At 40.5% G+C, this 120457-nt stretch overlaps 5 protein-coding genes and 1 long non-coding RNA gene across 15 annotated transcripts; 4 read left to right on the top strand and 2 right to left on the bottom strand.

The window, feature by feature from the left end:
* Positions 1-2307: 2307 nt before the first annotated feature.
* Positions 2308-15162, top strand: fxyd5 (FXYD domain containing ion transport regulator 5). Its single transcript, XM_010885054.3, has 10 exons — positions 2308-2407; positions 4646-4691; positions 10139-10237; positions 10614-10727; positions 10837-10887; positions 11594-11635; positions 13342-13371; positions 13502-13576; positions 13717-13765; positions 14442-15162. Exons 1-10 carry the CDS (start codon positions 2345-2347, stop codon positions 14467-14469), a joined length of 597 nt encoding a protein of 198 aa, XP_010883356.1. The 5' UTR covers positions 2308-2344; the 3' UTR covers positions 14470-15162.
* A 916-nt stretch (positions 15163-16078) lies between these two features.
* si:dkey-262k9.2 lies at positions 16079-41025 on the bottom strand. 2 transcript variants are annotated; one of them, XM_020041250.3, is made up of 9 exons: positions 40859-41025; positions 33348-33449; positions 28333-28393; positions 27829-27873; positions 27313-27387; positions 26530-26583; positions 26231-26299; positions 20110-20152; positions 16079-18433 (listed from the first exon to the last, which is right to left on the bottom strand). In XM_020041250.3, the coding sequence occupies exons 3-9, from the start codon at positions 28382-28384 to the stop codon at positions 18388-18390; spliced, it is 384 nt and encodes a 127-aa protein (XP_019896809.2). In that variant the 5' UTR covers positions 28385-28393; positions 33348-33449; positions 40859-41025; the 3' UTR covers positions 16079-18387. The 2 variants fall into 2 exon arrangements, with proteins under 2 accessions (XP_019896809.2, XP_010883357.2); XM_010885055.4 differs by lacking the exon at positions 33348-33449 and having other exon boundaries at positions 40859-41023.
* A 13150-nt stretch (positions 41026-54175) lies between these two features.
* On the top strand, positions 54176-57032 carry LOC105019124. Of its 3 annotated transcripts, none has more exons than XR_828627.3 (4): positions 54176-54915; positions 55025-55166; positions 55480-55568; positions 55717-57032. It is a non-coding gene; the product is annotated as an uncharacterized LOC105019124 (long non-coding RNA). The 3 variants fall into 3 exon arrangements; XR_002195695.2 differs by having other exon boundaries at positions 55025-55171; XR_828626.3 differs by having other exon boundaries at positions 55025-55568.
* A 12414-nt stretch (positions 57033-69446) lies between these two features.
* On the top strand, positions 69447-93595 carry fxyd6l (FXYD domain containing ion transport regulator 6 like). Of its 5 annotated transcripts, XM_020041314.2 has the most exons (11): positions 69447-69751; positions 70854-71044; positions 75741-75797; positions 75980-76006; positions 76229-76255; positions 78259-78279; positions 80220-80243; positions 81604-81678; positions 87112-87148; positions 87327-87373; positions 93263-93595. In XM_020041314.2, exons 2-11 carry the CDS (start codon positions 71035-71037, stop codon positions 93271-93273), a joined length of 336 nt encoding a protein of 111 aa, XP_019896873.1. In that variant the 5' UTR covers positions 69447-69751; positions 70854-71034; the 3' UTR covers positions 93274-93595. The 5 variants fall into 5 exon arrangements, with proteins under 5 accessions (XP_019896873.1, XP_019896876.1, XP_019896875.1 ...); XM_020041317.2 differs by lacking the exon at positions 76229-76255; XM_020041316.2 differs by lacking the exon at positions 70854-71044 and having other exon boundaries at positions 69448-69751.
* An 803-nt stretch (positions 93596-94398) lies between these two features.
* Positions 94399-98014, top strand: fxyd7 (FXYD domain containing ion transport regulator 7). 3 transcript variants are annotated; one of them, XM_020041311.2, is made up of 6 exons: positions 94399-94704; positions 96095-96130; positions 96217-96291; positions 97196-97245; positions 97492-97710; positions 97797-98014. In XM_020041311.2, exons 1-5 carry the CDS (start codon positions 94689-94691, stop codon positions 97678-97680), a joined length of 366 nt encoding a protein of 121 aa, XP_019896870.2. In that variant the 5' UTR covers positions 94399-94688; the 3' UTR covers positions 97681-97710; positions 97797-98014. The 3 variants fall into 3 exon arrangements, with proteins under 3 accessions (XP_019896870.2, XP_019896869.2, XP_010883361.1); XM_010885059.4 differs by lacking the exon at positions 97797-98014 and adding an exon at positions 96390-96426 and having other exon boundaries at positions 94410-94704; XM_020041310.2 differs by lacking the exon at positions 97797-98014 and having other exon boundaries at positions 94400-94704; positions 97492-97728.
* Positions 98015-98553: 539 nt separating this feature from the next.
* LOC105019128 (NF-kappa-B inhibitor delta) lies at positions 98554-109368 on the bottom strand. Its single transcript, XM_010885061.4, has 11 exons — positions 109140-109368; positions 105375-105536; positions 105025-105266; positions 104166-104368; positions 103876-103981; positions 103628-103774; positions 103468-103519; positions 101613-101773; positions 101328-101444; positions 100996-101160; positions 98554-100906 (listed from the first exon to the last, which is right to left on the bottom strand). The coding sequence occupies exons 1-11, from the start codon at positions 109153-109155 to the stop codon at positions 100838-100840; spliced, it is 1440 nt and encodes a 479-aa protein (XP_010883363.2). The 5' UTR covers positions 109156-109368; the 3' UTR covers positions 98554-100837.
* Between the last annotated feature and the right edge of the window lie 11089 nt (positions 109369-120457).

The following is a 120457-nucleotide window of genomic DNA, read 5'->3' as shown; positions in this document are numbered from 1 at the left end:
AAAAGTGAAATATTGAAAAGGCAGCTGTACTAAAATGTCTCCTGGGTCGCATTATGACTTTATCTAAAGAATTATAATTGTGAGGTGCGAGGGCAACGAGTACATCGAGGTCAGGCAAAAATGAAAACAACAAAACGATACGAACACAAATTAGCACATATCTGATTCTTTATATGTCAGCAGTTAATAAATGGCACCACACGGTCTCGACAGACAGAAAACATAGTCTGTAAGGTGCACATGAAAACAAGGAACTTAAATAACCACATAATTAGTAAAGAGTTGTGGGTTTGTCGGTGTGCCCTGCCATAATCTCCTGCCGGCAGTTAGTACACCGGCGCGGTGAAGCCCTGGAGAGGGTTACAATTGTTGGCTGAAATGATTTCAATGCCGGCTTGCAATGGGATGTTTGTGATGGTCACCTTTTCTGGAGCTTTTGAACTGACATGAAAAAACAGAAGAGAGACCCCAGTATTGTTTAGAGGACTTGTTGATTTTGTGGACTCACTCCGCACTCCCCAAGCCCACCTCCTACTCCTCTCATACCTCATCACTCCCCACGTCCACTTCCTACTCCTCTCATACCTCATCACTCCCCACGCCCACTTCCTACCCCTCTCATACCTCATAACTCCCCACGCCCACCTCCTACCCCTCTCATACCTCAACAATCCCCACGCCCACCTCCTACCCCTCTCATACCTCAACACTCCCCACGCCCACCTCATACCTATCACATATCTCATCTCTCCCCACGCTCACCTCATACCTCTCTTATACCTCAACACTCCCCACGCCCACCTCATACCCCTCTCATACCTCATCACTCCCCACACCCACCTCATACCCCTCTCATGCCTCATCACTCCCCACGCCCACCTCATACCCCTCTCATACCTCATCACTCCCCACGCCCACCTCATACCCCTCTCATACCTCATCACTCCCCATTCCCACCTCATACCCCTCTCATTCCTCATCCCTCCCCACGCCCACCTCATACCCCTCTCATACCTCATCACTCCCCACGCCCACCTCATACCCATCACATATCTCATCTCTCCCCACGCTCACCTCATACCTCTCTTATACCTCAACACTCCCCACGCCCACCTCATACCCCTCTCATACCTCATCACTCCCCACGCCCACCTCATACCCCTCTCATTCCTCATCCCTCCCCACGCCCACCTCATACCCCTCTCATACCTCATCACTCCCCACGCCCACCTCAAACATTTCTGCATGGTCCTATAATTTAGCAGATTGTTGAACCTTGATGTATTGACAATGGCTCATCACTATTTGGATTGAAATGAGTCTGTCTTCTCTTTTTCCTCTCAAGATAGAGCGGGTGGACAACATAACAGGAACACATGGAAAAACATTGTACATTTGAAGTAACAAAATCACAGTTACAAACACAGCTACCGAGGTCACATTAGGCTGATTGCCAATTAGCAATTCATATTTGTCAGCTATAAAAGAGGTCTGACAATTAACATGTTGATATTTGAGTTTTCAATGCCATATGAGGCAACTATGAGTTCCAACGAGGCCATAGTCAGTGGCTGAATTGCAGACACATTGGTCACAAAATGTTTCTAATTATTCAATGTGTTGGGGAACAGCCTCAAAATCATGGCAGCACGTGCCAAACATGGACGTATTGCATCAGCAAAGAAGAACAGTGGTCGCAAGACAAAGCTGACCAGTAGGGATAGACAGACACTTAACAGGATAGTTGCTTAATGTCCAAAAAACATGGCCAAATAAATTAAAATGACATCTTCTGGTGACTTTTATAAAGCTATGTTATGGTAATTTGGAGAACGTTTTCTGCATCCTAATTCAAACATTATGTCAATGTTAGCACAAATGGACAGGTTTTCTGTTTTGGAAACCTATCTAATGTCCGCAGATGGTTCTGACAACATAATAATAACATACTAATGGAACTTTAAATTAGCATGTATATATATGATTTCTTAACACTCTTGCAACATTATGTGATTCATGTGTATACAATAAAGCAACCATTGTATAATCAGCACAAGTGGACAGTTCTGTGATTTAACATTTGCAGAAACTAATAAAATGTTCTGGGAACGTTCACTGAATAATTTCTGGTTTGCTGGGGAAACTGTAAAACTTGGAACAATAAAGCAAGAAAGAAAAAGAGAAGGCCTATGTGTGAGAGCCAGCAAACTGAGAGAGAAAAAGAGAGAGAATGTGAAAGAGAGAACTAAATATGTTTGTGACTGAAACATGGAAGGAGGAAATGATGGGTAGATGGGTGTGGTCAGCTAACGGTTCCTCTCCACTGTTCCTTTCTACAGAGCGAATGTACCGTAGATGCTGCTCTGAACTGAGTTCTGGAATTATACAACTCAGGATGGACCCTAAGGTGAGCTGAAAGACTTATTTGGGGTATTCAAAGAGGTGAGGTGGAAGGGAGGGACATTGTTACACATGAGAAAGAAAGAATGAGCGATGTGAAATAAGAGACAAAGGTAGAAACATTGTGTGGTACATATGCGAGATGGACAGATACACAGATGTACAGACAGATACAAAGATTAACAGACAGTGAGTGAGTAAAAGACAGACAAAGAGTGACAGATGAGAGAGAGAGAGATGGACAGGCAGAAGGTTAGAGGGGTGAAAGAGAGGCTTGGAAGGAGACTGGGACAGCCCCAGGCAAGCAGGCCCTTGCCTTGACATATGCTTCAGAGGCTTCAGAAAGAAATTAAGAGTGGCACAACCTGCTAATCTGAGCTGTCAAGCCTCATGATACCCACAGAAGCTCACCTGTCATTGCCTCCCCTGCCCTGAGGACATGCTACCATAAGAATAGGTCAGGGGTGGCAAACAATTCTATAGTTTTCAATCCATCCCCCTTTTCTGCCTCCATCCACCTTGCTTTATGCTCTCTCTGGAAACACTATAATTCAATACATTCTTTTTACACTGCCCTATTTCACATATCAAATGTTATTGGTTTTGTTGCAAGTCTCCTTGGATATATGTATTTTGAATGCTTCTCATTTGCGTTTTTTTTTATTTTACTTGTCTACCATCACCAGATGGTGAAGATTTTAAATGGTTATGTGTCTCAGAAAAGGTTCTGTGAGAGTGCAGCACCTGATTGACATACTGTGTTGTGACATCCTCATTCTGCAATCATATTTTTAATTAGTGACATAAAGGAGTTTGGAAAGATTTTAATTGAGAGTATACTAGCTGAGGTGAATATAGCAGCATTCTAGTTATAGGAGAATGTGGAAGGTTATCTGTTAAAGCCATGGACTCCATCCCATCTCAACCACAATTCTTCCCTCAGCTACTTCAGGGACATATGTGTGCTAGAACAAGATATATTGTATATATGGAAGCCCATTCTCTTACAGATGTGCCAATTTTTCAGAAAGGCAATGAACAGAAGAGATTGCAAGAATTATTTTGTTGCTGCAATACCCTACAAGACAATTTCTTTTCAGACGTCTCATGGTTAAAAGAAGATACTTTGGTGCGAGATACTTTGGTGCCAAAACAACAACTTTTAAGTACTGCTCATCAGATGCAGAATTTTTTTGGGGTCTCCCACAGCATTTTCAGTCTACAACTTAGAAACGTCACACTTCTTAATAAAGTTTTTTCTAGCCATATCCAAGATGTCATTGACACTGGAAATGAGAATTGGTTCTCAAATGACTTAAATTTAAAAGTTAAATAATAATGAAATGCATCGATCATGTCTGTCAGTTGGAAAAATAGAAACAGCTTTGGAAGAATGTTATTGATCATGAGATTGCATCCATCAAATTTGCATATGAAAAAAAAACGTTTTGTTTGTGATTCTGAGCCATCTTTATTGCATGAAGAATGTGCTTGACATCACATAGGTGAAGGGAAAGGAAGTGGTAGAACCAACGAGTATGAGTTCAACTTCCTGTGTTTTAAAATAGCCGGAGTTTCTCAGTGCTCACACAAAACCAGTAAAAAGGCATTTCTCTTTATATCATGGACCTACAAGAACGTATTATTTTTTCTACATTAACTTGTAGTGGCTGTCTTGTTGTGTAAAGTGCCATTACAAAACCATAAGAGAACCATTACAAAACTATTAGAGCTAAATACAAGAGCTGGTTCCTAAACCTGTTAATCAGTCCCATAATTAGCAGAAAGAGAACGTTAATGTGTGTATGCACTTTTGTATATTTTGTATATATATTTTTACGTGTTTAGTTGCATACACACAAACACAGTGACAATGAAGATTGACAGATGTGAAGTGTTGGGTGTGCGTAATCCATTGTATTCATAACAGATTGATATATGTGAAGTGTTGGGTGCGCAGTAATCCATTGTATTCGTAACAGATTGATAGATGTGAAGTGTTGGGTGTGCTGTAATCCATTGTATTTCTAACAGATGTGCCCGTGTTGTGGCATCTTAGTGATCTGTATTCATTGCACTGTCACCGATACTGCTTAAGGGCCTTTGCTTATCTTGCAGTTGTCCAGCTAAAGTAGTAGAGGTCAGCTTAATGCTGCATTAATTACAGACCCTGCTGTGACTATGTACCACAATTAATCTCTCACTCAAACTTATCTCTCACTTCTGCACATGCTCTGTCTTTCAGATTCAGCTGAGGTGGATGGCTGTATGTCTGTTTTTCATACTAAGAGGTATGTAAGTCATCAAAAATAAAATAAACATATATTTGTCACACAAATCCACATCTTCCCTTCCTACTCGCACACATGATTCAAACACATACATTAAGATATACAATGTTATTATTGGGATGGCGACCATTTTCTTATTCTTTTGTTTCATACTGAAACATATTGGATCTGAAACCAACAGTTACTATAAGGTTAAAATACAGATTCTAAGTTTTTATATCGGGGTATTGTTTGCGTATGGTTTCATGATTTAGAAGTGACATTGCAGTACATATTCCCCCTATATCAAGACACCAAACGGTTAAGGACAAATTAATACGATATCCTAATTATGCATGTATGATGAATATGTGGTGTATACTCACATATTCATACTGCGAGAATGTTACACTTTTTGGCCCCATAGCTCTACTTGCTATGGCAACAGGTTTGGGGTCATGGTCTTGCTGTATGATGAAGCCCCATCTGTGAGTCTGGAGGCATTCACTTGTACTTTAAAGAGGAGTTTCTTTACACTTACATCTTCAATGAAGACAAGTGAGTCAGATACAGTGGCAACCATACATGCTCAAAACATAACAGCCCCTCCACCATATTTCACAGATAAGATGGTATGCTGTGGCCCTTGGGCCATTTGTGTTTTTTTCTCCATCTTATGCAAACCATCTTTTCAAAGTGCCTTTTTCCGAATTTGCACAGTCTTATAGGTACTTTTCAGCATACTGTAAGTGTCCAGACCAACATAGTAATGAGTAATGGGATGTGCTTGTCCAACAGGGAAAACTTAGTGGAAATGTACAACTGTGTTTTCTTACAATGTAAGGCAACATTTGGGATGGGGATATATCCATCAATATAATTTATTTATCCCAGAAACAAAACCTTTTGTTTTAATTTGTAGTTTGCTACCTGTGAAAGAAAGTTGTGTGGCATCCGAAGCAATCAGTCAACTTTGAAACAAGCCATGGTACATTGTGTCAAATCAGTAGTGAAATTCAACACTACTGTTGTTTGCTCCTTGGGGTTTAAGGCCAGGTATTTTGTTTAATCCACTTTGTGACAACTGCTGATGTAAAAAGGGCTTTATAAATAAATCTGATTGATTGATTGATAGTTTATTGAAAACTGAACAGCGGATCTGACCTCCAGTTTTAATCGAGCGATCATAGGATTTTTTGTGCCTTATGCATAACGTGGTTATGATCCCGGTTCTCGAATGATTGCTGCCTCTTGTCGAGACAGTGTTTCGTTTCATGTAAACTTAGATGTTGGATCTTGTTTCTACCATGTCAGTTAGCCTAAGCTACTGTATATCAAAATGACCCCAACAGCTCGCTGAAGCTAGCTTCCTATCTGTCTCATCTATGACTTTGTTAGAGATTGTGTAGTAGCAAATGTATAATGCGTTTGCAGAAGGAGAGGAGGAAGAGTCGGAGGTCGATTTTTATTACAAGCGTTTTCACAATGGGAGAAAAAAAATATATAATTCCAAGTTACATGAATGTGGTGTCAAATTGAATAAGTGGATGTGCTCTTTAAAACAAAGTTAGCTGGTTATTTTAATTTGTTCTCAGATTACCCCACAGATGTTCAATTGGATTCAAGTCTGACTTCTGGCTGGGCCATTCCAAAACCTTTAATCTTCTTCTGGTGAAGCCATGCTTTTGTGGATTTGGATGTGTGCTTTGGGTCGTTGTCTTGCTGAAAAGTGAACTTCATCTTCAGCTTTCTAACGGACGCCTGAAGGTTTGGTGCCAAATTTGCCTGCTATTTGGAACTGTTCATAATTCCCTCCACCCTGAGTAAAGCCCTGGTTCCAGCTGAAAAACAAAACAGCCCCAAAGCGTGATGCTGCCACCACCATGCCTAACTGTGGGTATGGTGTTCTTTGTGTGATGTGCATTGTTGAGGTCAGCATCCCTGACCAGTTTTCATCTTGTGTTTTCATCAATTTTGGAGAGACATCCAGTTTTTGATAATGCTTCTGTTGTGCCATATTTTATCCACTTGATGATGACTGTCTTCATTGTATTCCATGGTATATCTGATGCTTTGGAAACTCTCTGCAGACCATGACTTTTGCTCTGAGATGTAACTAAGAAAATGTCAGAAAAATCCTACAAGAACAGCTGAACTTTATTTGAGATTAATCAGAGTCACTTTAATGATGGCAGGTGTGTAATGACTTCTATTTAACAATAGTTTGAATGTGATTGGTTAATTCTGAACACAGCCACATCCCCAGGTCTGAGAGGGTGTGCACACTTAAGCAACCAAGTTATTGTTTATTTTTCCCCCTTGAAGATTCCAGTTTGTTTTTCAATTAAATATTTCACATTATAGGTCAAATTAAAAGTGGAAAAAGTTCTGACATGATTTATCTTTGTCCCATTCTTTTACATCACAAAAACCAGACATTAAAACAGGGGTGTGTAGACTTTTTATATCCACTGTATCTTGTAAAAGCTACACGAGTGGTTAAATACAAATATTGTTCACAAATCTGTCTAAATCTGTGTTAGTGAGCACTTCTCCTTTGCCGAGATAATCCATCCACCTCACAGGTGTGGCATATCAAGATGCTGATTAGACAGCATGATAATTGCACCGGTGTGCCTTAGGCTGGCGACAATAAAAGGCCACTCTAAAATGTGCAGTCTCACTGTATTGTGGGGGTCCAGGGGGACCAGTCAGATCAGGTTGTTGATTGTGGCCTGTGGAATGTTGGTCCACTCCTCATTCAATGGCTGTGCAAAGTGGCTGGATATTGGCAGGACCTGGAACATGCTGTCGTATATGCCTATTCAGAGCATCCCAAACATGCTCAATGACATGTCTGGTGAGTATGCTGGCCATGCAAGAACAGGGATGTTTTCAGCTTCCAGGAATTGTGTACAGATCCTTGCAACATGGGGCTGTGCATTATCATTCTGCAATTTGAGGTGATGGTCGTGGATAAATGGCACAACAATGGGCCTCAGGATCTCATCACGGTTTCTCTGTGCATTCAAAATGCCATCAATAAAATGCACCTGTGTTCGTTGTCCATAACAAACGCCTGCCCATACCATAACCCCACCACCACCATGGGCCACTCGATCCACAATGTTGACATAAGCAAATCGCTCACCCACATGACACCATACACTCTGTCTGCCATCTGCCCTGTACAGTGAAAACCAGGATTCATCCACAAAGAGAACACCTCTCCAAAGTGCCAGACGCCATCGAATGTGAGCATTTGCCCCCTCAAGTCGGTTACAACGACGAACTGCAGTCAGGTCGAGACCCCGATGAGGATGACAAGCATGCAGATGAGCTTCCCTGAGACGGTTTCTGACAGTTTGTGCAGAAATTCTTTGGTTATGCAAACCGATTGTTGCAGCAGAAAGCTTATTACTGGCAAATACGTTGTTAAAACAGCCAGTGGAAAACACAATACATACCCGCTATTTGTGGCGGAGGTAAACTCAGTAAGAAACGTTAGTCAGTTTAACTGTATTAATGTCATTCACCAATGGCCAATTAACTATTAAAACCGCCCGTGGCAAAAGAGGATTTGTTCAGGATAGAGACAAGAGGCTTTACTGGCACAAAGCAAATGTACAGCTCTGTGGTGTAGTGGTTAACGGCACAGCCTTTCCCATGGGCAACCTGGGTTCAAAACTAGAATTTGGAAAATTTTCTATTGCGGGCCGGCTGAACTAGGCTTGCCTGTTTTCTTGTTAGTATGACTGATTGTTTTTTATTTTTAACATAAAATTGTAAAGGACTTCTAATCGCCCTGTGTATGGAATATGCAATTCAATTAAGTTGCAGTGCTTTATACACTTGTTTGCTAATGTTAGGAAGCTACTTTCTATTTTGAGAGCTGGCCATTGGGTCCCTCTGGCCTAGAACATGTTAAACAAAGTCTCCAGCACCCCAGAAGTTATGAGGGGGGCAAAATCCAGATGATCAACCTCACATCTTGGAACGAGTTCAGCTTCAGAGACTGGGTCATTCATGTTCTCCGACATTGGAATCAATAGTTTGCACTCGTTGCAACAAAAGCATTCCGTTTCTGTTGGTATTAGATTGCACGATCCACAGCTACACCACCATCCTCCGGACATTCTGGGCAAGGGATTATGGATTAATTGGTTCACCATCGTTAGCTGCTGTCCTAGCCTCTATTTTGGTCAATTCATCCTCTGTGTATTCTCGTTCGAAAAAATAAGGTTCTATCCCCTGGAAAAAGTATTCTTCCTGGTCGTATTTAGAGTCTTATGTATTTTCCTTTGTCTCTCAAGCAAATCAACTTTGGCTAATATCAATAACGAGCAAAAATGAACTTTTGTTTCCTGTGACGTGAGGCTCTCCTTTTCCTTAAAGAACATGCAGATTGATGCAATTGTGAACAAAACTGACCGGTGAACACAGGAAGATCACGTTTATTTGAAATGACAGTTATATCATGAAACTTACAACTTTTTTCAAGGAATACAACATCGTCATGTTCTTTGAGTTAAACAACAACACTAGTCTTATTTAGGAGTATTTTGGAGTAGTTTTCCGCTTGCAATGCAGCTTTACTGTAGTGGGACGAACAGTTTCCATTCATGAATTTGGACATAGCTAAGAATGCTATTTACAGGCTGGAACAGAGCTGAATAATGGATGGTTGAATTGTTTTTTACTATGTGCATTCTTTAATAAATATTGGTAAGTGAAAATAAGATTTTTGGACAAACTATCCCTTCAAATCCCACATTTTGGTGTGTAGAGCCAAAGGAAGAAAAATACTTCACTGTCTCAATATTTATTGAGGACATTTTGCACACAAGATACAACACTCTTCTCAAACTAAGATATGTTTTAAGAATCCTGAGCATTTCAAACAAATGTATCAGTAGTTTTATATAACCTCTTCTGAACCTCACTATCAACAGCTAAAAATTATTCCTTGATTCCACAATCAATTCTGATTCAGAAACAATTTCCCTGATAGGAGATTGATTTAGTGCTAACCATGACATTTTACTTGTGGGAAACCTGAAGGCCATTAGTGGGCATGTAGTGATTCATCATGGAGAGGATCATCGAGTGAGTGGGTACAAAGCCTTGTCTGTCCTATCTACCAGAGCCAGGACAATCAACTTCTTTGTTGGTCTAAGCATTGGCTTTCACGACAATGCTACATTGCCCTACTCACAACACTGTTATTATGAGATTCTAACTCCTTCTGCCTCTCCTTCTGTCTCTCCCTCCGACAGACTGTGTGGACACATTTTCAAGTCTTGCTACTGCAAGGAATACATTACTCAAGTGTTGTTCAGAGTAATTGCATCAGTAGTTCTTATGTTTTGTGCCTCCAACTTGCTTGTATAGTGTAATGAGTTGTTCAGGTTTTACCCAACTGCTTTGTTAGCTTAATTCTTGAAAAACCATTTGATTTCTGTCAACAGGGTCCCTTGCTCAGAACCCTAGCCCCACATCCAACAACCAACCGCTGGAAATGACACTTGTGGCAAACATTTCAACCACATCCTCTCCAGCCCAAATCGGTACAGTCCGCTTTGTCATTTCTAAATTATGTCACATTTTTCTCATACTTGTATCTAGCTTTAATACTTATCTGTAGTTTTCCAGCCATGGTGACTCACCATTCATCTCATGGATTTCACTCTTAATAGGACTAGCTTTTAAATATTTTACACCAGCAGGATGAATGGAAATCAATGTCCATATACCACGGGCAGCTAGTACACCGATGTTTGTAATTGTCCCCTTCCTAACTAGTTACAGTTCAGTGCCTCTAATCCATTATACAGTCATCCTTGGCCTATGGTATAATTCAGAATTATACTATCCTATCTGTTCCCTTGATCAAGGATAGAGCATTTGCCTCTGACTTTATCAATGTCTCCCTCTGTCTTTAAGATGGGAAAATGGCCACCACCAAAGCCAGCCAGGCCACCTCTGGACCTCAAACTGTTAACACAACAGTTGGCACCGATCTCAGCAATGCTCCCACAGTGAATGTCACTGGATCAGGTAGATACAGAAACATATCTGGAATTTCCAACAATGATCAAATTTTTACCACAGAGAGACCAAGGCCACACTTCTAACTCAATGCCATCTGCCTTGTTTTTCTCCTCAGCTCCCACAAACAAGTCAATAACACCCACTTCTAAGTCCTTAACTATGACAGGTAAATGACAAATCTATTTTTCCCTTGCTGACATTTTAGAAATGACTGGCTTCCTGAAATTTAAACACTCCTATTAGTAGTCCCAAAAACACTGGTGAATGGATTGCTGTGCTATCAAGGCTCTCCAAGACCCAATTCTATGTATTTTACATTAAGGGTGCAAACAACCTTAAACCAAATTACCAAGCTAATTAGCAAATGTTAAATTCCCATTCCTTGTTGAGAAAGACACAGTGGAGTACATTTAGTTGCTGCTGCTTCTGCAACAGCTATTGGGGATCCTAATAAAATACCTAAACCTACTGGATTTTACAGCACCAGACAGGAACACCACTGAAATACTTTAAAGTGTCATTAAACAAACCAATTTCCTATGAGAGTCTTGCCATTGTAATATGCAGAAATTTCAATAAAAAAAGGGATTGGAACATAAAAGGAATGTACCTGGAATTTAATGAAATGTAATTATGTATGGGTTCATATGATAAAGATAGTGTGTCAATATGCTGTCAGAAAGAATTATGTGAAAGTAAGAGTAGGTACGGTTCAGCATTATGAAAATGGTTATTATTAGAAACACAAGGAGTTATCGGATAGTGCTGTAAAAAATATATATAAATCTGTAAAACATTACATAAACCAATCATTCCCTCTCTTTCTGTCTCTTTGTCTGTCTTTGTCTTTCTCCATTCTTTATGGCCCATAGTGAAACCATCTCCTACCACCTCTGGAAATACAGCCAACAGAAGTATGTGGTGGTACAGTAGATATGCACATCCCGATCTATTCAAAGATGACAAAACACATATATGGAAATATAAGAAGGTGACTGCATAATGGTATGTATTTCTCCCAGTGCTTTATACCACCAAAATCAAGAAGAAAACGTTTTGCCTCCACAGACTGGTTCCTGAGGTTACATTTCTCTACATTTATGCTCCCTAGGTATCATATTACAGCTTCAAATGTGTGCATCACTTAAAAACAGTTATATCCGAAGTAGCAGTGCGACATGTGCCCAGAACAAAAAGATTTGTACGGATGCAGGTATCACAACATTTTCTATATTACAGAGCTACATTGAATATGATCTGAACAAAGAAATTATGGCATATCAAAGTCATAAAATAATTCATGCAAAATGGCTGCAGAGCTTTTAATTCATAGATCCAGAAGGACTCTCAGAAGGAGCAGATCAGCCCAATCACCTCACTGACATATCTTAGTGCTGAAAAATCGGACTCACAATTGCAGTACGTATGTCTTTGGTTCTGGTATCATCAGTGCAGCGTCAACCTATCAAAGTTTTTGGGGCATTGTGGTCTTCCCAACATACTGTATATTATGTTGTAATTCAACATGTACACCACATGCATTTTCCAAATGCATTTTCATTTTCCTTATTCTGGAAAATAATTGGTGAGTACCGGGGAGGCCAGATGCTGAATTTCTGTGAGACTTCTGGATTTATATATCGGAGGATTATTGGCACAGAAAACTTAAACATTAGAATATGTTGGCCATCATGTTGGGGAATGTTTGTGTAAAATCTTTTTCAACATCTATTATCATATCCAGCAACTTGAATCCTTCTGTGAAGGCAAAACTTTGATTGGTGCAGGAAATAAAGCACAGGGAGCAGCATATACCACTGTGCGAATACTTTCTTGTCTTCCCAATACCACCAATAGAACTCAAGTGTTGCCTGAGGTAACCAAGCCCTTAAAGGGGCATTTTACCATAGATTAGCTAGTTAATGTTCTAATTACTAATGTTAGCAATAATACATTTGCACTAAGAAGTACAATGAAGTTACTTTTGCTGTTTTAACCTGCAGCTGGCATCAGCTATCTTTTCCAATTGATGAGCACAAAACATTTTGGAGTCTTTGACATAATATGCAATCCTTCTGTGAGATGCTAGAAGATACTTTCCTGATCCTTCTGAGAGATACTAGGATAGGGCAAGGCCTTTAGCGCTAATCTGCCCTCCCAAAGAAAACATGGTAACATAGAAAAATGCCATCCATGTCCAGAGAATGCTGTAAGAATTTTTCATGCATTATGTCTAAATGCTCCAAAAGACTGAAGTTGATTTAGAATCAGAACAAGGGATCCTTATAGATTTTTTCAACATGATGCATGGAACATACTAATATTGGTACCATGAGAAGAATAGAATGTTTCACAAATGCCACAAAATATTGGTACCAATATCTTTTCTATTTTGCAATTTTGGAAACCGTGCCAGGGGAAATAAACCTAGGCATGGATTCCAGCCACACTTTCTCCATAGACCGCATGCAGGGTAAAAACACCAAAGTGTCATTGTGTAATTGGGTTGAACTATCCCTTTAATTACCATAATGCCATTGTTGCAGGAATATAGGCTACATTCATATTATGCTATAGACTGTCATTACATAAGTGATTTTGTATGTTTTTGTGATCACAGATAAGAGTTGGGATGACCCTTTCAATTATGGTAAGAGGCTTAATTGTAAATAAATGTTCAAGTGTCCATACACTGGTCAACCAATCAGCTAAAATATGTTTCCCAATACAACAGTACCTCTAAACATGGGTAACATTTTATTCTGTGTGTCTTGGTTCAGACTACAAATACCTTCGTACTGTTGGGTTGTCGATCTCAGCAATCCTCTTCATCCTGGGAATCATGGTCATTTGCTGTAAGTAAAAAAAACATCCACTGTCTCTGTCATTTGGCTCTTGTCTTTATTATATTTACACATTACTATGTGTCCTTGTTCTTATTACAGTATTTTCACAAAAGCATCTCTTGTTATCTTCCTCTTTCTCTACTACAAAGGTGGTAAACGAAGATGTACATTGCCCAGGTGCCATACGTGCAAAGGAAAGTGAGTAATTCTAGAGCGACATATAGCTCCGGAAAAAATAAAGAGACCACTGCACCTTTTTCTTTCCTTTCCAAAAAAGTCGAAAAAGGAAGGTTTTGAGAAAGGAGCAGAAGGGTTAAAATTAAGAGACCACTGCAAATTGAACACTTCTGTTCCTCACTCAAACGTTCCTTTTAAACTTTTTTGGAAAGGAAAGAAAAAGGTCCAGTGGTCTCTTCATGTTTTCTGGAGCTGTATATTGATGTGACACACATGATGCACTGCCATATTAAGGCATGTCACCTTCAACAACAGGAACAACTGTGACTGGGATTATTTGGGTGTGACCTCATTATGAAATACATGCTCATTTATAGACAACGGGAACAACTGTGACTGGGATTATTTGGTTGTGATCTCATTATGGAATACATGCTCATGTATACGGCCGCATCTGCTTTAGATGTGTTCCAATGAAGTGACTGAGTATAAATGGACAACTCACCCAGTAAGCTGTGGACAAATGGGCTGTACAAAAACATTTTGGCTGTGAACTATTAGTTCATCATCTACATTTCTTTAAATGTGTTTCTTCATTGTCTGCTTAGTTTGTGTTAGCAACATTCAGTTATTCACCCTTAACAACTGATCCCGTAAAGATTAACATTAAATGGATGTTGTTGTGTGTGTTTCCCAGGTCATACCAAGTGGCCAGAATGCACTGATGGGATGACATGAGGTGAAGCTGCTGAGTGGCCTCAAGACAACAACCGAGTTAATCAGGAGGACACTGGGAAAAAACTACGAGTTTATTCCTGCCCTTAACATTCTTCATCCTGATCTTGACCTGATCTTTGTCTTCACTTACAGTAACATTTCTGCTCAAAATCAGATCACAATATTTCTCCATAATCAGCTAAACCTGTTTAAAAAATATTGGCACAATCAGAATATGAACACGATCAGAGCAAAGGACACATGTTAAAAGCAGGTATAAACAGAACTCATGCAACAGACCTTGTCCAGTGTGTGTGTTTGTGTGTGTGTGTGTGTGTGTGTTTGCCCGTTTGTGCAGAGGATGGAAATACTATAAGAAATGTTTCATGTGCCTTTCCCACTGACTGCTAGTGCAACTTAAACAACATTAAGACATTATAAAATGACCCCCTCATTACTGTTCTAAACAGATTTTTATGCAAGTTTAATTAAACTTTGTTTCTTTGTATATGTTCAAATGCTTACAAAATGTTACAGAACACATAAATAGATGTTACATAGCTCTAAGGCGCCCCCAAGAGCATTGTGAACAGTACTGAATTTCATGCCTGGTTTTTAACATATTATCATTTAAATTTTATCTGTACATTTGTCCCCAATGTTAGGGCATTTTGTGTAATAAATTACATATTTTTCCTGTTCATGTCCTTGTTTTCATAGATATTATGGAGCTCCATCATACTTCTGACAGCTTAATCTAGCTGAACAATCCACATAGCCAATACTACATGCCCACAGGGATAGTACAGTCTTAAGAGAGAACCTTCCCTGTTCTACCTTAAACAGACACATGAAGGTAAATAAAGAGAACAAAGCTGAATCACACTAACAAATAAGGAATAGTGTCATACTATTAATCTTTTTTAAATGTTATTTGCAATACAATATAAATTCATAGAAAGTCTGGCTGGATTAGAAAAATCTCAGTCATGTTTAAATCCACATCTTCCACATCTATCAAATAGCCTGGTCAACTCTATCCAAGCGGTCTCTATGAAAACATTTAAGTCAATTCCACAGATACAGCTTAGCCTATTACAAGCCAAATAATAAAATGGCCCATAAAAAACAAGCCCTTATCTTAAAAATATCTATGAAGTTCTATCAGGATGTAAAAATAAAAGCCGTTTATTTCCCTTTCCTGTACCCCTATAGACTAGTTGCTGCATGTTCTTTTCTCAGAAAAGTCCCTGACGTAATAGCAATGTTATAATTTTTTACGCTTCTCAGTGGCTTTAACTGTACAATTTACAATTTAAATTAACAGAGCTCTAGTCTGGACCATAGTAGTTTCATACTATAATGTACCAGCTCCGTGTTTGTATGTAACATTGGGAAGGAAACACATGGAAAGAAAGTGTAATAAAACACATTTAAATGTCAAAATAGTCATACTGTTGAGTAATCCCAGTCCAAATAATTTTCAAGGACAATTTAAATATTGTTTAATTTTTAAAGAGCTGTGCAATAATATAAGTAGAGCAATAAGATGATAAGCCTTTTAGTTAACATCTCATTACAAAATACACTCAGAAAACATAGACATGGACAGAAAAGTGTCATTACAAATTTATTGAAAAATGTTACTACCGCATGTCACAATCTGTTAATGATTCAGACCAATGATTAAAATGACAGCATGTGGTTACAAAATATAACAAAAATATAATTTCAATATTGAGGTTACACTGACATCTCATAAAAACACAACACAATAAACAAAGCCGCTTAAATCTTTTCTAAAAGTTATACACATTTGTGTGAAGTATTGCTGTGCATAGGAAATCTTATCCCTGAAAATGATCAAACGCAAATTTAGCTTGTTCATATGTACTATACATTATTTTTTTATATTTTCAAAAGACATAACGCACAATTCTGTAACATTGTAGGCTATTAAAAAATACATGAATCTAAACCCCTCACCAAATATATTTTTTTCCAATTTGTTTGTGTACAATGACTTGTAAAAGGCAATGGACCATGGAGAGTGGCTGACAGCATCAGGGATTGGCTGAACTCAGTAATACTTTCTCTTGATAAAAAAAAAAAAGATTGGATAGAAATAGGCCTTGAAAAATTACAATAGTTTCCCTCCAATATTTTAACATCCAAGGCAATGCATGGCTGAAAAACAGAGGACAACTGCTTTTGTTTTGTTTGTTTGCCATTGTTTGGTTTATGGCTGATTCAAAACACTCCCATTAATGTTTTTCATAGAGTACTTTAGATTGCAGAAACAAAATGGTTTATACAGAAATCCTATTTAATAGTGATAGACTACTCACAGCCCTGTGACCAGCATATCTGATTTGTAGATATAAGTTGTTTTCAGGAGAGAAAGTACACAGAATACCAAATAAAATGAGTAATGTATTTATATTCTTTTATAAAGGCCTGCCGGACTAATTATCTTAAGTCAAACCATTTTTACACAATCACCCCAAACCCAAATACCTGCAGACTCCAAACACACACACATACGACACCCTTTGCAGTTAGAACATGTATCTAACAATTAGTAACAACAGCTACTAATTCACAAAAAATCCTAATTCACAAACTTAAACAGAGTGGGGAAATTATTTTTGAGTGAACCAGGTAAGCCAAAGTCAGATAGAGGCTCTAATAAGACAAAGTTGTCTTTGTACTGCCTGGAACCCAGCCAAGCCCACCCCCCGCTGATGACATTACAGCAGTGAGGTTGAGTGGAGGAAGACAGTGGGCATGCTGTTTTGACAGACCCAGTGATTCCTGCACTAACATCACACTAAAGCGGCTGTGGGCTTTGGTGTAATTCTCACAACCTCAGTCATGCTAAAGCAGATCATGTCCACCTTCCTCAGTCATCTGACCCCTGTCAAAACAACTTCCTTTTACTGTTATGCAGAGTCAGACATAAGCCAGTTTGCACCATGGCCCAAAAATGTGTATCTACGGAGCACAATATAATTCCATTTTACTGAAAAGAATGAGAGGGAGAGAAAGTGAATATGGAATGACCCTATATAAATGAAACATGGTGGGTATTTCCCCAGTCCTCCCCCACCCATGCACTTGATTCTCTCGATTTCAACCCCTTACATTTCCTTCCAGGCACCAAAATACTCATCTGCCTATCCTCATCCAGCCAAGAGCTTTTACAATTTGTGACGTGTTGGTTGTTTGGACCGCGGTGATTAAAACAGAAAAAGAGAAATTGTGTTGAAGGGTTTAAGAGAAAAGAACAATCAGGCACAGATGTCTATTAATTATATGCCTCACAAGTGGGTGTTCAGAAAAACCAAACTGTTTTTTTCCATATATCTTTTTTTTTTCCAAAGATTGGCTGTTATCACCATGGGGCTGAGTTGTCAAAAAGGTGAATGGGAAATTTTGGGTTTTGGGTGGTTTTAAGGTGGATTAAACATATTTCTCTCATTTAAACACGACGGTTCAAAAAAAAAAACGTCACAAAGAAATTAAAATAGTTTTTAGCAGGATATCTGCTCTTAAAAATATGCTTTTGGGCAGATTTAATGGTTACATTTGGTTGCGTTCATTGGCTTCATGGTTTCTCAATACAATCTAATGAACAGTGTTAGAGATATTGCTACATGTCCCAAGCATAAACGTGCACACATACTTTGGACTGTCTGTGGCAGAAATACAAAAACAAGACAGAATAGAGTTACACTCGCTTTGTGAAGGGACTGGCCCGTGACACATTAACAGACAGTCCCAGATAGGAGAGGAGGAAGTGGTTTAGTAAGGGCAGACTTGTTTGCAGTGTTTATCTTCCTAAGCCAGAGGACATGATGGTGTAGAGCTCTGTTCATTGGTTCTCCTGGGCAGGGTTCCAATGGGACAGCAACACTATCATGTGGCTAGACCGCTCCTTTCAATCCCTGTTCTGCAGGCACTGTGTAGATTCTACAGATGGAAATGGTGAGGAGAAAATGTATTAATGGCACTTCTTTCCTTGTTAAAGGAATAAGGTGATGTAATAAATCACAAATGTTCAATGTATTTGGAAAATATGCATAAAGTAAAAAATTATTACATATTCTAGAGATTTGGAGATTTTTTTTTAGATCCTTTCAGTAAGACAGGCTGTTTGCATTAATACATTTAGATTCAGGTACAGCTACAGACCTTTGTCAGAATCCAGGAAATGTATGACGGTGCATAGTGCTCCAGGGATTTGATGTGCTACAAGGCACGTTCTTTACGTTCACATTCATCTCCTTCCTTGGTGGGACTTACAGCTACAGCAAGCCTCCCTGTTTATCCAACAAGCTGAGGGTTGCCGTGCGAATAAGCCTTTTTTCAGCACACCTATCACTCAATACACACTACAACACAGCCAGAGCTGACTGTAGCCCTAGGAGCCCAGCAGTAATCCTACAGAGGAATTTAACCCCTTCTCGTTCTAAGCCTGCATCATTAGAGCTATATTGCTGAGGTGGCTACGTGCTAGCCGCCCTGCTGAACTCGCCAACCTCGTTTACCTCTCCATACTGTTTGCTAGGTCACGTAGCAGCTAGCTTGGGACAAAGGAAACTGATTACTCTGCAGAACACTAGCCCACACCACTCAGCATGGTTACACAACCAAAAGACTGAGAGAAAGGCAGAAAAAAATAGAAAAAACAGGTAGAACTAAAGCACCTGTGTAGAAACCCCTCCTTCCTACAGCCCTGAGGGGACTGCACAGACAGAGGGAGAGAGACAAATACACGCCCTATGACTCCCTCCCTCTCTCTTCCCAACTGGTTCAGGTGGTTTTCTGTGCTTTGTTGTTGTCAGATTGTGTCGTCATGTAATATATACAGACCAGGGATTTACTGTTCACTGTGCAGTGTTTTATTCTCTAGTTTTCTATGGACAACATTTCTGCTCTGGGCTCTGAGAGCAGGCTGGGTCTTGCCCTGTTGGGGTCACAAAGGGCCGATCCCTTTTTCTCTGGGTTATCGTGAACGGGTAAAGAAAGGTGGGGCAAGGTGGGGTAACGAAGGGATGAAGAGGGCTGGATAGCTATAGGAGCTGCAAGTAATTACAATACTTGTCCAGGCATGCTCGATGGCTAGGTGGATCTGTTCCTCCTTGATTGGGATTCAACATCCCAGCTATAGTTTATCTGGTTTTATGTTATGCTGGCAGGATGCCTTAACATCGTTTGGAGCCGTGGGTCGTTACGCTAACCCACTCAACAGGTTCTGTCACACCCTTCCAGGCAGGCAGGCAGGCGGGTGGCCTGGCATTAAGTGGAACATGCATAACGCTCAAAGCGACAACGATATCTGTTATCTCCTGGTGCTAGAGGAAGGCCCACTCAAGGTCTTAGAGCAAGTAGACATTCTATGTGGAATGAAATGGATTGACAAAGTAGAGTGACTTACAGATTAAAATGCTTTAAAAGCCCACCTCACACTCAATTTCCATAACTGGCTTCACTCAATAGAATCAACATTTACGGACCTGATACTTTTATCTGGATAGGGTCAATAAAGGAACTTTGTCGTGCTTGCTTAAACTTTTTTATCAAATTGACACAATGTCTTGAAATTCAGATACACTGAGAGAGTGAACAGAGAAATGTGGCCTTACCCCTGTTGTCGGTTGTGCATTCGGCGCCGCATAAACACTATGACTGAAACAAAAGAGAAAATAGAAGGTATTTATCAAGCTTACATGACACCCTAAAACTATAGTAGATCAGGTCCGGTCCCTGACTGAAAAGCTTAACATTTACTGACTTCAACAAAACTCCATTCTAAAGGTTGCTACATCCTGTCCTTGATCAAAACATCAGTAATATGTTCACCCTTACAGAAGTGTACACTTTCTATACTTAAATATACTATTAAATATTTATGTCAATTATACCCTTTTCAGAATTATGCCCACCAAAATAATTGGCATGCCTTGTTAAATATGAACAAAAAAGCTGTGACAAAATGTTTTTATTATCTTGATCTTACTCTCAAAAAAGTTGTCATGAAAACATATTAAGTATTTTATGCAAAAACATGCCTGCAACACCCCTAGAAAATCATCTGAACAAAACATAATAGTTGTACGTTCCTGATTTTACTTATGTTTACTTATTTACTTAAGTACATCTGGGTCTTTGGAAACTCTTAAGTGGTCATGAATGACATCCTGTTCCACTTTGGTATACATATTAGGCCATGGTTATAAAAAGCCACATGCCTGAAAATATCCATCTCCACCATTAGGGCAATTGTAAACAACTGGAGAAGTGATAAACCTTCTTAGAAGAGGGCTGATGTGTATTTTCCACACACACAGTGAGGATAGTTCAAGTGGTGAAAAAAATCACTGTTGGAGAATTGCAGATACTGGGTTCTTCAAGACTCTGAAACTACACTTACATATAATTTTGTTTTAGTGTAAGATCAAGCTGAAAATCCAAAATTAAAATGTTCACTGCCTTTTTTGTTTATGTTGCCAATAAGTTACATGTCAACAGTGTCAACTGATAACCTTTCAGACAATAAAAACATACTCTATCAGAAGCATCTGTATATTTTCATACACAAAATGTTCAGGGTTGTTTCCTTGAAAGCTTTTAATTGGATCAAAAGAGATATTAACCACTGACATTTTAACAGATTTTTTTGGTGTGAAGCCAATGCTGGCAGTAAGCAAGCATAATGCGCACTTGCAGCTTGACATTATTTGATTGACAGTTTTGGTCCTCTAGTAATAGAGATTAGTCCCGCATCAGACACAGCATTTTCTTACAGACCAAGGAAATTCACTGCCGCTTCTAAACTGTCCACGATCATTGTGTCTGCATTCAAAAATCTGTGACCTTACAGATATGAAGCTATGCCATAATCGAATCACTTTTGAGGCACCACAGTTCTGAAAAGGTCTTAAAAAGATATTCAATTAATTAACATGTCCATGTCAAAGGGTAGAATAACAAGGAACCAGGCAAGCCTAGTTCAGCCCGAACGCAAAAGTATTGGTCCCTTGAAATTCAAACTCCGGGTCCAAGGCTTGACATTGGCACCCGCCCACCCGCCAAATGCGAGTAGAATTTGGCTGTGGCGTGTAACGCAATCACTCTTACTAGCCACTTTGGCGGGTGGCATTCTATATATCTACACAGGGTTTTTCCTGCATTCAAAGCTCAAAGGCAACAGCTTCCAAAATCTCGCACCGCCTCTGTGTTGGCATGGTGAAACATGATTTTGCGCTCATATAGAAAACGAAACACTGCACCTAAAAAGACGGTTGGAGGAAACTTTTTCCATATTGAGTGTTGCCTAGTGGGGTTTGTTTCTAACACAATTGGACTGTTTTTAATGGGCTTGGGCGAGTCGATCTTTTTCTGGAGTCTTCGGCAGAATACAGTTTACGGTTAATGCAATCTTGCATACAGGACCACACGGGTCCAGACATCGAGATGAGTAATATCGGGAAAACAAGTGGATCCAAGTTTTCTTTTACAACTAAGCATGTCAAAGTATTCCCTTAAAACATAATGACCTCAAACTAAATCTAAACTTTTCAGGTGACTTCTAGTAGCCTAAAATTACAGATTTATTTTAAAGAGAGATCGCGAGACAAACGAAGATGACTGGTGAAAAGACCATTAGTATGTAATAATCACCAAAAACATTAGGCTATATATGCAATATATAAGATTATATATATATATATATATATATATATATATATATATATATATATATATATATATATATATATATATATATATATTAACATATTTAAGTTACTAACAATATAAACATATGAACGTGAAGACGCTGGATAAGCGAAAGCAGCAGAGCCTAGTACAGCTGATGGAATTCGAGGAAGATAAAGGACGTACGTGGCGTCAAGGCAAGGATGGGGAAAACATTACTTGGCAAGGGTTTAATAAATACAGCTCTGTTTCGTTTTTTATGCAAGTCTATATTAACAAGAACATAGCATAACAAAAATATACAACAACAATATTGACTGCGATTAATTATAAAGCTGCTGGGTGATTTCATATTTCTTTTTAAATGTTCTAGGTTATGTTAAGAATAAATATATTGCTTGCATATTTTGGTTGATATTAGGGAGGACATTGTAGCGTACATTAGCTGCTCAAGTAGACATGGACAACAGGCCAGATTTAACACTATAATAGTTGTCTTTTCAAGTGTGTAGCCATATTATATAAAGTATTTCACAGAGGGGTGTCCGGTAGAGTGGGGTGCCACCTTTGCCTAATAGTGACTGAACCAGTGAACAAGACAGGCTAAGATTTAGCACACCATAGTCAGATTTTATCAAATGAAACATAAATCCCCAACAACAAAATGGTGGCTAGTGAAAATGCTAAGTGGCTAGTAACTTTGGAAAACCACTAGCCACAGTGGCTGGTGAGCAAAAAGGTTAATGTCAAACGCTGCCCGGGTCGCCCTCATGAAAGGGTGTGTCGCTAACCACTACACCACAGAGCTCTATGTTCGATGGGTGTCAGTATAGCCTCTTGTGTCTATGAACAAATCCTCTTTTGCCACTGGACGTTTTAATAGCTAATTTGCCATTTGTGAATGTTATTGATACAGTTAAACTGACTAACGTTTCTTACTAAGTTTACCTCCACCACAAATAGCGTCTATGAACTGTTAGCTTTTGTCACTGGCTGTTTGAACAGCTTATTAGCCGGTAACAGGCTTTACCAGTATCTACTAACTTACTGGGAGTCTGCCAAAGCTATTTCATTTCATGGCATAAGAATGCATTTTTTTCTTTCATGGCTTACCAACATACTTTTTTCTTTCATTCGTGAATGCCATTTATACAATAACTGTCAAGAAAGGTGAAAATAACCAACTTTTCCATCAAGTGAAACAACAAGATAATTGTGGAAATAAAATAAATAAATGTCGTTGTTCACAACAGATTCGAACTTGAGCCTTCCACGTGAGAGGCACTGTCTTTAACCATAACACCACAGTATTACGCATTTCACCAGTCGCTAAACACTATTGAGCATTGTCTTGAACTGGCTAATGTTTCTTATTAAGTTTACCTCCACCACAAATAGTGTCTATGAACTGTTAGCTTTTACCACTGGCCGTTTGAACAGCTTATTAGCCAGTAATAGGCTTACTGGTGTCTACTTATCTCTCCTGACCCAACTGGTGTGTTTATCTCTCCTGACCCAACTGGTGTGTTTATCTCTCCTGACCCAAAATGCATGCACGGATGCGTACTTCAAAAATCCACCAGAAACAGTCACACTATAACCTTAAGCTGTTTTATTTCAGGCTTCCTATAATATAGACACTGGAGGTTTTAGCCAGCGAAGTTGTCGTCTATACGGAATAATTCATAATGCGTACTTCGCATCGCCTGCAAGGAGATACAAACTCAGGACCTATAGTTTGCTGGTCCACTTCTCTAACTACTATGCTATTTAACATGGGGTAGTCACTCACTCACTAAGAGACATTCGCTCTTCTTAGCCGGCTCCACTTACGCAGTCCGCCAAAAGGCAAGCTGGCAATTACACATTTTATAAATGCATTGTTCAATTTTGATAATTTGGCGTGATATGGATTTCACTCAGCTCTTGCTTATTTCCACCATTATGTTTATAACAGCTTCAGTTGATTTAAACTTCTTAATTATTGCCCTAATGGTTGAAGTGGTTATGTTGGGTATGTAGGTATTTCATGCCATTGCCTAACTTATGGTAATTCAAATTACATATGGTAATAAATCTGTTTCTTCTGACCTTCCCCATGTTGATGGATGAGTAAGTTACTTTGGCATAAGTGTCACCTCATATGCATAACCCAGTGAAACAGGAAGTCATGACCACCATGTTTCCAATATACAGCTCCAGAAAAAATGAAGAGACCACTGCACCTTTTTCTTTCCTTTCCAAAAAGGTTAAAAAAGAAAGTTTTGATTGAAGAACAGAAGCGTTCAATTTGCAGTGGTCTCTTAATTTTAACCCTTCTGTTCCTCACTCAAAACCTTCCTTTTTGACTTTTTTGGAAAGGAAAGAAAAAGGTGCATTTGTCTCTTCATTTTTTCCGGAGCTGTATGTATCAACATCGGGGCAATGCCCTAGGGCTAACCACCTGGCTCAGGCCTGCAAAACAGGGCCCTTAAATGCAGCCCAGCTGCTACCCATGATCACAGTTTGGCTACCACCCATTCACAATGTATACACCCCTTCAATCAGGTATCATTTGTGGGAGGATAACGGGGCCCAGGAAAAGCAATGATGCAAAAATCTGAAACCTTAGATTAAAAACTGATGCAGAAAAGCTAATCCATTCTTTTTTTACTTCTAGATTCGATTATTGCAATGCTCTTCTTGCCGATTACCATGATAAATCAAAAAATAAACTTAAATTAGTGCTGCAAAGGGCTGCTAGAATCCTAACTAAAACATTAAATGGTGAACACATTGCTGCAGTACTAGCCTCTTTACTCTGGCTGCTTGTTAGGGTTAGGGCTGATTTCAAGGTTTTATTGTTAACCTATAAATCAATACATGGACTTGCTCCTACATACCTCACTGAAATGATTGAGCCATACATAACTACATGTAACCTTAGATCGCAAGATGCAGGCCTTTTAATTGTACCTAGAATTTCAAAAAAAGGCAGGGCCTTCTCTCCTAGTGCTCAACTACTATCGAATGATTTGCCAATTAAGGTTAGAAATGCAAACCCAATGCAAACTTTCAAGTGTCTACTAAACACTCATCTCTACAGCATGGTCTATGATTAAGTGTAGTCAGGTGAAGGTGACCAGAAAGGATTGCTAATGTCCACCCTTGCTGTCTTGCCAGGTGGGCTCTCATCGCCATTGGGATGCCCTCCCTCCAATGCCATTCGGGGGCGGAGTCACTGGCTTGTTGTTGTCTCTCTGTTGCACACTTGTGCAATTGGGCTGTACTCTGCTGGCAATACTCTGCCCTCTTTCAGGGTGGTTGCGGTCGGTGGGGGTCCCTTTGGTTGATGCTTGGCAATGTGGGTGGATTGATTTCCTGCCTGTTGAGCCCTGTCCGGGGCCTCCCCCAGGTAGGGCCACAGTGTCACTTGGCCACAGTGTCACTCACTTCCGACCTGGACTAAGTTTAAATAGACTCTGGACTCAGCCCACTTGCATTTATTAATTATTACAATGTGTACTCTTAATATGTTCACCCGGGCACAGCCAGAGGAGGACTGGTCACCACTCTGAGCCTGGGTCCTCTCAACGTTTCTTCCTAAATTTTGGCCTTCTTAGGGTTTTATCCTAGCCACTGGAATTCAACACTACTGTTGTTTGCTCTTTGGGGCTTAGGCCAGGTGTTTTGTAAAAGCACTTTCTGATAACTGCTGATAAATTTGATTCATTGATTGATTGAACAACGTTGTTTATTTATAGCATTTTGGGGCAAATTCTTACCAAGGGGATCAATATTTCTGGAGGTGCTGTAGATCTCATATTTTCTAGAAAAATACATTTCTTTCATTTCTTTCTTCACAGACACCCCAAAATACATTTCTAAATATTCGGTCAAATTATAATTTGTGTAGGATTCTTTGCCTGAACTTGCCTTATTCACCCATACCTTTCTAATGCTTTGGTTCTGATCTGCCTAACTACAGATACCAGGACCGTTTTAGCAATGTTGTTAGGTGTGAAAGGATTTCAGCCAGTCATGCTGACTTCAACTTTTCATCCTTACCTACAATCACTGTGGCAATTATTGCCACCACACTCACAGCTGCCACAATGACAATAATAGTCACTCCATCTGAAAAAAAGGAAATGCACCAAAGGTTGACAGTTGCAACACACCAATAAGAGTGTACCTCTTTCTGACATTCTTATTCCTGACATTCATCTACACCCTCAAGTAGACATTTGTAATTATAGTACAGTAGTACAGCACAGTCTCAGGTAAAAGAGAACCAATGGGTCTACTGTATTTTGACATAATACTGTGAAAGTAAAACGAGTCATAAACAATTATGTTCTTCATACCTTCTGTTTCTCCTGTTGCCTTGTCTGCATCCATATTTAAATCATTATATTTTGCTAAAATAGACAACACATTATTATTTCTTTACAAACACAAACAAGCATTATAATTTTTTTACACACATTATTATTTCTTCACAAACACACATTATTCTTTCTTTACAAACACAAACACACATTCATCACGTTACTGTCTTCACTGCAGTAATTACAACACCACCTGGTTGATGTGGCAGAGGAACTGAAGGGAAGAACAGATTTAAAAGATCATTCTTATTTGACCCATTTCACACAGCCAACCGATGCTCATTTAACGCATCCTTCTGGGATCTGGTGAGGAGGAACAGGCCTAGGTGAGGACACAGGAATGTTTCAGCAGCTAGCAATTCTTCTGGCTCTGGGAAGGTGTTTCTCCAGGATATGCAGCATCCCTGCCAATGGGGTGAGCTGGGAATCAGCCCAGCTGCCCTCCCTGTACTAAACAGTTTAGTAATTCTCTCACAGGAACATTGTGGGGAAAACAAAGAGTGACAGCTAGCATTGCCAGAAGAGTACGACAATGCCAATGTGGATTAGTAGACTGATGTGGCAGAAAGTGGATCCACATGTCCGTCTTGTCTAGGTCTTCCTCGGGTTGACCCACAGGTGTTCTCCCAATAGCTAACTGATCCTATTCTGGGGTTAACGATGAGATGGATGAGGGTGAAATATTGGTGTGATCGCTCTTACTGTGCAGATTGTCCATCACTTCTAACAGAGGGCAAGTTATTAAAGGGATATACTCACAGATTATTTCAGGCTCTTCACTTGTCATATTGTTTATTATAGTCTCTTGTCTTGTCCCATCGTCATCATCATCATCTTCGGAAAAGAAAAGGACAGTAAAACACCAGTTATTGTCAATATAAGGTAGCTTATCAATCAAACATTGGTACTATACTTAAATGGCTGTGCTTTATTTGAGGATTTGTTGATGGAACATTAATGGATCCAGTCAGGGCACACAATTAATGGTTACGTGTGTAACATTGTAACATTTGCAAAGCATGTTTCACATGATGCTGAAAAGGTGTCATGACACATTTTTACAGAGACTCTAATCCATATTAGTTTACAGAAAGATTTTGCATAAATTGCATTGCTTGAGGGTAAAATAACAGATTGTTTTCTGCTTTTTCTTAACAACTCTCAAGATTAGAACCAGCAACCTATTGGTTACTAACCCAGTGCTTTTTATCTGCCACTCCTGATTTGCATGTAAATATGCCACCTTTGGATTACAGATAAGGATATATTACATACCTAGTTCATCTGCTGATCCTTCCCTCTGCTCTGAAGTAAATGTATCTGGATAGAGGGGGAGGTTGGGATTAGATTTACTGATAGCCCAGACTTACATCTAAGGTTCGTCATTACAGCGGTGCACTAGCTGGAGCATGGTGACTGTCCGGAACTACTCATGTGGGACACAAAAACATAAAGCTGGCATCCATTCATTTAATGGTATATCCACCCATGAGCTCTGTGCCTTATTTAGCTCACAGGCAAAGTTTCAGTCTCAATTTTAAAGGGTCACATTTTCCTGGGAATAACTACTTGCTTTTAAATAGATAGACAAACAATGTCCACATATGTTAACATTTCCATTACACTGCACTTCTAACATATTTCCATTTTCTGTTCTCTTCAAGGTATATGACCCAGAGACACTGTGTATGTGGTAAACATACAGGCAATGGCACTTTATCAGTGTCTCCAGATCTGTTGCCAGGGTGTAGTGGGAAGGTGATTTCATATGATTCCTACCAGCAGATCCTTGGAGAGTCAACATCAGACACAGAAACAGCAATCGCAACATCTTCAAAAGCTGGAGGTTAGAGAAGTATAACCAAGTTATAAATACCAGTCATTAATATTCGGCAATTGATGTGTGAAATATGAAAATTCATTTGAAAACTGAAAATAATATGGTGTGAAAGAGTCTTATCTCTATGTTATCGTTGGGACTTGTCAGTTGTTGCTTATTCAAGCTTTTAGGTTAACCTCAAATCTACAGGCATTCAAAGGAAGATTACAAGTGTTGGTAAAAAATTAATTTTTTTCTATAATTATCTGACTTTAATGACAACTTATTTCAGGTGGCACATGCCCTGAATTTTTTTCTCTGGGGTAGGGGTGGATGTAAATCACATTTCCCACAGTGCTCAGCATAATGTAATCCTGTCCTTCTCTAAGCACTCTGTCACAGCCAGCTGGCATGATGTGCCTATTCAACATTTTCCCCTCCCACCTGGGCAATGGTGTGTAACAGTGTGTGGGACAATGGACAAATTCACGGGTACATTATGTACTGTGCGTGACTATGTGTACTCTGTGTGTAACCTTGTATATGTTTATACCATGTGAGGCCAGAATGCTGTGTCTTTCCTAACCACCCACTATTCATTATTAGTATTTCTTAAGGTAATTCATTCACTCTGTTTTAGCCATTAAACATTGTCAACCTCTATTCAGATCCTGGAAATATGCAGTCTTTATCATAACTAGACAAATATTTGCATTTCTGCCAGCTCCAGGTTGTTTGTTAAGCAAATACTCAAATTGAATTTAGCTGGCTGCTGGCGTCTTTTTCTCAAGGAACCTCATATTACTTCCTGGTGGCAGCGGGCCAAGAACAGAGTCTGTGCTCTTCCACTATTCGCTCATCTCTATACCACACAGATGTGGAATAGAGCTGTTCCCAGCAAAACAAAGCCAGCTGGCCGGCCGCAACACAATTGGCGGGGGTTTTAAAACAGGCCTAAGCTTGGGAATGACCTCTTCCCTAGACAAGGTCTGGCTGGGTGGAAGACACCTTAGTGCTCAAATATAGCATGGGTCCCTGGCACGCACCCAGAGATCTCTTCCCTAGCAGGGAACCAGGAGTGATGGAAGAATTCTCCACATTAAGAACTAGAGCAAATGTTCCTGCCCTCGCTCTTATTGTCAGCGTTGCCCATTGTATACAGGGACCCTGCTTCCTCTAGCCCACTCTTGGCTGAACAAAAAGAATGTGAGAGGATGTCTAAAAAAGCCCTTCTACCCTCCATCCACACTGCCCTCTACCCCGATAATGTTACAGAAATATTGTTGGACAGAGAACTTAGTACAAATTTATTTAGAGGAAGTATGATATAATGGAGGGGAAGAGAACAGTAACTAAGTCTCCTCTGTCTCAGTTCAGTCATTCAGCGGTCACCATGTTCCTTATTCACTAAGCCTGAAACTAACCCTTAACCTAACTCTCTTCATAGGGACTAATATACCCACACACCTATACACCTGTGATCATAAACACATTTTAGGCATTTCTATCCTAGTAGGGACAAAAGGTTATTCCCATTTCCAATCAGATATTCCCCTAACCACAAACCCTGACTGATGCTGCTCTCTTTTTCTCTTACTCTAAATGTTTCACAAACACACACAGCACACTGCAGACATTACTTTGACATGAGTGATAAGAGTCACTGATGGAGAAAGATAGTTGACATAGAAATTAGAGGAAACAGAGAGAGAGAGAGAGAGAGAGAGAGAGAGTGAGTCAGTGAGAGGGAGGAAGGTAGATAGGGAGACAGAAAGCTATCTTAGTAAACTGTTATCATAATGATTTGTACATTTACAAAAAAGCACAACATTGCAATAAAAGAACACGAAGTAGAACGAAAGAACACAGCAAGAAAACAGAAAACAGAGAACGAGCTACATTATATGAGCTAAATAATGATGTATTATTACTTGCTTTGAATTTCAAAATGTGGTAACCTATGGTTGATTTTATATTTTTTGAAAAATATTAACACAACTTGTTGCACTCCTTTAGGATCTGTTTTTTATTGATGTTTCTAGAAACCATAAAAAACAAATGTGTATACAGACAGTACCAGTCAAAACTTTGTACACCCATCTGGGACCTGAAAATAACAGACCATTTTGTTAAACCAGTCAAATTTTTTTGAACCAATAGAATCACCATAGTGCTTGAGTTAGCTACGAATTCCAAGTTTGAAGGCAAGTGCTTTCGTGACATTGCCGGCGCATATCAGCATTTACTGTACATGACAATTTCCGTTGACACGTTTTAACTCAACTGTGCCACTTTCAGAACAAATGGCCAGAAAATCCTGGAATGCATCTTCAAGTGTGTGAACAATTTAGCATTAGACACCGTAAAAGAGTAGAAGGGGGCTGTACCCCCAATGTAGAACTGTGAACAAAATGAAGAAATGGCCAGTTTAATTCTTATATAGTGCCATGTGGTAGCCTAGATAAATAGAAAACCATTTTGACATGTTAAATTGACAAAATTAACACGTTAAATAATGCTATTCGACACCTTAAATAACCATGTTTGACACTTTAAACAACACTACGAGATGAGTCGATTAAGAAACAAAAAGGCTGCTTGGAGTTTCCCAAAAGGTGCCTAAAGGTCTTTCAGGTGATGAGACTATGAGAAACTATCTAATGATACCAAGATTCCACTCTTTGGCCTGAATGCAAAGCACCAAATCTGTAGGAAACCAGGCTCCGCTCATCATCTGGCCAGTACCATCCTTATGGTAAAACATGATGTTGTTAATGGTGTATAATGCTGTGGGGATGTTTTTCAGTGGCAGGGACTGAGATACTAATCAGGATTGAGGGAAAGATGAACAGAGCAGAGAAAGAGCACCTGCTCCAGATAACTCAGGACCTCAGAGTGGGCTGAAGGTTTGCCGTATTTCACAGCAACCTTAAGCGCACAGACAAGACAACTCAGAAGTGGCTTCAGGACAAGTCTGTGATTGTCCTTGAGAGGCCCAGCCAGAGCCCAGTTCAACATCTATGGAGAAACCTGAAAACGGCTGTGCAACAACATCCCCCACACAACCTGATAGAGCTTGAGAGGATCTGCAGAGAGGAATGGGAGAAACTCCCCAAATATAGGTGTGCCAAGAGTGTAGCCTAAACTCAAGAAGACTCAAGGCTGTAATCACTGCCAAGAGTGCTTCAAGAGAGAAGGGATCTAAACGCTTATACACATAACATTTGCAAACATTTCTGAGAACATGTTTTTGCTTTTGGGTATTCGGTATAGATTGATGCTAAAAAAAAAAGAATTAATCAATTTTAGAATTAAGGCTGTAACAAAATGCCGAAAAACTGAAGGGTTCTTAATACCTTATGAATGCCTTGTAAATTGCCCAAAAAAAGTATATTAAAATATTTCATGCCCTCCCAAGTGGCGCAGCAGTCTAATTTTCCTTTTGTAGCCATGCTGACTGTGCCACTAGCTGACCAGTGGCTGGGAAGAGTGACTGTCATTTTCTGCTGTACATAGGTACTGTGTCTAGGTATGGGTTTGGCTCACCAATGGGACCACCAAATTATTGTCCATAATGCTTGAATCACTACCAGCCTAATTCCTACACATCTGAACCATACTAGTGTTTTCCCAGCAACCTATCACTGTGTCTCCTAAAGTAGAAAACAGAAAGAATACAAAAGGCATTGCTTGTAATGTGATATCCAAGTTCTGTAGATATAAAAAAAAATGACTATCTTACTCATCTGTATTCGACAATTCCATGCTTATCACAACTGGGTCTCACATCCCTCTCAAAAAATAATTAATTCAAACTATTGCTCAAAAGCCTTTGCGTCATCTGCTTTGTAGGCGAATACACCAACCACATTTGGTCCATTTGATAGTCCTCCCCACCCTATGTGCAGAACTTTGGTCAAATAAAACAGAAAGAGCTCAGAAAATATTGAGGTCAGACATACACACGCTTGATGACGTGTACAAACACACAAGAAAGAACACACACACTGACGTGCACGAGGCAGGAAGTGAGCAACTGAGTAGAGTCTGGCAGTCTGATAATCATGTCTATGTTTTATGTTAGTCATTCAGCCTGACTCTGTGTCTCTGTGGGCCATATCTACATCTGACGCTATAACCCTAATATATAACCACTGTTTGAGGACAAAAGTGTACAGACCATAAATCTGCTTCTTTATGTGATTTGTCCCAACATTTGAATTGCAAATGTAGATTTTTGTTGAGCACATAATACAAAGGGAAGTGAAGCAGGTAGTAGCCTATTCTGTGGGTCTAAAGTTAATGAATGCAAATAAACAAATGTGCATGGCTACAATAGTATTATCTATATTATATGTTCTTTATCCAAACAGTCTTAAATACGAAATAATTGCCTTACAGTTTCAGGCCAGTCAAAATTGGAATATCTGTTATTAGCTATTGGTTGATAAGAACATTTGAGGAGATGTGTTCTTTTATGGCAGAAGTGAAGAAACACTTCACTGTAGTGCAAAGAAAGGGCAAATTGTTATATTCCTACAAAGCAATATTGGCAAGACAAACACTGTAAGTAGACATCCATAATTCCCTTTATTTCTAGTTTTTTTTATTAAACATATAAATAAACATATAACATATTCGCTCAGAAATATTAGCAATGCAATTTCACTGTTCATCTTGTTCAGGTATAGAAGACTTTCGGCTACTGTACTCTACTGTACTGGTCCTCTACAGCCTACTGCGGAAACTAATTTCTAATTTCTATGTCTAAACCCACAACAGAAAGTGAGCTGACATGGAAAACCTTTGTCAAGCTATTATAACACAATTTACACTATTTATTCAAAAGAGTCCAAAGGTCTTAAAATAAAGAAATGTCAAATAACACACTTCAAACTTTCTCCTCTAGCTTCCTAGTCTGTAACATTCAACTCTATCGTAGTTATATTGTATTACAGGCTCTCAAAGTACTCACCCACAGTGTCTGTCTGTCTGCACTGCTTGTTGCAGTATGCGATTATGACACCAAAATTAAACTGAAAGATGTTCGGGTGCCGGGGGCAGGAAGCCTGTGCTGCTGCGAAAGACCAGGTTCAGAGGAACACGTTTGAAATGAAAAAGGGGAATCACAGCTGATTAATCCAAGATTAGAACATTCTCGAATACATATAATGCCAGCACAGATGTTTTGCCGGGAAGATAGCCTTGCATAAAAATAGCCTTATGTATGCCTACATCTACATTATCAAAAAAATGCAAATGGTAGATACATTGAAATTTTGTTCTGCTTCATATTTCATTTTAAAACACTGAAACTCAAAACCAATGATTGTAAAATCTAGTTTTTCTAATAATAATAAAAAAAAATATGTTGCCAACATAAGTTACAACCCACACATGTATATTGGATATGTGTGATTTTGGCTTATTATCCCTCATGGGCAAATTTGATCAAGGTTGTTCAGGTTGGTTTTGCACAATGCTTGTGGACCGCAATTTTCAAACAGGGCCACAGATTCTCAATGGACTGGGCCACTGTAGGACATTTACCTTTTTGTTCTTGAGCTACTCCAATGTTGCTTTATCCTTGTGCTTGTGATCAGGGATGGGCAGTATTTATGATACATGTATTTAAAATACATATTTCAAATCCAAAATAGGATTTTTGTGAGGTTCTGTGTTGTTTGGTTTTGCGTTTAATCTTGAATGTAACGCCACTGGGTGTAGCGTTACATTCAACTGGGTGTGCGGCTGATCTGGGTGTGCGGCTGATCTGGGTGTGCAGTTGATCCCTGTCTCTCTCCCTTTAAGGATTAATGCCCTGGATGGTCAGCCTCTGGGCACATGAACTGACGATGTCACTCTTCAGATAGGGATCCTTCACTCCAAGGTAATTCGGCTCTTGGTGATCCCTTCTCCCAAAGAACCTCTGAGACACCTGTTCACACCTACATTCCGTCTGTGTACGACAGGTTCATGAGTTTTAAAAGGAGAAGGTGTCCAGCTCACCTCCCCGTCGACCAGAGGACTGCGCCATAGACCTCCTTCCGCGGGTGTCCCCTCCTAAGGGAAGGATCTACCCTCTGTCTATCCCAGAGAGCGAGGGTATGAACCTATAAGTCAATGAGATGCTGGACATTGGAGCCATCTGTCCATCCACGTTGCCAGCGGCATCTAGCTTCTTCTTTGTGGGAAAGAAGGTCTGCGGTCGCCATCCCTGTATTGATTACAGGTCACTCAATGACATCACCATCAAGAACAGCTTTTCCCTTCTTCTTATCCCAGCCACTTTGGAACTACTAGGTCAAGCCTCCATCTACACCAAGTTGAATCTGCGCAGTGCCTATAACCTGGTTCGCATCCGGAGTGGGGATGAGTGGAAGACTGCGTTCATTACAGCTCGGGCCACTATGAGTACCTGGTAATGCCGTATGGCCTCACCAATGCCCCACCCAACTTCCAATCCTTCATAAATGGGATTTTCCGGGACATGATCAGCCAGTTTTTTGTTGTGTATATAGACGACATCCTCATCTACTCCAATTAGCTGACAGAACGTTTCCCACATCCGCCGGGTCTTACAACGGCTAAAGGACAACCATCTATACGTCAAGGGAGAGAAAAGAGTCTTCCATGTGACCACTGTCATCTTCCTGCTGACTCCAGGAGGTGTTGGCATGGATAAGGACAAGACCTCTGTTGTGCGTGATTGGCTTATCCCATTGGTTTCTCGAAATTCTATCTGCGTGTGTTTCGTAACTTTAGCAGTTTAGCTCTCACCACTGCACTCATCACACCCCTCTCACTGCCTTCTTTTCATCCATTGGACCGACATGGCCAATACCACGTTTGACACCCTGAAGTGCCTGTTCACCTCAGCCCCCATCCTGCGGCAGCCACATCCTACCCTTCCCTTTATCCTAGAGGTGGATGCGTCTCAGGTAGGTGTAGGGACAATCCTCTCCCAGCGGATGGGCACATCCCACAAGGTGCATCCATGTGCCTAACGTTGCCATCTCAAGATTCTAACCCGGGTCGCCCGCGTGAAAGGCTGTGTCGTTAACCACTACAACCACTTTTGACACTAGCCGTTTTAATAGTTAATTGGCCATTCGTGAATGACATTGATACAGTTAAACTAATTAATGTTTCTTACTATGTATTGCGTTTGCCACTGGCTGTTTGAACAGTGTATTAGCCAGTAATAAGCTTTACCGGTATCTACTAACTTACTGGAATAGTCATAAGAATTGAGCAATTGCTAGCAAGTCTGCCAAAGCTATTTCATTTCATGGCATAAGAACATATTTTTTATTTCATGGCAAAACATCATACTTTTCATTCGTGAATTACATTTTTACAATAACTATCAATAAAGGCGAGAGATACTGTCTTTAACCACAGCATCACAGGTTTCAGCAGTCGCTAGACTCCATTGAGGATTGTGTTAAATAGGCTTACTAGTATCTACTAATTTCCTAGGAATAATCCTAAGAATTGAGCAATATCTAGCAAGACAGAAGATGAACTATTCCATGCCAGAAACAGTCGCAATATTATCTTATACAGTTTTCCGGGTTTTAATCAGCTAAGTTTTCAGTTTTTCACCTGTAGTTAACAAGTCTGCTTCTCTAACCACTACGGTATTTAACAAGGGGCAGTCAGGCGGTTGGGCAGTCAGTCAGGCGGTCGGGCAGTCAGTCAGTCAGAGACATTCGCTCTTCTTAGCCGGCTCCGCTTACACGGTCTGGCAAAAATGTAATTGTCAGCAATTACAACTTTGACTCTTCTTGGGTAGAGCGCTGACTAGTCGTCCAGTCCCTGTTGCTGAAAAACATCCCCAAAGCTTAATGCTGCCACCAATATGCTTTACCGTAGGGATGGTTTTGGCCAGGTAATAAGTAGTGTATGGTTTCCTCCAGATTATGTAGCTTGGCATTTAGGCCAAAGAGTTCAATCTTGGTTTCATCAGACCAGAGAATCTTGTTTTTCATGGTCTGACAGTCCTTTAGGTGCTATTTGGCAAACTCTATACAGTCCTGTGTCTTTCCCTTTAGGAAGAGTGTTGGTGGTTCCAAGAGTTTTGGAAGAGTGTTGGACATTCCAGGATTGCACCTGGAAGGATTGTACCTATCTTAGACTGAGCCTGAGATGTCTTGATGTAGCCACTCTGGAGAGTGAATGTGATATGAGTTAATTCTCCAATTTATTTCAGAGGAAAGGTAATTAGGAAGTTTTTGTAGGATGGCTTTATAAACAAACAACATCCAATGTCTGGCTCATCTGGATGACAAGGTAGTATATAAAAGACAATGATGTGTAAAAAAGCCTGCAACATTAATAAAATGTAGAGCCGCATGATAAACTGAGTCAATCATTTTCAAAACAGAAGCTGAAATGTGCTGATCATATAATTAGAATATCATCAAAAAGTTGATTTATGTCAATAATTCCATTCAAAAAGTGAAACTTTTCATTACACACAGACCGATACATTTCAAATGTTTATTTCTTTTAATTGTGATGATTATAACGGACAACTAATGAAAATCCCAAATTCAGTATCTCAGAAAATTTGAATATTACTTAAGACCAATACGTTTTTTAAAAACTAGAGGATTTTCAATAAAAACAGAATTACAACCCAAACCAACTGGTCTAGTGGAGATATGACCAGTAGAAATAGAAAACATATTTCCAGAGTTAATGCCATTTGGTCTGTAAGTTTGACCATTCACAGTATCACATACTCTCAGCGAAACAATGGCAAAATGTTATATACTGTATAATTGGACATGGATCACAAGTCTTTTTCATAATAGAGGGCTGTAAAATGGAATTGTGTGAAACAGATGTATTGCAATCGTGCATAGAGCATGCTAATTGAGTAAGTGAATTGTCTAGCTCAAGGTTTTTCACCTAGTTGGCTCGGGGATTAAAACCAGGGACTTTTCATTTACTGGCATGAACACTGTTGACCACTAGCCAACACTTCCACCCAATAAGATATTGGTATAGTCTATCAATTGATATTTAAGGTGTACCAGGTCTATACTGGTTGCAAATTGTCATTAAATGTATGTGTGTGACTTGCATGGTTATTTGATCTGTCATTATTGCACTTCATCTTGTAACATTGTGTGCCACTCCATGTCTTTCCCCATCATTGTGACTTATGTGAAAGATTACTTAATTTGTCTGATTAATACTGAGTTGTGTTGGATGTGTTAGATGGGCCCATTTGCAATAAGACTAACAAAATAACTTTGTCTTTGAAACAACTAAAAACAGTCTCTATTCTATAAAGTATGTCCATATACATATATGTACTTTGTTTAAGGGATTCATTTGAAATATTTTTGAATAGATCTACACAGAATCACTCCAGGGCAGAGATGTACAGTGTGAATCATCATGATGGAAGACTATCTACATTAAATATTGTCTGAAGAAACACATGTTATCCCCACAGATCCATATATGTCACACAGCATTACAGTTTAGTTGCCCCTCCCTCTCCCTTAAGCCTCTCATGTCTCAACAGTCCTCTTGTAACTGTATTTGTATAGTTTTGTGCAGTTATGTGGTATTAATCGGGTGGGGCTACCTTTGTCTCAGCTCAGAGATAATTAAAACATTGACCTGGATATAGTGAGGGTTTGCCTTGGCTTGTGGATATTCTTAACTTTAGCCTAGTGTCCGTTATTCAAGTAATGATAATGCGTGACACTTTAATAAACACTTAAATCGTTCAATTTCTCCCAGGATGGTCTATTGCCTTTGGCCAGGTTGTCAGTAATAAATAAAATTGAATCTCAATTGTCTGGTTAAATAAATGAAATCTAAAAAAACAAATAATAATCATCATGGAGTAAAATAATTGAATGACCCTCACCCAATTTCACAAATGCTAGTACAAGACTCATAACCGATCCACCAAAAGGTATTTGTTTCAAGACTCAAAGCATATTTGCAGAGTTTTGAAGGAGGTTGGTATGCTCTTGGGGATGGCAATCAAATATCATCCACTTATAATCATGTTTTGTAATTCACAGTACTGTCGTTATTGTCTGTATTGCGTTTGTGTCATCATTTATAAGAGCATGGCACTATCAGCACCAAAGCAGTGGGTTCGATGCCCACTAGGGTCACATACAACAATACATGGATTCACTGTTGTCACTGGATAAACGTGTCTGCTATGTAAATGACATGTATTTCACTACTGTATTGGCCAATATCATTCTAGTAAAGCATCAAAAGACCCCAGCAATTTCCATTTCATAAACAAACATTGCAATGTGATATAGGTATTTCGAGAATACTAAAGTGAAGAAGGTACTGTTTTCTTAGAAATAAAGGTACAATTTAAAACCTAAAAAGGAAGAACACACTTTGGTTCCAGTTAGAATCTGTAAGGTTCCCTATAGAACTATTTCAATAGAGGACTAGAGTATTCTACAAGGAATCCAAAAGGGTTATTTTATATATTTTTTTCAGACCTTTGGCATTCTAGTTGTCAATTTGTTGAAGTTATCTGAAGAGATTTCAGCCCATGCTTCCTGAGGCACCTCCCACAAGTTGGATTGGCTTGATGGGCACTTCTTACTGACATGCTGCTCCCATGACTGCTCAATAGGGTTGAGATCCGGTGATTGTGCTGGCCACTCCATTATAGACAGAATACCAGCTGTCTGCTTCTTCCCTAAATAGTTCTTGCATAGCTGTGCTCTGGGTCACTGTCCTGTACTACAAATTGACTCCAATTCAGCACAGTCCACACAGTATGGCATGGTGTTGCAAAACTGAGAGATCGCCTTCTTTCTTCATGATCCCTTTATCCTGTACACATCTCCCACTTTACAACCACCAAAGCACCCCCAGACCATCACATTGCCTCTACAATGCTTGACAGATGGTGTCAAGCACTCCTCCAGCATCTTTTCATTTGGTCTGCATCTTACAAATGTTCTTCTTTGTGATCTGAACACCTCAAACTTAGATTTGTCTGTCCATAACACTTTTTTCCAATCTTCATCTATCCAGTGGCTCTGTCCTTTTGCTCATCTTAATCTTTTATTTTTATTGGCCTGTCTGAGTTATGTCTTTTTCTTTTCAACTCTGCCTAGAAGGCCACCTTCCTGGAGTCACCTCGTCACTGTTGGCATTGAGACTGGTGTTTTGGGGGTATTATTTAATAAAGCTGCCAGTTGAGGACCTGCAAGTTTAGGCATTGCTCCTCCAGATAGAATCTGTGCCCTCTGGTTTTGTTTCCCCATAAACACTGCAAATTTTATATGAATTAGATATGCCCCCTCATTTATGATAAATGCCTCCTCAGTCATTTCATTCTGAAACCAGGCTGCTGATAATTTACACCAATGTAGATATTCCATAAAAAAAACTGCCATTTCCAGCTACAATAGCCATTTACAACATTAACAATGTCTACACTACTTCTGATTAATTTGATGTCATTTTAATTGACAAATAATTAGGTTTTCTTTCAAAAACAAGGACATTTCTAAGTTTCCGAAAACCTTTGAATGGTAGTATATATTGTGTTTTGCTGATCAACACAATTTAGTCAATATATTTCACAGAAAACTTGTTTTCCTGAATGAATAGATTTGTGTTGAAACATGTCTTCAAACAAAATGAATGTGCAGTGAAGGGTTTGTATGTAAGGATAGCTGCGTTACAGGTCTGACCAGTTTGAAAATGTGTACACATGCTTGTCAAAATAGTTCCCAAGTGATAAAAAAAGAGACGTTAAAGGGGTACTGTGTAGAATCCTGCCTCTAACATTTACAAGACTGAATTTAAACAATAACATGATTTGCCTCATTCTCTTTTTCCCTTACCGAACAAGACCGGAAATGTATTTGCTAGTCCAGTGTGGTTTAGGGTGGAGGGGTATTGTAAGTGTCTAAAGCAAGTATGAAGAGACTATGCGTCAATGCAAACTGACCAACGGAAAAGTTTAAAAGGGGAATGTCTGAAGCACTAGTTATACATTTGTTGAAGAAAATATTTTAAACATTAACTTAAGTCATTAACTGCAGATGCATTGCGGTCATTTATGCTTGTATTTATGCTAGTAATACAGTAAGAATCTTACATATGGCCCCTTTAGTTTCTACATTGTAATTATTTAATATTGGTATAAAACTGTCTGCATTGGGATCCAAAGCACTTTTAGTAATTAGCTACCTATAAAAGCATTATATGACTTTCTTTCATCCATATATTAGTCATGCATCGCACCTGCGATCTTGCAAAAAAATTATATTACATAGGTTACTTTACAGCTCAAACTGCAAACACAGCAAAATACTACAGTGTTTTCTTCACAGCCCAACCTTCTAATATACACAAGACTGTGCTGAAAGTGAATCATTTAAACTTCAGCTATAAGGCTGACATTGCATTTCTTAATTAAGGTTCTTGCTCAGTTCTAAGTTTATACTGGAATGTATCACTCACCTCAAGTTGTGCTGACAGTTCTAGCTGTGCAGAGTTGATTCAGGACCACTGCTATGTTTTGTTCCACTGTTGATGTGGTCCCTGGTAACATGGGAACTTCCTCAGAATGTGTGCACGTTCACACAGGTGCACACATAAGACCGGGGTCAGGAACTAGGAACTGTGTTGTGAATTCTCTCATTTGCTGCTGAGCCAGGTGAAACCTGACACCTTCCCTGACAGTGATATTTGCATTTGTGTATTTTGTTGGCTTTCCATACACGCTGCTCAGTGTTCCTAGCTGTTCTTAGTGTTCCTTCCAATATGTGCCCCATTTCTTGTATATACAGGTATAACCTCCCAACTTTGCCTCATCACAACAATTCCTGATGGGATCGGGAGAATTAAAGATTGGGACATGCATTCTTAAATACACTTATTTACCTATTCCTCGCTAAAACAATACTGTAATCCTTGACTAACCATTGCAATTTAGCTTTCAGGCACCCGAGGGTCTGAGGGAGTCTCTAGAACAGTGTTTCAGAAACCTAGATGGGAATACCATTACCGGTCCTGATTGTACCCCTGCATGATTGCAAAGACACTTTCACAGAACCGGAGTTATGCTAGTAAACAGCTAAATCTTCAAACAGCTAAATCAACTATTTAGCAGTTGAGCAATACAGAGTGCATTTATTTTACTACAAATCTGACTTTTCTTATTTTTCTTTTTCAGTATACCTATTCGCTATCACCTCTTAAATTAAAGTTATGACTCTTTTTCAATGGCTTCAATGTGTCCTAACATAGAAAATTAAATTGCTTTAAGGAACATATTATTACTATAAGACAGTTCAATGTGTTAAGGTAGTTCATAGATAAATTGTAATTCAAAATCTGATTTTTATAAAAAGCAATGTGATGCTCTATAATTGTTTTACGCAAGCAACCCGCATAGGCCATGCTTCATCGGCCCCTTGAAAAAAGAAAACTTGACAGTCCCTGCTCTAGAGTGCAATGGGTCAAGGAAATCCTTGCCAGCCATGATTCATGACATAGTGTAGACAGAGCCATGACCAAACATGGGAAACAATGTGTTTTCTATCATATTTTTGTTAACAAACATAATAACACAGGAAATGTCTACATCTAGGTTTGGATGGTCAAGGATGACAAAGGTGTCATGTACATCATAAACAGTCCACAGTGTCATGGGAATAATAAGAAGAAATTCAATAAGCCAGTGCAATCATCTTACCCTAGAATGTGGTTACTGGTTATAGAACTGTTTGTGGTTTTACGCACATGAAACTGATGTCAACATGCTGTTGCTAACAGTTTAGCTGCCTCCAGTGACAGCTGCCTCCTGGCCACACACTTGGCATGAATTCACACACTTTTGCTTTGCAACAGCTGACCGTCCTCTCTGGCAACATTTTACAATTTGAGCTATACAAAGGTACCAACTGTACAGCCTCATCAATGACATTTCAAGCTAGCTGTGGAGTGATTTTACAGCAATTTCTTAGCCCTGTTACACTCACCCCTTCTAAAATCGCTACACATGGAGTTACCCAGCCATTAAGCTGAGCTCAATTTACATTCTGGGTCGCACGATATCTGTGAAACCAACGTCAACGTATATTCTTAACTCCATTAAATAAATGTAGGTAATGGGCAAAAGAAGAGTACTTGAAAATAAGAAGCCACACTGCAATAATAACCTGAATTCAGCTGCCAATTCAAGTCAACGTAGCCAGCTTGCATCGAAACAACTTTGTCTGTGAAGAAGTGGATTGGGAGAAATAGCATGGTATGAAGACTATATTGTATTTACAGGTGACACCTAATCATCTTTAACAAGGATGACAAACAATTCAGATTTTTACAAATCTGTGCTCTCCCACACAACATCTGTACTCCGAAATGAATCACTACAACTTGTTAGTTTTTTTAGTAGATTCTATGTCATGGATATTTATTGGAAAACAACAAGAATAATTAATGTTTGGACATGTAATCCTGTTTGGTTATTAGGGAATTAATTCCTGTTATACAGGCTTTGACCTGAACAGACAACTGTTTGTGATTACTCTGAGGGCGTAGTCAGTAATGACACATTGGCACATATGAGACACAAACCTGAATGTATAGTTGCAGCTGTAATCACTGACATGTTGCCAAAACTAGACCACAGAACAAAATGTGCCATACTTCAATTAATCCAGGCCATGTCACAAACATCCCTATGCTTATTATCTTAAGTATATGTGAGACACTATATGCACAGGGCTTGACTAATCCTATACCTTTTGTCTGTTAGTAGGAGGGTTTTTTAGTTAGGATGACTAATTTTGCCAATGTCACTTCACTTGTTTGGGCAGAGCTACAAAGGTGCTATTTAGATTACTGTAGTAGGTGCCTCCAAGGAAGAAGAGACAACAATGTGATTTGGAGTTACATGAGACTACACATAATACAATGTTAGATTTTAGCATCTTCAATCAGGTTATCCGGAATACATAGCCCTTTGCTAAAATACACATTGGAGATTCTGTGAACAAATCATGCATCAGTTAATTAGAAATGATGATGTAAGCAATTTAGATGTGATCAAGGCATTGTTAACCAAAACAGTTAGTCAAGGTGCTAATAGAGAGATGGCAAGGTGCCAACAATTTTTTTTTAGTTTTTACTGTTCCTGTCTGGCTTTTAAATTTGCTGGTGTAAGGCATTTATGTATTGGATTAGGTAAGGCTTTTGGAACAGTGGCAACCCAAGTAATAGTGATACAACGTTCGGATTATCTTAAACAAATTGGGTGTTAATATTTCAGAGTAAAGTTATTTTAACCCAGATAGAGCATTTTCAACATTTTGAAGTTGCTCTATCAGTGGAGTTAAAAGTGAGTATAACAATCTGCAGAAACGCAGTGACAATTTAAACTCTACAGCAGTGATAAATACCCGCAACTCTGATGTGCTGAAGTTATATGTCGTGGAGCTCCGCCCCTAGAGGGGCTTTAGCTCCTAGTGGTTTACCCTGGCCGCATCCGCGGCCATACTGAAAACTCATTATGCAAGATGCGACAGCCAATCAAGGCATGCCTGCCCCTATATAGGACCCGTGAGCCCAGAGAACACCCTTCCTTTTTATTCAGCAAACGCTTGCTGAGTGTCTACTGATTACTGATTGTCTACTGTTTTTTGCTTCAGCCTGAGAATTTTTGCCTCAATATGAAGATGTTTTTTTCGCCGCCGTTTACCGTTGTGCCAACCTGTCTCCGGATCTGGACCCTCACTTTCATGCATTTCCTGCCTGGGACCGGCCCACGTGTAGAGAGTGCAAACTTCTTCAAACAGGAGGTGGATGTCTCCGCCATGGTGGATTCTACAGCGACGACGGCGAGATGACCAAGGAGGACGCTTCTACGCAGGACTCGACTCCCCTCACTCAGACAGTCCCGCTCCCTTCCCACGTGGGTTGTGGTGGCTGGTCTCGCGCTTCACCCTCTCTCCAGGGAGAACTGAATGACGACATCTCTTCTGCTGCTACATTTGGCTTCACGATCCTCTGCCCGGGCTCCTGTGCTAAGCGCCGCCAGGTCTGCTGCTGCCTCTTCTGCTGCCTCAGCAGGCAACCCGCTCCCAGACTGGAACCCAGACCGTCCTGACTAGACGTGAAGCGGGCTACGAGTGGCATCGTTGCCCTCACGTCCCCGCATCTTCCTCCATCATCAGAGTAAGGGCCAGGTCTGACGGCGTCACAGATTCGGCCCGACTATCTTTTCCTTCAATAAACAAACTACACGTGGCTCGGGTGTAAGTTGTGCTTTTGTGCAGACTCAGGCGGTGTACCTTTTGCATGCCCTAGTATGCCTCCTTTGGTGGCTATTAGAGACTCGGCGAGCTCTCTCTCTGTCTGCCCTGTTGGATATGAGCAGTGGTGCGAATGAGCGGCTTTCCCTCATTCTCGCCCTGCAGCCCACAGGTCTTCTAATGTTTTTGCTTGTGCACGCCCTGTGCATTGTAAAGGTAAGAGTTATGTTAGCTATGTTCAGGGTAGTGAGTGTTCTCAGGAACTTAGGTATAACTACTCTAGCTGCCACCTCTAATAGACGTAAGCGCCGGCTAGCAGTTTCAGAGGCGTCTCCGCTGCCTGCCAGTCCCGAGCTTGTTCGCTCTCATTGTTCTGCCTGGCAGGATTGTGTTTACATTCACTCGCCGTCAAGGAAAAGGCTCCGTATGCAAATGCCGGTTTCCTCTCTCTCCCGCCGCTCGCGGGCTACCGAGCGTCCTGAGAGTTCACCTGTTGTTACAGACGTAACCGCGGTGGCTTCTCATCATGTTCGCTATGACGAGATCAAATGCCAGGTAATGCCACCGGCTTTTGCCGCCGTCTCGCTACATGTTCTCTCTGATCATTCCAGTCCTGTCTGCCCTACTCGGCATCTCCTTGGCAACGCGTCCCCGCTCAGGGTGCAATGTCCGTGTATGCAAATGCCGGACTCCTCTCTCACTCAAGTTCCTATGGGTGAGAGTGTGGTGTCGATTGTGCAGCAGGATTGCTCAGTGGTGAGCACTTGGCTCTCGTTCAGTGGACCCGGGTTCGCCTCCCGATGCATGTCTGATTTTTCTCCAGTTTTTTCTCATCCCTTTTGGTCCCTGCCCTCCTTGGGCCGTGTCTCTTCCTCTCGGGCCAGGCTTGGCGGCGGTACTTCATGCTCTTCCTCTCTCAGAGCGTTATTGGGAGTGGCGTCAGCATTGTACCATGTCAGCCTGGCTCGATCGAACGATCAGGCTGGGTTATCTGGTCCAGTTTCGCTCAGCTCCACCCTCCTACTCAGGGATAGTGGAGACGGTGATGTCATCACCCGACAGAACGTCCACTCTACTATCAGAGGTGAAGGAATTGTTGAGCAAAGGTGCGATCTCCGAGGTCCCGGAGGATCTCAGACAGGACGGCTTTTACTCTCATTACTTCCTGGTACCCAAAAGGACGGGAGGAGTCCGGCCGATCTTGGATTTGTGCAATCTGAATGCTGACGTAGCCAAATGACCGTTCTGTATGCTCACTACCAGTTGCCTGCGAGAAGCCTTCCTGCTGGGGGATTTCTGTTCGAGCATAGACCTCAAGGATGCTTACCTCCATGTCCCGATCGTTCGCAGGCACAGGAAGTTTTTTCCGATTTGCCTTTCAGGGCAGGTTCTACGAGTGTATGAGGATTCTATTCGACTACGCTATGGCTCCAAGCACCTTCTCCAAATGTCTGGAGGCGGCGCTGGAGCCCCTACGCAGAGAGGGCATCAGGAATCCGGCCTATCTAGATGACCTCCTGATTCTAGCATCGTCCCTGGATTTGGCCAGGACGCACACTGTCCGAGTGGTGTCCCTTCTCACGCGATTGGGTCTCGCGGTGAATTGGAAGAAGAGCGCGCCGAGGCCAGCCCAGCAGGTTTCTTACCTGGGAATGCTCATGGACACGCGCATGATGAGAGCGCACATTTCGGAAACGCAGGCTCTCGATCTGCTCTCTGCCCTCAACCTGTGCCGGCCGCCCTGCAGGAGCCCGGTTCGGGCCATCATGTCCCTGTTGGGCATGATGGCCGCAGTGCACAAAGTAGTTCTCCTGGGCCTGCTGCACATGCGCAGCCTACAGGCCTGGTTCGCTCGCCAGCAGGTCGACCCGGTGCTTCATCGAAATCAGGCTTTGTCTCTGCCAGCTCGCCTACAAGGGGACCTGGACTGTAGGAGGGAATCCTTGGCGCTCTCTCAGGGCGCTCCGTTGGGCAGGGTGTCAGAGTGCGTTCAGGTTTTCACAGACGCCTCTCTCCACGGATGGGGCGGTGTGTGCCTGGGTCAGGCTGTTGGGGGCGTGTGGCCCTCGCCACATCAACCTGCTGGAACTGGACACAGTCTTGTTGGTGCTGACGCATTTCTCAGACCTAGTCGAGGTCCGCAATGTCCTGATTCGCTCAGACAGCTGGGCCACGGTCGCGTACATCAATCGCCAAGAGGGGATCAGGTCTCCTGCTCTCCATTGGTCGGCAACACGTCTTTGGCTATGGGCGCATGCCCATCTCCGTTCCCTGACTGCGACTCACATTCCGGGTCGTCTGAATGTGGGAGCGGACATGATGTCTTGGGGTGGCTTTCATCACGACGAGTGGCGTCTCCACCCAAATATCGTCTCCCTCCTCTGGCCGAGGTTTGGAGAAGCTCATGTGGACCTATTCGCGTCCAGATAGAATGCACATTGTCACCAGTGGTTCTCCCCACCACGGATCGCCCCCCTCTGGGGGTGGACGTGTTCGCGCACCACCCCTGGCCTCGGGGCCTCCTGTAAGCGTTTCCTCTGCAGTGCTGCATAGCACGTCTGCTAGCTTGAATCAGGGCGAAAGGGCTTCGGGTCATCCTGGTAGCACCTGATGGCCCTGCGGATATCTGTTATCCGGAGATGATCCAGTTGCTGGTGGACCGTCCGTGGTTGGTTCTGCCCAGGCAGGATGCACTGTCCCAAGCGGAGGGTTCGATTCTACACCCTCAGGAACTCTTCAGGGTCTGGCTCCAGAGCGGGACAGGCTTTTGAATAGAGGTTTGTCTGCTGCCATCGTGCGCACCATCCAGGGCGCTAGGGCACCATCTACGTCCACATTTTATTCCTCTTGCTGGAATATGTTCCTTCGGACCCTTCGTGTTGTCCTGTAGAGGAGATTCAGTCATTTCTGCAGTATCTCTTTGATATGGATAGGTCTCCTTCGACCATCCATGGATATGCATCGGCCATCTCTGCGTTTCATGAGGGCTTTGAGGGAAACATGGTTTTCAGCCACCCTCTTCTTCGTCGGTTTCTTTAGGGTACATGCCGTCGATGCCCGGCGGCCAGACTGGGCGCTCCACAATGGGACTTTGCTAAGGTGCTGGGCACTCTCTGTGATCCCCCATTCGAACCTTTACAGCAGTGTTCTCTCAAGTGGCTCTCTCTTAAGACTGCCTTACTTATCGCTTTGTGCTCTGCTAAGCGAGTGAGTGATCTCCCCGCTCTCTCGGTGCGCCCAGGGTGCCTGGCTCATCTCGTGATGTGTGGTGCATGAGTATTTTCTGTAGTGCTTGTGTGGAATTGATATGTTTCCCTCTCGCTTGAGCTCAACATCCTTTCTCCCTGACGTGGCCTATGTGTTCATGGGCCCACGCTGAAGGGGGATTCCATCATTACGCACTCGATCATCCCTATCGGGGATGTTTTCGTCTTGGGGTTTTGGAGAAAGTTTTTACTGGACCCTGAACCACTAGGAGCTAAAGCCCCTCTACGTGGCGGAGCTCCACGACAAATAACATGAGTTACCGGGAATGTAACTCTGGTTATATGAGTGGAGCGGAGCCCCCTAGACCTGTTGCCATGCCATCCCACAAGCTATGCTGAATGAACTTGGGAGGGCGTTCTCTGGGCTCACGGGTCCTACATAGGGGCAGGCGTGCCCTGATTGGTTGTCGCATTTTGCATAATTAGTTTTCAGTACGGCTGCGGCCAGGGTAAACCACTAGGAGGTAAAGCCCCCCTAGGGTGCTCTGCTCCACTCATATAACCAGAGTTACATTCCCGGTAACTAACGTTTGGCACGTACATTGGTGGAGGAAGATTGTGAAGGAGTAGGCCACTGATATTGCTAGGTAAGTAACATCCCTGTGTTGTCAACACCAAACCGTTTTTTTTTTTACTTTACATAATTTTAGAGTTTGCTGATGTTAGTTGAGGTCATATTACAAGTAGCCTACCCTTCTCTACGTTAACATTATCGTTATGTTGTCGAGTTCCATGTGGCGGCCCCCTAGCAGTGAGTTCGTCATTAGCCAGCTAAATTATCAGTTCAGATGTTTTACAGCAATAATGTAGTCCAATAGTACCACAGACATACCTTACTGTTATATAATATACCCATGGAATATATTGGATATTTTTGTGAATGGGTTGCTGTTTCATATGGCTAGAAATAGTTAACGTTAACTTAATCAGTTTGTTTAAAGGACACCACAGTTCGGCATGAAGGCAGATTGTGCTTGTCATGCGGTAGCGAATATTACTAATAGTTAGCTAGCAATCCATATCGGTAACTGTCTTTCTATATGTGTTGCAATATTTTCACGAATGAAGTTGATCAGAATAGTAAATGCGTAAAATAACGTTAGCTCATTCGCTATAAGTTATAGTATAACTAAACATTTATGTAGATAGTGGCTAAAGTTAGCTTCTCAGGCTTCCCTACACTAACATTCATCTTTTTTAAATATATATATATATATATATATATACTGGTAATGTTAGCATGCTTCTGATAGTTAATGTTGGTGATATAAAATGATAACTTAGATCACTGATTGCATGTCGGGTTTGTTTAACATTGCTTAACCATTTTAACGGTTACAGTTCGAACTTAAATAGCTAATGAGCTAGCTAACTTTGGCACATACAGTTGTGGGTCATAAAATTAGAATATCATCAAAAAGTTTATTTATTTAAATAATTCCATTCATAAAAGAGAAAATTGTATAATGTATACATTCATTCCACACAGACTGATATATTTCAAGTGTTTATTTCTTTTAATTTTGATGATTATAACTGACAACTAATGAAAACCCTAAATTCAGTATCAGAATATTGTGAAAAGGGTCAATATTGAAGACACCTGGTGCCACACTCTAATTAGCTAATAAACCCAAAACACCTGCAAAGACCTTTAAATGGTCTCTTTCTTGTTCTGTAGGCAACACAATCATGGGGAAGACTGCTGACTTGACAGCCGTCCAAAAGACGACCATTGATACCTTGCACAATGACACAAAAGGTCATAGCTAAAGAGGCTGGTTGTTCATAGAGCTCTGTGTCCAAGCACATTAATAGAGAGGCGAAGGGAAGGAAAAGATGTGGTAGAAAAAAGTGTTCCAGCAATAGGGATAACCGCACCCTGGAGAGGATTGTGAAACAAAACCCATTTAAAAATGTGGGGGAGATTCTTAAAGAGTGGACTGCAGCTGGAGTCAGTGCTTCAAGAACCACCACGCACAGACGTATGCAAGACATGGGTTTCAGCTGTCGCATTCCTTGTGTCAAGCCACTCTTGAACAAGACACAGCGTCGGAAGCGTCTCGCCTGGGCTAAAGACAAAAAGGACTGGACTGCTGCTGAGTTATGTTCTCTGATGAAAGTAAATTTTGCATTTCCTTTGGAAATCAAGGTCCCAGAGTCTGTAGGAAGAAAGGAGAGGCACAGAATCCACGTTGCTTGAAGTCCAGTGTGAAGTTTCCACAGTCAGTGATGGTTTGGGCTGCCATGTCATCTGCTGGTGTTAGTCCACTGTGTTTTCTGAGGTCCAAGGTCAACGCAGCCATCTACCAGGAAGTTTTAGAGCACTTCCTGCTGTTGATCAACTTTATGGAGATGCAGATTTCATTTTCCAACAGGACTTGGCAATTGCACACAGTGCCAAAGCTACCAGTACCTGGTTTAAGGACCAGTACCTGTTCTTAATTGGCCAGCAAACTCACCAGACCTTAACCCTATAGAAAATCTATGGGGTATGGTGAAGAGGAAGCTGCGATACGCCAGACCCAATAATGCAGAAGAGCTGAAGGCCACTATCAGAGCAACCTGGGCTCTCATAACAACCTGAGCAGTGCCACAGATTGATCGACTCCATGCCACGCCACATTGCTGCAGTATCATCATCATCATCATCATCTTCTTCCGCTTATCCGGGGCCGGGTCGCGGGGGCAGCAGTCTAAGCAGGGATGCCCAGACTTCCCTCTCCCCAGACACTTCCTCTAGCTCTTCCGGGGGGACACCGAGGCGTTCCCAGGCCAGCCGGGAGACATAGTCCCTCCAGCGAGTCCTAGGTCTTCCCCGGGGTCTCCTCCCGGTGGGACGGGACCGGAACACCTTCCCAGGAAGGTGTTCCGGAGGCATCCGAAAAAGATGCCCAAGCCACCTCAGCTGACCCCTCTCGATGTGGAGGAGCAGGGGCTCTACTCTGAGCTCCTCCCGGGTGACCGAGCTTCTCACCCTATCTCTAAGGGATCGCCCGGCCACCCTGCGGAGAAAGCTCATTTCGGCCGCCTGTATCCGGGATCTTGTCCTTTCGGTCATGACCCAAAGCTCATGACCATAGGTGAGAGTAGGAACGTAGATTGACTGGTAAATCGAGAGCTTCGCCTTGCGGCTCAGCTCTTTCTTCACCACGACAGACCGATACATCGACTGCATTACTGCAGAAGCTGCACCGATCCATCTGTCAATCTCCCGTTCCATCCTTCCCTCACTCGTGAACAAGACCCCTAGATATTTAAACTCCTCCACTTGAGGCAGGCACTCTCCACCAACCTGAAGCGGGCAAGCCACCCTTTTCCGACTGAGGACCATGGCCTCGGATTTGGAGGTACTGATTTTCATCCCCACCGCTTCACACTCGGCTGCAAACCGTCCCAGCGCATGCTGAAGGTCCTGGTTAGAAGGGGCCAACACGACAACATCATCTGCAAAAAGCAGAGACGAAATTGTGTGGTCCCCAAACCTGACACCCTCCGGCCCCTGGCTGCGCCTAGAAATTCTGTCCATAAAAATTACGAACAGAACCGGTGACAAAGGGCAGCCCTGCCGGAGTCCAACATGCACTGGGAACAAGTCTGACTTACTGCCGGCAATGCGGACCAAGCTCCTGCTTCGGTTGTACAGGGACCTGACAGCCCTTAGCAAAGGACCCAGGACCCCATATTCCCCAAGCACCCTCCACAAGATGCCGCGAGGGACACAGTCGAATGCCTTCTCCAAATCCACAAAACACATGTGGATTGGTTGGGCAAACTCCCATGAACCCTCCAACACCCCGTAGAGGGTATAGAGCTGGTCCAGTGTTCCACGGCCCGGACGAAAACCACACTGTTCCTCCTGAATCCGAGGTTTCTACTATCGGCCGTATTCTCCTCTCCAGTACCCTGGCATAGACTTTCCCGGGGAGGCTGAGAAGTGTGATCCCCCTATAGTTGGAACACACCCTCCGGTCCCCCTTCTTAAAAAGAGGGACCACCACCCCGGTCTGCCATCCCAGAGGCACTGTCCCCGACCGCCACGCGATGTTGCACAGGCGTGTCAACCAAGACAGCCCCACAACATCCAGAGACTTGAGGTACTCAGGGCGGATCTCATCCACCCCCGGTGCCTTGCCACCGAGGAGTTTCTTGACCACCTCAGTGACTTCAGCCCGGGTGATGGACGAGTCCACCTCTGAGCCCTCATCCTCTGCTTCCTCAATGGAAGAAGTGACAGCGGGATTGAGGAGATCCTCGAAGTATTCCTTCCACCACCCAACGACATCCTCAGTTGAGGTCAACAGCTGCCCACCTCTACTGTAAACAGCGTTGGTAGGGCACTGTTTCCCTCTCCTGAGGCGCCGGATGGTTTGCCAGAATCTCTTCGAGGCCAGCCGATAGTCCTTCTCCATGGCCTCACCGAACTCCTCCCAGGCCCGAGTTTTTGCCTCCACAACCACCCGGGCTGCAGCCCGCTTGGCCTGTCGGTACCCGTCAGCTGCGTCAGGAGTCCCACAAGCCAACCAGGCCTGATAGGACTCCTTCTTCAGCTTGACGGCATCCCTTACTTCCGGTGTCCACCACCGGGTTCGGGGATTGCCGCCTCGACAGGCACCGGAGACCTTACGGCCACAGCTCCGAGCGGCCGCTTCGACAATGGCGGTGGAGAACATGGTCCACTCGGACTCAATATCTCCAACCTCCGTCGGGATCCAGTCGAAGCTCTGCCGGAGGTGGGAGTTAAAGATCTCTCTGACAGGAGACTCGGCCAGGACGTTCCCAGCAGACCCTTACAGTTCGCTTGGGCCTGCCGAGTCTGTCCAGCTTTCTCCCCCGCCATCGGATCCAACTCACCACCAGGTGGTGATCAGTTGACAGCTCCGCCCCTCTCTTCACCCGAGTGTCCAAGACATACGGCCGCAGGTCAGATGAGACGACAACAAAGTCGATCATCGACCTGCGGCCTAGGGTGTCCTGGTGCCACGTGCACTGATGGACACCCTTATGCTTGAACATGGTGTTCGTTATGGACAAACTGTGACTAGCACAGAAGTCCAATAACTGAACACCACTCGGGTTCAGATCAGGGGGGCCGTTCCTCCCAATCACGCCCCTCCAGGTGTCACTGTCGTTGCCCACGTGGGCGTTGAAGTCCCCCAGTAGAACAATAGAGTCCCCAGTCGGAGCACTTTCCAGCACCCCTCCCAGAGACTCCAAGAAGGTCGGGTACTCTGCACTGCCGTTCGGCCCGTAGGCACAAACAACAGTGAGAGACCTATCCCCGACCCGTAGGCGCAGGGAAACGACCCTCTCGTTCACCGGGGTAAACTCCAACACATGGCGGCAGAGCTGGGGAGCTATAAGCAAACCCACACCAGCCCGCCGCCTCTCACCATGGGCAACTCCAGAGTGGTGAAGAGTCCATCCTCTCTCAAGGAGTGTGGTTCCAGAGCCCAAGCCGTGCGTAGAGGTGATCCCGACTACCTCTAATCGGAACCTCTCAACCTCACGCACTAGCTCAGGCTCCTTCCCCGCCAGCGAGGTGACATTCCACGTCCCTAGAGCTAGTTTCTGTGTCCAGAGATCGGGTTGTCTAGGCCCCTGCCTTCGACTGCCGCCCGATCCTCTTCGCACCGGCCCCTTATGGTCCCTCCTGTGGGTGGTGAGCCCACGGGAGGGCGGCCCCACGTCACCCGTTCGGGCTGAGCCCGGCCGGGCCCCATGGGGGAAGGCCCGGCCACCAGGCGCTCGCATACGAGCCCCAACCCCGGGCCTGGCTCCAGGGTGGGGCCCCGGCTGCGCCATACCGGGCGACGTCACGGTACTCATTATGTTTTTCTTCATTAAGGGGGGTTTGAACCGCTCTTAGTCTGACCCGTCGCCTAAGACCTGTTTGCCTTGGGAGACCCTACCAGGGGCATATAGCCCCAGACAACATAGCTCCTAGGGTCACTCGGGTACTCAAACCCCTCCACCACGTTAAGGTGGCAGTTCTTGGAGGGGATTTTGCTGCAGTAATTCAAGCAAAAGGAGCCCAAACTAAGTATTGAGTGCTGTACATGCTCATACTTTTCATGTTCATACTTTTCAGTTGGCCAACATTTCTAGAAATCTTTTTTTTGTATTGGTCTTAAGTAATATTCAAATTTTCTGAGATACTGAATTTGAGATTTTCATTAGTTGTCAGTTATACTCATCACAATTAAAACAAATAAACATTTGAAATATATCAGTCTTTTTGTAATGAATGAATATAATATACAAGTTTCACTTTTTTAATGGAATTACTGAAATAAATCAACTTTTTGATGATATTATGACCAGCTCCTGTATATTTGGTAGCTAATGGGACAATGTGCCAGGATTTCTGTGCGGACCCAGAAGCAGACGGGACATAATGAGATGGTTAAGAGCGTGACAATTCCGACGCGAAGGGGGGCCATCTAATGAGGATGTGGAAGTGGAGAGTCATCTGATGAGGATGTGGAAGCGGAGAGTCATCTGATGAGGATGTGGAAGCAGCTATTGCTGTTTTGAGACACTCTGCTGATTAAAACATTGTCTGTGAGAAGATGAAAATTACCTTCATATATCGGCAAGCAATGGTCAACGATGCAGCCAAATCATCAGATGTCTTCTTAGTCTTCCCACGATTTCTGGACACACCAGGCCTGGTATCTTAATTCACTGCATCACCAAAATATCCAATGTAGCATCAGTTATCACTCATCACTTCTGTCTATGTGTGTTACATTGCTGATAGAACAAGATTTCAGACTTCTGTTTGGTGAGGCCAACAGATTCTCGGAGAAGTGGCCAACAACTTTCAAAGCAAAAGTAATAAAGGAAAGCTATGGACTTGTACCCACCACAGAACTCTTGGATTTGATGCGCAATGCTGAGTCAGCTGCTGAAGTTGAGGATGCACAAGGTAGAAAGAGGCCGGGAAAGATGTCTGCATATCATGCTGTAGATCAGCTGTAGATTTCAAAAGGTATGCTTAACAGTTGTTTAAAATATATCTTGTGCACAGTTTGAGGTGATCTGATCTATTATCAGAAGTTAGTCACCAAAACAATTCTGTTGAATGTGTTTTGTTGTAGGTTGGACCCAGTGTGCATCAGCATCTAGACAACATCACCCAAAGCAGTCTGCCCTACCTTCTCGCCCAGGGATCCACACAGAGAAGCATTCACTCCTACTTCATTGTGGTTGACAAGCGTGCACTTCCATGCAAGGCAACAGGTGCAGTAGGTGCTTCTGACGAAGTCTTTAAAGCCCATTACGTCTTTGGTACGTCAATACAAGCGATCAAAATGTATGACTGACAAGTGGGAAATAGTAGAACCAGTTGAATGTGTGTGATTGGTTCAAGATTTGACACAATAAAAAGACTGGAACATATGATCAGGTAGTAGTTCAAGGTAAATGTATGTATATTCCAACTGTATCTACACTGCAGTCAATATTTAAAAGTCAGTATGTTTCAGAAATGTTGCAAAGCTCAGCTACCAGCAACTCTAGACTGAGAGATATTTGTGATGGATCTTTTTTTAAGTCACCCCTGTTCTCAACTGAGAAGCAGACACTACAGGTCCATGTTCTATGATGACTTTGAGGTCGCCAACCCTCTGGGTTCTAATCGAGGTATTCATAAATTGAGTATATTTTACTTTAAGTAACTTCTCTCCAAAATGGGATTATTTTTTGGCTAACATACACCTGTGTGCCTTATTTCATACTCAAGATGTTAAACTTTATGGTTTTAGTGACATTTTTGCTCCCATTTTTGCAGGTTCTGTTTAGCGGAAAAGGAGGACTTTCAGACAGAATTCTCTGAAGATTCTTCCAAAATAGTTTAGCACACCAAAGATATAAACACTGCTCACTGTCAAGAAATGGCTTGTAATCAATCCCTTCCATACGTTTTTGGTGTGAAAAGTTCATGCATATTAAATTCATTGAAGTACTTTCACACAACTGAGAACTTCTCAGTTGATGTGATCCATGATGTGTTAGAAGTGGTGGGCCAGTACAAATTAAAGTTATTATTTCTGTATTTGAAGGAAAAACATGTTGCATCAGGAGAAATACATTCAAGAATACAAAGTTTTGATTATGGTTTCATGGAGAGAAACAATAGGCCCGTGGCTGTTAATTTAGGTGAAGGATCTAATGATCTGGGACTGAATGCAGTTCAGTCCTGGTGCTTATTTAGGAATGTTCCTCTTATCTTTGGAGATTTGGTAACTTCTACTGACCAACACTGGGGCCTGCTTCTTTTCAAATAATTAATTAATTATATTCTCGCCCATGTTATCTCAAGGTCTATGTGTACACTTAACACTTAATTGTGGATCACCATACACTGTTTAAGAAGTTGTATCCTCAGAAAAACCTTTTACCAAAGCTCCATTTTCTTATCCACTATCCCCGCTGCATCCAGTAAATTGGGCCTGTACTTTATAGTTGGTGTATGAGGTATGAAGGTAAGCATGACATGCTTTCCAAAAATGGCTTATATTTTTTACAAATATTATAAAAACGCTGGCAAAAAAGCATCAGAATCATATGGCATATAGTTGGCGAAGTTCAACAATTTTCGTCGGTTAGACATTGGTCCAGGAAAAATAGTGTCTTTAAATATGGTAAAAGGAGGTTCTGGAATTGCTATGGCAATGCAAGTGCCCAGTAGCATTCAGGTTATGAAGGTTAATTGGGTTTGTTTATCACCCATCTGTGGCAAAGTAAAATCTGAAGTGCCCTTGTTTTATCAGATTGAGTCAGTTCCGATAATGTGTGAAAAACTGTTGTTACTCACAGTGCCTTTAGTTACAGTAACTTTCAAGAACATTTCCATGCATATGAAGTGATCAGATCAAAACATGATTTGCTTTTTTTCCATGTCGACAAACCTGCATTACCCTAGGCTTTTTGATATACAAATGTCATATGGAGGGAAACACACAGCTTTCCTTGTTGAGCCATATTGCTTTCTCTGGTGAAAATCTTTATGATGTTATACATGTATTTTTCTATCATAGACAAGGCAATGGGTTTGCAATGTAAATTCACTGATATTGAAATGCTTTTTATTTACAATAAATGTGGGTGCTGCATCTTGTGTTATGTACTTGTTTTCATTTGATAGTAGTTGATAGTTCTATAATTCAGTAACACTGCATCATATGATTTATATTGGGAAAAAAACACTGTAGAGAAATGTAAAGTAAATATCATAAAATTTTAGGGTCATTTTTTGAAAGTACATTTGTAGTTAAATTAACCCTATACAGTGTAATCATATTACTCTTAACAGCGTGATTAAATTACAGTGTTAAAAACTTTTCTACACAATATTGAGTAGAATTAACACACTGACCAAAGAATACATTTTACACTGATTTCGAGTGGGACCAAATGTTATCTGAAACAGAGTTAAATTCAACTCTATGGGAGTTAAATTAACACTTCATTTTTACTTTTTACTATGTACATCTTACATAAAAATATGTGCCTTCCATCAATGGTGCCTTTTACGTGTGCATGTGATAATTTTGTAATATAGAATTTGTGTAAATGTCACAAAATCCTGTGATGCTGTGTTGAATATCAAAAAGAGCACTCCGAGGCTGAAATTATATTCTGAAATAAATATGAAAAAGTTCCTGAGTGAATAAAATGTGTAGAGAATTTTTTTTACTAGTATCCCAACTTATCTGTCAAATAAGTTGGATGTGTTGTTGGTTTCAGCATATATGGCTCCCACCTCAGCTGGCTCACTTGTCTTCATTAACGGTGTAACTGCTGATGGCTGCAGTAGGCTGAATTGTACAGAAACATCTCATCAGCTCAGATCCAGCAACCAAATGCCTCAAAACTCAAATGGACGGCACTTCATCTTGCTGTATGATGATGACCCAAAACATACTGCTAAAGAAAACCACAGAGTTTTTCAGGGAAAAAACGTAATGTTCTGGAATGGCGAACTTATTCACCTGACCTGAATCCAATTGAGAATACATTTCAAATACTGAAGACTACACAGAATATAAAAATGCCACCCCCAAAAAACAGAAGGTAGGAACATGTCTGTCAGTGTCTATGTGTCACAGACTTTAGGCAATCATCAAATGCAAAGCATTTGTAACAAAGTACTAAATATGATGACTTTATATTAAGATCATTTCTAGAACATTTTACATGGGGTGACAGAAGGGCAGTAAGTTGAAATTCAACTGTGGCATATAATTTGTCCAATGACTTTTGGTCCCCTAAAATGGGAGGCAATATGTATAGTGCTTAAATTCCTACATGGTATTTATGAATACTACAAAAATAGCTATCAGCCTGCAGTTTAACCTCTTAGTCTAAATTCTAAGTAAATGTGCTGGAGTACAAAGCAAAAAGAACTACACTTGTGTCATTGCCGAAATAATTACGGCCTGCATTTTAGATAGGGTAAACAAGAGAGGTTCCAGAATTTTCCATTTTACTCCATCTATCGATATAGTCTGGGTTCTGCCACTAAGATTGCTCTAAAAAGTCCTCGAAAGTGTTTGTGTCAAAGCTTTGCATGGGAAGCTTTTTCAAAAAATGCAGTGATCAAAACCTTTCAGTAATCAACAAATAGATCTGCACAACATATTTGAGCATTATGGCAAAACTGCTTCTATTGGAGTAATAATTACTTGCTGTTCTATTATTCTCAGATAGAAAACAGAAAGCTACACATTCAAACCTCTTTGCTAGGTAGGGAAACCTTGATATGTCCACCACCATATTGTATAGCCGGTTTGAGGTTCTTTTCTGCCAGCAGACTGGTAAACAATTCTTTTTCATTATTTGCCTTTTCCATAGTAATAATGGCAAATTATTTTAAAACTGCAATTTGACGTAGAAAGATAATAAATATTGTATTGTGTTTACTTTTAAAATAAGAATTCTTAGAGTTGGCAATAATATGAATGTTTTGGGGGAAATGTTTTTCATGTTACAAATAAAAAATGTCTATGAGCTATTGTCATATTGTATGTGTAAAAGTGGATTCTTATCAGTGTTTAGATCATACAGACACTTTATCAGGGTGCTATTAAATTTTTTGTTGACTACACCTACACTCTTCTAATCCTTGCAAAGGTTGGTTCAACAATACTGTGGCGCTGCCTGCAGACCACTGGAGGAACTGCTTATGGGAACTGGGTATGGTGCTGATTGTCTCCCTCTCTGTCTAGTTCAAGAACTGCATCTGCTTCAACCATATGGAGTACATGAAAACACTTCCTATTGGATGGCAGATCTCATTCCATAACACATTTGATGGACAGGAGTTTGAGTTACATGGGACATGTCATCATGTTACAGTGCCTTGCGAAAGTATTTGGCCCCCTTGAACTTTTCGAACTTTTGCCACATTTCAGGCTTCAAACATAAAGATATAAAACTGTAATTTTTTGTGAAGAATCAACAACAAGTGGGACACAATCATGAAGTGAAACCAAATGTATTGGATATTTCAAACCTTTTTAATAAATAAAAATAATTTAGAATTATTGTAGATAAACCTTAATTTTCTCCACAGATTAAATTAACCATTTAATTATCCATAGCAAGCTACATCAACATTGTTAAATGCCCCTTTGCTAGCGATCAGGACAAGCATTACATGGCAATGATGGCAAGCTACTTCATCAGCAAATTTAATAGCCAATAATATTGACAATTGCATTACATTAGCTAGTAGATGATATCAGACATATCTAAACTATAATAAATGGCGGCAACGGCCATATAGGTACAGGTGCCATCGCTCACATGCCCAGACACTGGGTAGCGCCTCAGGCTTGCCTACAGAATACCTCTGTTCTGTTGGGTTGAGGGCCCTGGAGGCGAACAGGTGTACAGCCTCACTGCAAGCTTGTGACCACACCCAGGGTTCGTCTTTCCGTAGTAGTTGTCGTAGTGTAGCTGTGGTGGAGGCATACTGGGGTAGACATTTCAGGTAGTTCCTGGTCATGTCCAGGAAGGAGGCTACCTGGGCTGGCAAGGTGGGCTCTGGGATGCTGTGGATGGCATTGACATTGGACTGGAGAGGGGAGACCCCGACAGTTGGAAACCCACAAACTTGTTACTTGCCACTGAAAATAGACCTTTGCTTCCATTGAGTGTTAGCCTGTGGGTGGCCAGTGCAGTAAACACCGTGTGGAGGCGCTTGTCATGGGTAAAAGTTGTAGGCCCATGAATGACCATGTCGTCCAGGTATATGGCCACCCCAGGGATGCGTTATAAATGCTATAAGGTTCCTGCTGCTGGAGTGCAGTGGCACCTGGAGGTAGACCTGTCGCAGGTCCATAGAACATGGCTTTGAATTCCTCAGCCTTGTTCACAGGTCGGAGGTCCATACAGACTTAGGGCCCCTGACTTCTTCTTTGCGGTCACCAGGTTCAAGATCCAAGGGTACGCGTCAACTGGTTTGATTATGTCCGGTTCCAGTAGGTTTTTAAGCTCAGCATCAGCCTCTTCACAAAGAGCCCGCGGAATATGACACAGTGGCTGTATGACAGGGATGACCATGAGGTTGATCAAAGGCTGGTGTGTAAAAGCAGTGAGACAGCCAAGACCCTCAAATAGCGCTGGCCATTGTGTTGCCAGGACGGGGCAACCTGCATTATCTCTGACTCACCGGTGTCCACCAGTGTAAAACCCAGAGCAAAGAGGTCTAGTCCCATCAGGTTAGCACCCTGGTGCGCTAGGTGGAAACAGTAGTCTGGCGCCATTTTTGTGCCATAGCCAACTGTGAGTTGGAGTGAGCCCATTCGGTCAAGGAGGGTGGAGGGTGCAGAGAGTGGAATGGATGCTGACTGCTGACTTGACTTGACATTGGCTCTCCCCTGACATCCGGTTGCATTAATTTTATTCATGGATGAAAAATAGACAGAATCTAACAGTCTCTATACTTTTGAGAGTGGAGACTACCTCTCGGACCCTGCAGTTGTCCTCAGCTTCAAAGTCTCTGAGAACACCTTCAACCGGATATCTTGTATGAACTTGAACACCGCCTTCCTATGTGTGCATGACAAAAAAAAATCCTGCACAGTGTTTGTTAGCAGCGCCAGTGTTGCAATAAACAATGTGCGTTGTCATGTTTGTTGTCTGGTCTACTTGTACGAACATGAAGTTGGTTCTGCAATTCTAGTCAAATGTGTCCTTGCACTGAAGCAAGCATATAGATTTTTTGTATTTTTGATGTGTCTTTAAAAACTGATCTTCCATTTCACTGTCAATTGATGCTACAAAGTCTTAATACTACGAAGGCATGTTCACACTTATCTTTTAGTAAAGCATATTAGGAGTCTAGAAAAGCAATAATATGGCCAATGTAGCAGTTTACAGAAGAGTACTACGCCTTAATGCATAATAGATCAAATATTAATTGATGACATGTGTATGTCTCATTTGCCATTCTATTTTATTCAACAGTTTACTAGTTCAAAGTTAACAGGTTAAATATAAGGTATACAGTTAGTTCCGGAAATATTTGGTCACTGACATAATTTTCATAATTTGGGCTCTGTACGCCTTCATAATGGATTTGAAATGAAACAACCGAGATGCAATTGAAGTGCAGACTTTCAGCTTTAATTCAAGGGGTTGAACAAAAATATTGCATGAAATGTTTAGGAATTGCAACCATACACAGCCCCCTTATTTTTAGAGGCTCAAATGTAATTGAAAAATTAACACAATCATAAAGACCATTTTTAATACTTTGTCGAGAATCCTTTGCAGGCAATGACTGCTTGATGTCTGGAACGCATGGACATTACCAAACCCTGGGTTTCATCCTTTGTGATGATTTGCCAGGCCTTTACTGCAGCTGTCTTCAATTGTTGTTTGTTTGTGGGTCTTTCTGTTTTAAGATTTGTCTTCAGCAAGTAAAATGCATGCTCGATCAGTGTCACGGTAAGGTGAGCAGCAGCGCCACCATTCCGTGCACCTTCAGTTTCCCATCACTTACGAACACATCCCGGACTTGTTTTGTCACATGTCTTAATCATGCACACCAGGTCCCTATCTACTAATTTGTAAGTGTTTAAATGTTTCCCCTATGCTCCCCACAGTGTGGATCATTGATGTTGTCAAATATAAGTCTTGAAAACCTTTATGTAAATTGTTTTGCTGCTGAAGTCAGCCATTTACTTTTGTTGTGTTTTGTTTAATTAAAGATTCAACACAGACTACTCCTGCCTGCACCTGGTTCCTTGCTCTCGCAACACCACCATTCATTACAGAATAATCCACCAAAACCTGAACCAGCAGGCTACAAAAGAGGAGGGCTACTATATCGAAACGGGCAGCACTGCACTCTAGGGCGAGGTGCCCAACGCCCGGTCCGTGGCCCCATCCAGAAAATGTTTAGGGGGGGCTGAGTGGGTGCTCGAGGGAAGTCCCGACGGTGCCCCCTCTACGTCCGGTGCCTGCGCCACGGCGCCGACTGTTCCCTGCTGCCCTGGAGTTGCAGCCAGCGCCTCCAACCTGCCAGAAGCGGCAGCCAGTGCCTCCAACCTGCCAGAAGCGGCAGCCAGTGCCTCCAACCTGCCAGAAGCGGCAGCCAGCGCCTCCAACCTGCCAGAAGCGGCAGCCAGCACCTCCAACCTGCCAGAAGCAGCAGCCAGCGCCTCCTACCTGCCAGAAGCGGCAGCCCGTGCCTCCTGTGCCCGAGGAGGAGTGGCCTCTACCGCCTGAGCCCGAGGAGGAGTGGCCTCTACCGCCTGAGCCCGAGGAGGAGTGGCCTCTACCGCCTGAGCCCGAGGAGGAGTGGCCTCTACCGCCTGACCCCGAGGAGGAGTGGCTTCTACCGCCTGAGCCCCTCCGTCGGCTCTCCCGGCTACCGACCCTCCGTCAGCTCTCCCGGCTCATAATCCTCCGCCAGCTACCAACCCCCCGTCGGCTCTCCCGGCTCATAATCCTCCGCCAGCTACCGACCCCCCGTTGGCTCTCCCGGCTCATGATCCTCCGCTGGCTACCAACCTCCCGTCGGCTCTCCCAGCTCATGATCCTCCGCCGGCTACTGACCCCCCGTGGCCTGGGGTTTGTGTTGGCCCGTCCGGTGGCCGGCCTTTGGGGGGGGGTATTGTCATGGTACGGTGAGCAGCAGCGCCACCGTTCCGTGTACCTTCAGTTTCCCATCACTTACTAACACATCCCGGACTTGTTTTGTCACATGTCTTAATCATGCACAACAGGTCCCTGTCAAGGTTATAATCGTTAACGAAAATTAACGAAATAACTAAAACTAGGTGGGAAAAACATTGTCGTTAACTGAAATAAAAATAAAAACGAGGCATTACAAAAAACGTTAACTAACTAAAACTGTAATGTGTGGTTGACCAAACTAACTAAAATAAAATTATAGAGTAAATGTTCTTAGTTTTTGTCTTTGTCAATGTCTTTCCTTTTTTAACGCTATTTAAAACACGCAGAGTATTCGCTCAGCTGTGTTTCCTTTCCCTGCTCTCCCTCAGTCTCTCACATAAACACACACACACACATTTTTATTTGTCATGTTCTTTTCTCAGATTAAGCTCCCTGACATTCTGACAGAAATTTCTTGTGTGACTCAAAAATGTGTTGAATACATGCGGTTCATCATGTATGTCTTCTTTAGTCTGTTGGCTATTTAGTTTTCATCATGTATGTCTTCCACATTTTGCATTTATTGCAGAGTGTAGACTATTTACATATTTGTGCCCATATGTACATTTTATGTACTGGTTTTATTGTTGAATAAATATTTTCTAAAATTGTATGATGTTTTTGTTGAGTTATTATTACACAATACTTGTTCTGACCTTTTTGAATCTTGCCCCTGACAAATAGTCCATATTACAAAAAAAGACTAAAACTAACACTAAAACTAATAAAAACTAAACTAAAACTAAGCATTTTCAAAAAATAAAAAATAAACTAGCAAACCCACTTTAAAAACTAATTTAAACTAAACTGAATTTGAAAACAAAAAGTCAAACCGAAATAAAAATAAAAACTATAATAACCTTGGTCCCTATCTACTAATTTGTAAGTGTTTAAATGTTTACCCTCTGCTCCCCACAGTGTGGATCATTGATGTTGTCATGTTTGATGTCGTGTGTTGCTGTTAAATGTAAGTCTTGAAAACCTTTATGTAAATCGTTTTGCTGTGGAGGTCAGCCATTTACTTTCATTGTGGTTTTGTTGTTCTCTGTGTTTTGTTTAATTAAAGATTCAACACCGACTACTCCTGCCTGCAACTTGTTCCTTGCTCTCGCAACACCACCATTCATTACAATCAAGTTGAGATCAGGTGATTTATACGGCCATTGCAGAATATTCCACATCTTTGCCTTAAACTCTTGGGTTGCTTTCGCAGTATGTTTTCGGTTATTGTCCTTCTGTTAATCAACTTCACTGAATTGGCTGAATCTGAGCAGACAATAGACCGATCAGCCATAACATTATGACCACCTGCCTAATATTGTGTAGTTTCCCCTTTTGCCGCCAAAACAGCCCTGACCCATTGAGGTATGGACTCCACTAGACCTCTGAAGGTGTGCTGTGGTACCTGGCACCAAGACGTTAACAGCAGATCCTTTAAGTCCTGTAAGTTGTGATGTTGGGCCTCCATGGATCGGTGTTGTTTGTCCAGCACATCCCACAGATGCTAGATTGGGCTGAGATCTGGGGAATTTGGAGGCCAAAACCTTGAACTCGTTGTGTTCCTCAAACCATTCCTAAACCATTTTTGCTTTGTGGCAGAGTGCATTATCCTGCTGAAAGAGACCAATGCCATCAGGGAGTGCTTATGTAGGTGGTACCCAAGGTTTCCCAGCAGAACTTTGCCCAAAGCATCACACTGCCTCCGCCGGCTTGCCCCGTTCCCATAGTGCATACTGGTGCCATGTGTTCTACAGGTAAACGACGCACATGCACCTGGCCATCCATGTTATGTAAAAGGAAATGTGATTCACCAGAGCAGGCCACCTTCTTCCACTGCGCAGTGGTACAGTTCTGATACTCACATGCCCATTGCAGATGCTTTTGGCAGTGACAGTGGTTAGCATGGGCAGCCTGACTGGTCTGCGGCTACGCAGCCCCATACGCAGCCCCATACGCAACAAACTGCAAGAAACTGTTCTATCAGTACCAGAATTAACTTATTCAGCAATTTGCACTACAGTTGCTTGTCTGTCTTCTGTTGGGCCAGCCTTCGCTCCCCATATGTTTCAATGAGCGTTGGCCACCCATGACCCTGTTGCCGGTTCACCGCTTTTCCTTCCTTGGACCACTTTTGATAGGTACTGACACCCCACAAGGGCTGCAGTTTTGAAGATGCTCTGACCCAGTTGTTTAGCCATCACAATTTGGCCTTCGTCATTTTTCCTGCTTCTAACACATCAATTTTGAGGACAGAATGTTCACTTGCTGCCTAATATAGCCCACCCACTGACAGATGCCATGATAGTGAGATTATCAGTGTTATTCACTTCACCTGTCAGTGGTCATAATGTTATGGCTGATCGGTGTGTATCCCTATACACTTCAGAATTCTTCCAGCTGCTTCTGTCTTCTGTCACATCATCAATAAACACTAGTGACCTACTGCCACTGGAAGCCATGCATAGTTTGTTCCATAACTGGGCTGGCTTTCTTAGATGTCTCATCTGTCATTTACATTCTTGAGGCTTATGAATGGTTTTCACCTTTCTATTGGCTAACATGTATTGTAAGCAATTATGACAACTGGCAAAAGACAAGAAAATCTTAACATGCACAAAGAATTCCATCAGCACAATACTTGGTGTTACATTTATTATATCAATTAGAGGAAATAATTTAGGTGTAACTGTGCAAACAGCCTATAGTAAAAGTGTCATTGATCAAAGAATAGTGAAACCATTGCATGATGACACCATGTTAAAATAACCCAGAATAGTTCTGTCTACTTTCACAGGTTTTATAGTAAGTGGTACAAAGAGTGTTGCACAATGTCAAAAATATATAAATACCACCAACTATTCCCTCAGTGAATTCTTGTGGTCAGTGCATCCATTGAGAGGGTAGTCATGGGGGCATTGTTATGAGGCCTCACTGAAAAAGGCTAATCAGCACAAACTTATCAAGCCCTTTTTGGTTTTTGTGACTTAGACAAATGTAAGTTTTATTCAGATATTTCTGTGTAATAATTTTGCTGGTTTTAAAAAGCTTTAGAATTTAACTTGTTTCAAACTCTTGAGCAAAACAAAAGATATTAGGCCAAAAAGCCTACTATTGTTCTTAGAAATTAATGTAAATTGTGTTACTTACCGATTCATATCAAGAACAACAGCATATGGTTGAAAATGTCAGTATGTATAATTATTATCCATGTGAGTACTTGGTAAATTTCAAAAACAACAATTTACATTCGAACAATCTCTTGTCAATTTAGCAAGGTAAAGTATGTTTGACTGCCAAACAAGCCTGGCAAATACAGGATACATAAAGGATTGGTTGCATATTGACAAAATAAGCAACTCATTTAAAAAGCTGAGAAATATTGGAATTCCATAATTTACAAATGACATACAAAAAACACAGGTTGGAAAACAAATGGCTGCTGCTGCAGAAAAAGGGAACTCATGTTGCGTTTTGCATCTCAGTCACTGGCAAATAAGGACAATACTGTACTTTTCCTTCTCATATTGCAGGCTACAATGTTTGTTTCCCCAAACAACTAAGTTATTAATGGATTTAATAAAACTTGATTGTCAAAGTATCCAGTCATTTAAATAACTTGTACAGCATTAAATAGACAATAATAAGTTTCCATATAAAATGACCCCTGGCATACCACAATCTTGGTGGACCCCCCATACAACATATCTCTTATTCAAGCAATCTCATTCCTCTGCTGGTTAGACAAGTATACAGCCAGTAGCCAGGGCCGCGGGAAGATGTTTTTTGCAAGGGGAGCTGGGAATATTGAACCCACGGAAAACACATCCCTGTCGGCCATAATGAAAAGTGTAGTAATATGGTTTGATATTCCAGTAAGTACCCTTCTGGACAAACCTTGAGAAGGTTCTGAGCAATGAGGCTACACTTTGTAAGGATGAGGATAGGGTGAAAGCCAGAGTCAGCAGAGAGAAGTACAGTATGTCATTGGTGATTTTCAGTAGGGCAGATTCGGTGCTGTGTTTGGAGGGGAAGACAGATTGGAAAGGTTGGTAGAGATTATTGGAGTCAAGGTGGGATTTTCAGTTGAGCAGCAACAACTCGCTCAAGGATTTTGGACAGAAATGGGTGATTGGAGATGGGCCGGTAGTTGTTAAGTGTATCAGGGTGAAGTCCAGGTTTTTTTCAATCAGGGTGACAGCAGCAAGCTTGAGGGTGGGGGCGACGAAGCCAGTGGACATTGGAGACAAGAGGGGACAGTGTGGGGAGGCAGGCCTTGACTAGAAAGGAGGGGGTAGGGTCAAGGGCACATGTTGAGGACTACATGTTGGTGACTTTAGGGGATAGTTCGACTTCACTGATTTCACTGAAGGAAGAAATTGAGCGGCTTGGAAGTAGTGGGGAGTTGGGTTGAGGGCCAGGGAGGGTGGTGGAAGAGGAAGCAGCCAGCTGATTGTGAATTGTGTCAGTTTTGGTTTGGAATGATTATGGATACAAATTTGTTGGGGATGAAGGAGTTAGAGATGGTGTCAATGGGTTTGAGGAGTTTGTTGATGGTGTTGAAAAGTGTTTTGGGGTTGTCTTGGCCAGACTGGATGATGTTTAGTGATGATTAGTGAGAGGAGCGTGCACTGTTGAGGATGTCTTTATTGTTGTTGGTGAAGTTAGTAAGCATCCAAGTGGACAGTGAGATCGGTTCTTTTGTAAAGTCGTTCCAGTTGACAGCCCCTGGCTTTAAGGTGGTGAAGTTCATCAATGTACCAAGGGGAAGAGTGTGTGAAGTAGACCATAAAATAAATAAGAATAGTGACCAGAGGTTTAGGACCAGACAATTTAAAAGCAAGGTGTTCAATTGAGGAGTGGGTGGGAATGGATATTGCGCCACCTTTGATGTTTTGTTGATGTAATGATGCTATTCCACGACCAGGTTAATGAAATCTGCAGGTTAAATGCTTTCATTTTCAAAAAAAAATCCCAGCAATCTGGAGGGAGGCACAATTCTCCCTGCTGTGTGGGTAATAAATTTGTCCAAGTCAAACATTTCTCAGTTGATAGTCTCTACCAGAACGTCTTCACTGGTTAGTGAACATTGTATGTCTTTTAGTAATATGTGATTATGTAAAACAGTGTTTCACAATTCTGCTCCTGGGCACCCCCCTGCCCTGCATGTTTCAGATCTCTCCCTGCTCTGTCAAACCTGATTCAAATGATCCGCTAATTATTAAGTGCTTAATGAGCCACATTACTTATGTTGCAACCTGGTCTCAGGAACCTACGTAGACTATTTTACGAAAATCCATGACACCTGATTTCGTATGATATGTGATGTTACGTTAGGTTACATTACAATGCGCCACCAAAACGTATGATACATGATGAAATTATTCAAACATAACATATCTTACGAACGTTATTACAACGTATCAAATGATACGAGTGCTGTTAAAAACTTAAAATAACATACGAATTCCAGACAAACGTATGATATTTTACAAACACTAAAAAGACGATTTTTTTACAAAATGTTGCCCCTGTGTTTCTAACTAGTAACATTTGGATTAGAAGGCATTCACCTTACCCGCTGCCCCACACAAGACATGGGGATTTTGGATGAGTAACAGCAATAGCAAGGTCGCTAGTATATGTTATAAAAGCATTTCATCATCAACGTTATGTTCACATTAGGCATCACAGTACTGGGGTTAGGTTTAAGGTTAGATCTCACAGCACCGGGGTTAAGGTTTGGGCTACGGTTAGGAAACAAAAAAGGTTAGGTTAAGGTTTGGTTAGGGTTATGTCTCACAGCTCTGGGGTTCAGGTTAGGGTTTGGGTTAAGGTTAGGTATCACAGCACTGGGTTTAAGGTTAGGGTTATGGTGTGGGTTAGGATGACAAAGAAAATAACTTCAAACATATTCATGTTCTGACAACACCACTCGCCGTTTTTTTCTCCATTCCAACTCTAACGTTATTTTACTGCCCGTAATATATCTTAAGAAATCCCCTGCCTAAAATGTACGTAAAATAGTCTACGTCATCCTTCTGACACCAGGTTGCAACGTTTGGGTAGGGCGATATCTAAAACATGCAGGGAAGGGGGTGTCCAGGAGCAGAGTTGAGAAACACTGGTGTTAAGGGACAGTAACACAAGTCTGTTGATATAAAACATTTAAAAAATATGTCACAACTTGGCACCACACCTTACACATCAGGAGCCGCAACTGAGGTAAAAGACAGGCATTCCACATTTAACATTTGCGAAATCCCAAAACCATATAGCTTATTTTCTTTATATGCAAAAACCGTACACGGACCAAATAAACAGTACCAACCCTCCCCCCTTTTCCCTACGCTTCTCCCAGACGCTCGAGATTACAGGAGTTTACTACAAGAGTTTGTTTTGGATGTTTCAGGAGAACCTTTACAGGATCAGATTTTCGGTATTTTTCATTAATGTATTACTGTTACAGACTCGTATTAGCCAACACTGTGTTTTAGTCTTTTTGGAAAAAACTTACTTTTTGTAGCGGTAAAATATACAGGAAACATATCTTTAGGAGCGTACTGGGCGGAGGCTCGGCCGCGAATTTCGCCTAAATTCATCTACGTCGCATTTCCCTTACATTTTACTTTTTACAGGTAAGTTTTTTTTTGTTTGCAAAGAATTTGATGCCAAAGGTCTGTACCCCGTCAAAACAACGAACAGCTACAGTAAGGCTGCAGAAATCTTTTCTGATAGAGTTACGTGAATCTAGTCTCAATGGTGCTGTATTTGCTTTTAGATTTTAAAATATAAGTTTAAAACGAATGTAAAGGAAATGTAGAATATTGCAATGTTTGGACTATATAACGATAGACAAGGTTGGAATATTGTTATTAAAATAAAGTACAGTAATACACTACATGTTTGGTTGATCAAGAAATGAACTGGCTGGAGATATACAAAATACATTTTAAAAATGACGAGATTAAATTAGAGTAAACTGGTTATGGCTTTTGTGGATTAGTTTGGTGGAATGCCTACTGTACCGTTCCAGTAAAACGAGAGCCAATGCTGGTCCGTTCAACTGTTTCAGGGTCCTACGCTAACTTTTTTTCTCACTGAGAAAAAAAGTCTGAAATCTACTGTCCCGAACTGAATTCAGTAGATTTCAGACTATATATAATTGTGTGTGTGTATATACATATAGATAGATAGATAAATATAATTGTATTTTACAGATGTATAGTATGTAAATATCATATAATCAGAATATTGATTCATACCACAGATTTGCATGTGATATGAGAGCTGATACAAGCAATTGCTGTTTACATAAATATGATGTATCGCACATCATTACTTTTTAATAAATGGTTATCAAAATATTAGCTACTATAAATATCATTATCATCTTTTCATGAAGATGCTTGCATATTTGATGTGACATAAAAGCATGAAAATAAAATAGTTAGGCCTAATTTATTTATACTGTATTGCGTACTGTATACTGTATTGTATTTATACTGTAATACTAATAATATTTACTGTATTGTATCATATTTATTTATTTGTAACATAAAAATGATGCAATACAGTCTACTTGCACTAGTTTGTCGACTGGCTTCTTGTGTGTCACGGCTAGCAAGCGCTTAGGCCGGCATAGTTAACATGATACTTACAGTCCGTATGGATTCTCCGTATTCAACGGACTATGTCGTGGATGTAGTCTGTGAATGTTTTTTCCCCTCTTCACAACAGGATAGGCGGTCGCAATTCATTCGGAACAGGCAGACGTTCATTGGTGCAGCCGCAGGGTTGTCTACAGACCGTTTGGCCGCAATACACGCATGCTGCAGGGACTTAAGAGCAGGATTTCGGTAGTTGTTCGTTCCCTAAATAACCGACACTGCCATATCAGTTTTCGTCGGGAACGCACAGCATGAACGGCAGTACGTGTGTCTGTTTTTTCCAACAAAAATGATTGCATTTGCTTTGCGTCGTACAATACCGTTTGGCCCCTACTCTAGAATGTACTATGATTGGTCAAAACTAACGAGCGAATGAATATTATTGGTCAAAAAGACGACACCGGTACTATACCACACCTAGGGCAAGAACAAGTGCCACAGACGCATTTTAAGTCGAGAACAAGCGAAAATCTAAGCGGGAGGAGTGATCAAGGCCAAGCAAACGTTTTAATAAGATACTGTGAATTTAAATGGAGAAATTGAGCACTGGCCCATGTGAGCCAGTGACTGTCTTGTCTACTGTCCCGAGTGTATGTTTTACTTGACCTGGGCCAGCGGGCCGTCATAAATGTTGAACCCTGAGTGGTGCAAAAAATGTATGGAATGCTAGATTCGCTCATGTTTTGTTGTTTTGTTGAATGTATAGACTACTCATTGACACCCAAAGATTACAGTTCTGAAAATTTACACATTAGCATGACTCCTGATTTTATGGAGCCAAGATCCATAGGTAAGTGCTACAATGCAATATCTTTATTCCACGCTGGTTTTTAGGTAGACTCATATTCCATTTAATGGTCTCAAGGTGAGAAAATAAAGCTCAACAGTGCAATAGATTGTATGCTGCTCATTAGATTCTAAAGTCATAATACACCCACACGAATTTTTACCTGTGTTTTATTTTCTCCAGGGAAAATTAACGAATTATCAATAGTTTTTTAAATTATGAATGCTGACTTTGTTTAGCCATGTTAGTCCTAATATGACAGGAGTCCACTATATGTACGCATTTGTATCGCTTCATATGGGGACCTTTATTTTGAAGGCAAAACACAATCATCACTATTGTAGCCATACTTATGACTATCTTCTCTGACCATGTTTTTTTTTTAGTGATTTATGGAAGAAAACTATTAATAACCTGGGCTCCCACGTTCAACTCCCACGTTCAAATTCCCTTGCATACTTAGCCACAGGTTTTCTGTTGGATTGAGAATCTCTTGGACATAAGTGGTCAGGTGCAGATTGCCCATTTAATGATTTATTCTCATTTCAAATGACTAAAAAGTTCACCTTCTGTTACCTTACAGCCTGAAATGAAAACATGTAAAATCAGACTTTTTCCAGCTTTATTTACACACAGTAATCCACAATATCCAAGTGAATGTTTTCTTTTACTGTGACAATGTATCAAAATTAAGAGAGTAAAATACCCTTTTGGATGAGTGAAAACCCCAGTGTATATAAACCCTTTTTTACAGCTTTGTTTAAGCACAGTAACACACTATCCAAATGAGAAAAAACTAACAATCTCTGAAAATGTATTAAAATTAAAACAGTAAAATAACTCATTTGGATGTGCCCACCCCACTTTAGAGTAGATACACTGATGAGCCAAAACATAATGACCACTCAAAGGGCATGTCTCCTAACACAGGCACATGTCAAAGTCTGGGTGGATTAGACTAAGTGAACAATCAGTTCTCATGGTCAACGTGTTGGATGCAGGAGTAAAGACATGAGAGACTTTGACCAGGGCCAAATTGTTATGCCCAGATGACTGGGTCAGAGCATCTCTGAAATGGTAAGGCTTGTGGGGTCCTCCCAATCAGCAGTGGTGAGTACCTACCGACAGTGGTCCAAGGAGGGACAAACCAGCAACAGGGTGTTGGGCGCCCAAGGCTCATATGACCCCTGTCCCCCGTCGAAAGTGAAGGGACTGCAGGGCCTTAATTTAAGTTTTAACACCACTGCAAAAGACTGCAGGGACTTTCCATGAAAAGCGTTCCGGTTACAATGAATAGTTCTGTTTTCTTTTACATCACGTGGACGGTGTGTGATGGAGGGAGTGTGCTCTGGGTAACGTTCTGCTGGCAAGCCCTGGGTCCAGGCATTCATGTGGATGTCAGTTTGACACGTGCCACCTACCTAAACATTGCTGCAAACCAGGTACACTCCTTCATGGTGGTGGAATTCCCTGATGGCAGTGGCATCTGCAGGATAATGAGTCGTGGCATACTGCACACATTGTTCAGCAATGGTTTTAGGGACATGATGAAGAGTTCAAGGAGCTGCCCTAGCTTCCAAATTCCCCAGATCTGAATTCGATTGAGCGTCTGTGGGGTGTTGGACTAACAAGTCTGATCCACAGTGACTCCACCTTGCTGCTTACAGGACTTGCTGCTGCTTCAAGGATCTGCTGCTCATGTCTTGGTGCCAGGTACCACAGGGCACCTTTATGGGTCTTGTAGAGTCCATGCCTTGTCTGGCCGGCGCTGTTTTGACGGCATGTGGAGGACTAACAGCATATTAGGCAGGTGGTCATAATGTTTTTGCTCATCAGTGTGTGTGTGTGTGTGTGTGTGTGTGTGTGTGTGTGTGTGTGTGTGTGTGTGTGTGTGTATATATATATATATATATATATATATATATATATATATATATATATATTAGGGGTGTGCAAAGCAGCCAGTATTTGTATTTGTTAAGGGGGAAAAAGTATTTGTATATGTATTCAAGTAAAATTCAAAATAGGCGTAAAACTTTTGCGTTACACTTCTAATTTACGTTATAGTGTAAGTATTCTTTAATTAAATCTATTATAATAATTATGGATATGGAAATGTTGGTTGATATTTTTCCATAAATCCAGCAATGAACATGTAACAAGGAACATCATTGAAAAGAAAATAACATAACAGCCATTACCTCATCCATGGTTAAACCAACAACTAATAAATACCATTTGTGAACATTATAAACCCCACCACCACCCGTCCTTGTTGGAGGACGCTGAAACGACAGAATGAACATGTAACAAGGAACGTCATTGAAAATAACATAACAGCCAACTCATCCATGGTTAACCAACAACTAATAAAATACCGAGGGCCCTCTGTTGCTGTGTGGAGAATGGAGATGTGTGGAGCAGCCTGTGTCAGTTACCGCTTTTATTATTTTCCCCTCCCCCGACTGAACGTCACTCACTCACTCACTCATCCGGGTCTCATGTACTGCGGTCTCATGAGAAAACGCAGCTTTTTGATATAACTGTTTTCTTGTTCCCAAATACAAATATTTTTTTAAGTATTTGTTTGAAATAAGTATTTGTAAAAACCATGTTATTTGTGCCTTTCCGAATACCGTATTCGGGTTCGGCTCCACCCCTAATATATATATTCACTCACCTAAAGGATTATTAGGAACACCATACTAATATTGTGTTTGACCCCCTTTCGCCTTCAGAACTGCCTTAATTCTACGTGGCATTGATTCAACATGGTGCTGAAAGCATTCTTTAGAAATGTTGGCCCATATTGATAAGATAGCATCTTGCAGTTGTTGGCGATTTGTGGGATGCACATCCCGGGCACGAAGCTCCCGTTCCACCACATCCCAAAGATGCTCTATTGGGTTGAGATCTGGTGACTGTGGGGGCCATTTCAGTACAGTGAACTCATTGTCATGTTCAAGAAACCTATTTGAAATGATTCAAGCTTTGTGACATGGTGCATTATCCTGCTGGAAGTAGCCATCAGAGGATGGGTACATGGTGGTCATAAAGGGATGGACATGGTCAGAAACAATGCTCAGGTAGGCCGTGGCATTTAAACGATGCCCAATTGGCACTAAGGGGCCTAAAGTGTGCCAAGAAAACATCCCCCACACCATTACACCACCACCACCAGCATGCACAGTGGTAACAAGGCATGATGGATCCATGTTCTCATTCTGTTTACGCCAAATTCTGACTCTACCATCGGTATGTCTCAACAGAAATCGAGACTCATCAGACCAGGCAACATTCTTCCAGTCTTCAACTGTCCAATTTTGGTGAGCTCGTGCAAATTGTAGCCTCTTTTTCCTATTTGTAGTGGAGATGATTGGTACCCGGTGGGGTCTTCTGCTGTTGTAGCCCATCCGCCTCAAGGTTGTGCGTGTTGTGGCTTCACAAATGCTTTGGTGCATACCTCGGTTGTAACGAGTGGTTATTTCAGTCAAAGTTGCTCTTCTATCAGCTTGAATCAGTTAGCCCATTCTTCTCTGACCTCTAGCATCAACAAGGCATTTTCGCCCACAGGAGTGCCGCATACTGGATGTTTTTCCCTTTTCACACCATTCTTTGTAAACCCTAGAAATGGTTGTGCGTGAAAATCCGAGTAACTGAGCAGATTGGGAAATACTCAGACCGGCCCATCTAGCATCAACAACCATGCCACGCTCAAAATTGCTTAAATCACCTTTCTTTCCCATTCTGACATTCAGTTTAGAGTTCAGGAGATTGTCTTGACCAGGACCACACCCCTAAATGCATTGAAGCAACTGCCATGTGATTGGTTGATTAGATAATGGCATTAATGAGAAATTGAACAGGTGTTCCTAATAATCCTTTAGGTGAGTATATATATGGAAACTGGAACTGGCTGTTGTACATGTCAATCCAGAGCATCCCAAATATGCTCAATAGGTGACATCTGGTGAGTATGCCAGTTATTGAAGAACTGGGACATTTTCAGGATGTCATTACGTCCCCAAAATGTTAGGAACTTGTTGTAGAACAGAATCTAAACTCATCGATTTTGCTTTGTGGTGGGGGGGGGCATATTATGGTTTTGTGATGATTAGGTTAACCTTCATGTATTAAATATTTCTGGTGGTCGTTTTCCTTGGTGTCTAGGTGCCATGGATCTCTCTGTTTTGGTGGTATTCTGCTTCTGTGTAGCTCCTGCTTTGGGTAAGATTTCTTTCATTTTAATCAGTTGTGATTAAGGAACCAGAATCATACATTTGTAGTCACTGTTTGTGTTGATATCAGTATTTTACCATGTACTGTAGCAGATTGGTTATTCAGTGTGGTTGAGGGAACTGTTATGTCTTTTTTGGATGAGCCAGTCTCTGGTCTGTCTGTACTAACAGGATCAGGGTTTGGCAGGGAGATGCCAGGTAAGTTGGAAGTGCTTTGGTTGCCTCAATTGTGTAATAAATTAATCGGAAATATGCTGTTTGTCTGGCTGCCTTGGAATGGAGACTGTAATTGCACGGCCATCTTTACTGTTGGCTTATAATTTGCGATAGAGTATGGCTGTGTAGATCAATTCACGTTGTGGTAGAGGGAACTGATTCATTTTTTATAAGTTGGTCTCTATTCTGTATTTGTACAAACAGGGCCAGCTTTAGGCTGGGAAATGCCAGGTAGGTTTGTAATGTATTGAATGCCTCAGTTGTGTCAATATGGAATGAGCATCATGATGCCTGTCTGCCTTGGAATGGACAATTAGAGTGCACAGCTATTTTTATTTACTTTTCTGATGCATCAAAGCAGCTGACTGTGCTCAGTCTTTACCAACCAAGCATCTAAGTAATCGTTATTGTGTAAGGAGCATTTTAAGTTGATTTGATTAAATCCAGTTAGTTACAAATATAATTAAAACCAAACTAATTTAGACTGCTGTAAGAAAGCCCCTTTTAATTTTCTTGCCAGGATTAGACCTTTCCTTATGTGAGGGATTAGTATTCACTCTTTTGGAGTGTAGCTTAGCATTTCAAATGGCAGGTGCTAAACTGTGCCTGCCATTGGGTTTGACCAACATGAGAAGTTTGCCCTACATGAGACGTTTTTCTCCTCAGGAAGGGCTAGTCAATAGAGTGACTTGGACAGTATATGGGTTCCTCTGGTAGTGGTGAGAATTGACAATAAACAAAAGATTTATCAGACATCAGGCTTATAAACTGCATCATACTTAGCATAGTTAGCTCAGGTTGTCGTTTCATTGTCCCATTTAAGTAAAAAAATCTAAATGAGAAGGTCAGCAGATAAGAGATGAGCAATTTAGAGAAAAATGCAGATGCCTAGCAATGATCATTATACTGTACCTCAGGATAAAAAAAAAAAGTTGTTCAATTACCTTGGCACTTCACAAGTCATGAATGTGTTTGGTGATCCAGATAATGTGACATGCATGCGAATAGATTCTTAATCTTAATGGTGCTTGTGAGGAAGAAGACCTTGGGTTGATTCCCAAATGGTTACTTGCACTGCATAAGCCAATATTTGCACACCTGTATTTGGCAGACACAAACACGCAGGCATGCACAAACACATGCCGTCCCTCACACAGATTTTGTAATGTTTAGCTGTAGGTTCTACAAAGCAGCAATTGGTGTCAAATAACACTTTATGGTCCCATGACAAGAAAGGCACCGACTAAAGCTTTGCAAAATTGAAGAAAAGAGAAACCAGCACACCTCTTTGTTTTAGCACCGCTTGTCTTTTTATTGAATCTTTATGTATTGGTCTCTAGATATTCAAAGACCAACAGTGACACAAGCAAGAACAGTGTGCCTGTTTGTCTTCAATTTTACATTACCATGCAGTTGCAACAAGTTACATTGGAGGTGCCTTTTTGAACTTGCTTATACCGTATATTGCATCACCCACTAGTGTAATCTGAATGAAGGGCCCATTACAGAACTTTCATTTTCAAGTGGGCCATACAGGAAATTATTAAGTGATTTGGAGTATCTCAAACCTTCTGTGCATGTGCTGATAACATTCAACATATGTGTTCGTTCTGTAGCCTATTCAGGCTGCTCTGGTGAATGGTGCTTGTTTGTAATGAATGCAGATCAAAGCTAAATCAGTGTACATTTAAATAACACTCTGGGCTATTATTATTTTTGTTATGCAAAATCCTGAAATCAGGTGCTCCTAAATCGAGTAGCAGTTTTGTCACTGCCTTGCAGTTAGCTTTGTCTTTACAGTTCCAGGGTTCTAACGCTCTTCTCAAATAAGAATGTCCCCAAGTCCAATTGGATTTGCTGTGATGAAACAGAGAGTTATTCAGGAAATTGGGGGAGAAATGTTTCATCTTAAAGACCTTCAGTGAGCTTTAATCTAACTTAAGTTTAAAAAAAGCACCATTTGGCAAAGTAAACAGTTCTTTACGTTAAGTTGAGCACAGTGTGCAATGAGTAGAAACATGTGGTTAAATTGTGATCTGCATTGGAGCTTAAGGAATCTCTGGATCTCTTTGTCCCGCATACTAAAGAGGCAGAAAAGGTTTAGCACGTATTGAGCATTCTATGTAAATATTGGGAACACTTCACTGTAGTTATCAAAAGCTTCATAGCTCACACAAGCCACTCAGTCAGAGCTAATGTCGGTCAATCATTAATGCTTTCCTTTTCTTTTTCAGCATCAACAGTGGATGAAAAAGGTAAATGTTTGTTGTTGTTTGAAGCATTGTTACTCTTTCACTTTAAACAGCATGTTGACAAATAGCTAAATCCCATAGCATTCAGTCATCAAAATTTTTATGCCAGTTTCAGTAAACTCGGTTGACATTTATGTTTTTGTAGCTTCAAACATAGTTTATATGTTTCCATTGAAATGCGAGATTTAAATCCCAGCATGGTCACAAGATAATTATATAGAGCCCTCCTATACTCTCCATGTAGGGACAGTGTAGCCTCAAACAATTAATGTCAATGAGTGAGTTCCATATTTTATTTTTATAAAGGGTGTTGGTGTACATGTTGGTTTTGTAAATGTAGAAATTACAAAATTTTTATACATACTATTTCAGGGCACCAAAGGTTTTGGGACTGATTTAATATAATGTCCAGATTAAGTACAGATGTTTAGTATTTGGTCACATCAGCAGTCTACATCAGCTAACTCTTTTTTCTTCTAGTAAAGTATTCTGATTGCAGTAGCTAACACATCATCTTCTGAGTAGGGTCGGAACTTAGGAAAAATCCCATAGAGGAATCGGATTCTGAAGGGTGTCCAGTCCTCTTCTGACTGTGTTGGATGAAGATTATAGGACCTTCTCAAAGTTTTGAAGCTCTGAGGCTCCATCAATATTTTTGCATGTTCAGATTACTAGCAGAGCAATAAATACTGTAGTATTTAGACAGAATCCAGATCAGCTGCCCAACCAGGTGGATGAGGATGGGGACAACCAATCGGGTTGTGGGCAGTGACTATAGGTGTTTTTAAGCAGAAACTAGATATAAACACAACCAGGTGGATGTTGGGTCGGGACAGCTCAAAGTTGTCAGGCCAGGTAGACTTGAGATGTAGTCTTAGGGGCTCAGGGCCTACTAATATTCAAGAGGACAACAGAGAAATTAGAGGAAGCCTTCCTTATCCAAAAGGATACAACCACATAAAATTCAGACTGACACTTTTCCCCCAAAACAAAATAATGCGAATTGAGTCATGGGAGGTCAAGAATACACTGTGGCCCCATCCAAAGATAACCCCAGACAGGGCAGAACAAGTAGGAAATGGTTCCTCACTTTGCCAAGTAGCAGATGACTAAGGGGACGTCAACTGACCGCAAACCACCCCGAGACAGGGCAGAGTAAAACCTCCAGAGTTCTGTCCCATCCCATGAGTGTTAGGCATAGCCATAACACAAGTCATCCATTTAAATATAGTGGTGTCAAAAGATTAAAATTGTGGTTAATCAACATTCAACAATATGATAAAATTGGCTAATTATGTTAAAGACATCAGAGTTAGGGGAGGCACCGCAGGCCTTCACGCTTGATGGGTTTTGGAGGTAGACTGGGGTGGGGGGCACAAGGAGGGATATTCACATTTCTAACAACTTGGAATCCCGACAACATTTTATATGGTTTACTGACTTGATTCATAGCATGAATGTCTACTAACCAATGCTGCACTGAAGTGATACAATTCAGAGAGCCGGTTAGATTGAACAAGCCAAAAGTCTCAGGGAAGGGTCACATATCACACTGAAGGTTGAGGTGGTGTGCTCTCAAGTCAATACAAATATTTCTTTACAGTAGAGAACAGATTCAAATTCAAATATTCATATATTCCATTAATATTTCACCTAGATACTGTAACCAGTGGGAGAGGAGAGGTCATAAGAGCTCTCCTCCAGGGGAGTCAAAGACTGAAAGTGTATTTTTGGGCCGAGACACTCTGTGGTAGGAATCTGGTGTCAGGGGTTGGGTTTACACAGCTCAGTCGTCAGTCGTCTTTGGCTGCTGAGGGGACAAGTGGTCAGATACTATATCTCCAGTTTCAGTATTCATTCAGTAACTGTGAATAATAGCATTCTGCAAAATGCTAAATTAATCTGGTTTTCATGTATCCCTTGTTCTTTACCTCCCTTCCCAGACTATGATGCTGCTTTTCACTATGGTGAGTGAATGGGTGATTGAGCATCAACTAACTCCACAGGGGGCAAATGTGTGACCGTTCTCAGGAAACATCTCGGGGAGTTCAAGATGGGTTTGCATTTTCCCTTTTTGTTCAGTTTTTTCAGAAAAAAAAGTCATAGTTTCAGAGTAGAATTGGCGAAGAGTTCTAGTCCTATTATAGTCTAGTTTCTGAACACATCACAACCACTCAACCAAGTCAGACTAAACATCTCTATAGATGTTGAACTTAAGGATGTATTAATCATGGCATTTGCACTAGGTGCAGATAGGTCTTGATACTCTGTTACTCACATACTCACAATTGCAGAAACTCAGGTCGAGTGAGCAGAAAATCAAAAATATACCTTGTGAGATATTGGAGTGCCCTAGCAAATATACAATTAATGTACATACGCTAGAGACCCATTCAACGTGTCCCAATTGAAAATATCAACAGTACCATATAGCTCAAATGATTAGAATGTCTAGATGGGGTCGGTCACATGTGTTGTGAAGTAGAGGATCAGGGGTTTGCTAACAGGGTGGGGCCAGTCAAACTGTCAGTGGAAAAGTAGTATGGCATGTTTGACGTTGGTCCCTTCTGTAGGTTAGGGTGTCACACATTTTTGTCAATGCCATTGCTGTTTTATTATCCAATTTGAAATGATGTATTACGTTCTGAATCCAAAATAAAGGTTTAGTAATAGCAAATACACTGCTGCATTATTATTACTTTCTGAATCCAAAGTAAAGGTTTAGTAATAGCAAATACACTGCTGCATTATTATTACTTTCTGAATCCAAAATAAAGGTTTAGTAATAGCAAATCCACCATTGCATTCCACAGTATTGACACCATATAAAAGGTTAAACATAAGGTGGTTATGTGATGTTTTGGGGATGTTTTGCAACAGAAGGGAACTGGGACACTTGCCATCATTGAAAGAACCGTACACTCTGCTCACTGTCAGGTTTTCACCGGGGCTTGTTCGGTGTTACACAACTTTTTTCAGTAAATTAATGAAATTATGACGACTCTTGGGTTACTTGTTTACACTGGTTCCTTTTTTAATGCTAGGTTTTGGGTGAAGAGCTGAAAACATACAGTGATGAAAATATTCAAAAATTACAGCACTGTATAGTTTCTAGGGCACAACATGTTTTTACAAATTAACTACACTTTGGACTTCATAAACACTCTTGTATTTCCTTAGTGCCACATAATCACAAATGCTAACTATGACATTTTCTAAGTTATATATATGTATTAAGTTACACTATGCCTTTCACATTGGTTGGGAATACATTCAGTGATGCATGAATAAACCTGTCTGTTAAAAAAGTTTATGAATCTGTTTCAGATTATCAGTCTCTGAGGATTGGTGGGCTGATCTTTGCTGTGGTACTGTTTTTCATGGGCATTTTCCTCATCGTCAGTAAGTCTGTCGGTCTATGTTGGCCTAAGTAGTTATGCTTTACCATTTGAATTGTTGGTTTATAGATTAAACCATTTGAAATTAAGATTATTTCTGTAAAATTAAGTGTATGATCTACTGTACCTATATCATTCCTCTTTCTCATTCCATTATTGTATTCTGTGATTGAATTTATATGCCAATCTGCATTAATTGTTTGGACTTACTGTACCATTCTAGCACTGATAAGCCTGGGATGCGTTACTTTCTGGGAGCTGGGATGCAGGCCAACATACCTTGCACAACCCCCAGACACCCAACACCCCTCTATCCTTTAGGAATCTGAACATCTATAGCAGCCCACCCCCACACTGCTCCCAAGTAACCCAATGCAGCTTAGAAACTTGTCATATGACAGGGGGTGCCCCTTTTCCACTTTTGCCTTTACAGTGGCGTTCAGAAGTGTTCACCCAACTTCGACTTTGCCACGTTTTATTGTGTTACAACGTTTGTCAATTGAGGGGTTTTTGCCACTGAACAACAGAATCCTATAATGTACTTAAGTACTGCAACAATAGCCCGGGTACTTCACAAAATGTGGCCTTTATGGGAGAGCGGCAAAAAGAAAACTCTCATCAAATCTTGGTTTGCCAGATAGCATGTGGAAGACTCTGAGACCAAGTGGAAGAAGACTATAATGAGACCAACATTTATTTTAGGCCTTAATGTTAAGAATTATGTTTGGCACAATTTTAACACTATACGTTCTGAGAACACCATCCCAACCTTAAAGCAAGGTGTTGGCAGCATCATGCTATAGGGATGCTTCTCTGCATCAGGGCCTGGAATGTTTGACGTTAGAGGACAACATGGATGCAGCAAAGTACAGAGAGATCTGGGAAGAAAACATTCTGTAGTCTTCAAGAAACGTGCCTTAGCAGTAGATTTGCCTTCCAGCAGGACAAGGAATCCAAACATACAGCCATAGCCATACAGGTATGGCTTAAAAACAGAAAGATCAATGTACTGGAGTGACCTAAAGCACAGACTTCAATCTAATTGACAATATGTGGAAAAAGTAGAACATTTGTGTTCACCAAAGGTCCAAAATTGCTGTCTATATGTCCAAATGATCTATCCTACTAGAATTGTCTTTAATTGCTTTCAAAGTTTCGCCTAACAAATATTGACAAAAGGGGGTGAATACTTATGCAACCTATTATTTTCTGTTTTGTTTTTGAAATTATTTTATAAAATATATCTTCATTTTTACTTTGACATTATGGACTCCATGACAAATCAATTCCTTATTAAATAAATTTTTATTAAACAAAATTACATTTGGATGCAATTATAGGTTTTTATGAGATTAAATTAGTAATTGCATTATATTAATTTCACATTAATCAGTGCTCAGATATCTTTAAATGCAGGTAGACAGGCATGCCTACTAACAGTTGGATTAAAAGCAATAATTGCAGTTTACTGGTATTCTGGATGCACTTGGAGAAAAATCTGAACTGGAAAAAGTATGCAATCTTTTTTGTAAGAATGGACCACAGTCACATACATCCCTGTTTCCCAAAAAGTTGTGACTCTGTGTAAAAAGCAAAAACAGAATGCAATAATGTGCAAATCATGTATCCCTGTATGTAATTGAAAATAATACAAAGACATTAAAGATTGAAACTGAGAGTTTTAGAAAAAAAATACATACCCATTTTGAATTTGATGCCGGCAAAATGTTTCCAAAAAGTTGGGGCAGGGGTATGTTTACCACTGTAATGCATCATTGCTTTTAACAATACTCTTGGGAACTGAGGAGAGCAACTGTGGTAGTTTTGAAAGTGAAATGTGTTCCCATTCACGCTTGATATTCTGTAGGATTTCAGATGCTCAACTGTTCAGGGTCTTCTTTGTTGGGTTTTTAATTTCATAATGTGCCAAAGGCAGGCCAGTTTAGCACTTGGACTCTTTTACTACAGAGCCATGCTGTTGTAATATGTGAAGAATGTGGTTTGGCTTGGTCTTGCTGATATAAGGCCTTCCCTGTATATATTGTTCAGCATTAATGGCGCCTTCACAGATGTGCAAGTCACCCATGCCATGTGCATTAATGCACCCCCATACCATCACGGATGAACTGTGCGCTGATAACAAGCTGGATGGTCCTTCTCCTCTATAGTACAGAGGACACAGTGTCCATAATTCCCAAAAATGATTTCAAATCTTAATTTTTACAGACCATAGGACAGTTTTGCACTTAACCTCAGTCCATCAAATGAGCTCTGGCCCAGAGAAGGCTGCAGCGGTAGTGGATCTTGTACTATATAAATAGATAATAAAATAACTTTGTATATGACTTTTCTAGTGCAATTACATAAAGTGCTTTACACACACAAATAGAAATACATTAAAAGAAACATTATTATACATTCCGAATGGATCCGAAAAAAAAACGACCCATGCCCATCTGGATCCGAAAGATCCGTTCAGGACCGACAGTAGAAATAGAAAGAAGACTCAAAATTGTGCAGGAGGCAGCCGGTGCCATCGATAGCACAACGAGGCTATTATTGGCAAAATTGGGTCATTGTTTTAAACGTCCTAAAACAAGTAACATTACCTACAGTGAGGGAAAAGATGATTTGATCCCCTGCTGATTTTGTACATTTGCCCACTGACATAGAAATGACTAGTCTATAATTTATAATGTCAAACATTTTATAAATTGATTTGCATTTTAATGAGTGAAATAAGTATTTGATCCCCTCTCAATCAGAAAGATTTCTGGTTCCCAGGTGTGTTTTATACAGGTAACAAGCTGAGATTAGGAGCACTTTCTTTAAGAGTGTGCTCCTAGTCTCAACTCGTTACATATATAAAACACACCTGTCAACAGAAGCAATCAATCAGATACTAAACTCTCCACCATGGCCAAGACCAAACAGCTGTCCAAGGATGTCAGGGACAAGATTATATACCTACACAAGGCTGGAATGGGCTACAAGACTATCGCCAAGCAGCTTGGTGAGAAGGTGACAGCGGTGCGATTATTCGCAAATGGAAGAAATGTCAATCTCCCTTGGTCTGGGGCTCCATGCAAGATCTCACCTCGTGGAGTTGCAGTGATCATGAGAACAGTGAGGAATCAGCCCAGAACTACATGGGAGGATCTTGTCAATGATCTCAAGGCAGCTGGGACCATAGTCACCAAGTAAACTATTGGAAAAACACTACGCCGTGAAGGACTGAAGCACATTAAGGTACTGCAGTGGCCTAGCCAGTCTCCAGACCTTAATCCCATAGAAAATCTGTGGAGGGAGCTGAAGGTTCCAGTTGCCAAACATCAGCCTCGAAACCTTAATGACTTGGAGAAGATCTGCAAAGAGGGGTGGGACAGAATCCCTCCTGAGACGTGTGCAAACCTGGTGACCAACTACAAGAAACGTTTGACCTCTGTGATTGCCAACAAGGGTTTTGCCACCAAGTACTAAGTCATGTTTTGCAGAGGGGTCGAATACTTATTTCACTTCATAAATTTTTTGACTTGCGTTTTTCTGGATTCTTTTTTGTTATTCTGTCTCTCAATGTTCAAATAAACCTACCATTAAAATTATAGACTGGTCATTTCTTTGTCAGTGGGCAAACATACAAAATCAACAGGGGATCAAATAGTACAAAACTTTTTATTTATAGCCTATTTATTCAGTTGCCTTAAACAATGTGTCCAAATCTGCTCAGTTGTGTCGCCTATATTCGGCGTTAAACGCTTTGCGGTCTTGACTGCATAGGACACTATAGGACTCTAAACATTCACGCACTGCATGCATGTCCATAAATATATATTTAAAATAATTTTAAATAACATAGAGAAGCGTGTGCCAATAGAGACCAATATCCTGCAGACATTTTCCTATAGCCACCACTGACATTAATTGCGATCTTGTCGGCATGTCGGTCTATTCTTACATATTGGCCATGTCCTTAAAGAAGAGAATTCGTTCAAAAGTATAATATTTCAATTAGGTCAGAAAAAAGTAAAAATGTCTGATGGACCCGTGAAGACCTCCAGTCTAGACTCTAGCCAGAAGGCCTTTTTTCACCTGATCTGTGAGGCCTAACAGTGCAGTATTGGTTGAGCATGTCACTAATGTAATCAGATTTAAATCTCCTCTGAAGTTCACCAGTAACCAATGTAGAGCTGCCAAATCTGGTGTATAATGAGACCTTGATTTAGTCCTTTGGTTTCTTCTTTGCATGGTAGAGTTTTAACATGTGTTTGTGGATGCAGCAACATACTGTGCTCACAGACAATGGTTTTTGGAAGTGTTCCTGAGCCCATGCAGATTTCCATTACAGTGTCTGTTTTTAATGTAGTCCTGCCTGAGGGCTTGAAGATTACGGCCATCCAATATTGGTTTTCGGCCTTGTCCCTTGCATACAGAGATTTCTCCAGATTCTCTGAATCTTTTAATGATGTTATGTACCGTAGATGATGAGATCCCCAAACTACTTTACATTGAGGAATGTTATTCTTAAATTGTAGCACTATTTGCCCAAGCAGTCTTTCACAGAGTGGTTAACCCCTCCACATCCTCACTTCTGACAGACCCCTCCTCTCTGGGATGATACCATCTTCTCTTTTAATACCCAATCATGTTACTGAACTGTTGCAAAGTGACCCAATTCATTGTGTGATATTCAACCAGGTTTAGTTTTTAGCCTTACTCAACTTTTACAGACTCCCGTTGCCTATGTCCCAATGTTTTTGAAACGTGTTGCTGGCATCAGATTTAAAGTGTTTCATTTTCCAGAAACAGTAAAATGTCGCAGTTTCAACATTCAATATGCTGTCTTTGTACTGTTTTCTATCAAATATAGGGTTTAAATAATTTGCACATCATTGCATTCTTTTGATTTACATTTTACACAGCGTCCCAGCTTTTTTGGAAACTGGATTGTAGTATTTTCATACATATTGTGGATATCAATACTCTACACACCCTTTAAAGTATGGATAGGCATAAGCTTTGGAAAGTGTATCTGTGAAACACACAGATACCCTGTGACAAGGTCCCATTGACACGCCATTCTTCTTCCACCCTCACCCCATGTTTCACCTTGATAATGCGCAACACCATGTCACAAGGATTAGTAGACAATTCCTGGCAAAGTCCCAGTTCTTCAATGGTCTGCGTAGTTATCAGACCTACATTGAGCATGTTCGTAATGCTAATGCTCTGGATCAATATGAACAACAGCATCTTCTTGTTTGTGGCAACATTTTACAGGCCAAATTCAATGTACATTGGCATTCTTTATTTTGTTTAAAATGCTGTAATAAGAACAATGTTATATGAGCTCTTTCCTTTTTCTCTATACAGAGCTGTTGATAAAAACTTGTTTGCACACCGATTCATCTTCCCATCTCTCTTTCCTCTCTATGTGCAGGCCGGAAATGCCGCTGCAAATCAAGTCCGAAGCCACGGTATGTTGGCCCAAGTAAAGATGCAGTGTTGATAAATTACTAAACTTCCTGTTCTCTTGTTTATAATGTTTTGTGTTTTAGGTTTTAAATGTCTTGGTTATATACTGTGTATTTTTGTAATTGTTATTACTGTCCAAGTAGTTTAACTCAAGGTTTGTTTTCAATGTTCTTCTCTTAGGCCTGCTGGGCTCCGTCCGGCACTGGCAGAGGCAGGGGCTGTGGCAGGTATATGTTTGTCTTCATTAACATAATAGTCCCAATTTGAGTATTAAGATTGTTAATCAGTTCATATTATGAACTGGGTGGTTCAAGCCCTGAATGGTGTGGGATATCAGATATCAGATTATTCTGTTATTTTCATGGCTTCATTTTTACTATTGTAATTATGTTGGCAACCAGATTTTGAAGCAATTGAATAAAAGCAAGTTAATATGGGGTGTGTGATAAATGGCTAATATACAGTGGCATATAGCTAAGGACTGTATACAGGTACTCTGCGTTCCATTCTGTTGATGAAAAGCCCTTAACCATGGTTTAATGGCCATGTACCTCACCACCGAGAGCCTTAATGTAGAATTTTTTTCCTGCGGTGATGTTGAGTTTAAAGAGAGTTCATCAAAAGTATTAAATTACTCATAGGGAAAGAAACTATGTACATACAGTGGGGAGAACAAATATTTGATACACTGCCGATTTAGCAGGTTCTCCTACTTACAAAGCACGTAGAGGTCTTTTTTATCATAGGTACTCTTCAACTGTGAGAGACTGCATCTAAAACAAAAATCCAGAAAATCACATTGTATGATTTTTAATAATTAAATTGCATTTTATTGCATGCCATAAGTATTTGATCACCTACCAACCAGTAAGAATTCCGGCTCTCACAGACTTGTTAGCCCTCCTTTTCTCCACTCATTACCTGTATTAACTGCACCTGTTTGAACTCGTTACCTGTATAAAAGACACCTGTCCACACACTCAATCAAACAGACTCCATCCTCTCCACAATGGCCAAGACCAGAGAGCTGTGTAAGGACATGAGGGATAAAATTGTAGACCTGCACAAGGCTGGGATGGGCTACAGGACAATTGGCAAGCAGCTTGGTGAGAAGGCAACAACTGTTGGCACAATTATTAGAAAATGGAAGAAGTTCAAGATGACGGTCAATCTCACTCGGTCTGGGGCTCCATGCAAGATCTCTCCTCGTGGGGCATCAATGATCATGAGGAAGGTGAGGGATCAGCCCAGAACTACACGGCAGGACCTGGTCAATGACCTGAAGAGAGCAGGGGCCACAGTCTCAAAGAAAACCATTAGTAACACACTACGCCGTCATGGATTAAAATCCTGCAGCGCATGCAAGATCCCCCTGCTCAAGCCATCGCATGTCCAGGCCCGTCTGAAGTTTGCCAATGAACATCTGGATGATCCAGAGGAGGAATGGGAGAAGGTCATGTGGTCTGATGAGACAAAAATAGAGCTTTTTGGTCTAAACTCCACTCACCGTGTTTGGAGAAAGAAGAAGGATGAGTACAACCCGAAGAACACCATCCCAACCGTGAAGCATGGAGGTGGAAACATCATTCTTTGGGGATGCTTTTCTGCAAACGGGACAGGACGACGGCACCGTATTGAGGGGAGGATGGATGGGTCCATGTATCGTGAGATCTTGGTCAACAACCTCCTTCCCTCAATAAGAGCATTGAAGATGGGTCGTGGCTGGGTCTTCCAGCATGACAACGACCCTAAACACACAGCCAGGGCAACTAAGGAGTGGCTCCGCATGAAGCATCTCAAGGTCCTGGAGTGGCCTAGTCAGTCTCCAGACCTGAACCCAATGGAAAATCTTTGGAGGGAGCTGAAAGTCCGTATTGCCCAGCGACAGCTGAAGGATCTGGAGAAGGTCTATATGGAGGAGTGGGTCAAAATCCCTGCTGCAGTCTGTGCAGACCTGGTCAAGAACTACAGGAAACATATGATCTTTGTAATTGCAAACAAAGGTTTCTGTTCCAAATATTAAGTTCTGCTTTTCTGATGTATCAAATACTTATGTCATGCAATACAATGCTAATTAATTACTTAAAAATCATACAATGTGATTCTCTGGATTTTTGTTTTCGATTCCGTCACTCACAGTTGAAGAGTACCTATAATAAAAAATTACAGACTTCTATATGCTTTGTAAGTGGGAAAACCTGCAAAATTGGTAGTGTATCAAATACCTGTTCTCCCCACTGTATAAACGCACGTTGGGATTTGGAGCAGCTGGTATCTTTCGCTAACATGATAACCTCTACATCCCACTCATTAAGTAGTGGTGACAGGTGAGCGATAGAGCTCTAAACTTTAGAAATATCAACTAACTAGCCTTTATAGCTTCCTATAAAAAGGCTGTAATTCTTACACTGTTCACTGTTTACCGATGTACAGTCATGAAAAAGTAAGGACACCCCCTGGGAAATTCTTATTTTTACACATTTGGGCACAGGGATATTCAAGCTTAATTCCAACCATATTCATTGATAAAGGTAACTACAATTTAAAAAATAACAAAAAGCTATTTATGCAATTTAAATTATGCTGAAAAGGTACAGTGCTACCTTTACATAAAACAGCTAAAATATGAATCAGGTACCAAAAAAACTAAGTAACTTGGGAGAGTCCTGCCTTCCATAAAGATTAGAAATTGGTCTGGTTTGGTCTTAACAATATTGGTCTGTGGTAACACATTGTGCCAAAATCAAAAGACTTATCCGAGGCAAATAGTCTAGGAAGGGTTACAAAGCAATTAGAAGCACACCATTCCACTGTCTGACAGATCATCTACTAATGGCAAAAAGTCCAGACCTCTGAAAATCAACAGGGCAGGTCATCGCACCAAATTCAGCCCAAGAGCTGATAAAAGATGCTCACTGAATGTTCAAAGAACCACAGGGGGACATCAGTGTTAAAGGGCATGAGTTAAATGTCAGAAAGAGACAGGTCAAACCTGGCTTATATGGGAGCTTAGGAAGGAAGAAGCATCTGCTCTCAAAAAAGAATATCAAAACACAACGGACATTTGCCAGACAACACATGGGTAAAGACCAAAACTTCTGGACAACCTGTTGTGGACAGATGAGTCAAAGGTGGAGATGTTTTGTTGCAATACCAGGTGCAATGTTTGGTGAAAAATGTAATATTCCCTTTGAACAGAAGTACCTTATACCCAACATAAAGCATGGAGGTGGTGCCATTATGGTTTTGGGCTGATTTGCTGCCTTAGACCATGGGGAACTTACCTTCATTAAGTCAATCATGAATTCCATTTTGGATCGGAATGTACTTGATGGAGAGAATGTGAGGCCATTTATCAAAAAGCTGAACTGAACATGGAACTTGCCACAGGACAATGATCCAAAAGATACAAGCAAAGCGACAACAAAATCGCTGAAAAAGAAATGCAGGGTTATGTAAAGGCAGAGTCAAAGTCCAGTTCTCCATCTGGTTGAAATGCAGTGGGGGGATTTGAAGCAGGCTGTGTATGCAAGAAACCCCTCCTCCAATATGACACCACTTAAACAGTACTAATGAAGAAGGGGCAAATATTCATGATACAAGTAACAACTGCATAAAGTTACAGTCAATTTAATAAATATTGGCACCGTTCATGAAATTCAGCAAAAGTAAATGCAAAACACTAAACAACACGTTGTCATATTTTGGCCACAGATATACAGGTACATCTCCAAAAATGTGAATATTGTGGAAAAGTTCATTTTTTTCCCCCTATATCAAATCAAAAAGTGAGACCTTCATATATTCTATATTCATTACACATAAAGTGAAACATTTCAAGCCTTTTTTGTTTCAATTTTGATGCTTACGGCTCATGGAAATAAAAATCCAGTATCTCAAGATATTATAATAAAATATTTACAATACAGAAATGTCTCTAATCAGCTAATTTACTCCCTGAGCCTTCAATCTCTGTCTGGTTCAGTACACACAACCACAATCATGTGGAAGATTGCTGGATGACAGAAGACACCCATTGACACCCTCCACGAGGAGGGTAAGCCACATATCATTGCTGAAAGGGCTGGCTGTCTGCAGAGTGCTGTATCAAAGCATATTCATGGAAGGTTGACTGGAAGGGAAAAGTGTGGTAGGAAAAGGTGCACAAGCAGCAGGGATGACCGCAGGCTTGAGAGGATAATCAAGCAAAGCCAATTCAAGAATTTGGCGAAGCTTCACAAGGAGTGGACTGAGGCTGGAGTCAGTGCATCAAGAGCCAGTGCATCGTGTCCAGGAAATGGGCTACAAGTGTCGCATTCCTAGTGTCAAGCTACTCCTGAACCAGAGACAATGTCAGAAGCGTTTTACCTGGGCGAAGGAGAAAAATAACTCTTCAGATTAAAGTACATTTTGCATTTCATTTTGAAATGAAGGTGCCAGAGTCTGGAGGAAGTTGCTTGAAGTACAGTGTGAAGTTTCCACAGTCTGTGATGATTTGGGTTGCCATGTCATCTACTGGTGTTTGTCCACTGTGTTTTATCAAGTCCAGAGTCAATGCAGCCATCTACCAGGTGATTTTAGAGCACTTCATGCTTCCATGTGCTGACAAGCTTTATGGAGATGCTGATTTTCATTTCCAGCAAGTCTTGGCACCTGCCCAACATGCCAAAACGACTGGTAACTGGTTTGCTGCCCATGGTATTACTGTGCTTGATTGGCCTACCAACTTGCCTGACCTGAACTGTCAAGAGGAAAATGAGACACCAGACCCAACAACACAGACTGGCTGAAGGCCGCTTTTAAAGCAATCTGGGCTTCCATAACAGTAGTGCCACAGGCTAATAGCCTCAATGCCACGCCGCATTGATGCAGTAATTTGTGCAAAAGGAGCCCTGACCAAGTATTGTGTGCATGAATTAACATACTTAGGAAACCATTGCAGGTGTTTTGAGTTAATTAGCTAATTAGAGCTTTACTCAGGTTGACATTTCCGTATTATACATTTTTAGATTTCCATGAGCTGTAAGCCTTAATCATCAAAATTTGAACAAAAAAGGCTTGAAATGTTTCATTTGAATTACGAAACAAAATTTATTTTTGAACGATATTCTATTTTTTGCACCTGTAAGGGGGAACTATATACTATAATTAAAACACAATTACTCAAACAGTTAACATTTTATTAGTACTATGATTTTGTGTCAAATGTTTGTTTGGTCTCTGTAATCCAGCATGCTGGATTTGAAATTAAACAATGACTAAGATTTTTAAAATGCAGACAGCTTTTTTTGTGGAATATGATCATTGTATTTTATACATATTTGTATGGATATGGTATCTTCAGATTATACTTACATTTATTAATTGAAAATCAACAGAAATGCATTTTCGTAGTGAGTAAAAAATAAGTACACCCCTGGCTTCAATAATTGGTGCACCCTTGGGCAAAAAATACAATGGATTCAATAAGTATTGTCACTTTTCATGGAATTGAGCATGGTCCAAAGCCAAAAAGCCCATCATCAAAGATATAACTACATATTTTCCATTAGTTATGTTCAGCTCATGCATTTCCATTTCTACACCTAAACAATGTTGCCAAAAGGGTTCCTGTGGATGTTTTCTTTATTTTTTTTATTTTAATGTATTTTTTTCATTCTGGGAATGTTCTCAAAATGTTACCTAGTGAAGGACACTCTGGGAACATGCTGTGAAGGAAAGAAACTTGGGAGTGTTCCCTGATTTGCTCTGTGAATGTTGTCAACATATCCAGAATATTTAAAAAAAAAGTAATATGATGTTGTATGAATGAATATGATGAATAGAATATTATAGCACCAGCCCCATTAATACTTGGAAGCCAAAATATTAATATAATAATATTTGGAAAGTGCCAGCCACTGCCAGATATTTTATTTATTTCTGCCATACCATGCACTAGTCAAAGGGTAAAGAAACCAATGTATAATTTTGTCATTTGGGTAAAGTATCCTGTTACATGTACTTACTTCTGCTAAGCAATACTTTAAACAAATCTAATCTCAATATTATTTCAATTATTGTATATTAAATTATTGTAAGTGACAATAAACCCATTGATCTCATTATGCTTTCAGATCCGCAGTGATATCAACTCTTGCCACCAGGCGACAGCATTGGACAGCACAGCATTACTTGCCCTCCAAGGGAGTACAACGATCCTTTTTAATTTCCATTCTATCGATATTTTCTTTTTTGCTTTTGTCTTTTTTTTTCTCTCTATATGTACAATGACAGTATTTTGAGAAAGTATACAATTGATCCTGTAGCACTGCTGAATTGTAGACTACCAATTAAACTTCCAGTAATGTGATACACCGTTATTTTGCCAGTTAGAACTCTACTATAACGTATAACTATTTAAAATTGTTATGATTCCATAATGTTGAATAAAGGATTGTAGATTGGGATGTGTGTGATGTGTTGCAACTTGATCATTTCCTGGTACAACAGCCATATACATTACTTGCCATGGTAGTGTAGTTCTAATGGAAATGCACCACAAATGTTGCTGATGTTGCACCTTTCTGCAGGAAATGGTAGTAGTCGTCCTCTTCTCGACTGCTGCAAAATCCACTATGCTGTCACCTATTGTTCATTGCCATGCTGCAGACAATTTTAAGAGCTATTGTATGTTACCGCAATGCAAGGACTTCCTGCTTTGACAACAGTGGGTTGTAATAGTTTTTGGAAAATGACTCGTAGCTTCATGTGTAACTGCAGGATGGAAGAAGGATGGGAATTGTCTTAGCGACATCAACAACAATTCTTCTGGGATACTGATTTCCTGTATCGAGGAAAGTGGTCAAAATCTAATCGATGTACGGTTGATTGTATGCCTTTAGAATTATACTTCCCATTTTGAAGTCTTCATTAACGTGGTGGTTCCAACAGACTAAGGCATTCCTTGTGAAATAATGTAGCTTATTAAATAATAATCAAACCTCATGAGACATTAGGAACCCTTGAATTTATTTTATTATAGCCTACTTGCATTTAATGTATTTCAATATAAATAAAACGACGGGATGTCCTTTGTGCACATACTCTGGTATCTTTGATGCCGATTGGTACAAGAACTGCAACAAAGTATAAAAAAAAATAGAGACCTGTTATCGTAGTCTATTATTCGCACTTTCCCACGCCTCCTTGGGAAAATAATCTGGAAAATAATAATCTCAAGCCTCATGGTGGTTGTAGGTTACTTGATTGCAGTAACGTTCTATCCGCAATGCATTTTGAGGCACTTTTTTTGTCTAGGGGGGATACCTCAGAAGGCTGCAGCAGTGAATAGCCTATAACAGAATGCAGTGTGATACATCACCACAAGAGGACCCCCGCTTGCCTTGAAGGGTTTATATTGAGCTGCAGTTATCTTCACATCATAAATCTCACCTCCACTGTACGCTTCTTTCCCTTCTCCTCCCGCTGACCTGAAACTTACATAAGCGCAAGAGAGATTCAACAGGCAACACCTAGTGCATCCATCCACACATTGCAGTCATGACAACGGAAAGAGGTTTGTGTAATACATTTTTTCTTAATAGCCTAGACTAGAACATATTTACATTTCAAGACCAAAAAATTGACATAGTGACATTAATTAATTAATGTGATGTCAATGTTTTATCCAATTTTGTTGTAACTGGGTTGCGGTGTTGCCTGTTCTTGCGCATTAAGTATAAGCTTGTTCCTATAGACTCATCTCAACAATGTCTAATCGTGGAATTCATAATCGGTTGGTGCAATGGATCATGAGTATCGATTAATTTTAGTGTTCGGATCTAATGCTTTGAACCTACTTACATCAATTGTAAATTATAAATGAATACACTGGATATTGTTTCTCATTCGTGAATGTCTATGTTGGGTTGCATTTTTTTCTCCTTGCTAGTTTTTGATAACATCTACTTCATTAAGTAAAGTGTAAATATTTGTGTGTGGCTTCTATCTTAAGAACAATAAATGAGCTCTGGAGGAGAGCCTCTGCTACATAGCCAAAATGTCAATGTAGGCTATTTGGGGAAAAGGGGAGGGGGCTGTACTGGGGAGAAGTGAAAAGCGCAGAAAATGGCATCATGAAAGTGGATGTTCAGCAACAGAAAGCCGCATTGCCGACGGTCCTTTAAAGTGCTTCAAAAAAAATTATGAAAAATATTCTTAAAGCTGCTTTTCAAAGTAGAGAGACAACCTATTTACCTTTACCAAACATTTTTGAGACCCAGTCTCTGCTTCTCCTATCCTTTCCATTATGTTGGTTTTGGTTACAGTTAACTACCAGGGATACGTGTTGACTGCACGTTAGTGTAATAAGAACAATCTTTAATAATAAGACAATAAGCCAAACAAAACCCCTCTCCCACACCCACTTATGTGCGCCTCTTTTTCTGCTGAGCAAAGAACCTGCAGTGATCAGCGCTCCGCATTCATGCAGAACTGAGTATGCTGTGGTCGTCTGTTGAAAAACGCATAGTACACTGAACTGGAATATTTACACATACAACATTTCTAATGGTATGCTTTTATTACCAAAGTATATATTCAAGCGTGTGATGAGATTGCGCACGAAGTTCATTAACACGTAGGCAACTTCCTTCGCCAGCTATCCTAGCCCCAGTTTATTCAGAATCAGCGAATAATAGTTTAATGTAAACATGTTTCAAATGAAGCATGGTTTGATGTTTTCCAAGTAGGAGATCTGTCCATGGTTCCGAAGCCCAACCCAAAGGGCGTTCCCTACGAGTTTTATCTTGGTCTTTTGGCTGTTCACTTCTCCACTGTAAGATCATGCGCCCTTTCATAAACTATAATGAGTGTGTCCTTTCATAAACTATTACATTGTTCAAAACTTAACGAGCCAAATGAGGGGGATAATGTTGGCAAAAAATGATGCTGTTTCTTCTCTACAGAATCAATGTTTCCTGATCAAAGCGACTTTGAGTATGGTAAGTGGATTAATCTGAATACGTTATTTGCCTAACACAATACAAAATATCATTTGTAACATTAAGGATTTTTCTTTTGGTTTTAGATTATGAGACACTTCGAACTACAGGGGTTATCATTGGTGTGATCTTGTTTGTCTCTGGCATCCTTATAGCTCTTAGTAAGTATGTACACATTCACACACCAGCAGGTTGCCCTCTCATCTGTAGATCACTTCAGGTTATTGTAGACATGTATAACTTTGTATCTCTTTAACAGGTAAAAAAATCACAAAATGCTCAAAATCCTCATCCAAGTAAGAGTTTGCACATGGCTTGGCAGTTGCTCTGCCTGTGCATGTGGAATGTGTCAGACTGGAAGAGGAGTCCCAACAAAACAGGATGACTTTACTCAAACTATTTTATGGTTACCTTGTCTGTTTTTACCCTCTCTCTCCCCAACCCACAGTGGATCCCATTTTCTGAATGCTGTCTATTGGTTAAGAGACTGCAGTTTTGCACTTCTTCCCTAAATCCAACAACACTGCCAACCCATTCATACAATTAAGCATTCACCGTTAAACTGTAGAATGTCTTAAAACAGTCAGTCTAACCTTTAGCCATCTTTGAAATGGTTTAAAAGTTTGTCCAGTGATATTAATAAGGACAGGTTGTGTGTTATAGAGTTTAGGGCTCTCTGGTTGAGAATGGGGGCTGTTGTTGGATGGGTTGGAAGTGTCAGTGGGGGGCCTTGCAGGGTGTACCTTTAACAGCCAGTGGCATGCCAACCCAGTCTCTGCCTCTCCCCTATGCTTTAGGAGAAGACACAGATTGATACTGTCCTGAGGAATCTGCATTTTGCCCCAACTCAAAGTCTATGCCTGTCAAAGCTTTGATGGCCACAACCCCGTCCGTACATTAAGCCTTGCACACATTTAAATTGCATCTAAATCACATTCTCTTTTGTTTAAACACATGGTCTTAATTAAAGTACAAATGGCCGTGGCCACAAAGCTTTGAGATGAGCTGAATTCCATTCCGATCCCTCTATTGGAGTAAACTGTAATTTCTTGTCTTTGTCTGCAGCTCTAATCCAGCAGGCACCCAGATACCAAAGACAGAGGGTGAGCTCCCTGGTGTGTGTTAACAGGTTCTAGTAACATTTTGAATAAGGCAATGTTTTGGCTAATGCGGGAGGTATAGGAACACGTTACAATTAGAGTTCGAATTTCAGTTACAGTTAGGCGTTACAGGTTTTAGGGTTAGGAGGTTTGTAAAAAAAATCATTTTGGGGTATCCATTTTGATAGCTCAGTTTAGAGAGTGTGTTTGTTCGTGTTTGTTAAAGTTATAACACACTGTTGGCCCTATCTTGTGTTGCAGTGCCTCCTCAAACGGTATAGAAGAAGTGTGTATGGGGGCATGGTAGACTCATCATGGGAGGTGTACCAAAGAGAGGCTGAATGTGTGCAAACACATACTCTGACAAACGTGTTTAAGATTGACACACATCTGTGCCCGCTGGAACATCATCTATGGTGCACACTCAGACCAAGCTGGCCAGAAGAATGACTGATTTGTTTTTCTTGATATGAATAAAAGGTATATCAAACCAGTTAATATTTCAGACTATTTTCTTATTATTGTGCATTAGATGATTTTGACCTACCTTCTGTCTACTTGTATAGTGGCCTAGCCTGCAGATTTTGGGTTCATCAATGCGCTGGGGTCAGCCCCTCGGTTACTTCAATCTGCACATAATCTACTAACAGCAAAAAACCTGCCTGGTCCAAGACCAGCTTTCAGGTGCGCTACTGTCCATCATGATGTGAACAGTGCTGAAAAATAATGCTGTTGTTTTTTCTCCCTCCCTTGCTTTAAACATACACATACATTCAAGAAAGTTAATTGCATGCCCAGTTTAATTCTATACTACACAATGCACTTCAGAAATCTTCCACATTTTTATCCAGTCATGTGAATGATTTTCTTCTCTTTCTGTAATTCACTTTGGACCTATCAATAATTTCAAGCATGAATTAAGGTTTGAACCCCACCCCTTCATCCCACTGTGTTTTCCTGGTGGCTCGGGATCTATCTGTTCTTTGTTTTTATGGCATTACATGGATAATGATGTGTGGTTTGTGTGCCAAGTAGTCATGAGAAGTATGTCTACAAGGTCAGACTGTATTTTCAGCTACCCAGTTCTCCCTTTTAAAGTTCCATTGCACAAGTAGAATCAGATAAACCCCCAAAATACATTACTTCATGGTAGATGACCAGCAATTTATACATTTTGTGTAGAAAAAAAGGTGATGATACATAATAAGTTTAATGCCTACAAGAATACAGTAGTTTTCTGCAAAATAATGTCACTAGTTATTTTATATTATTTAAGTTGCTGCAAAAACAATGTAGGTTATCAAGACCAATTTTGTGAGTGTAGCTATGCTTCTTACGGATTCAGTAATGTAACAGTTAACCAATAGTGAATCAATGATTCTCACAAGCTATTAATAAGACAGCTGCTGCATAACGTGCAGTATATAAAATGGTCTAATTGATTTATTGTTGTTATTTACTATTATTATCTTGACATTTATCAATACATACTTGTGAAGTAAAATAAAGGATAACATGGAGAAGAAATAGGTATTGGAAGAAAATATTTTATGCCAGTATTAAGTTTAGGCAGTTCATTAAATCAGAAGGTTACATTCAGTGAAAAGTTGAGAACAGTCTTACAAACTCCAAGTACTATGGTACAGGAATAATATTTTTAGTACAGACACTACTGAATTCTGTTTGCACTGATGAAGATTCACAAGGCCCACTGGGCACAATGACAGTTGCTTTATTGGTATCTCAAAACATGGGTGTGGTATTTTGAATCATGAGTCATGTTTGTCATGTTTGAGTCATGTTAGCTTAGTTGCTAGAGCAAGGTGCTGACAACCCCAGGGTTAGGTTTCAATTCCTGCAGGGGCCAGTATGAAAAACTTAAGAAAATAAAGGTCATTTGCTCTGGATAAAAGCAACCGCCAAAATGACTAACACATTTCTTTTGAAAACACCTAATTTGTTTATTTTGAAATGAATTGTCACTATACTGAAAAAGTCTTCACACAATGCCCTTGAAAAAAATAAATACTACTGGTTGTACATTGTAAACACTGATATGTAATACAGTATTTGTGGTCAATATCAACATACTCCCAATACATAACAAATGAAATATTTCCATAAGTTACAGTTTGAAGAAGAAAATACAAATCAGACCAAAATGCATCTTTGATTAATGTATAAAAAGGCTGTATAAAAAGAGACATTGAGATAAACAATATGGGGTAAATGAATGGTTCACGAGAATCACCCAAAATTATACGTTCCTCAAATTATAAATGTAGTTTAATTATTGGCATCCTTGTTTTCATTTCGATGCCAAAACAACAAATGATGTGGGTGGCCAAAGAGTTCTATTTTCATGTAATCAAACCAAAGTAACAGTTTAAACCCAAGTTCAAAATGTGTTTACATTTGTTGGATGACTTAAACAGTAATTATTTGGTGTTAAAATGAGAATGAATTAGCAGAAAAGAAAACAATACCTACTGAATAATACAGTGATAGATCTTAGATCATCATGTTATTTGTCCCCCAATGGTCCACAGAGTCAACATTATGCCAGGTCCATTTCTAGATTTCAATCCCATTGAAAACCTGTGGTTTTAATTTTAAAAAGACTGCGGGTTAATGCAAGCCAATGGATCTTAAGGACATGGAAGGATTCTGTATGGAGGAATGGTCTTCGAACCTTTCCCAATGTGTTCTCTATTCTAAAAAAATTATAGGAAGTGATTCAGTGTTGTTATCTTTGAAAGGGTAGCACAATGTACTGAAAACAAGTTTAACAATAATTTAGAAACTTATTTCTGGGGAAATAAACTCATGCAATTTTTGATTGATTGGTTTGAATCATTAATAAACTACAATACATTCGTCATTATGGAAAATGACAATATAACTGTTTTTTGTCAAGTGTGTCAATAATTGGGACCAACTGTAGTTATAAATGTGCACTGTTACTATGTAAAGTAAAGACATGTAAAGTAAAATCATGAGCACAATGGTACACTGTGTCCCATGCTTATTGAAACCACTACCACCATTTAACAAACCAATATGATTTCAGACCATGGTGGGAAGTTTTGTCAAGAGAGTGAGTTGGAGGGGTGGTTGAGAAATCCACCTCAGAAATACCTTAGTCAGTGGAGGGATTCCTCACTTGGGGGAATACTCACTCTAACTGGGCAATTTTGAAAGTAATGTAAATGATTTCATAGAAATCAAGCTTGAACTGACTAACATCAAGAGAACTGGATTACCAACTATTACTGTTGTTTACAAGTTGGTCATTGAACTGGTCGAACTAGATACCCATTATATAAAATAGAAAAACAAGCTACGGTTAAGCTACAACAATTTATGCCATAGCTAACTAAATTCAGATGCTGACCAAAACCATGTCAAACAAACATCGTTCATAATGGAATGCCCTAGAATAAATTAGAGATTTGGTTTCTTTGTAAATCCTCACATGAAGATACGTTAAAATCCCTCCCTCTTGGAAGGAGAGAAGTCTGGATTCAGCCTACAGGCCAGAGCTTCAGTTCTTTCCTTTGAAAGAGGTGAAGGGATACACAAGGACACAAAAACGTAGTCCAGGTCACTATTGGTCCTGTAAGGACATCACACGTCGACGAGAGGAAGCACTTTGCTTCTTCAGGATGAGCTTCAGCTGAAAAATGATGGGTGAGATGAGTTCAGATCAACAAAACAAAAGTGTCTAATCTCGGCATCTGTCTGTTAGACTGACTGCATTCTCACCTGTTCCCCGCGGGGTCCACTCTGCAACAAGTGTGCAGGCTGATCATTCTCCAGGTTGCGTACGCTGGGGTCGGCCCCTTGGTTCAGAAGCAGTTTCAGTATCTCCTCCTGGTGGGGGCTTGCATGAAGACCAGCGGCCATGTGCAGTGCGGTGTGACCATGGGCCTGAAACAATTAAGCTATGAGTATGTACAAACCCTTACTGGATACCCAAACACTATCGACGGCGCTGCCTTTCTTTTCACGGCTCACATGAACTCATCACATGTTTTTCCCTCTCAGGTCAGTTTTACAGCGTATTTGAAGATGGACAGTCTCACAGCAGCACTGACCTTCATGTTGACAAAGTCCCTCATGTTGGCCAGAGGGATCCTCAGCAGGTAGCGGACCAAGTGGACATTCCCCTCCTTCACAGCCAGGTGAAGAACAGTCTTGTTACTCTTTATTTCCTGTAAAGGGGGCAGGGGCAAAATAGAGATGCTGTTTGTGAATCCAAATCAGATTTTGTGGACGTCAAGTTGGTTGGAAGAAAGAGGACTTATTTGCGCACCTTGTAGGATACACACTGAAATACGAATGCTGTGGTTTATGATCCGTTTCAGCAGAGCATTGAGTACCTGGCTTGTCAAGGAGGCTCCCGTGTTGAGTAACATCTGCAGACAGGAGAGAGTCTCCTCTGCCATGGCATGAAGGCCGGCATTATCTAGCCGCTGGGAGGAGGAAAGAGCCTTCATGATGCCACCATGGGAGATGGCAGCACAATGCAAAGGAGTCAGACCTAAGATAAGAGATTGTTTTTAATGTACATTGTTACTTATTTTGTTGTCTTTTGATCTAATTTGCCAAATGTCTTGATTTTCTTGCCCGAGAGTGTGGCGTCATCACATTCGGTTATAAATATAAATGTTTTTGTTAAGAGTTCCTCTTTTCTTCCCGGCAATTTATTTTCTGTGTCCTAAGAGAGTATATCTCTCAATAAAGAGCCAAAAAAAGAACATAGGACTGTCATGGAGTGATCTGACTGAGGGCTTTAAGGGGGCCTAATGGTAGGGATACAGTGGATATAAAAAGTCTACACACCCCTGTTAAAATGCCAGGTTTTGTGATGTATTGGTCACTTTTAATGTGACCTATAACATGAACAATTCAATTGAAAAGCATACAAATCTTTGAGGGGGAAAAATTTAAACTAATACTTTGTTGAAGCACATTTTCATTTTATTTCAGCACTCAGTCTTTTTGGGTAGGAGTCTATTAGCATGGCACATCTTGACGTGGCAATATTTGCCCACTCTTCTTTGCAAAACTGCTCCAAATCTGTTGGATTGTGAGGACATCTCCTGTGTACAGCCCTCTTCAGATCACCCCACAGAAGCCATGCTTTTGTGGATTTGTACATGTGCTTTGGGTCGTTGTTGTGCTGAAAGGTCAACTTCCTCTTCATCTCCAGCTTTCTAATGGATGCCTGAAGGTTTTGTGCCAAAGTTGCCTGGTATTTGGATAATTCCCTCCACCCTGACTAAGGCCCCGGTTTCAGCTGAAAGAAAACTGCCCCAAAGCATGATGCTGCCAACACCATGCTTCACTGTGGGTATGGTGTTCTTTGGGTGATGTCCAGTGTTGTTTTTGAGCCAAACATACCTTTTGGAATTATGGCCAAAAAGTTAAACCTTGATTTCATCAGACCATAACACATTTTCCCACATGCTTTTGGGGGACTGGATGTTTGTTTTTGCAAACTTCAGCCATCTTTTCATCAATTTTGGAGTGATGTCCAGTTCTTGGTAATGTCTCTGTTGTGACATATTTTCTCCACTTGATGACTGTCTTCACTGTGTTCCATGGTATATCTAATGTTTTAGATATTTTGTACCCTTCTCCTGACTGATTTCTTTCAACAATGAGATCCCTCTGACGCTTTGGAAGCTCTCTGTGGACCATGGCTTTTGCTTTGAGATGCAACTAAGAAAATGTCAGTAAAATCCTACTAGAACAGCTGACCTTTATTTGTGATTAATCAGAGTCACTTTAAATGATGTCAAGTGTGTAATGACTATTTAACATGAGTTTGAATGTGATTGGTTATTTCTGAACACAGCCACATCCCCAGTTATAAGAGGGTATGCACACTTATGCAACCAGGTTATTGTAAGGTTCTTATTTCTCCTTTTTCCCCCTTGAAGATTTAAGTTTTTCAATTGAATTGTTCACATTATAGGTCACATTAAAAGTGGAAAAAGTTCTGACATTATTTATATTTGTCTCTTTTTTTTACGTTACAAACACCAGGCATTTTAACAGGGGTGTGTAGACTTTATGTCCACTGTTTGTAACCTGAAAACTAGCAGAGAGTAAGACAAAATAACTCACCCTTGCAAAGCAATCTGAAATTTCATTTTTTTTATCATGTTTTTTCAATTTCACTATTGATTTCACAGCTCTATGTAATAGTTGACATAAGCTGGATGTTACCTTCATAATTGCAGGCCTCTAGGTTCACTCCAGGCCCAATGGAGAGAATAACCTACACATCCCAAAATGTTAAAACAATTGATTATTAACAAACAAAACTGTTAGTCATCTAGATTGAATTATGGTATTTGAGAACATCGGTTGAAAACTACTTTTTTACCTGCATAACCCTGGGAAAGCCATAGATGGCAGCCAAGTGAAGGGCTGTTTGACCGTTGACATCAGAAGCATTTATATCTGCTCCTAAAGACAACAGATCCTGGACGATTTCTGGATGGTTAGCTGTCACCGCCACCAGCAAAGCAGTCTGAGATATGGAGATGGAGTATTAATAAACTGAGGCTCACTATACCATTGTTTTAGAGGAGACATTCTGTTCCTCTGTAGTAGTTTTGTCTTGAAGCATACCTTCCCCTTGTGTTCCTTGTAATCTAGCCTGCCCAGCTCAGCAAATCGTTCTGCTGCAGCGAGTGCATTCTCCCTTAGGCCCTTGGCTGCGTAGATATGCAGAATCCTAAAACGACAACAGATAATTTTTTGTTTTTTGATTTATTGAGTTTTATTTGCCAAGTTTCTGAAACTAATTAATTAGCGGTTTCTCAAGAATCAATCACAAGACTGTGGTCTGGGTACCCCTCCCCAAACATAATTTATTGACCTTTGAATTAAATTGTGTTTAGAAAAACACAAATACTCACGTGTCTCCATCATCATCCTGCCAGGTGGCCCTGTTGTAGTCCATCCCTCTAAGGAACATCCTGGCTTCTTCCAGCTTGGTGACGTCCATCCGGTCACTCAACACCTGCGGGACTGCTTCTGTGGGGCCCAGGGCACGGGCCCCCGACCAGTAGGGCCCAGAGGGAACCAAAGTAGACACAGCCTCTGTCACTGGACACTCTGTCTGTAAGGGGGAAATCTTGGTATTTTTATAACTGCTTTAACACAATGTTAAAAGGCATTTTAGTTTTTTTGCAAGTTATATCTAATTTCCAATTACCTTTAGTGCTGTAACATCATCAGAATGTTGTTTAGTCAAACTTCAATTTCTGAGCTTATTTAGAAAATGTACTTCCATGAGCCATACTAATATTTGTGAAGGATCTCACTCAAACACCCACAGCTAATTCATTCAATATATATATTATATATATATATATATATATATATATATATTTGTTTGTTGTGGGTTTTGAAGCACATCCACCAACAGCAGCATGGCTCATGCAAGGGCCCCAGGTACATGGAACTAAAGAAGACCAGGAATGGTCTTTGACAGAAAGAAAACTCTGGAAAATGCCAGAAACACTAAAGGGAAATCAAAACTCTGGTCTACCATGCAAAAACCCTCAATATCCCATTAAAGTATTTTTGAAGCTACTCCTTGCAAGTGTCTCTGAGGAGTTGGCATTTACCAGAAACAGATTTCCATTGCATCCCAGCAGCATCCCAACATTTTTCTCTTAAATATTTCAATATTTAAAAGCACGCGAACAGTAAGTTGAAAAAAGTATCATGAATATGTAATGTGCTTCTCTTTCATAATCTGGGACTCCTTACGTAATGTTGAGGCATCACGCTGTCTGTGTAGTCTGGAATCTGTGGTGTGTGGTAGTTGAGTGCCATGGGAGAGCTGAAGGCCTGAGAATGGCTGTAGTCCACTGAGGTGGACGGGCTAGGGAAGTAATTGATCCCCATAGGGGAAAATTGGGTGTCCTGTATGGCTGATGGGGACTGGTGCATGTCCATAGGACTCCATCTCTCATACCCAACTGCCATGTCTGGGAAGCTGCTGGCTGCACCTGGGAGGAACATAAAGCAAGCCATGATGTCAGTGAAAAGCATTTCATCCAGCATCCAGGTCTGGTTGGTTGCAATTGGCTAAGATGCGTGCTTCAAGCAGGACTGACCTGTAGAAGTACACGGCTCTGGTATCGACACCTGTTTGGAGGGGACAGAAGCAGCGGGGACACCAGTGCTGGCAGTTGCCGTCGAAGTGTTCTCCCTTTTCCTCTTCTGCTCCAGGAGTTTCTTCACTGTGGGCAGAGTGTAACACGGCTTCTCCTTTGGCGCTGTACACACAATGGTGTTGACGTAAAGAATGAGCTTAAGTGGAAAATCAATGGTTCGTAGTCTACTAATCTAAATTCTTAACAGATGGTCATTAATAAAAAGAGACACAGAGAAAATGGTTTGTAAAGTGGTATGACAAGAAGTAATTTACTATTTTTGGATTGAAAGGATGGGCCAAAAGGCTCTGTGATTTCCACATGATTCATCTATGATGTCATGTGTATTCCTTTTCATCTAAACTATATTTTCTATTCAGCAACCAGAGGAAAGAGAAATAGTGGTGAAACATACAGCTATCTCTGGTTTCCAGCATGGTAATGCTTATGTATGGTAAAGCAGGGTAATATTTCCTCTATGTCTTAACCCCACACGTGAAAGACAAAGTGAAATTTCCACCTGAGGAGCAGAAACAGGTACAAAGAGAAGCTCTGAGGAACCTATTCCATTAGGAAAAGAGGCTGTGAGGTCAGATCTAGCAGACAGATTCACCAACATTACCATGTGGAGGCTTGCTAAACATTTTCTATGACACTTTTCTGTCTAGCTCCATTCCGCTTGCAATGGCAAACCACAGCACCTTCCTGCCGTGAGCTGTGAACCTTTTTTTCTCTCTTGTTTTTTTTTTTTTTTTTTTTTTTTTTTTTTACAACCCATGAGTTCACTTAGAAACCCCAAACACGGGCCATGTCTTGTTATGCTTTGTTATTGGACATGTAGCTGACTATAATCATGATTAGGTTGATTATTCATGAATGTGGTCTAGGAATAGGTAGTTTCTCAGCCATGTTACCTAGCCAATTTATATACGTTTTTTTAAATAAATGTATGTAGTTATAAGAAGAATAATTCATCTAACTAATCAATTCCCCAAGGCTGTTTGTTGAAAACAGGAAAGACAGCATCTCATCACAGTTTTGGCGAAATGACAAAATATGTGATGATATTGAGAGTAATGCATGTTCATGTCTTGCATTTTCATATCCCTACAGGGAGAAAAGTTTGGTATCACTTGAGCTAACAAAACATTTCCCATTCTTAAAGGGGTACGAAGGAGGAACTGCTCTTCTGTTAAGCAATTGTGGAAACACAAAATCAGAAATTCTCTTGCTTGTTTTATTTCTGTTAGTATTTTTTTTTCTCTTCCCTCTTGTATTCCTTAGTAAGGATCAGAGACTTTGCTACAAGCAGTTACATACCTAAAAATAAGGAGATGCCTAGGAATTCTAATACATTTTATATATTGGTTTAAATACATTGAAAAATGGGTTGTGAACATTTCATCACATTACTCAAACGTATAAAAATAAGTAATATATTTATGTAATAATGGGCATCTTAAGTATAAGGTAGTCTACAGTCATTTGTGAATGCCCCTATGTAATTTCGCACAATTTACCAGTATGGGATGGATGAAAATTTATGAGGGAACACCTCACATGGTGAGGTACAAACAGAAGGGCAGCTCTGCCCACTGTTGCGTGTACTGTAGAAAGCAGGTGTGCGCCCCCAAAAATACATGAATGCAAATATTTGACTAGTGGTGCATGGCGGAGAAATTAAAGAAGCTCCAAATACAGCTCTTGGTCCTAGGCAGTATTGAGTCCACTGCCATGTCCAAAGCTACTCGCTCTTTCAAAACACCCACAAAGAGATGGAACTGTCCTCAATAGATGTTCATTGTCAACCAAGCAAGAAGTGACAGCTAATTGTCAGAATGAATTTACTTTCACTTTCGAGTTAACTTGAAAGTGTTACTAGACTTAACCTACACAACCAGAGTAAAACCCATTGCGGTCAAACATCACGCAGAATGGTTTGTTTTGCTGAAAACAAATCATAGAGTATAGGTTGCAATCAATTGTCAGGGCACTCCTGTAATAATACACAGACAAATTATATTATTGAATGAAGAGGGAAAAAAGTCATTATTCGTCTATAAACACTGCTGATAACATTCATAATCTACTTAGACCATTTTATAGGAACCAATTATTTTATATCGTTCTGTTTAGTGTCTTCTTGTCTTGCATTTGAATACATTTGGCCAGGTTCTCAGAAATGTTTCAAGTTACCAGGTTATAACGGTTAAATAAAAACAATGAGTACCCTTACAAGGTTTTTCACTGGAGATAAAAATCCCATACCATACCATCCCACCTAGACCTGAACTTTCCCAAAACGTTCCTAAAGATTTTCCTTCAGTTACTAGAAAAATGTATTTCTCAAAACGTTCTGGGAACCAACATTTATTGGCAGATAGGGTTCCAAAGCATGGTACAACCAGGGATGTAATCTTTTCACATGTAGGTAAAGTAGGTTGCTCTGGATAACAGCGTCTTGAAAATAAGCATATAATAACTCAATGTATATACATAATGTACAAATATAAGGTACAGTTTTAAAATAAATGTTAGTTAAACGATCCTCTACGGAGACATGGGGGATCTGGGATACCCTGTATAAACGATAAATGACGGAAACCCCTGGCCATCGAGTCATGCCCGTGGGCGGCGGGGATTCCGACGACCTTTCGGTTCGCAGGCTCAAAATGTTGCGCGCGCAGTAGTGATGGGCATTCCAAGTCTTTTCGGACGGCTCTTGTCGTTCTGTTCATCTGAAAGAGCCGGCTAATTTCGTTTCCGAACGGCTCTTAAATTAAAACGCCTAAAATAACTAATGTAACGGGGGAATATTTAAGTATGATTATATTAGAACGTGAAACGCACGTCCAAGTAGGATAGGCTAAATGTTACTTGCAGCCCACTAATTATTTGATCGCCTGTTTTTTTTTTCTACTGACTTTACCATACTGGAAACATGCGGGTGGAACACAAAGACGCACTCTTCCCACTATTTGTTGTTTCTACAATGAGAAGTGAGGAAAGGAAATGTTTAGAGAACAATTGTGTACCTTATCTGAAAAAAAATCGTAGTTTAATGGAAGGAAGGTTTCATTTCACCCGATTCGGATCCCAACGTTTACTAAATAGAGCGGTTCGTTCGCGAACAACCCATCATTAGCGCACATTACAGAAAACCAGCAACACAAAGTTACACTGGCATTGACTGCCAACTTAGACTACCATTTAGCGTAGTTAATGATTGCGTGTCCCGCGTCGATTATAGTACAGTATATAATCTGTACGCAAAATCATGTTCTTTCTGGCTTGCGTAAAATACTTGTGATTCCCCCTTCACACCAATCATACAAAGGGGAACTGAGATAGCGACATGCATAGGCGGGGGCTGAAAGGGTTTCCCCGCTGTCTGTTTTTAATATGCAACTCGGTATTGTATGAAGACCTTCTTATGGTCAACCTCTTAAATAATTTCCCATTCGTTTATATTATATGCCAAACCACAACATAACCCATTTAATTTAAAATTCCATGCTATTGCGTCTATGCGCCACTTATTAATCAAACCCATAATATACATCATGAATTGATATGACAACGTTGAAAAAACGAAGTAGGAGGTGAATGTCTAAAGAGTTGTTGTTTTCAACAGACAGTATAGGCCTGTGTCATAACAGTATTTAGAGAATATCTAAGATTTTACCATATCGTATTCATAATCTAAATAGTTTTTTTAACACTCACATTTCTGCCAGTGCATGTCAGAATCCCTTTTTCTTTTGAACACCTTGTCAGCTCCTCTTGGTCAAGAATGTGTACAGTCCTCAGAGATGGAATTCGTAGCGATTTTGGTCGTGTTGTGAGAGTCAAGCTTGATGATCTGACTTTTCAGTTCGGTGCCAGCGATGACGTCATAATCATATGGCAATGACGAAACTTTCAAAATAAAAGCGCACATTTCAATATATTGCATTGTGTATAATTCGTCCTAAAGATAGTAAATTGTGATCGAAGGCAATATTTATGTTTTCTTTAAATGCACTGAGCAATTAATGGAAAAAGTGTAGCGGTTCGAAAAACTATTTAATTAAACAATACTAAAACATGTACAGACCGGTTTGTTATATATAATATATTGTCTTATAAAAAAAAAAAAAATAACTAAATCAAACACTCCAAGTGGCCTAAGCAAATTGCCTTTTTACAAAAAAATTGACTATGTAAAGTGGAACATGGCATTCGAGAAATGCTCAATGGTGAGTGTTGAATCCGCATAGTGTCATACAGGGGCCATACAGATTGTATATCTAGTAGTAACATTTAACCTGACAACTTCATGCCACAATGCAATACAATATTTACCAACCGACCTATGAAAATAGTCATATAAAAAAAAACAGACCATGTGAAACGAAACATGGAATTCGGGAAAAACTCAGAAGGGTGTGTAGAAACCAAACACAGTGTTATTGCATGGGTCAAAAAATATATTATATACAGAATCTCACAAAAGTCAGTACACCCCTCACATTTTTGCAAATATTTGATTATATCTTTTCATGTGACAACACTGAAGAAATTACACTTTGCTACAATGTAAAGTAGTGAGTGTACAGCTTGTATAACAGTGTACATTTGCTGTCCCCTCAAAATAATACAACACACAGCCATTAATGTCTAAACTGCTGGCAACAAAAGAGAAGTTGTCTTTGACTTTGTGAGATACTGTATCTAACAGCAGAATTTAACCCATCCCATCCATTATACAATACTATTACATCTATTTTTATAAAATTCTAATAATTATTTCTGTTTTTGATAATAAATTATGTGTGTCACAGAGAGAAATAGGGACAGAGACAATTTAAGCTACCAGATTGAGAGATATAGCCTAGTTGTATTTTGAATCTTCTTACATCCAATCAATGATTCTGTATTATTTATAAAGCTTCAGTTCTTCTCAGCTGTTGTGGTTCAGTTCTGCATGAGGAGGAAATATAGAATGCATTCAGAAATATAATATTATTAATGATAATAACTTTATTTGTATAGCACTTTTCTAGTAGTTATATAAAGTGCTTTACACACAATAAAAATAGAACTACATTAAAATAAAAAAATACATGAATCAATCAATAAAATGTATTTATAAAGCCCTTTTTACAACATCAGTTGTCACAAAGTGCTTTTACAAAAACACCTGGCCTTAAACCCCAAGGAGCAAACAACAGTAGTGTTGAATTTCAGAGGCTAGCAAAAAATCCCTAAGAAGGCCAAAATTTAGGTAGAAACCTAGAGAGGACCCAGGCTCAGAGGGGTGCAAAACATATATTATTAAAAAAAAAGTAAAAGAAGTAAAAATAATATTCATAAAAGCCATCTTACCAAAATGAGTTTTTAGGTAAGATTTAAAAGAATGCACTGATGTAGCGTCTCTGACATTCTGTGATAGGCTGTTCCCTTTAGTTTTCAGTCTAGACTCCGGGACCGCCAGTAGTCTTTTTCAGCTGACTGGTGAGGCCTAACAGTATATCATATTGACTAATCATGTTTTATTTCTGTTACATTACAGTTTTTTACAGTTGCTTTGGTACTATTATCAATATGGTGCAGTGTTTCGAAACTCTGCAAGACTCCAAACAGATCACACTTGTAAATCACAAAATGTTGCAATCACAACTGATGCATTTGGTTTATAAAGACATTTCAACTTTCAGATCAGTGATTCAACCACTAAGCTTTTGGTGAAATACAACAAATACATTTGTTAAGTCATCAAAACATAACACAATGCAATTCTTTCAGTCAAGTCATTGTAACATTGAGATATTCCACGACCAAACAATGTAAGACATTTGTATCAAAATGCCTCTTTGTAGTTAATCTGTAATAAAACTCACAATTAACAGAAAACAATTTCCATATTTCCTATCCCATAATCAAGTGTGATGAAGACATCTCTACAATCATTGATGCAACATGTTTGTTTTTTTTATTAATCAATTGTAACAAATCAGAAATAAATAAAATATTTGTCAATGTTTACCACACACTAGACTAATTTGCATCAATTCTGTCTTGGCATTTGGCCATGATATATTATCCAATTAATATTAATATTTTCATTTTGCCATGCACTGCGGGAAAGATATTTTGGCGTTGCAAACCCAAACATAACATTGGTCACCAGTGATGTCACAGCTTATCCATGAGCTGTAGGAGGGCGACATGCTCATGGGGATGACAGTCATAGACCTTCCACCTCCATAATGAAAAGGAGATTATGGGGCCAGGTCTAGGGTCAGGAATCAGGGATTGGCCAAAAACCATTCCTGAATCACCTCTGAATGGTAGAACCAAACATTGTCACACACAATTTCATTGTGGAACTCAATGAGGTGTGCAGCCACAGAATTGCAAGACCCAAGAAGTGGCTTATGTCCTACAACCCCATCTTCAGATATGGCTGCACACATGAAAATGTTTCTCCCATGTTGTCTAGGCACATAGACAGTTGCTCATATTTCACCAACACCGCCGAAGTTTGCCCGGTAGAAGCCTGCTTTATCAGCAAAGATGTACTTGTGATGGTTCACAGCAGTTCAGTTTGTAGTTTTGACCCTGTTCAGAGGCTCTGATTTATTCCTCTACCTTCCTGTCTATCCTGCTCAAATTTGAAAGACATTGCCAGGGTTCACTGGTTCCCAGTTGTGGTTACTACTTTGGATGACAATCATGTCCTGTTTATGACATTGTATTGTAAATAGGCAAGTGGTCTTTTCTGGCTCACACTACTAACACCAAGGTTGTGGGTTTGAATCCCACAGAGGGTACATACAAATATATGCCCTTAGGGTGGTGATTGTGTACTTCTCAATCTGAATATAGCAGAAAAAACTATGTTAAATACATTCAGTATACCCACCAAATGGTTGAGTGATGATCAATTAGGAACAATGAGGATATCAATAGTAAAAGTTAAGAAGTTAAGAGAAGAAAATCTTATCAAAATGTATGCATGTATTGTGTATGAACATAATGTATTTCAATGTGAAACGTTAATCTATATGGTTTTTGTACTCAGTCAATGTCAGATGTGCTTTGAGTTTTTTTTTGAGTATTTTGATATTCTGTAGATTTTTTTGTACTATGAGTGGTGAAATATTACCACATACAGAGGGGAGAATCAGTATTTTATACACTGCCAATGTTGTTTTCCCACTTACAAAGCATGTAGAAGTCTGTAATTTTTAACATAGGTAGACCTCACCTGTGAGTGACGAAATCCAGAAATTCACATTGTATAATATTTAAGTAATTCATTTGCATTTTATTGCATGACATAAGTATCTGATACATCAGAATAGCAGAACTTAATATTTGGTACAGAAACCTTTGTTTGCAATTACAGAGATCATACATTTCCTGTAGTTCTTGACCAGGTTTGCACACACTGCAGCAGGGATTTTGGCCCACTCCTCCATACAGACCTTCTCCAGATCCTTCAGGTTTCGGGGCTGTCACTGGGCAATACGGACTTTCAGCTCCCTCCAAAGATTTTCTATTGGGTTCAGGTCTGGAGACTGGCTAGGCCACTCCAGGTCCTTGAGATGCTTCTTACGGAGCCACTCCTTAGTTGCCCTGGCTGTGTGTTTAGGGTCGTTATCATGCTGGAAGACCCAGCCACGACCCATCTTCAATGCTCTCACTGAGGGAAGGAGTTTTTTTTTGCCAAGATCTCGCGATACATGGACCCATCCATCCTCCCCTCAATACGGTGCAGTCGTCCTGTCCCCTTTACAGAAAAGCATCCCCAAAGAATGATGTTTCCACTTCCATGCTTCATGGTTGGGACGGTGTTCTTGGGGTTGTACTCATCCTTCTTCGTCTTCCAAACACGGTGAGTGGGGTTTAGACCAAAAAGCTCTATTTTTGTCTCATCAGACCACATGACCTTCTCCCATTCCTCCTCTGGATCTTCCAGATGGTCATTGGCAAACTTCAGACGGGCTTGGACATGCGCTGGCTTGAGCAGGGGGACCTTGCGTGCACTGCAGGATTTTAATCCATGACGGCGTAGTGTGTTACTAATGGTTTTCTTTGAGACTGTGGTCCCAGCTCTCTTCAGGTCATTGACCAGGTCCTGCCGTGTAGTTGAGGCTGATCCCTCACCTTCCTCATGATCATTGATGCCCAACGAGGTGAGATCTTGCGTGGAGCCGAGGGAGATTGACCGTCATCTTGAACTTCTTCCATTTTCTAATAATTGCGCCAACAGTTGTTGCCTTCTCACCAAGCTGCTTGCCTATTGTCCTGTAGCCCATCCCAGCCTTGTGCAGGTCTACAATTCTATCCCTGATATCCTTACACAGCTCTCTGGTCTTGGCCATTGTGGAGAGGTTGGAGTCCGTTTGATTGTGTGGACTTTTGTCTTTTATACAGGTAACGAGTTCAAACAGGCGCAGTTAATACAGGTAATGAGTGTAGAACAGGAGGGCTTCTTAAAGAAAAAAAGAAAATGTCTGTGAGAGCCGGAATTCTTACTGGTTGATAGGTGATCAAATACTTATGCCATGCAATCAAATGCTAATTAATTATTTAAAAATCATACAATGTGATTTCTGGATTTGTAAATAAAAAATTACAGATCTCTACATGCTTTGTAAGTAGGAAAACCTGCAAAATCGGCAGTGTATCAAATACTTGTTCTCCCCACTGTACTTTTGTGAATAGTACCAACGCTTCTGAAAAAACTGTGATCTACACACAATAACCATTAACACTGGGTATTTTTTTCTTTATATTTATAACAGAATTCTGGGGCCCCGGTCCAATAGTTTCCAGTTGACTTGGCAAAAAACATTTCATAAATGAAATTAGGGGCCTGGAAATTATAAATATTTTAAATTAATTAAAAAGAGTTATAAAATGTGGTGATTTGCTGTGCTTACTGACAGGCAGTTTGCCATTTTTTGAATTTTTACAAGTAATTGGTTGTCACACTAGTGACATTTTTGGCAGTTCACTTTGATGTCCTTCAAGTGAAGTCCACTCTAACTGTAACGAGGACGAGCGTGGAGGACGCGCCCCACCCCTCCCGACAAGGTTTTCGGCCGGCCTTCTAGCCACGCCGCTCCTCCTCCCACGGCACTGTCATGTCTTGTTATTGCACACACCTGGTGTCCATTCCCTCATTATGTTGCCTTTGTTAGTTCCTGTGTTTCTGGGTGTCTTTGTGTGGTATCGTTCTATGTCTTACATTACTGAAAATAGGCACGTTTGTTTTAGTGCTTGTGCGCAGTTTTATAGCGTACTTTTGATTTTTGTATATTGAAAATACAAGTTACGTTTATCTCCTCCCTGCATTTGACTTGAGTTTCTCTTCTACACACTCCACTACACCTGCATCGTGACACTAACTAGTAACCTAGCCTATTCAAAATGCCAGGAAGTGTAAGAGACCAACATGTTCTAAAAAAGATTACAAACCCAACACTGTATTTCATTAAGCCAACTGGCACCCACTTCCAATCAGCACAGTAAAAAGTTATGGTTTACAAGTATTCAAGGGGGTTGATTTTTAATACATACATTTTTCCTGGACTCTAGACCCAATGCGCGTATGAACAGAATTATAAAATGTACATACTGTAGGTATTCAGCCCCAAAATTTAGCTAACGTGCATCCTGTTTCCATTGATTATACTTGAGATGTTTCTACAACTTGATTGTCTGTAGAGCTATGAAACAGAATAGTGTTCAGGCACATCGAGCTCAATCAGCATAATGCTGTTGATATGTTTTTCAGCAGTAGGAACTGGGTGACCAGTCAGGATCAAGGGAAAGAAACATAGTAAAGTACTGACAAATCCTTGATGAAAATGTGCTCCAGAATGCTCAGGAACTCAGGGGTTGAAGGCTCCCCTTCCAACAGGACAATAACCATCAGCACACAGCCAAGACAACGAAGCAGTGGCATCGGGTCCTGAACCTGAGATCAAACATCTCTGGAGATACTTGAAAAAGGCCACGCAGGGACATTACGCATCCAACCTGATAAAGCTTGAGAGGATCTGCAGAGATGAAAGCAAATACACGCTTGTAGCGTCATACTCAAGAAGACTCAAGGCTGTGATTGCTGTCAAAGGTGCTGCAACAAACTCTTGAGTGAAAGGTTCAGACTTGTCATGTAAATGCAACAGTTTTTTGTTTACATGTACCTTTGCACAAATCAGACACAAAATTGTGATTGATGAAGAAAAAAAGCTATATAATCAATTTGGCACTAAGGCTAAAATGTGGAAAAAAGGGGTTTGATTTTCTTTTTATTTCTGCCTGATAGCACAGACACTGTTATGTCCTTTTTTCACTAAGATTACCTTTGCTGGATAATTGTGTCTCAAGCAGAGCTTCTATCTGTCTTTACCAGGTGACACGTAGTTCTCCTTCATTAAGATGGCCAGGGTTAAGTAGCATAATTTATGTCCTGATAGGGTACCGTTGTAAAGAAATGCAGAATTTAACTGAATAGTATATACAAAGTAAAGTTGTTTGTCAGTTGACTAAGCAGCTAACAGTAAGCAGCACACAGCATCATAGACAGCAAGCAAAAAGAGATCTTAGGTGGTTTCAGTCATTTACTGACTACTTGTAGCACAATGTAGAGCTTATATCAGGTAAATGCAATGGCACTTGACTGTATGGTTTTAGTGTGCGTTAGATTAGACTGAACTACAGTGTACAACATACAATTTGAATTCCCCTTGTATTGATATACAAAAAATTTAACAGAGACAATCTTTATTCTAACCTTTATGAAGAACACCCAGGTGAAATAATTGCAGTGCTTGTTTGGATGAACACTGTTTCCCAAAGGTTAGGTAATTATCATTTTTCTAATTCATGTTTGATGACCCCACCCCAATGTCTTAATTTTTTCTCAGATAATTTTTTACGGAGCTGGGAGGGTCATCAGCAGTGACTGAGTACACCTGGGCCAGCTATCTACAAAAGGAAGAAATATTTAGCCTATATTGTTATAATATCACTGCATATATGCGATCAGAAGTGTTTATATTACAGTGTGTGATGAAATTATATGACTGTTAAAAAAGAATTGGAATTATATGTTATTCGTCTTTTATAGAGCTACATTTGGGCACAGGCCAGGGAATGTGCGTTACTGCAATAGCCTATTTGCCAAAATATAAATATAATTTGGAGAGCGATGTATTGTCCAATCTTACCACAGAGATTACCGCCCTTCTTGCCTCAATATTTTTCATTTGCCAAGTCTTTATGAAATTATTAAAAGTCCTAGGTGTCTGGGCCCTATAAATGTTTGTTTCCAGTTTTATTTAAAATAGCCTGTTCTATATTGAATGCATTTGAATATGTTTAACCCATAAGCTTTTCTCTTTTCTTCATCGCCAGCTACTAAAGGTTTGGTGCATAATCTGCGTCAGTGTTTCTCAAACATATTCTCCCAAAGTCAGTCAATGTATTATATGTATTCCTAAGCGAGAACCTCTGAATAAGTTCATCGACTAATTATCAAGCACTTGTTAATTTGATCGAGGTGAGCTAGGTCAAAGCTATAACTTAACTGTAATATATTTCAGGGTCCCCAGGAGACATTTCCTTTACTCTCACCAAACACAATAGCACCCCGTAATTTCGTTAACTACCCATTGTAACATAAAGATACCTGGAGCTATGTCAGTCACTCTGGCTTCAATTTACTTGTCTTCTGCCAGCCAGTATTTGCAAGTGGTTTGATACAGTTACTGAACAAATATTATTACAGCTTGGTTTGAACAGTATTGCCCGTCATTTTTTAATCCCTTCTTGGAAGGTGTTGCCAATATGTTTGGCAAGCGATAGAGGTGTCCTTACATGGCATATATTGGTTTACCAAGGACTCAAACACTGGAAAACAAATTCCATCATCCAAAACATACATCTGAGGTAATCCAAAGACTCTGTCCTAGGTTTCTCTGTAGTAGCTTGTGCAATATCCATCCACTTGGAGGGCGAATAAATTATCCCAAGGAATGTCTGTAGTAAGGGCCCAGTGTAATCCACATGAAGTCTAGTCCATGGTGTTTCTGCCCGCACCCAGGTGTGTGAAAGTGCAGTAGGTGGAGATTCACAATTTTTGGCACTCTTCAAATATTATCACTTCTCTGTCTACCACTTCATTCCAAACCTGACCAGTGTACATAAGATCTGGCAAGCTTTTATTTACAGCATGCCACTGTATTTCGGATGTAATAACTCTAGTAGCAACGGTAGAGTAACATTAGCTGGCCATGCACACAACCACCCTGCACACTCAAATCAAACCTCCTCTAATGGTAACACATTGACTGAGGGTCCATATTTTTAGGCCATCCATTCATAGCAAACTGATGCACCTATATCCAAAGGGTACATCATAGTGCATCATAGTCTATATCAGCTCAATATCTAAATGCATAATATATATGCATAATATTTCCTATGTTTATAGACTATGTTATACCTTCTCATTCAACAGTGATACTAATGGTTTATGGTCCACACCAATGGTGAACACGTATGGTCGTAACACCATTACAACAATACTACCACAAAAGTATTTGTGGAATTTCCAAAGATCACTGCTAAGCCTTCTTTATCAAGCTTTGAATATATTTTCCCTGCAGGCTTCAGTGGAAGAAAGGACATTCATATTTGGTTTCTCCCTTTTATTGTCCATGTGCCACGACAGTACAGCGTCTACATTGTAGGATGAAGCTCCACAACAGAGAATGAGTTCTCTGTCGGCTGAATAGTGGACCAGCACTTCTGCTGACTGTAGTATTGCTTTTTTTTATTTAAAAGCCTCTTGTTTCTATTTCTATGCCCAGCAGGCATGTTTCCTAAAGAGTTCATACACTCTGGCCAGCAGTGTGGATAGATTAGGCAATAATAGTGTTCGAATAGTTAATTTACACAAAATATCCTTTCAGTTCTGTGAAATGTGTGGTGTAGGGGTCCCACATAACGTCCTTCACCTTCTTCTCCACTGGGTGGAGTCCCTGTGCATCCAACGAGTACTGCTTCCGGCGTGACAGATAGGTCCTCTGTATTTACTGTGAGCTTGTAATCCCTACATAACCTTATAAAACCACATGGCATGAGTATTGATGTGGAAAAGAGGTTAATTAAACTCCCTCAAAACAATGTAAAACTTATAGCAACGCATATAGCAACGCATATGGCAACACATATAGCAACGCATTTAAATTATTTTTGGGACACAGGATACATGGAGAACAAAGTACATGCATAAACATAGAAAGGAACATTTTGTACGTTACATTTGTTTCAGCCTTCAATTTATTTAGCTTTAATTAAATGACACAGTGATACCTTACCCATGTGTTATAATCTGTTTGTCAAAGCAGCTGGTATATTTGTTATCTATAAGGAACATATTTTCATCTATAAGGTGTACACATATTTCCTTTGATATTAACACTCATGTAATATTCCTGACTAAACCCTTTTAGTTTTAGCATTCATTTTTACATTCATTTAAGAATTCTGAGCAGTTTCCTTAAGGTGTAGTCGCAGATCATAAAATTCATGTAAATACTCTCTATCTGTATGGAATTGTAATGGGGTTGGAAAAACAATGTATCCTTTGATTACAGAGCATTGAGAACGTTTTCTGATCGACCCCTTCTCTAATTCCACGACTTCTTAAGTTACAGCCTTATTCTAAAAAAGATTAACAGACATTTTTCCCAAATCAATTTAAATACAATGCAGCATAATGACAAAGCAACTTCTTTTTTATTTCTTGAACTTTTGCTAAATTTATTGAAACAAGGAAAGGAATCAGGCAAGCCTAGTTCTGCCGGCCCGCCATTAGAAGGGATAAATGTTGTTGCCCAAACTGGATTTGATTACTATGACAGACTGTGACAGACTGCATCTTTAATCACTACACTATTTAAACAGTGGGTGAGGGTGCATGTGATATGTGTGTTGAGATGTGGTTTCCGTTTACTTGCATTGTCAAACCAATTAGTCGAAACTCCATGCTTCCCTACATTAGTTAACATCCAAACCAATAACAGGTATAAAAGGATCACTACACTACATTCAACACGTTAAATTTAGAAAGAGATTACTGTGCATAGATATAGCACCTATAATAAAAACAATGACTCAAATCACTCCATGGCTGATTAGTTTCTTTAGAAAACAAATATGTAAATCGAAAATGAGAGTGATACGAACAAATCCTAATGCCTAATTTGTAGGGGCAGTGGCAAAGATCAAACCCCAGTTGCCAGCATGACAGTCTCTGTCTCTAACCATTACACTATGTTAGGAATGGCTAGCTGATAGCTATACAGTACCTATAATGAAAACAATGACTCCAATCAGTCCATGGCCGGTTTGTGTCTTTAGAAAACAAATAGACAGTTGAATAACTAACCACTTCAGCCTTTGAACTATGCTATGTAAATTGAAAACGTGAGCAATATGTTCGTCACCATCGCAACATAACACAAAGTTCTAGTCTATCCTGAACAAATCCTAACGCCTAATTTATTTGGGATGGCTAGCAAATGACTATACTGAACAGTACCTATAATTAAAACAATGACTCCATGGCTGGTTTCTTTAGAAAACAAATAGACAGTTGAATAGCTAACCACTACGCTATGTGAACTATGCTATTTAAATAAAAAACGAGAGCAATATGAACAAATCCTAATGCCTAATTTGTTCAGTCTGTGGCGAGGATCGAACCCTGGTGACAGTTCCCATCTCTAACCACTACGCTATTTAACAATGAGCAGTTAAATAGCGTAGTCAGTCAGTGAGGCACTCAGTAAGAGACATTTGCTCTTCTTGGCTGGCTCTGCTAATGTGGTCCGTCAAAAAAAGAGATTTATCACATTTACATACACTGATCAGCCATAACATTATGACCACCTGACTAGTATTGTGTAGGTCCCTCTTTTGCCGCCAAAACAGCCCTGACCCATCGAGGCATGGACTTCACTAGACCTCTCAAGGTG

Source organism: Esox lucius, chromosome 20 (assembly GCF_011004845.1).
Source record: "Esox lucius isolate fEsoLuc1 chromosome 20, fEsoLuc1.pri, whole genome shotgun sequence".
Lineage (NCBI taxonomy): Eukaryota > Metazoa > Chordata > Actinopteri > Esociformes > Esocidae > Esox > Esox lucius.
Note: the sequence above shows the minus strand (reverse complement) of the source record. Positions and strands in the feature narration are given on the sequence as shown.

Coding starts and splice junctions, on each gene's coding strand:
- fxyd5 (XM_010885054.3), top strand. CDS start 2,345: ATGTACCGTAGATGCTGCTCTGAACTGAGTTCTGGAATTATACAACTC. Junction 10,728..10,836: donor AGTGAATGTCACTGGATCAG/GTAGATACAGAA, acceptor TTTTCTCCTCAG/CTCCCACAAACAAGTCAATA. Junction 11,636..13,341: donor TGGAAATACAGCCAACAGAA/GTATGTGGTGGT, acceptor TTGTGATCACAG/ATAAGAGTTGGGATGACCCT.
- si:dkey-262k9.2 (XM_020041250.3), bottom strand. CDS start 28,384: ATGTTGCGATTGCTGTTTCTGTGTCTGATGTTGACTCTCCAAGGATCT. Junction 26,584..27,312: donor TGAAGAGCCTGAAATAATCT/GTGAGTATATCC, acceptor TGTCTATTTTAG/CAAAATATAATGATTTAAAT. Junction 26,300..26,529: donor GGCAACAGGAGAAACAGAAG/GTATGAAGAACA, acceptor CCTTTTTTTCAG/ATGGAGTGACTATTATTGTC.
- fxyd6l (XM_020041314.2), top strand. Junction 75,798..75,979: donor CTGTGTAGCTCCTGCTTTGG/GTAAGATTTCTT, acceptor CTGTACTAACAG/GATCAGGGTTTGGCAGGGAG. Junction 87,149..87,326: donor AAATCAAGTCCGAAGCCACG/GTATGTTGGCCC, acceptor TTCTTCTCTTAG/GCCTGCTGGGCTCCGTCCGG.
- fxyd7 (XM_020041311.2), top strand. Junction 96,292..97,195: donor TGGCATCCTTATAGCTCTTA/GTAAGTATGTAC, acceptor CTTTGTCTGCAG/CTCTAATCCAGCAGGCACCC. Junction 97,246..97,491: donor GACAGAGGGTGAGCTCCCTG/GTGTGTGTTAAC, acceptor CTTGTGTTGCAG/TGCCTCCTCAAACGGTATAG.
- LOC105019128 (XM_010885061.4), bottom strand. Junction 104,369..105,024: donor GCGTGATGCCTCAACATTAC/GTAAGGAGTCCC, acceptor TCCCCCTTACAG/ACAGAGTGTCCAGTGACAGA. Junction 103,520..103,627: donor GCTTTCCCAGGGTTATGCAG/GTAAAAAAGTAG, acceptor TGGGATGTGTAG/GTTATTCTCTCCATTGGGCC.